Source organism: Falco peregrinus, chromosome 5 (genome assembly GCF_023634155.1).
Source record: "Falco peregrinus isolate bFalPer1 chromosome 5, bFalPer1.pri, whole genome shotgun sequence".
NCBI lineage: Eukaryota > Metazoa > Chordata > Aves > Falconiformes > Falconidae > Falco > Falco peregrinus.
In genome coordinates, this window is record NC_073725.1 from 59405737 (window position 1) to 59549915 (window position 144179).

At 42.1% G+C, this 144179-nt stretch overlaps 1 protein-coding gene across 4 annotated transcripts; it reads right to left on the reverse strand.

Moving 5' to 3' along the window:
• Positions 1–9197: 9197 nt before the first annotated feature.
• Positions 9198–93902, reverse strand: CTDSPL (CTD small phosphatase like). 4 transcript variants are annotated; one of them, XM_005240961.4, is made up of 9 exons: positions 93633–93902; positions 45851–46005; positions 38653–38685; positions 35144–35197; positions 31798–31899; positions 26755–26811; positions 19389–19481; positions 17583–17768; positions 9198–15691 (listed from the first exon to the last, which is right to left on the reverse strand). In XM_005240961.4, the coding sequence occupies exons 1-9, from the start codon at positions 93706–93708 to the stop codon at positions 15566–15568; spliced, it is 882 nt and encodes a 293-aa protein (XP_005241018.1). In that variant the 5' UTR covers positions 93709–93902; the 3' UTR covers positions 9198–15565. The 4 variants fall into 4 exon arrangements, with proteins under 4 accessions (XP_005241018.1, XP_027647544.1, XP_005241019.1 ...); XM_027791743.2 differs by lacking the exon at positions 93633–93902 and adding an exon at positions 92814–92998; XM_005240962.3 differs by lacking the exon at positions 35144–35197 and having other exon boundaries at positions 93633–93901.
• Positions 93903–144179: the final 50277 nt, after the last annotated feature.

The window sequence follows — 144179 nt, forward strand, 5'->3', positions numbered from 1 at the left end:
CATTCCTGGGCTGGTGGATGAATCATTTTCCAGTCCCACAAGGGAAAAGCCCATCTCTAACGCACTGAAGGCCAGGAACCAGGCAAGGGAGGGGATCTGAAGGGGATGGACTAGTTTCCAAGTTCCAGGCAGTGCGAGGGAAGGCGCAGGAGAGCAGTCGGCAGCGCAGTGAGCGTGTTCGCACAGCTCTGCCGGCACTGGCCATGGCAGCTGCATGAGGCGCAGGGGCTGCTGCTCCACAACCTGCCCGTGGAGCAAAGGACCTGCCATTTTAAAGGGACCGCACTTTACACATAGGGAGCGCATGGCCCAGATTTGCTGTTTTGCATGAACGACTGACAAATTAAAGATTTCTCAGGAATGTTTTCCACTTTAGCCAGAAAGAAGCAGTTATTCGATAAAAACCCACACCCCAGCTCTCGGCCGTTTCAGCCAAACTCCAAAATACTTCAGAGCTCCCATGATGTAGGCTTGACGCTATTGCCTTACATCCCCTTTCTCTCCTAAACCAGCCTTCCCAGCTGGATTACACTTCCCGGAGGCTCCCCTAATGCAATTTTTCTGGGGTGATTTGCACCTCATGCTCCCTGAAAGCCAAGCAGCAGCAGATCAGCATCCTGCCTGGCCACTGGGAGCTTTCTCAACACTTGCTTTTGATGATAAGTCCAGATACATTCATGCCAGAAAATCCCAGCTGCAGACGCTACAGAAACGTAGCTACAGAGATCCCAGCTACAGAAGCGCATGATGCCTTGTGGTCCCAGAGATGCTTTGGTGGTCAAGGGAAAGAAGCATCACCTGCAGCACGGTGATGGTCGTGGGGTGCATGCTCTGTCTAGGTGAGGGGTGTCCCCACTCACACAAGGGAAATAGGAAGTGTGAAGCATCCTGAAGAGGCCACACAGGGCAGGGGGGAGGGGAGGGGAGGGGAGGGGAGGGGAGGAGAGGAGAGGAGAGGAGAGAAAGTTCAGTCTGAAGGGACCCACAACAGTCATCTAGTACAACAGCATCATGCACTCTTATAGCCAGGAAGTAGCTGTGTAGTAGTCCTAATACTCTGCTGAAATATTTTAGGTTTTTTTTTAAATTAAGCCACCTTCTCAATGTGACAGAAATCTGGCATCCTGCTGAAACCCAGGCATTTATCCTGACAACAACCTTCTCTCTCTTCTAGAACCTCTCTGTGTGCTGCTCTCTGTGCTATGCTTTCTGTATTCCCCTCCCAGTGCTCTCCCAGCCCACTTCAAAACTTCTGCCTTAGAGCACACGGGCACTGACCACAGCTCCCAGCAAAGTCTCTCCAGCACCAGTAGAACAGCAGCAATTATTTCCCAGAGTTAACATACCTCTCCTTTCTCCCCTTTTGAATATATTCCTTGAATTAGACTTTCTTTTTCTTTTTTCTTTCTTTTTTTTTTTTTTTTGTTGGCAATGGTTTGTTTTTTTAAAACTTGTGGTTGTTTTTTCTTCTGAAGCCTGGTGTAAATGATCTGGACCCCATCTCCCTGCTCTCTTTCTGCAGCACGGCTTCTTACGATGCTGTTCTCTGGTCTCTATGCATTTGATCTGCTTGGATTTATCATGCAGGGAGATCTCCCTGCTCACATCTCTAATTTTAATCATCACCAGGAAAACTCACCTCTACTCCTTATGGTGTTTGAACTGCAGGTTGCTTCTCCATGGCTTCAGACACCCATCACCCATGCCACTTCCCTGGTTCGCCTGGGAGACCATCAGTCAGGTGTGACTAGCCACAGCCCCATTGACTGTAACGTAATTTTGCACGGAGCTTCCTTAAAATAACAGCGGTGTTTAAAAGAGTGCCTCTCTTATCTTCCCCTAGCCTGGTGATTCGATTCACTCAACGCAGTAACCAAAACCATGCGGGGAAAGGGTTCTCCCTGGGGAAAACTGCATTAAGAAATGATCTTTGGGAAGTACCACCAAGCCCAGTGAGCTTAAGGAGATGGCTTTGAGACAGGAGGGTTTAGTTCTTTCCATGGGGCTTTGGGCATGACTAAAGCAATTTTTGCTCAAATTTCCTGTAAGCAATGTGCTTCGGATCAGGCTGGGGGAGCTGAAGGATGAGCAAAGCTATGTTACGTACCTCTGGACAGGCGACTGATGGAGACAAACATCGCCTGGAGCAGATAACAGCAGGGAAAACACTGACCTCAAGAGGATACAACTTTTTGCCCATTGCCACCCAATGATTTGGACTGACCAGCGATGAGGGTGACTTTTCCCACGATCATTTTTCCCAGCAAAAAGCACCTGATGTTATTTTTCCCGATCTTGCATGTTTTCCAACTCAGACAGCTAGCATTTTGTTGAAGCGCTTTGAAGTTCCTGCCTCTGTTGTAGATCTGAAGGCAGCTCTGGTACCTGACAGCTTGTGCTTCCCATCCTCCCACCCACCTCAGCCTGATAACGTCACTCTCCCCTCCTGCCTTGCCACTGTGCAATTGTAAATAGAGCATCAGGATAAGCTCCCAACAGATATTTAGGAAAACAGGACCGTGCCTTTCCGCAAGTTACAGACTTGGACTGGGACTAGTTAGAAATCAGCATCTCTCTCCACTTCTTTCCGTTGAGCAGTGGTTCAGGCCAGCAAGCCAGTTAGAACCGACTGCTCTGAGGCCAAACGCAGCTCGCCAGTGCTGCAGCCTTTGTTTCCCCATATCTCTGTTACTTCCATTACGGTAGTGCAGCTCATTCGTAACAGTCCTCAGAGCAGCTCTCGGGGCTGATAAAAGATACAAGTAATTAGGCTAGAGCTGTTGCACATTTAAGGGGGGGAAAAAAAGGGGGGGGGGAATAATGATTACAGAACTGTTTTGAACTTTGAAAGTGCTATTACAAAATGTGACATTTTTTCGTTGCTTTACAGCTGGCCATGACACAGGAGAGGGGAGCAGAAAGTCTGTAGAAATTGCTAACTTTGCAGTTTGTTTTGATAAAAGATTGGCATTTAAAAAAGCAACTCAGAGCCCTGTCGCCAGGCTCCAATTGCCATCGTTACAGAAGAACCAGCTCTCCAGAGCGTGGAGTGCAGCGGTGGGAGGTCATGGCACAGAAAATCTGGCTCCACATCACACCTTCCCTGGCAGGGTTTTCTCAGCAGTGCCATGGCAGGCGGGATCTCCTCCCTGCAGTGAAACCTCTGACATCCCAGACTGAAGCTAGAAGTCTCTGGGAGCAAACACGCATCCCCCCACTCCATCCAAACAAGCTGCTAGATCTCATGTCACGCCTGTTAGCCCTCTCCTTTTGCAGGAGAGATGCTTCCCTACAGCAACTTTCACCTTAACTATTGTATTTGTAACTACTGATAATTTTGTAAGCTACAGCTAAGGCTCATTCACAACCTGGGTTTACTCCAGACATAGTGCTGCTGCTCCACATTTCCAGCTTCTGCTCAAAATAATTCATCAAGAGCAAGTCCCTACCGTGAGGCAAGTGATGGGAGGCTTATAAAGGCTGGTGGATGGGCCACCTCGAGGTGATGTTGGAGGTGGAGTTGATTACCTGTGGGGAAGCAGAGACAGGAGATAGTTTGTGGTTTTCTAACAGGATGCAAACAATTTATTTTGATCAGCAAACCCAAGCTGTTCTAGCACTTGGCTGTGAGCACAGCCTGGGCGACTCAGAACCAAAGCAAAGCTGATGCAATGGCAGGATGTAGAGCTGCAAGCAAGATGAGGTTTTTAAGAATACTCGTCCCTCTGCAGTCCCACTTTATTGCGGCATAGGCCAGTGCATTGGATGTGGTTTCTTGTAGCCAGTCTGGCCCCACACCACAGCAAACATCCCAGGGGCTGAGAGGTGTGCTGCAGGGCCAAAAGGGTGATGCTCTCCTGTGGAGATAGAGAAGGGTTGCCTGCAGTTGGAGGTGTCCTTCCTCCCCCAGCCAGGGCTAGGTGGTTTGGGCTGCGGGCCTGTATGGACTGAGAAATCAAACACGCCTCCGTCCAGTAAAGACTGGCGGTATTTCATCACTCACAGCCCGTGCAGCTGTGAGCACCTCGGCAGTGAGTGTGTGGGCTCACAAGATACCTGGGGAGACAACATCGTGTCCCATGGGGTGGGACACAGGGGACCCAGAAGCTCTGCCACAGGTCACCTATGTGATCTGGGGTAGCCTCTCCCTCTCCCTCCTCCACCTCCACTTCCCATCTGTAAAATGGGTACCTTGCCCCTTGATGGAGCCGAGGAACATGAAACGGTGCCTGCGTTCTGCTCCTCTGAAGGCAGAGACCTATAAACCATTTCTCATCCTGCTGACAATCTCGGCAGCTAACCTGTGTTTCACTTCCCTCTGGGTTAAGTTTCCTCAGATCCTGAACCACTTCATTTGCTAAAGCACTTCTGTGCACTTACCAAACGCCTCGTCTCACTGGAGGATGAGCTGCCTTTCTCTTTAATTATGGAAGTTCATAATGATCCCGTATCTGCTTCACTAATATCATGCAATAGTTCTCAGGGGATATCTGCTCTAAAGCTGAAAAAGGTATTAGGGAAGGGAACCCGCTATTATGCTCATTAGTGCCCCTGCTTCAGCCTTCTGTTTCCAGGGTGGAGCTGATACCCATCTCGGTGAGCTCCCTAAAAATGGGTGAGAGGACACAAACCCGGTGCCCATGCAATCCAGCCTGTCAGAGACCACATCAAATTCATGGTTTTAAAATACATAGTAAGAAAGCACCAGAGCTGACAACCTGGTTATGAAGAAGTTAAAAGAAGAACTTGATTTTCTGTAAAGCTGAAATTTAGAAAATCTAAAGCAGCCAGAAAAACCGGTTCCCTTTGCTGCCTGTAGCTGAGTCACCGTAGGCAAATTAAAAGCATTTATCCCCCAGCTCCCAAAGTACGGATTTGAGCCAGGGTGATATGGAGTCCAATGGCACGTGGCCTCAGCCTTTACAGAAGATATAAGAAAACATATTATTTATGGGGTTTTTTTTACCCCTTGGACAATGGGAACTCGGGTAATTTCCTTCCTTTCCATTGGAGTGACGGTGGTAAGCGCCTGTGCCCCAACAGCATCCAGGGAACCGAGAAACAGGATCCTGGAGAGATGGGAGCCATGTTTAACATCAAGTCATTCACTGGAGCCTGACCTTTTCCCTGGTACTGGTACATCACTGGAAAGGCTGGGAGACACCTCCCAAGGAATTTTTTTCCTTTTAATTTAAATTCTCTGTATTGGCTGGGTTACATTAATCGAGTCGCACCTTCATTCTGCATCTCATGGGGAGTATGCGTTTGCTCAGAATCTGATTTTTTTGGAGCACAGAGAACATCTTTGTTTTGCTAACAGGGATGCAGGTGTTACTTGCAGCATCATCCCTTCTGCTCCAGCACCCCCAGGGCCCCGGGCAGCTAGAGGCTGCCCACGACAGGCAAAGCTGTCACCTAGAAAAGCCAGGAATTAGGCTCAGGCATGGATCCCAGGCTTGGGATTTAACTTTCAAGGCAGCCTCCCCCTCACCATGGGAAGGCAGGAGAACCTGCAGTGCTTATTTAAATCCACAAGAACGACCTTTTTCACTCTTTGCAAGGGCAGCTTATATCAAAACATGTATTCAGGGCTACAGCTGAGAGTCTTGTTGAAAAATTCAGACGGCTGTAAGAGGATGAATTAACCTTCAGGTTAAACACAAACGAATCACCCCGTGGTGCATCATATTCCCTGGTGAAGCCAGACAGGGTTTGCTTCTCCCATGTGTGTCTGCAAACACCCATCAGCATGTCTTGGCCCCATGTGTTCTCATTTGTGAATGCCCTTCTAGTAACGCTCCTTCTCTTATCAAATGGCAGTATGTGCAAAATAAAAATATTCTGACTGAATGAAAAGGGCAGTTTTGCTCCTCAGAATTAATGAGGAGCAGGATTGCGAGGGGTTTAGCACGCCTTCCAATCCAGATGTTTTGTACTTAGAGAAATAAAACAACCAACTCTCAGGGAAACCTGTTCATTCCTCTAAAAGAAGGAACAAAAGAAGGGGAACAACGGAGCCGGAAGCAAATAGCGTGTCCAAGGTAGGCTGGAGGGTTTATAGCAGAGCTGGGGGTGATACCCTGGTTGGATGGATCTTCATCAGCTGCTGGAGCCACAAAGCCCTCCTCCTTCACCAGGACATGTGGCCACCCCATCCCTGGGGACAGTCAGCCAGGAGGTGGAAGAAGCCACGTGGGAACTGTAGAATCAAAGAACAGCTCAGGTCGGAAGGGACCTTGAAAGATCATCTGGTCCAACCTTTCGTGGGAAGGGAAGCCTAGGTGAGGTGATCTAGCCCCCTGTCCTGTCACATCTTGAAACCCCCCAGCAACGGAGAATCACTCCACCATGTCCCTGGGGAGGTTGTTCCTGTGATTGCCTGTTCTCAACATAAAAATTTTCTTTTGTATGTCAAGATAAAACCTCTCCTGGTGCAGCTTGTACCCATTGCCCACCATATTCTCAATGACTCCTTGTGAAAAGCCTCCATACATTTTGTAGCCACCTTTTAATTACTGGAATGCTGTGATGAGGTCCACCCTGAACCTTGTCTTCTCCAGGCTGAAGAGATCCAACTCCTTCAGTCTTTCCTCATAGGGCAGGTTCTTCCAGGTGGGAAGGAACAGGCAACTGTCAATGCAATGAGAGCAGAAACCCACAGAGATGAGCTGCAAGGGGGGCTTACAGGCTGCAAACCCACCTTCTCTCATCAGTTGGCAGCGCGTTGGGCACATGGCACCGGACGATGCGCTAACTGCGGGGGAGATGCAGCCCTGCCAGCGTGGTCCGTTCCCCGGCAGGTGCAGCCTTCCTGGCCCAGCCCCAAGCCCTGTCCTGGCCGGCTGCGTCCCCCAGTTCCGCAGGCTGGCTCGGTCCCAGCGCGCAGGGCTCAGCGCACGCGTGTCCGCAGGGAAGCGGAGGAGGCGCACCGGCCAGCTTGGCACCAGGTTTCCTTCTTTTTTTTTTTTTTTTTTTTTTTCCTTCCCCTCCTGGAGACTTAACATTTGTCCACAGTTTTCCTGCTGCACTTCAGCCAAATCCCAAACAAGTTACAATGACGCTGCTTTAAAAAGGAGGAAGAAGATGGTTAACAGCAAAGATCTTGGAGAAAAATAAATGGGATTACCATTCTAGGAAAGCGTAAGGACGTTCAATTTGAACTCAACTATTTATTTGTTCAGTGAAGATTGCCCTCGTTATTTTTCACGTGTTGATCATACATTTCTGCATTTTCATAATCAGCAACTAAAATTACCGTGAATACTTGCCTGCCCTGCCTTGGGTTGTGGAGCCACCAGTTCCTTTTGCAAAGGGAACTCAGCAGTCCTTGGGCAAATGAAGAAATTGCTTCTGAAATACTGAGAGATATTTTTTTTTAACCGAAGGAAGAGGTTATCTGTGGACCTGTGGAGTGCAAGCCTGGCAGGGGATTCAGCTACCAGAGTTATGGTGATGCTTTTACTTGAGATAACGTCTTTTAAGCTTTCCTTTAGGTGCCTTTAAAAGCCAGTGCTGCACCGCTGCACCATCTCGTGGTGCGACCGAGCCCTGCATGGCCCCAGCCTCTGAAACCCTCTCCATTTTCATAAACTGTCATCAGGGGTGTATAAAAGCCAAGTGCACCCACCGCCGGACCCCACCACAGCCTGGCCTACCACAGTCCGGAGCCACAAGGTCACCCCACTCCTCCCACAGCTCCCACCCTTCCTGCCTGCTCATCCTCCTCTCCGGGATGCAACGGCCCAAGCATTTTCCAACTGCAACCATCATCATCCCAAGTATTTGCCCATATCCCTCCAGTTACCAGCTCAAGATCTATTCAGCAGATTAGGGATCGGGCAGTGAACCGTTACCCACCCGAAACCGCCTTACTGAATCACTAAGCTGTGTTACAGAGGATTCAGACGAGATCAAGGCTCTACTCGCTATTTAGAGATAAAAGGAAAATTAAGGGTTATGGAGCTACACAGCCCCGTGATGCAGAGCCAAGGGCAGGAGCTGTGTGTTCTCAGTCTTAGCCCTACTCTTACACAGCGTGTGGCTAGAAACGGGCTCAGGTCTCGCATCTTCCACTTTTCTTCCCATCAATGCTTTTACTCATGAAGGAGCAAAATGGCCCAAGACATATTATCCCTGAAAACTTTAGGTGCATAAACACACATACATTTTTCTATGTATCTACGGGTCTCAGCCTCTCATAGTATGGCACGTAGTAACCAGGTGATTAGGTAGACATTAGAAAAAAAAAATTCTAAAACCAGTTATAAAATGACTTTCCTATTAAAAACATTTCCTATTTCTGTGGGTTAATCTGCTAGCACGTGCTTAGCTTACACCAAACTTCTTCAGCACAACGCTTAGATGCTGCTGTCTGGAGACCCGACTCGGACACACCTGCCAGATGAAAAGCAGCTGCACAAGGTCACCTTGAACTGACTCAAGTCAAGTCACAGGCAGCTCCCCCAGTTCCCTCCAGCTTGCTTCAGGTCTAAGCATTGTCTGACTGTACACTGGTTGTCACTGGTTAACCCAAGGCCAGGATCAGGTCACCTGCCGAGGGATGTTCTGACGACAGGCACTGACTGCCAAGCTACAGAGGCAGATGCCAGCGCAGCCTGGAGGGAAACGCGGTGACTGGCGACCGTGACCAGCGTGTCTCCTGCTCCACATGCCCCCGCCCACCCCAGCGCACCGAGGGTGGCCGGGTATGGAAGCGACCTTCTGCTTTGGCAGGTGCCTGAATGCCACGAGAGGGACTACGCAGGACCTGCACCAGGGTTGCAGAGGAAACCCCACCAGACCCTATCATCTGTTGTCTCCCACCACCCTACCCCCACCCAGGATCCAAGATCATGCCCCTTCCTCGCCGCCAGGTTACAGACGGGCTTCAGTGGCTTTGGAAGACGCAAGATCGTGCTACTCAAATCCCAGCAAGTCAACAAGAGCGAGCAGGAACTGAAACCACCCACCCAAATACGCTGGTAGAGGAAGAAGCCCTTGATGGTTAGCGGTCAAGGCTTTAATCCTTATTATATCCCAGCTAGTCCAAAAAGTTGGGACAGGAATGGAATGAGGAGAACTTTCTGACTTGATGCTACACAGTCCTTGCTTCCCTCCCCCGGAGAATGGCATGTGTTGGGAAAGGGGCGTTTCTGGGAGCGGACCTCAGCTATATGCATTATCAGACATGAAGAGGATGAAAAAAATAACACAGATAGTTTATTGTCAAACTGAATCAAAGCATGAAAAAAATCATCACAAAGTTACACTGTAAAGAAATTTGGTTTTCACCACAAAAGCTCATTAAAATCTGACAAAGAACCCATTTTCAAGCCAGTAACTCCTCCAACAACCCTCAGACTCTTTGAGTGCAACATTTATTGAAATGCTGGGAATTCACGGGTGGTGTACATGGCGTTTGTATGAACAAAACGATCAACCCTCATTCTCTGGAAGAACAGTGGCTCTCAGAGGGGGTGACATGTTTCTGGCTTAACGGTGACTCCTCTGTTCACCTTCAGGTAGCAACAGCCTTGTCCTAGCTGCAGTCCAGCCCGGGGCGGTGGCCAAGGCTGAGGGGTGCCAGCTGCGTTTCTTTGTCCAGCATTTTCCTGCAATTTACATCCCGATCAAACGTGTTTACATCCCGAAAATTAAAAGGCGGTTGCAAAATGTAATGATGCCAGTTGCACAGAGGAGCGGTGGGAGGTACGATTGCAGCACGGGCTCCACCAGGGTCCGGGGGCACAGCGACACAGACACAGCCAGCACCTCCAAAATCCAGGTTGCTGCTGCTTTCAGCGATGACCAACTCTACCCTTGTTAAATTGCTCTTTGGGAAGGTGTGTAATTGCAGATGCGGACCTACTTCACGGAGTCGAATCGATCTCTCATTAAGACTAAGATGTTTGTGTATGTCCTGTGCTTCAGAAATGCTGATTAACGGCGGCATTAGGCAATTAGAGGACAGCCTGCTCCTCAGCGCTGTGCCCTTCCCAACAGCACTTGAGAAGGCTTGAAACAAAACACACCTGGATGCTTTTCAAGTTTAGAGTTTGCCAATCTGTCCAAACCAATATATTTTATACCCAAAGATAATTTATTTTCCAGTAGCGGCAGCAGAACCAACAGAGGAGTCCAGGAGAACTTCACCTGGTCTCCTGCCAGCATAGCTGGGTTGGTGGGAAATCTGGAAGGCGAAGGTCGCTTGCCAGGAAAACTGCTGCAGACTGCAGGGTCCCCTGGAGCTGCAGCCCACCTGGAAGAGCCCTATCCCACCTTGCAGGGAATTTCAGAGCGGTTGGCTTTCCTTCTGAGTCAGAACACAATAAAAAAGGGGAAAAAAATATTGGAAGGCATATATGTATATAGACTATCATGTATTCAGTTTTGCAGACAGTTTCAATCAGTCAGGATAGAAAAACAGTACCTTTCTCACCACTATAAAAGAGCTGTTTTATGAGTTTCGAAATACTTGTTTTACCGAGTGAAAGAAAGGCATCTTTATGCTAAGTAGCAGCTAGGGAGACTCGTAAAACTAAAACAAAACAAAAAAACCAACCTAAAAATTAAAATAGATCAAAACCCCCAACCCACCAGTACAAAGTACAGGCAGTCCAGGTAATTCCAACTGATTACAGGAATAACTAAAAAAATATTTTTAATTGCAACTAATGTGTTATCTTGAGCCAGCTGCTTATTCTAACAGGCCTGAGGTTTTCTGCTCATAAAGCATTAATAGTATGTGCCTTTTCCTAGAAAGGACGGCTCTGCCCAAGTCTTACTGTGTCAGATAAAAAGTCCCAAAATAGAGTTTCCAACCAAATAAAGTGTTTTATTCAGATATTCATTTGGACACGGCAGTGATTTTAAGAACAGCTATTCAAGTAGCTGAAGTAAGCCCTTCAAAAGAAGTCACACAGCTTTGAGACTTGAACAAATTATTGTATGATCTCATCCAAGAGATCTAAATAGCTGGAACATCTGCAAGAGTCACCACCAATTTATTTAGCAGAGTTCATCAGTAGTTCATCAGCTCTGTTTGCACAAGCAGGTGCCAGGGCAGTCAATGAGGAGTCCTATACATGACTTAAAAAGAGGAGAGGAGGAGGAGAGTGGAACAGAGATGGGTGATTTTACTAGCTAACACGGATATGCAATAGCAGGAATAAAGTCCCTGTCAAACTAGGGCAGCGACTATTACTGAAGAAGTGCAGAAGTTATTTTTCCCAGAGAAGTATTACATGCACAAGTAACTATATTGTTAAATTTTTTTTATTTGTGACAGTAAAGAAACCATTCAATACCTGATTGACAACACTTCTCTCTCCTGAAAACACTCATATGGTATCTGTAGTGTTTCTCAAGTATCGCTGGATTGTTCATTGCATTAAAGTGTAAACAGCTCCATTATTAGGAAAAAAAAAAAAAAAGAAAAAAGAAACATTTCCATTGCTTACTCCTCTGTTAAGAAGCTCCCAATAGATCTTTAACAAGAAAGAAAGAGAGTCAGCTGGATTTTTACAATATAATGTGAAACAGAAAAGTGACAGCTGGTTTTGCATAGTTAGCCCAGAGATTTTTAAGCAATTGCCCCACGCAAGTCTCACCTGCCCTCCCCGCCCCACAAAGGCATAACATCACAGCACCTTGGAAATCAGAGGCACAAACTTGTTTTTGTTTTACAAATAGGGCTGTGCGGTACTGTGTTTTATTAGTTTAAAAAGAATCTGTAAAACATAGGATTATGTGTTTGTAAATTAGAGAGCTACAGATTTTTTTTTTACACTGAAATTTCAAGAGCTGCAACATCAGTACACACCAGTGTCATTTAGATACTTTATTGTCCCCAACCAGTCTAATCAAATCATGCTGTGATAAAGTGATTGCATACACTGATAACCAAATCTCTTCAGGTGCTGAGTTTCTTCCAGGTACAACTTTGCTGTTTAAAAAAGATTAAAGGGCAAAACAAATAGACAGATTATTCTTCCAAAGCTACCTAAATGAACACAGCAATATTGTACATTTGCTACGACCTTCCATTCACAACCTGCCACGCTTCCTGGTGGTTAACAAGTATTCTGCGCACAGCCCTAGTTTACAAACGGCAATTTAATCGTAACACTTCAGTTGAATTTCAAGAATCTAAGGCATTCTGCCTTACAGCTTAATTTAAAAATACCTATACAGGCAAAGAACCTTTTTTAGCCCGACATAAAAAGGACAACAGAACTTCAGGCCAGGCAGCATTTCTTTAGCTGAACAGAATGACCAACTGGAAAAGACTATTTAATGCTTCTGTAATATCCAGAAACAGAACTGAAAACCAGGGTTTAACAACCGCCCTGGTGACCTGCATGCATTAACTGCACTTCAAAATATGCAAGAGATGTACGAAAGTAGTATTTTTTTCCTATTTTGATTTTTAAAATCTTGTATTTAAAATACAATCAAATACCCGTATTACAAATTTTACAAACATTCCACTCATTATCTGACTTTATGGACAGAACTATATTGCTTTGTTAAAATCTAGAAACTCTAAATATATAGCGTATGTATATTCACGCAAACTTAACACTTGAAATTTCAAGTACGATGATAGCGCATCAAAATAAACAAGTACGACAGTTTGATCCCTTTGGCCAAATTTGAGTACCCAGGCAAGTCCAAACCTGACTGCAGAGCACTCCAAGTTTTATTTCAATGGGAGTGAGTTTAAAAAATAAATAAATAACTTTTCCATCAAAAGTTATAGAAAACACTCTTAAGATACTAGCAGAGATCAAAACTGTTGTGTTTTGCCTTTGTATTGTCACCAAGTACCATTTTAACGCTGTACTATGTTAAAATAAAGTTGGTTGTTTATTTTTAAACTCGTGGATTTCAAGAGCCAAAATAAACACTACAGAACAAGAATGGTTGCACAGAACATCATCAGAACCGTTCTTCCAGAAGCTGGTGCAGAAGTTCAGTTGTCCATTATATGTGGATTTTAAAACAATACAAGACACTTTAATAATCAACATTCATTCACAGACTTAAGGCAACTGGTTCATGAAATCGCTGCTTTTATAAATGCGAACTAATGACATGGTTCATCTCGTACAACAGGTCACAACCATCAAATGGTAATGTCTCGGTGGGGTCATTTATTGTCTAATTAGAAGATTGTTTGGTCTAATGCTAGCGAAAAAGTCTTTGAATTTTTTCAGCCATTTCTATCATACCTGCACAACTAACTACAACCTGAATACTTCCCTGCAAACTGCATCTGAAGCCCAGAAGCTACAAACACAGTTGAAAATACTGCTCAGAGAACAACTTTTTGGCAGCTTACAGTTTCATTACTCTGAAGTCAAATACAAAATTAAACAATCTTAAACTGAAAGTAAACGTTAATGGACTAACCAGAATCCATACGTCTTTTTTTTTTTTTTTTTACCAACACAGGTTTTTTTGAATTTTTATTTTTTTTAATTTGACAGTTTTTGTCTTTTGTTGTGGCACAGAATTATACAGTACTAAGGTAATGCCAACTGGTAAGAAAACAAAACGGTGATGCCGTACAGACTCACGAGTGTCACGGGACTGCCTCCAACATCCCTCGCTACCCGGCACAGTCAGCAGCTGGCGCACAGCTGCACTGCGAGGGGACAAGTCATCTTTCAGTTTTATACTGCACCTATGACAACCTACTCACTGCCTGCGTAGGCTGGCCTGCCCTTCTATGAAGGAATTTGTTAAGCTGCTTCACCAATGTTTTAGACAAGGATGACGATCCAAGTCCATTCCAAAATTTTTTTCCAAGTCATCAAGACTTTTTGAGAAAAAAAATGAAAAAGGCCAAGGGGATCTACCATTCAGAATTTAGTGCTAGGCTAATTAGAAGCACCAACTAGTCTATTTAGTCTTCTCTGATGACAGCTAACATAGCTGTAATTTTTCTGTTTGTAGATTTCTGGTGCAGGTAATTAAAAGGTGACACTGGAAAGGGAAAAAAAAAAAAAAAAAAAAAAGAGGTGTGCCTTGTTCTTCAAAGGCTTAATCTATTTAAACGTTAATCCTTTTGAAAGGGTACCTATGACACTACAGAAGATGCTAAGCAGGTTCTCAGATTTAGAGATGAGAATGACTCAGCTCCAAAGCCAGAGGACCAATTTTAGGCTAGGCTAGTAACATCTGCCCTTCTAGTGAGACTCAATAAAGCTCCCCATCTGTACCTTACACGCTGGGGAAAAAGAAATACAAACCAGAGATGTGGGAAAAATACTTTGTGCATTTTTATATAACAAAGAAAGGAGAGGGCTTCATCCCAATTGAATTTTTTTTTTTTTAAATAACCTTTACAGGTCACCTTTAAATGAGTTCTCTGGTATATCAGATACCATAGGATTAATACATAGGGGTGGGTTATGAAGCCTGCATTTTATTTATTGCCCAAGTTTGCAGCTTACAGAAAATGTTTCATAGCACAGGCACAGTGGCAAAAACAGTATAACAGCCGATGGTCAACTCCATTTGGTGAGTATACAGTAGCAGCAATTAAAAGAAAAAAGTACTCCAAACAGCTCAATACAGATCCAGCTTACCCAGATGGGGTTTTTTTTAAGAAAAGAATCTTAAACTAATAAATAGATCTCCTCCCCATTCTCCCAAGATAATGGTTTTCCAAAAAACGAGAGGCATGGCAGTTGTGCGTAAGCAGAGACAATAGAACTTCATCTGTCTAGACTAAAAGGTGCTTTAGATCTATTAGCCACCTTATTTTCTCAATTCCATCATTCCCTAATACTCAAACAACTGCAGATACGTTCAAAACTGTGCCCAAAATCATATCAGTGAAACAACCATGTAATTAACCCAAATCACCCCTCCCACAAACGCTTCAACCTTCTGAGCATGACAAAATGTAATACAACTTAATGTCATTGTGGAGACAGGAACCCAGCATCTTTGTTTCAACTTTTTCCTTTGTTATATATTACAGTGCTCTATAAAATTTTTCCTTTTTCCTTTTAAAGCATTTAGACAATACAAGACTAAAAGATGTCTGGAAATACGTCTTATACAAAAATGAATTTTTATCTTAAAATAACATTCAAAAAGGCACTTCATTCTGTAAGAAAAAATTCAGAGTCAGGTCAACTGCTCTAAGCAGGGGGTAAAATTGTCTGCATAGTGGGAGGGGAAGAAAGGGAGAGAAATTCAACTGCTGAAATACAAGCTTCTTTTTTTGGCATGTTTTAAGAAAAGCTGATCCAGTAAAAGATGTCCATTTATGAAATTCATTAAAAGAGTCCCATTTAAAATAGCTTCTTTTTTTTTGTTTTTTGTTTTCCTTTAAAAAAGTAGTCTGAACACATGACCTTAGGAGTCAGGCTTCTCAAGGCTTAATAGCATCACTCATGATTGTCCTTCGTGTCCAATGTAACAGGAAGATCAAGAGTAGCACTTCTGACAGGGGCGACTTCCCCAAAGCTTACATTTGAAAGAGCTGAAAAAGATGGAGACAGCCTCTAGCAACTGCAATCTAGTAGCAGAAGTCAGTCAAAGTTAAGGGCTACCTGTTGCAGAGTTTATGAAGCATACTGTAAACTTCTTCCTCTTTGCTTAGTCCTTCAAAGAAAGGAATAAGATCTAGCAGCTCTGTGTCTGTCATGTCATCAAACCAGGACTGCACAGGCACCTGAAACAAAGCAACCAACAATACTAAGATGACTTCATGACGTGAAGAACATGTGAGTTTTGCCTAGGCAGATTACTCATCGCCATCACAGTACGGCAAACTGCTAGTCATTAGCATTCAAGCAGAGCGCCAGGTTCAAGTCCACGTCTTCTAGTACGCAACATCGACCCCCAAATCCAGCTGTAAACCAGCTGACATGCAGCTGCCCCTCTCCTACATGTCCAGGTAACCTACACGACCCAGCACCGGACAACTCAATTTGCTCTGCCTCTTTGACACTCAGAACACACTGGAAGGATGATACCGGTTATAAAGTTGTACTGACACTTTATTTACGGGCAACTTTTTTTTCTCCCCCTCTAAGTATTATCGGTGTGAGTCACTAAACATAGGCATGCAGCAACAACCCCTTCTGGCATGAGGTTGTGGAGGAAATATTTAAACAGTGAGCAGTTCTCTGATTAAAACATAAGACCTTGAGCACACGTTCAAAAAGTAACGCATGTAATAACACTCCTTAAATACGTGGGCTGGGTTTGGGGAAGGAGCTCTGTGTGTCTTCACTAAGGAAGTATACTGAGGTCTTCCAAAGAGTATCTTGGATCTTGTTACAAGCTCTGGTTTCTGCACAGGCTCGAGTATCAGTTAGCTAGCAGCACTTTTCCATACGTGATTAAACCACTCTGACAAGGCCCTTAATTTCATCTCCCAAATTTCTACAGCTTGTTATTTTCTTGGTACTGAATTCCGACATACCAAATGATGATCTGGATCAGGTTTTTAATTTTAACCATGAACATAAATTAGAGTTACGTGTCCTGGTTATTATAAACAGCAGCTTTAAACCATGTGTGGCACCAACCAGAAAAACATTTTCACCCAATCACTTTGGGCATCAGAGTATTAGGATCCAAACTTAAAAGCTGACTGCTGCAAGACAAATAGCTCACATTAAAAAAAAAAAAATCCAGAGAGGCAGGACCATGCAAAATAGGGTTCTTGCTAAAAATTTCCTACGTTAATTTTAACAGTTCACATGAAAGGCAGTCTAAAAACATCAAAGAAAACCCTGCAAAGCCTGGTTGTTTAAAAGTCAGTATATCTAAGGGGACTTCCAGCTTGCTGTCCTGGCAGCTATAAAACAGATGTAAGCATCTGTACTGATTGCAGGAATGGATGGAGCAAGTGCCAGACCATTCCATCATAGCTTCTGGAGTTGATATGAAACACACAGTGAAAATGTACAATGCTCCTAATTATTCTCCCTTGAAGTACTGTTGCCTGCCTTTTATCATTATTCCTAAAACCTGAAGAACTTGTTGACTAACATTTCTAATTATGAAGCGAGTTAGCACAAAAACACTTAAAGGAGAAGCACAACAACACAACAGGATCTTGATTTTTTTTCCTCCCCTTAGCCACGAATACAGAACTCAGATAGTAACCAGTAAAGCATTAATTATCTTGTCTAATATTTTTTTTATTCACACAATGAAAAAAGATGGGAGTATTAAAAGCAGTTCAAGTAAACCATTCATAATCACCACTCCAAAGAACAAAAACTACGCCGGAGGGCAGCTTCGCTTTTTAGAGATAGGTTAGTTATTCAGGTTCTACACCGCTTGGTATTTCTCAAAACTGATGGAGTTCATGCCAAAAGCTAAAACCGAAAGCAGACGAACAGTCACTACTATGACACACTGTCAACATCAGTTCGCCCTAGTCCTTCACCATTTGGCAGTGAATACCAGAACCTACCTGCAGTCTAAGAACATACAGAAACTAGTACAAGTTAAGTGTTCTGAAAAGCTATTTTCTGAATCAGAAAGTCTGGGCAAGGACCAGAAGGATAAAGTTACACTTGAGTACTTAAAATACTAAGAATACTTACTGCATTTTCAGGGTGGAAGATGTAAGATGCAGGAGAATTATCTACTATAATAACTTTACTCAGCTCACGTCCCAGTCGACTCAGATCCTTCACGTAATTTCCTCGATGGAAAACACAGGATTCTCTAAAGAGCCTTGCCCTGAACACACCCCAGCGATCCAGTAAGTCAGCTACTGGGTCTGCATACTTAAAAATAGAAGTTAGAAACACAACGTTAGCAATCTGCAGATAAGGCTAATTCACAGAACTATACAAAGAAGGGACAGACAATAATTTCAGATAGAATGCCCTTTCTTCATTTTCTTCCCTGTTCCTTGTTAATTAACTTACATGCCTGCAAACCTGCAGTGATTAATAAGGAGATAACAAAAAGTAGGACAGTTATCTTTTTGTGGAAGGCTAACTTGCACCCTAATGTTTTCTGTGATTTATTGATTAGGTTTTATTCTTAGGGCCAACTTACAGTTACCTAGAAGTTGATGGATCCAGAGTTCACAACTAACGTTACCATAAAACCAGCCAATGCTAACAGAAAAACTGCATAAAGCTATTTCCACAGCCCATTCATTTCCATGTGCCTCTGAAGACAAACTGCAATGAATGAATCTGAGCTTGATGTCGTTTTTCAAATGATGCCCTTGGAGCGACTGGGTCAGTAAGAATCTTCAGATTACCAAAATGCATAATTGGGCAATAAAAGATCAGACAAAGATGTTATTACAAAAAATGCCCATACTGGGAAATTATCATTTTATATATAAGATGATACTTTGAGTGAGGCACTGCTTAGAATCCAACAACTGATATAAACTGTCCAAGGAAAAGTATCCAAATAAACTAGAACATGAAATAACCAAGTACTTGACAATGGTAGTTAAAACTTACAGGAGTTACCATTTTCCTATATTTTAAACTAAGAAACAAAAACTGATGTTGAAATCCATCACAATTTAGCTATGAGAACTGTCAGACATCTAACTTCAGTATGAAGTTATTCCATTATTTAGGATTTTCACAATGTGGCTGAACAGAACACAGGAATGAGAGTGCAGGGAGGAATCCCCTGGTCAGAAGGCACTATAGCAGATCAAACAGGGTCCTGCACCCTTCCACCATCTCTACGCTAAGTTGGAGTAAAGGCTTACTAGGGGAGAGTATTACCTGGAAATAATCAGTATGATTTTACAAACAAAACCACCACAAATACAATACACTGAAAGAAACGAAGAACTTAAGGTGTCTACTACTGTAATGTCTACCACAAAACTACCTACGAGGTACTACTGCTACTGGAGACCAGAGGGCACAAAATATTCCTGTTGATGTTTCAAGCATCACAAAATGTCTAATTTTCTAACTTCAGATTGTAATTGCACCTTGACAGAACAAAAACGTGTTCCCAATTTTCAGACGCAGTAAAATTTCTGAATCACTGGTTGATCATGTAGATAGCATTAAATACAGTGTATTTTATTTCATGCCCAACTTTAATATACTGCTTTACTTGCACGCTATTTGTTCTAATTTCTCACTATAACCATGGTAACTTGGTAAGCCTTTCATATTGGCATTATGAGCAATGCATGGAGGCTACATTATGAGACAAGCCCATATGTGATGGTGTTACCATGGAAACACTTACCCACACACTAGCAGACAAAGTACACACTGTCAGACAAAGAAGCAGAAAAGAAGGGGAAAAAATTAAGATAGTACCAACTGTGGAAATAATTATCCATAGAAAACCCGACCAAAAGTCCACTGATCAGCGCCGTAAGGGCTAATGAGATGGAGAGAGGAACATACCTTGGCTAGACTGGCTGTGAAGAGTACACATTCAAAGAGCTCTCCCATCCTCTGAAGAAACTCATCCACATGTGGTCGTTTCAATACATAAACCTGAAATGATAATGACTACTTAGGTCAAATGATGTTTAAGGTAAAAGGAAAGGACAAAAACAACCCCCAGACACTCCTGTGATCCTAACACTTGAAACAAAAGGTAATGTGGAAGCAGTTCAAATGAAATGCTGAAAGGAAAAAAAAAAGTATACAAGATGAAAGTAGTCATCCAATAATGAGAAATTTGAATGCATGGGCTGCCAAGACCCATGCTGATTATGCAATTGCAAATACTGTGCATCATCTGGAGTGATGCTTCTTGAAAAATCTCATTAAAGGCAAAGAGTGAAAGTGGGGCTTCTCAAGAAGCAAGGATTCAGGTCTCTTAACCGACACTATTTTGGTGCTGGTGTCTTCAGTCCTGAAGAGCTTTACAGAAGCAATAAATCTGATGAAACCTCTGCAATAACAGGAATAGCACAACAGGGACCTGTTTTCTTCCTGTGGCTAATTCTTTCATTTTTTAAAATCCAGACAGTAAGCACTGTTTCTCACTATGGATAGTTACTGGTTACCTGGCTCTGCAGACAAGCTTTCACCAAAAATCTTCACAGCACCACGCCAAATGTCTAGCAAATGCTGCTTTCAGAATTCAGTGATGAAGTCTACAGCACCTTCTACTGGGACCTTGCCTTAAAGATGGTAAATACTCAGGATCTCTCTCCTCTTGAGCAGCTTGGTTTCAGCAATGCTACATTGCCTTTCTGCACTGACAACCATACAGGCAGCTTGGCTGCCTACTGTCAACAACCTGATTAATAGGTGTCAGAGCCTCCTCGCCTCTCTTTCCAGAGCAAGCAAGATGATCTACAGTCACAGAAAATACCAAGATAAGATAACTGCTGCTCAGAAAGCTCTGAAGTAGTTCAAAATATACTGGGAAGAATGTACGGGGAAGAGGGGAGTCTGCTTGAAAAATACTTATTTATCTTGTTTGCAGTTAGATTAAAAGTTTTAGAGAAAACACTGGCAGCATTTTATCTTTCTCTGGCAACTAATCCTTAATACTGGACATTTCAAGTGGAGAAGTCTGGCACAGAACTGAATGCAGGAAGAATTGCAAGACTGATGCAATTCCAGTAATTTCTTTCTTTGATATGCAGAACTAAGATTAATTGTATGTATTTTACTAGATTCATATTCATAAAGAGGAAAAAAACATAAGGCAGCCAGAGAAAAAGCCTGAAGGAGAAAAATATGGAAGTGCCAGCTTGAACTGAAGTGTAACCAAGTCCTTAGCAAAAAAAGAAAAACAGTTGTGGAATAGGGACCCGAAACTGAAAACCTAAATCTGAAAGCAAAGTTTTATTAAAAACATATATGATGCAGCTGTACCTCAGTGACTAAAGCAGAAATGTTAATTACTTTTCCACTTTATGTAGCATATAGTGCAGAGCATGAAGACTTGCACTTTAAGTTACTTTTATGCAGCTGAACTAAACTATTTCTGGCCCCTCCAATTCAAGCAATATATTCAAACTTTGATACAGATGACAATTTGTAACTTTTAATTTGTAGTATTTTTTTCAAAACCACAGCAGCACCTAACCAAATAAATGTGACATTTTATGAATTAAAGACAGTTAACAGATGCACTTCAACACCATTCTCCTTCCAGATAATTACAGTGGTTTCCTGTATTTCACTAGGCATAAACCAAGTAATTTCCTCTCCTATAACAATGCAATTAATTTTTCACTTCAATCTTACTAAAGAAAGTTGTTCTGTACTATTTCCTTTCCAAATTACACCTTCAAATTTTTTAAAGACACAAAGAGAATTGCAGTTCCTCCGTATTTGGGTACCCAGAAAGAAACTATCTGACTTGCCAATTATAAGAGGAAAGACAGCAGGACGCAAACTACTCCTTGACTCTACAGTTCATAATCAAGTCCTTAATTCTTTAGCCTTAAATTATATTCCAACACTTATTTTTGAGGCCACAAAAGGGACACTCCAGAGTCTCAAAGTCATGCTCGGATAGTAACTGCTGAATTTAGTATTTATTTCCCTTTTAAAACCTAGTGGCTTCAGCCACAGCAAAAGAAGCCTCCTCTTCACTCTCCATCCCTATCTATGCCTGTGTTGAAGTATTTCCACTTGGAATGTGATTACGAACTCCAAGCCAAGGATATGACTTTGCTGCTTGCAACATAACCCACCTCCTCCATAAAGACAGCATGCAGTAAATCAACTCAGTAGCTACAGACTGAGAGCTCCTTAACCACAGTCTTGCGGACAGGAGTGGCCCTATAAAAGCAAGGACTTGCAACATATGCTCTTTTGGCAATTTGTTGGTCTCCTAATACTGCATCTAGTCAGTATTAGCTGTAAGTACACAGCATTTTAAGCTATATTGTCTCCCTTCTGCAGTTTAGATCTCCTGATCCACCACAGAGCACTGTCAATCTCCTCTGCTTGAGTTTCTCTTGCTGTTTGGCCTTAAATCTTATCTACTGGGCTCAGGCCAACAGCCCCACTTCTCATACCTTATTAATAATAAATATGATCTCTTAGGATCAGGTCTCACCAAATTTTTCCCTTAATTCTCTCCCTCTCCATAAAGCCCCAACTTCTTCACCTGTGTTTTTTAATTTTTTTATTTTTTTTTAGCACTGTTTTTTCTGCAGAACAACATATCTTAATACTCTGGATGGTTATTCTCCTTGAAGTTTTGTGTGTTTTTTTTTTTTTTTTTTGAGAAGTCCTACTTAGACTCTGGAAGAAATTTCAAGTGTACTGGTATCCTGGGCTACAAAATCTCTTTGGTTTACTTCACATAAAAAGCTTTCTTCAGCTGACAGTGCAGCTCTTTTCTCCTCTTCCTCCTCATTTGGAAAATTTTCCCCTTTACTTTGTTAGCGGCTGGACTTGAATCTCAATGCCACATGGTTATTTGTGGCTTGGCTTTCTCCTCTGTTGCCTGATGTCTTCAGTTTAAGCCTCTAGACTAACTGGCTCCTGGCATTTTTCTGAGATTTATATACAGTCTTCAGGGCATTAAAGAACAAAAACCCCCTCCAGTTTTCCTGTATCGTATGCTCACTAATTTCTTCCTTATCAGTAAGAATTCAGAGGAATACAGTCTTTTTTTCTTTTTTTTTTCCCTTTTTTTTTTTTTTTAGTTTAAAATGAACCCTACTCTTAAAATGTTAAGGCACAAATCAGGCAGTAGGCCTGTTTTCACAGGAGTCTGTACTTAAGCTGCTAATGGCAGAACCCAACCAATTATCTTTAATTGTTTTCGAGCATTTGGTATTTCCACATACATTTTCAATACCTCAAAGCAGTCTTAAAAAGACTCAGTATTTGTAAACCAAAAGAGAAACCCAGCTCAACTGTAATCAATTAAACAGGTCACAAAGAACTGCCTTTCAAAACCAGCTTTACAATAATGAAATCTTCAAGTAATGACAAAGAATTCTGCCTGTGACAAATTCAAGCTCCTGTAACGTCCTGTTTTGTGGACTAGGTGCATCTTCTTAACAGCAAGCAGAAATTACCGTGTGTCCTTGAGGCTCGTCTTTCTGGTTCACGCAGTTGTGGTTGCCTCCCAGTGCAAGTAACCAAGAATAGGCCAGCTAGAATGGATACAGCCTATCCTGGATTACTTGAACCAGGCCACAGCCTTCTGTAAGAAAATCAATACATTTTGTACTTCACAGACAGGAAGTTTATTATTCAAACAGCATTTCCCCTCACCAATAAAAAACATTTTGTACGTTACATTCAAGGTATGCATGGAAACATTTCTTTAGCTTTCAACAATTGAACCCAAGCAATTGCTAATTGAATTAGAACAACATACCCAAACACTTAAAAACTGGTTTTACTCACCTAATAAATTACATTCAAGAACGAAATTCCAAGCAACACCAACTCCAACTCTACCTGGCTCTTTATTCTTTGACAGTGACAGCAAGGCACAAAGGCATTGCAAATCAATTTGGATAAAAGAAGAAGGTGCACCATACCCTACAGATCTTCACTCATGGGCGATTAAAGCTATACTTGATGCACAGTTTCTAATCTGGGGATTGTGATTGCCCTGCACTTGTTATATGGGAAGCATGCTCCAAAAGAGAGGACATGTTCTTGCAGAAGTTACGTCAAGGGTACAAAACAGGTTGAACATCTTTCTCCAGCCACTACTTTCACCCTCAGTAACTTCCTCTAAAGGGCACTCTCAGTTGCAACACATTTAACTGGACTTCCCAAAGTTTCTCACCTATAATTCAGTAGAGCAGGGGACCAGCTCTGACTTCCTTTTATTCAGAGAATTAAAGAGAAATGAGAGAATTGGCCAGAAAACCACCAGCTTGCATTAGAACTGTGCTTTTGTATCTATGCCATTGTTTCCAACACAAAGTGTGGGATTCACCTCCTGTAACTTCATCTGCCCTGTAAATGGGTGGATGGGCTGAGTCTCTGCAGGCATCTAAAGACCCATAACAGAACGAGAGGGACCTCCAACACACGAGTTATTTTCTTGTAAAATAAAATGACCAACCCTTTCTAAAGACAAGGTAAATGAAGCTAGAGAAAGAAAGACGGGAGAGGGAAAAGAGGTGTTCAGAAAAGCTATTTTTTAATCTAGGGAAGCTGGTTTACCCAGGCACCCATCAAGATTATGATTTAAATTGTCTTCCCTATAGAAGAACAAGAATCTCTCTGGCCTTTGGATTATAAATTCTGTAAGTGAAAATAAAAACCCGAACCAAAGACAATCTTCTTTGAATACCTCTGTTGCACAACAAAAAATTACATTTACCATGAACAAAACTTGCTCGGTAAGTCAGTCTCAAAACTCTTTCAAGCATACTGAATTTGCCACAACTTGTATTTTTGGTATACGAGATCGTATAATTTCAGATTTCCTTCTGAATAGGCACTTCTGAAATGGGTGTTTTCCACTTGATTTCCATGGAGTTCTGTCTAAGGCAGAGTTCAAGTACAACAATACTCTCTCAGACAATCTCCTGCTTACCAAGATACTAGGCTTACTGGTAAAGCAGGTAGGGATATGCACCACGGACAATATGGTTCCACAACATATGCTTTCACATATCCCATGACGTTTTAAAAATGCGGCTGTATTTCCCAATGCCAATGATTAGTATATAAACTGCTTAAGAAAATGGACAAGCATTATACAGATGACAAATTCTGACAGACAAGAAAACCTGTTGATAGCTGTTCGCTTATGCTCTAAGTGAATACAAAAATTCAGGTTTGAAGCGGGAACTGGTTGTCAAAGCTCTACAGCCTGTGTTAATGCACATGAGACTAAGCCAGAACAGCCACTTTTGCCCTTTAGGTTATTACAGGTTTTTTTAAAAGACTGCTGGCTAGCAGTACACTGCTTTGCCTGCAGAGGAATTACAAACATGGGAACCCAAGACTGCCTGTTCTGCATAAATACTATATAAATTACCTTTATTTCAAGGATTGCAAAGTCCTCACAATTAACTTTACTTCTACCGCCCTGATGCAACTGAGATATTTACCTATTTTAGAGATTAAGAACTTGAAATACAAAGAGATTAAGCAATTTCCTTGAAAGACGAAGGAAGTCTCCAGCAGAGCAGTCAGACTAACTTCACTTGACCTTCTCTGTTAAGAGCATCCTTCCTCCTGTTCACATTTAGGGTATGCACAGATCCACTCCCTTTGACCAGGTGTTTTATTTTCTTTTGTTGTCTCCCATATGCAGTCATCTCAAGTACCTAACTGCATTATGCTTGATGAAGAACCTGAAAGTTTGCAGCAGGGAGTGGAAAAGCGACATGTTTTTGAAATGCTTGACTGTTAAGCCCAGCCAGTCTTTTATTGGGTTTTGTTTCAAAATGTAAATATACCATCTTGACAAGCTAAGTGATCACAATCCTACACAATTCAAAACTGTTAGGTCCCCTCTTGAAAGCGATCTAGAAAGTTTTAGGAGAGAAAAAGTCCACATTACAGCACCAAACACAACTAAAGCCCAGGTCAAATGAGGACCAACTATACCACAATATAAACCTCCCAAACCATCACTTACATGTTTTAAGCATTCAGTGCTGGTGAACATTACAGGTTTAAGTACCCTAGGTATCGAATTTTTCTACACAAAACAGGCACAGTTGAAAAACTGTCAAAGCAACTATCACTTTAAAACACATTTAAATCCACTGACTGATATTTAGTATATCATTTAAAGAGTGACAATTACACAGACGGTTTTCATAATAGGAAGTTAACACTATGACCTATCAATTGTTCTAAGATCAAAATACGAACCTATTTGTCCAAGTGAAAATAATTCACACAAAACACAACATTTCAGAAATTAAAGTATTTAAAATCTCCATTAAATCACAGCCAGGGAAGATGTGCAACTCAGTAACTGCATTATCTTTAACCGATAACAACCAACAGAAGCAGTTTCAAACAAATTGCAAGATTCATGTATCAGGAAGGCTCAACTTCACATTAGCCTATATAACCCATCTCCAGCAAGAACTTTAATGTCTGCCTGAAGAGGAAAATTTATGGCGCTGTAATTTCTCTCATTCAGTGCTTTCTGAGATGACTACTGATTAAAGACACTAAAGCTAAGGCACCAAGATACATGAAGGGGATTGATTTTCAAATTATGGGTATTTTGCATTTACTGAAAACCATTTCAGAGTCTTAAGTGAAGTTCTTACAGAATAAGACATAAAAATTAGTCTCCTCGCCAATTTTGTCTGGACCTTTTAAAGATGCTGAAGTATATAAAAAGTCTTATCAGAGGAACTTAAATAACTTAAAGAAAAAAATGGGGACAGAACTTAAACATAGATTGCTACAGAAGCTGAAGAAATGTCTGTTTTTCCTTAATATTTTAATAAAGCTTTGTCCATATGAACTACCAAACAGACATTAAAACCAACTTCTGTCCTGTTTATCTGTGGACAGAATGTGAAATGCAGTATTCAAGTAGTTTTTTCTGGGCCTAGCAATGTTTGAAAACTCATCCCTAGTGTATTTCCCGTTTGAAAATGTTTTAAAATTGAGAGTGAAGTATTGAAGTCCTGAGAGACATATTCTGGAGAACTGAAAAAGTTAAAACTGAGACTTAGTAGTTAGAAACTACGTATCTGATCAGACAGGGACACCTCTCTGGATGATACATTCCAGTACACACAGCTTTTGTATTTTGTAAAAGGACATGCTATTGAATGTAAAGCAGCAAATGGAGAATGATAGCACTCTGGGACAGCTCCACCACTAGAACAGCAGCACTTACCTGATGTATTGTTCCATCAATTTCAACAGGAACGATGAAATCAGCATTGCTAATTGGCTAGGAAGAGTGACAAGGAAATAAATCGACATTAAAAATAAGATCATTAGAAGGGAGAATTCAGAGGCATAAAAGAGACGAGCACTTACTTCTCAGGAACAAGTTAATAAGCATTACTGACTATACAGATCCACTCTGTGTGCACACCCTTTACACACACGTAAGTCAGAAGCCTTACACAGCTGTATTCACCAGATACTGCACTTCCCTCTTCTCTTGTATTTTTAAGGTTTGTACAATGTAATATCCATTACTGCTTGAATAACCCCCACTACCACTGGCAGTGTTTGCCAGGAAAAAAATCTATTTTGATAACTCTTTCCTCAAGTCTGTGTGGATGAGAAAGAAATTCAGCTATGTGCTTCGCGTATTCTACTCTGGGTCATCAATCAGTAATTAATTAAAAATAAAGATAGTGGTAAAAGTAATACCAAACAGTTATATTTGAATCGGGAACTGCAACAAGCTGCAACACGACTGAAGTCATATAGTTAAATTTTGATTCTCAGGATGCGATGCTTCAATAACATGCTGTATCAAATTAATCATGTAAAACTTAATTCAAAAGGGAAGTGCAGGCACACTCTGAGCAAGGTCTTGAATCCATTTTTCTAGCCTGCTGATTACAACTTATTTCTTAAGACTTACCATGAAAATCTGCTTTCCAAAGTAATTTTACTTGACCAACAGAAAAGTGTCCTTGCCGACAGTTTTAAGAGTACGCAATCTAATCTTGGCTACACAGCAGCGGTGGTGGGGGAACACACTGCTGACTGTTCAAGTGGACATCAAATTTGGCAGAACCCTCTAGTATGGCTCACACGTTATGTCCACGATAAAAAAAAAAATCACGTAAACATCCCTGGCTGTAGTTTGTAACTCATTCCACGGTCTGCAGCTTGGAAATGGCTGAGACTCAGAGCTGCCAAATAGAGTTTTAACGTGACTGATTGACAGACAATACGCTTCACCGGTAACAGCCTAAAACGAAGGCTGGGAGTAGTCTGGCTGGTAACTGGTAAGGCATTACTAAGCTAAGGCTGGAAAACCTCTGCACTCAGCTCTATTAAACTCGTACAGACTTTCCCACCTGGTTTTCAGGATGAGCTAACAGGCTGATCTCAAGTACCACACTAAGGAGGTGCCTCTGAACAATCTGTGAGACTAGAAACAGCCTTCAAACCCATTGTGGGGGGAAAGGGGGTGCCAAGAAAGCAGAGAAACAGCCAACGTAAGGAGCCTTGAGAAGGAGATCACAAACTGGTGAGCCTATGCTCTATGAAAAATGGTAGGAAAAAAGAATCTTGCAGTATTAAACTGACAGCACCACTTTGACCCCATTCCCTGGAAAAGATGAGATTCCAATTCCAGCGTCAAACGAGCCTCCTGGGAGGAGAGCAAAATGACTGTAAGAATTTATAAGAAGGGCAACACCCTCTCTCAGCAGCAAAGTAATAAGCAAGATGGTTTGATCTGACATCTGCAAGTGCTGTGTCAGAGGGCAAATGAGAAGCTACACTGAATCTACTCATCCTGACCAACCAGTAAAGGCAACCAAACCTCCAGAGCAGCTGATGTTGGAAAACTCCATCTTGTCGATGACCGCTGCACTAGTATGATCTAAAGAATTCCTCAAATACCCACACAGATAAAATCTAGTTATTTTTGGGTTTAGCTGACATGAAGCAATTTCCAAGATATATTCCCCTTTCTGCTTCTGAAAAAGATGGAGGGGAGGCTCCCATTCATTACCTGCTTGAAGCCCCTCAGACAGAGGAGATACTCTGCAGCACCTTTAATAGCCACAGAACAGGTACACAAAAACGTTCTAAAGCTTCACCTTAAGAAACCCAAACAAACTGTCAATAAGACCCAGCCACCAGTTTTCAAGTGGGTGCCAGCTCCGTGCATACTTTGAAGAGACTTGCACACACTTGAAGAATTTATATATGCATGACTCCCTTAAGCAAGATAAATATTCTGTAGCAGCAGAAAAAGAATAGGTCACTGCAAGTTGCTAAGGTTTTGAAGCCCACTGGTAAAACTACAGCTATTACTAAACTTTTGTAACAGGAGCAACGCCAACCAGATGTCAGAGAAAACCACATTCTGTTTAGACAACTTAGTTTTTGCTAACAAATAAAACTCACCCTTAGACTTTGTAACACTAACCAAACTACTCTTAACTACATTATTTGCTTCCCCCACTTCTACTTCAGGTACTATGTAGCTTTCTTGTTGGCGCAAGTGGTAAGGAAGGGAGCATGGACTGGGGTTCTGTGTTCCTCTTGACGGGAAGACAGGAGAGAAAAGTCTGCAAGAATTTGCTGGATAAAGGTTTCTGGTGTTGCACACCTGAAGCATGTACATGCCTTGAGTGGGAAGCACAGAGACAGAGCGTGAAAGACAACAATGTATTTCCATGGAAAATTTTTACTTCAGTTAGAACTGTTTCTATTTAATAAAAAGCTTCAGTGTTTTAAATGTTGTAAAAGTGTTTCACAGCCAGTTTTGAATACGATTACATTCCAGACTTGCATGTGGTTTAATTCATTTTATACAAAACCATGTTTGCATCTCCTTGATTTAGTAATTTACGATTTTTCTTCTATTATTGTTTTATGATGGGAATGATAACTATACTGTCTATCTATTCCTTTTTTACTCTTGCCAAAGCACCCCAAACTTTATTCCTTTAATATGCACTTAACATGAAAGACTAGTACCTCCTTGAAGCTTCACAAATATGCAGGGGCATAAAAAGACAAGAATTACCCTCCTTCAGATGTTGCTGCTTTCATAAAAAGCACTTTAAATATTCTGCCTCTCTGGCTGTGTTAAAAAAAATTATCTGCATTTGAAATATGAAGCCTATTTCGTAACAGAATTATGAATTCTAAAATATCATGTGTTTTAAATAAACCCTATTGTACTAAAAAATCACAAATTCATGTATGGTTTTACAGCTTTTAAGTGAAGACCTGCCTGGGTTGAGCAGACACGTTTTAGTTGGGGGTGGCGGGGGGAACCCCAACTGAAAGAAACTGCAAAAGTAAGCTGATTATTCAGGCAGAGCAGTGTGCATATAGGCGCTAAACCCACTGCTCTTCTGGAAATCCTTTGTTATTTCTGATGACCACAAATGGTCTTACTTAAGCTGATTTTTTTTCCCTTTATGAAACAAAATCCAAACAGCACCACTGGACAGTGCTTGCCACTGAACAGCTAAAGCCATTTCCTCCAACACTTGCTTCTCTCCTACAGACTCCCACCACAGGACTTCACATCAAGATAAAGCCATGTAGCCATAACACCGCAGAAACTCCAGCATTTGCCTAATTTACTTCACACAGAAAAGGACCGGTTTTCTTTTCCTAACACAAAACATTATTCAAGTGTTCAAGATTAAGTAGAATAATCTTTTGATTTTTCTTAAGTATCTACTTAACATCATTTAAATGCCCATTAAATATCATTTGAATAATGGGATGATTAAAATGAGCCCACTAAAAAAGCACTCTGCAATAAAGGCAAACCTCAATCCTAAAAGAAAGGATTTACACTATATCAACCATTAAACAGGTATTTTTTTAAAAACGGTTAAAAGAAAATAACCACCTAAACTGAATCTCATTTTGTTTCAAAAACCAGAAAAATCACAGCAGTTACCCACAGCACTCAGAAAGCAAACTTATTTTTACATTTCAGATAACACTAGACTTCATTATTTTTATGTAAATTCAGACATTTATATTCAGCTTTCCCTTCCTGCTTTTGGCTCTCATATAACTGGGGAGCCATGGTCCCTCCCTTCCCAACCCAGCTGTGTTTCTGACCTCCGTGGAAAATTCTCTACTGCAAGTTCAGTCTGGGTACAGAAGACAAGGATCTGGCAGTGAGGTTAAGAGGTTCCTGCATGCCACCACAAACTGTTACATACCATTTGGCACAATAAAGAGAGTAATCTCTTTGTTTCAGTTTGAGGCACAGGAATGTTTGTTCTAGTATCTCCATATAAGGTCTTCTTTAAGTCAACAAAGACAGGCTGTTGCCAAAATCTAACCACAACATGAATTATGGTTCGCACATTTAAATGCTGGCAACTAAATATTGCAGGATTAAAATGCTGAGTTTATGCTAGTAGTGAAAAATGGAGCGCAACCAAAACTAGAAGACTATGAAGTTGGTAATTCTAGTTTGCTACTAGTAAGGAAACATACTATTAATTCTTATAAATTCTCCAGTCGAAGTACAAAACTATATATTGACACTGATGAGAAATGCTAACAGTACTCTGAGACAATTTAGGTATTTTTGAATTCTCCTATTGTAATTTTAGCCCTACTTAAACAATAGAAAAATACCACTACTTCCATCACACACTGAAATTTGAGGGGTTATAGAAGCTGCTTCTAGAAGATGACTGACTCATCAGCTATAGCTAACACTATTTGCTTTACTGTTGTGAAAGCTAATTACTTAAAAACACTTACTGCGATTGGGATGGCAGCTAGATACAGAAAGCAATCTTCTCCAGCAACACAGCACAACAATCACTGGTGCCCCAAATCAACTGGTTTAAGGTATGCCTACCTAGCATAAAGCTGTACTGTGTTTCCACTCTCCTGGACTAACTATGGCATCATGTAAACATCAAAAACGAAACTTATTTTCAGAGCAACAAGTTTTATACCTGTTAAAATACAGGTCTCTGTTGGAATAGTTGCCATTTGAAGCCATAAAGTCAGTAACTACTCCAGGCCTTGTTGCAGTCAGTGTGACTTTCTCAGAATCAAAAAACCAGCAATGTCTGTGTTACCCCCCTTACAGCTAAAATCGGATGAATAATCATAGGGGTAACAATGGGAACTACCAGGCTTCCTGGGAGAGCCTGTAAGACCAGTTAATGTGTTAAGACACTTAACAGTTCCTACAACATTCACTGACAGATTCAAGTTGCAAGAAATTGCTTTTGAATTTACTTACCTTAAATGAACTGTGCACTAAAGTTTCATCTAAATCAATGACCACACACTTCTTCCCATAGTCTGATGCTGTCAGTTCTGGCAGGAGGTATTTAGCTGGTGGCTAAAAACAAAAAGAAAAGAGGAAGACAACAAAAAAAAGTAAAACCTCTATTGAAGAGGCACTCTTCTGCCAACATCACTATTCTATTAATTACTGGGAACTGAAATACATGACTCGAAGTTGAATGTTCTTCTGGGCTCATTGCAAGTACATGTATGGAAATCAATGGCTCACGCAATACCCATATAGACTTTTTCCCTTTTTTTTTTTTTTTTTTTTTTTAATGAGAAACTGACTTAGAATGATCTCCAAAGCATTGGAAATGAAAATGGCAAAACACCATCACTAACTAAAAAACCGAGAAAAACAGGACATTTGATAGAATGGTATCTTTTTCCAGTGGCCCTCTTCCTAACACCTGAGGTTTAGTTGCTATCCTGTTTGTTAGGCTATTCACAGTCAAAGCCATTTCCAGCCATATCACACTGATGGACATTTATATAAATGATTTCTGTTTGTCATGAGAGACGCTACAGTGGAGAAATCCGTCCTGGAGTAGGACAGCATTAGTAGTTTTATCTTCCAGGGCATGTCTCTACTCTCAGTTTTACCACTTGTGAGGGTGCTGACCAAGAGCTTTCACATGGTTACATTCCCAATCAAGGTATTAAAACTGCGGTAAAGAACCTAAACCAGGCTCTTCTACAGTACGCTGCCCTTACTAAAAAACGGTACCAATTACATGAATTGACAATTTTTCTGAAAGCAATGCAGACAGTCATGTAGTCTTCAGATCGCTCACTCCCCACTTTAACATACCAGTTTGCGATACAGTTACGTTATTTTACACTTTGGTACTGGATGCTTCCTGAAATAACAGGAATGGGAGAGAATGCTTCCACTTAGAGCTGAAACACTCACTTAAAGAGGTTTTTCTTTTTGATGAAGGAAAAGGACCAGCTTTATAGAAAAGTATCAATAGGGAGAAGCTCAAGACTGAGAGGATATTAAATTAATTAAGAATTGGATACAGAATGCTAACTTCATTTTTTTTTGCTGTCTTTTTATCTGTTCAGACAATATTGCTCTGGTAAGGATGCATCTATCATGGTTTTGTTCTTTTCAATAGCCTTTCGTAGAGGTGGCTGCAGAGATCTGAGGCCACCCCTTTGCAGACAGCGGGTGACAGATGAGTTTGACACCCTCCGAACACTTGCTTTAGCAGCAAGTACAGTTTATTAACCACTGATCGATTTCAGTCATCTTAAGTTGTTAGACACTGGCCAATGATGCCTACTAAGTTCTTGTTTAAATGAAGTAACTAACAAATGAGATTCTGGACTTAAAGTGCCTTTAGCTGAGGTGTAAGTTATTGGGGGATTTTTAGGAGTGCTTACTGAAACTGATTTATTTTCTTACAAGTAAGATCAACAACAGTTTGTTTCTTCAGCTAGCAAAATGGAAGCTGCCTTGCTTACAACCCCCTTGCCTCTATGCATTTTCTCTCAGCACACATCTAACAATGACCTTCAAAAAAAACCCCAACAACTTCTGCTTAATGCCTGTAAAGTATCCGTCACAGTAACTTAGGCTGAAATTTATAGGACACCCTTTCAAGGTTACAGACAGTCCCAAGTATACATTACTTCAACAACTGCTTGAGCTCCACCACTGCTTGTTTTGCAACTAAGATCAGATCTACAGAATTTTGGTTTCTCACTTCTATTTCAAAACCTAAAAGGTATTTAGGCACCCCATCTCAATTTTTCATGTAAGAAGGATCCAGAATTGCAACTTAAATAGACTAAAAGGTTATTGAAAAAAGCCCCAAACCCATTTAAGACAATCATCTTTAAAACCCATGTTCTGATACTGATTTGTCTTTGAAGAACAGAAAAAGGAAGGAATGTCCCAAGAAAATGTAAGTGTACTTCTTGTTTTAAACAAAAGTTCAGTTAATTTTTGTACTCTTAGACTTAGTATTTAGTTCAAATTTTTGACCAAGTTAATCTGAAAAAGCAGTCCAAAGACAGCAATTTCTTCTGCTACGTGAATTCTTTTTCACACTGAAAATATCTATGGGTATCTTTATATATGGAAATAGATATTCATTCATATACAAATATGAGTATGAAAAATACAAGCACTGTCTTATCACAAATATCTTTGTTTTTTATCTGGAAACTAGTATGCCTGTCACCAAGAAAAGGATGGACATACACCAAGGGCTACAAAATGTGAGAACCTTCAACTCCGAGAACCTGAATTCCTTGACTGCACGGCAAGAGACTGCCTGTGCCCATCTTCTTCACCCACCTGCAGCTTTGTTTGCTTTCTCAAAAGCAGCACCCGGGAGAAGAACAGGCTTACCTGCGGCACCTGCACACACATGCTGGTTACTGCTAGTCTCTCTCCCTTTTCACTACTGCCTTAAGAGACAACGTGTAATTATTGACCTAACAATCTACCAAGACTACACCTAAAGGTTTTTCCTGGCGACACTCTCCCACTACTGCACACCAACCTTCCTACACGCTTTCGCTTCTTGAATTCAATCCGATCCTGTTTTCAAAGACACCTAGTCAACAGTTTGCACACGTGAAGATAAGAATAAATAAATTTTCCATTTCAAACCCCGTGTATCTGTTGCCTCAACTCTGAAAACACATTTGCCCCCTGATAATCTAACAGGGATAAGGAAAGTACTCTGAAGCTGAAGGCACTACTAAGTTGCAAGACTGCTAAACATCTTGTGTAGGGCTTTGGAGCAAGGATGACATTTTTGAGGCTTTAGGAACTTAAAGGATTTGTACATAGGGTCAATCCATTTGTTTCGCTGTTCAAGCTTTTCGATCTAAAGCAAATTCCACATGCCAAGAGTAGCAAAGCTTTTAGGCAGAAACACGCATTACTCAATATTGTATTTTAATTTTCTCACTAATGGAGACATATCCAAGCAGAATTCTAATTACCAGATTCCCACCATGGTTAATAGCAAATAGTTATGGATCTTTGATAATTTCTTTTTTTAAACACAGTAGCTTCAAAGATATCTAAGATGATTAAGAGTATTTAATTGTCACTATCAGCAACCCGTATTTACTATGTAATACTCTCTGAAAGAATGCAGACTTCCACAGAACTCAGCAGAAAAATAACATGTGGTATCTCAGTACTGTAAGTCCTAGCTTGGTCTTCAATTCCAACAAGACATAAATTGTATACAAGTTAAAGCTTTTAAACTAGTCACTGTTTGGAATTTATACATTCCAGCCAGGTCTCATGGCTGATCAGCTTAACAGACCTTGTAGTGAAACGACTGCTGCACTGCTTCAGTCCCGTGGAAATAGTATATTCCCTAAGAAAAAAAAAAAAAAAGGGGGTGGTGGTGGCAAGAAAACAGGACTTTTGGTTGAAGCATAAACAGCTGGTCAACACAAACCTTTCAGAAAATTACTGCATAAAACAATCATAACTTTTCTTCCCTGTAGGCCCATATTTCCCACAGAGTCAAGTATCAGAATTAATAAGCCCTTTCTTCGTATACTTGAAATGTTGTCTAGCCTAAGCGTAGCACATTAATTTGCTGTTCATGTTCCCTTCAATTCACGTTTGGTTGCAGTCTACGTAGCTAACAGCTTCTCCCAGCAGTTACACACAGAAATACTCTTATAGAAGATAAATTATTCCCACTTAAAACACAGTTGCCAAAAGATGCTAGCTCCAGTTCTGAAACAGGCAGTTCACAGAATTTTTTCTAGAAAAAATTGTAACAAGAAATTGTTTAAAAGTATGTGAGGATAAGCGAAAAACCAGTATCTCAGTGCTAAGATTTAACTTCTGCAGGGACTCTGAGGACTAATTTTGGTACTGCTCCTTAACACCAGGATTTTAAACTGAACAAAAGAAATGTTCCAACTCATTTAAGAAGGTGCATTAACATGGCTTTGTATTTTCATCTACCTTTTTATTCAAAAGAGTAAGAACAACTGCTGAAGTTGCTATGGGTCTACTTTGATTTCTCTACCGTACTCCTCTCCAAACAAAGCTGAGAAAAATCCATGAAATCACAGGCATTCTGAGCTACACTTAATATGTTTTTGTCAGGTCCATCATAATGTGTCATCTGTTTTTCCTAATTTTGTGTGTGTTTATTTCAGCCCTAAAACTAAGTAATTTTGCAACATCAGAAAAAATTAATTATGCTGCTGTTTAATCTATGCTTTATCTGGGAATCGTTAAAGTTCATCTTTAAAAAAATCCAAAGTCACAGTGTTTCTGTTTTCTAAAGAACCTAACCTGAAGTTGGAATATTTCTTGCTTAGTAGTTATCTCTATCAATAGCCAAGAGAAAATACCTATTACTTCAAGTTTTTAAATAAAGTGCAATTAATACAGGAAAAATCTGACTGAACAGAAGATACACTTCACTGATTTGCACATATGTACGTAAAGCAATGGAAGTTTTCAAACAGGTGACTTCAGCTGACTGACACATTTCATACATGCATGATAAAGCCCCAGAAAACCTTGTATTTTGACTGGAGGCTTCAGCTTTAATGTTTAATGAGTGGGAAGCGGGCACCACTCTTTTCAGAGTCACTAAGGAATTCTCTAAACACTTGATTCCATTTGCAATGAGCCCTATAAAAAGTAAATGCCCAACTTAATTGTGATTGAGCTGTTTAGAAGATTTTCTTCCTGGTATGTACAATATGTACAGTTCCAACAGCCCACTTCTCATCCATGTAGCAGAGCATCAAGAATTTCTGCCTTAACGGGTCTTAAACACACAGTTAAATGCTGTTTCGCAGTGAACCTCTGGGCTCCAGTGCTGTGCTGAGGACAAACAACCCTTGCAAGACTGACAAAGAGGACTGCTTCCATTTTAGGATTTTTTATAATATAACGTATCTTCGTTCCTACCACTCTCTCCATAGGCGGCTTGCTTCTGTCTTTTATTTAGACTATTATGTCCTAATGCTAGCTGGCTTCTGTTTGACAGCCAGAAGTGCTCGTACTCCGATAGTAAATGCGACACAACTGCCTGCGGTTGATGGTCGCTTGACAACACTTGCATGTCCTGCTGGAAGAAGGCATCTGATGGCATCGGAGAAGAGGAATGAGTGTGTTTAAAGTCACCTGCTCACTGTGAACTGCACGTCATGACTGCAAAGATATGCTAATTTTACTGACTTAAAGTGCTGGGAATATAGGTCAGCACAATTACAGCTGGGAAAAAGGAAAAAGCCCCCTTCTTGAATCACTCAATTGCCTACCACTACCCAAATCTAACAGTGCACTGCTTTAACATCGCAAAGACAGTGTTCTAGTAAAGTATCTCAATTTCATGTTTGTACCTGACAAAACTGTACTCATTTGTTGTTTCAAAATTTTGTTTTGTTTGAATTCTTATTAATACCTATGCTCACTTTTAGTCAAAATTTTATTTCAGCTCAGAGCACAGCCAGAACATATTTCATATTCAAATAACTACTAGCAGAGTAACTACAGTTACCAAATGGAATCCGGCAGGTATGTAAAAGGAGAAGTAATTTAGAAATCAGTATTTTCATACATACGAAGTTTCTATTTGCAGACTTTCATATAAACAAGTTACATGCATGTACATGTGTGTACATATACATCACATGCACGCAAACATATGCATGAGCCACATTAGAATTAACTTCATATTAGAAATAATAGGTAAGCAATAAAGAGTAATTTCTAGCAGTTCTTAAATCCAGGAAAACGTGGTGAAGGAGAGAAGTGATCTGCAGAGTTAGGGCAATCTCCTAACACTACTGCCCCGCAGCACAGCCAGGGTTCTTACAGGAGGTCTTACAGTGCTGGGCTACATGAGAAGGGAAAGATGAAAAAAACGGTATCTTGGGGAATATTTGGGTCTTTAGGGGCTACCAAATATCTCAAGAAAGAGGGCTGTGTCAGTAACTCCACACATCAGCATGGCTATTTCCTGGAAAATTCTGCAATAAAGAAGTATTATAAACAGCACAGGAGCTGAAAAAAAAATATTTCCAGCTTTAAAAAGCCTACGTTCTCATACACACAAAAATAAGTAAAAAAAAGAGCAGCTTTTTAACCAAAAAAATCATGGAATAACTCGGGTTGGAAAAGACCTTTAAGACAGAATCCAAGTGTAACAACAACAATGAAAAGAAAGACTAAACTCTTCAGCTTGAATAATTTTTTTTCCCCCTATTATTTAGTTTTGAAAAATAATTCAGATGTCAAACAGCATTCCAAGGGAATATCCAGGGAAGATAAGTAGAAACATTAAGGCCCATAAAACCAGCAGCTGACAGGGAGAGCATCACCTCAAACGAGTGCAGTAATGCAGTTATGGTCAGTGTACTCTTTGTGTTCCTAGAGTGGTTTGTTTCAAAAAAATTACGCGGTTTCTAACTCTTCAACTAGAATACAGGGAAAAATTAGAGGAAATGGTTTCTGTAACTGTCTCTCACATAGTGATGATGGGTCACCTTTTGTGTCAATTAAAGTAAGTAACTTCAACTTTCAGACTACTTCAAGCACTTTCAAAACAATAAAAATTCAGAAATGAATTTAACTGAGATGCAAGATGAAAACCATGTAAAACCCAAACTCTTCTTTTGGTCCCTGTACAACACGTGCAGTTCAATTCATCTCTGAGTATACAATGTTACAGACAGAACATAAAATCCTCTTGTTAACATGCAACACAAAACAGACCTGTTAGACTGCAACATAAGATGAATCAAAGCAAAAGTTATGAAAATTATTAAAAGAAAAAGGGATAAAAATACATACACTTGGTATAGGCATGACCTGCATCTGGTCACCCTGGGGAAAAAGAAAAAAAAAAAAATCACTGTAAGGGTAATGGCTTTTAAAGGGTAGAACAAAGGTCTGAAGCAGTAAATGTAGCACTCAAACATTTTAAACTAAAAGGTCAAAGTGTTCAAGAAACCGGGGTAAAAAATAAATAAATAAAAACAGGATCTTGCATTTTAGTCACTGAAATGATCTGTTAGTATATCAACATTTATGATTTTTAGGAGACTGGACTGGTAAACCCCATGCTATGATTAATAAGAGATGACAATAAGAAAGTACCTGTATTTACTGTAACTTTTTCAGCTTTAAGGTCTACAAATGGGTATATTTGTCTATTTTCACTGCAGCAACAAGAGGCTTAGCCAGACCTCGGTAGCAGGGCAGAAGCCCACTCGAAGTTAAGTTCACTTGAGACAACTGCCTCAGAAAAAAAGGCATTTCCATGCAGGCAACAGCAAAACAGTCTGAGGACATGAAGATGATAAACTAACCCAAGGAACCCCACTTTCTTCACCCAGAAAGAGGCAACAGTATCAGTGCTCTTCCCATGGTCTCACTTTTGTATTGTACTTGGGAGAAGGCAAAACAGTCTCTGCCAACTTGACCTTCTGATCCTGGGCCCTGACACTGGGAGACAAAGACAGCTTCCAAAGGAGAAAGGCTGGTCACTGGGTCACCAGTTCAAATACTTAAGAGGTTTTGGGAAGCAGGAACCGTATTTTCTAAACCTTCCGATCTGTCAAAAATAAGTATTTGTTTTCTTGTGGGCACAGCACATAAAAAAAAAGGAAGCTGTCCCTTCTCGTACAGATGATGCTTAGGTAGATGATTTCATTCTTTGATGACTTGGACAACACAGGCTCTGTTTACCAGCAGATTGACTATCTACTGAAAGAGCTGTTTTCAATACCAAAACATCCTCTTCCAGCTGAAAAAGTCTAATGCTCACTTGTTTGGGAGTCTAACATGGTGTTGACACATCACTGACAAACAAAAGTCATTTGATACTATTCTCAAAGTCCTCTTTTTTTTATTGCTATAACAGCACAATTTTTTACTGAAGTTTGACCAAAATCCAGAGAAGATGATGAAGCAGCTAGAGAGCAGCAACTGGCATGAACTATCACGAAGTTTGCTTTAGGAAAAAGTACCTGATTTCTATAAAAAGAAAGACATCACAGACCTGGTAAGAATCCAAATTTTCCTCAAGGTAATGGCAAAAAGAAAAGAAATATAATTCAGTACGTTAATGTCCTATTAGTGGAACATCATCCGAAGTTCACAGGCCATTTCAGAAAGGAGTGAATCTGAGTAGGTGCCAGCTGGATTAGCTGGCCTGTGATCAAACTGTTATCAAGGATATGGTTACGCAGGCAGAACACAGACTGTGAACCCATGTTTTGTTTAGTTCTGAAAGGCATTTTTTGGATTGACTGGTAGAGAATTCAACTGGAGCTTCTCTTCTGTCAACAGATGAAAACAATCTATGAGAGGAAGAGGCATATCCACAGTTACGGTACAAGATTATCTTAATTGTGGACACAAATACAGCTGTATCACTTCAGGTTTTCCCACAGGCTTCAAGAGGCACTCACTGCAGTGTAACTTGCTTTCTCTTTTGGCAGTCTCCTTGAGAGAGAGCTGCACCCCATGGTATTACTGTTAAACTTGACTTTCATGGGAATCCAGAACCTAAGTTGCTAAAGGACTTGCATTACTACTTCCCTTACTTTTCTTGCAGAATTTCTCAAATCAAAAAACAAGGAAAACAAGCTAATTTCCTAAAAGGAACCCTAAAAGTACCTCTGCAAAAATCAAAATGGTAATGATGACAACTGTAAAAACAAGCAGGAAGATAAATGCAAGAGTCTGCTGGTAAAGCGTAGTGTTCATGAACAGGCAAATACTTTTTAAAAACAACTGTGCTATGGGAAACTTTAAAAAGTGTTCTGTCTCATTTCCTGATGCCTTGGAACAGGAAGGGAAATAGGTCATAATGGTATCGTTTGAAATAGATGACAGATGACTGCATTTGTTGAAGTTTTTCCATAAGCTCCTGATACTGGTAACAGGACAAAGCGGTTCCTAGAATGCCAAAATTTCCCCACTGTGTCACTAATATAACCAGGAACTGATTGCTCCAGCCACTGAAATCAGGGGGGTTTTTAATGGCACAATATATACAGATGAAACAATAAATTCCGCCTTTTCCCTTAGCTATGTAATTTTAGTGCAAGACACACAACATTTTCAGTACTGTGTCCATTCATTAATGCTGTCTACAGTCATGTACGGTATCAATGAGCATCAAACGACAGGCTACACTATTTTGCTTTTTTCAGAACAGTCTGTATTCAAAGATCAGAAGCTGTTTCATTTTAAAGAATAACCCCCTTAGAGAAGAAGCTGATCAAAAGAACAGATTTATCACATTCATTTCTTTAACACAAAGGTTATCTCAGACTGCGGTAAGTTCTTTAGGAACAATAATATAGTTACTATTTGACTCTTTTGTTGACTTGGAATACCAAGCTTTGTCTCTTCATATAGAAGAGTTTTTGGGAGGCAAAGGAGGTCAGAATGAGTTGGCAGAGAGAGAGGAGCCAAACGTAGCTGTGCAGAGGGGTTTTTTGATCTCTAAATAGACCTGCCATACTGCATACTGATGGTGACCAACAGAACCAAACACTAGGAATTTTCTTGCTCTGATCAGCTAAGAAAAAGAGTACTATTATTGACATTAATCTCAATTATCTTCCTCCACACTGCAGGGTAAGACTGCTTTCCACATCTGTTCAGAAAGTCCACAGCCAATAACCTCCCCGTCGAAGAGTCCACGCTCAGGCAGCTTCTACAGGTCTCCTGCATGAAGACAACACAACTTTTGACCTCAAGAATGTGCTCCCTACAAGCCATTCTTCTCGCTTTGGTAAGCCACATTCACATGGTATAGAGAAGATGCTTTTTCCTGCACTGTGTTATAAACAGAGATCCCTGAAGTAGGCATAAGTGCTGGAGACATCACAACACGTCATTGAAATAGCTTTCCAGCATCACCTTGGAGATGACAGCATTATGCTGCAAAAAGCAGTGGGGAGACGGAGACCTAACTTTTGGAGTGGTTAGGATGGGTGAGGTGGAAATTCAAGGACTTGACCTTTCTGGCTTCATTCTTGTTACAGGGAAAGCAGCAGGGGCAGCTGCTGCCCCCAGAATAAACCTTCTTCTAATTCTGTCTTCTTCCCTGTTGAGTGTGGATCAAGACTTTCTCCTCTAATCCAGCAAGTATAAAACCCCCTTTCCTCATGAATGCTTCGTCTTAATGAACATGAGCCATCTGCACGATTTGGATCTAACTGTGAAACACAAGTAAAGATGACTCTAGTGGAAGTGGGTTGTAAGGGAAATGGCAAGCTGCCGGCAGACTTGTCAGAGCTCCCTCACCCACCATGACTGAAAGCAAAAGGAAGAAAGAACTAGTATACATCTAGCTTTTCTCACCTTTCTCTATCTGGATCCCTCCTTGAAGTCTGCAGATGAAATCTGTATCCGCAAACAGTTCAAAACTCAGGTAGCAAACTCACCCAGAAAACACACCCCTTACACCCAGAAGCATGCCCAGAAAATAGACAACTTGAGTCAAGTTGCTAATTGAAGAACAGAAATGGAGATTTGAATTTACTCAGAAGAAAACAAAAGACACTTCCCTCTTCCAACACTCCAGCCCCTAAAAAAAGCAACCGGCTGAAAGGTGTTGGTGAGCTGCATGCTGCTGAGGAGGCAGGAAAAAATTAGCAAGGATTCCGTGAGGCTGAACACTGTGTGCTCCCAATGACACATCTGGCTTGGCATCCAAGCTGCAGAGAGGCTGATATACCCACTGTAATAGATATTATGTCTTAGAATACATCTTAATGCTGCACTAAAAAGCTGTTGCATTTTAAGAAAACCAAATATACAATAGTTTCAGTAAATACAAGTTATTATTGGAAAATGTTGTATTGAAACTTTAGAGACAGAACAGACCATTCATTACCAGTATTAGAGTCACACTTGGACAAGCAGCTGCTCTGTGAGTAAAAGGTTTTTAAAATTAACTCAATACTTTAAAGAAGTTTTTGGGCTTTTTTTCCTCCTAATAGAATAAAAGTCAGTGCTGAAAAACCCTGTTTATTCGAAATCATGCTTGGTTTGGTGTTTCTTCCAATCCTATGAGGAGGTGACATGACACTTGACTTGCCAAGCATAACCAAGTCACATCGTTTGGTAAAATTTTAAATGAAGCACTAATTTCATTTTTTCTAATACAGCAAAATAATAATAATAATAATAATAATAATAATGATAAATAATGAAAATCACACAATGCAATTACTCTGAACAAAATTTCAGAACTGTGTTCAATTACTTTATAAAATACTCTTCCCTGCTTTCACTCCTTTTCAACAGGTTAGCATTTTAAAAAATCAAGATTCCTAATGAGAAGGAAGTTAGCTTGTCACACCAACTTCAAAGAATATGCCAGAAGCAATATAAAACAAACAGTGAATTCCTGTGAAGCCAGCAGAAGCTTTCTCTGTTCCTTTCCTTCCTCTGAAGTCTTTATCACCAGTTTTCATGTAACAACACTACTAACCAGTAAAGACAGAAGGAAAGCACATCCAAGCAATTTTATACTAGTTTCTAATGGTAACTATTTAAAATGATAGGACAATTTTTCTTTTTCCAGTTTTGAAGGGAAGAGTCACAATACATGACCTGATTGGGTCTTAGTCAGAGGTCACCTGTGATGTGATAAATAATTAATAAAACACACAAAAGAGATAGCAGATATAAGTAAGCGACCATTTCAACAGCAGCTCAACAGAATTTAAAGTATTCTAACCTGGCAGGCAGAATAATGCAAAAAGAGCTTTAATTAAATAGCAGAGAAGTTTAAGCAGTATGTTGTCAGGCTTTCTCTTCTTTCCTTGAACAGGTAATTTTCTCATTCTTGGACATTTAATTTCAACAATTTTGATGTAGAGGCCCACTCCACACCCCAATGAACTTACCACTTCTGATCTAGACAAGATGCTCAGTGTAACTCGATCAAATTCAACCAGCCTGCATTTTTCTAAACCACAGCTCTCCTGGTAAAAAGCACTAGCTTGACAGTGTAACAGTATTTAAATATATCTAAATCTTCAATGCTGTTTTTCTTTCTTTAAAAGAATTTCCTACTTACACTAACCATGTTAGCACTCAAAATAAAAACAGCATATAAAACCACATACAAAGCTTATTAGTCTTTAATACTGCATTTAAAATAGAAATGTCACAGACTTATTTGCACTCGCTTAAGAGCTACCCAAAAGTTTAGCTATACTTCATTTCTTCTATGAAGATCTGTATGCATCTGAGTGCCTTTCATTCTATTTGAAAAAAATATTTATTTTTTATTTTTATCATTTTAACTTTATTATTTATTTTTAACATATTCCTTGAACTTCTTTACTCTATTGAGCTGCAGTCTGATAATCCTATGAATTCTGTGATCTGTGTCTTGGGCTCCTGTACAACTATTGAACAACTTTAAAACTGCTCGCTAAGGCAGCACAGAGTGAGGATGGAAACTTGTGTGAACACACATGCTATCACTTGCTCAAGGCATAAGATATATCTGGAAAGTAATTAAGTGTTTTAAAAATGCAATCTGAAAACTACCGACTCCAGATCATTTTAACTCACATTTTTCTACAGAAAAAACCAAAAGTCTTCTTTATGTTTTTCTCTCAGTTGTAGTTTTGCTAGTAGCCTCACTTCTGCCTCATTCCTATTCCCTAGCATAGCGGAAAGGGAAATTTTACTAGTTTCCCATTCCTTTTGTTTCTCAGGTGAATGTGCGCACACATGCTACACACTATTCTGCTTTCCCTTCAGCACATCCAGGCTACATTTCTTTCATTTCAGTGAAAATGTACCTTGGCTAGCAAAAGCCTAAAAATACACATACAATTCCTTCCCTTGGCAGAGGAATATTCAGTGCACTTCTGTGTGAGCAGTGTCAGCATGAACTGCTGCACTTCAACCTTCACCTTTACATGTATTTTTAGTATCCATCATTTAAATTTGCTTTCCTTTCCTCTCTCCCATCAAACAGTTCCTCTGCTCTTTCTCCTGAGCTTTTCAAAATTCAAACATAACCAGCAAAATTCAAAACAAAATAAAATGGACTGGAGAAGGCAGGTAAGAAATCAGCTGCACCAAATATGAAAAATTAGCGTGAAGAGCAGAAGGGTAAAAAGATAGAAACATCTCAATTTCTGCTATTACTCCCCATCATGGATACACCTATATCTGCAATCTCTTGAAGTCTGGGGTAAGTGCTAGGGGAATGGTGTTTCAGTTAAGAGTACAGTACTAGTGGAGTTTTGAGAGTGCTGAAAAACAACATGGTATGGAAAAATGGTTGCTGTATTGAACTGAAATTCTTCAGTTGATAACACAAACACTCTCAGTCTTATCAGATTTAAAAAGAACAGTCATGGTTTTATGAATATGACAAGGCAATATAATTACTAGAACTCCACGAAAGTAACATGCTGCTCTGGCGTATAATGCTTTGAAGTGCTAAAAGGTATTATCAATTTGACTTACTAGGTAAACAAAACTTAATAGCTTGGAAAAATGGCCAAAAGCCAGTACCACTGGAGTTGGTGTGCATTAAAAATAGGTGAACTGGTTAGAAAAAAGGTCCAAACAATTACTGTTCTCCCCATTTTCAAACTGTTTTTACGTCACTGAAAACTCTTTCAACTGGCATTGAAGAGGTTCCACTATGCTCCAGTGGACACATTTTAACCTTCCTGTAGCTGGGACCAAAGCTAGAGACAACTCAGCAAGCATCTGAAGATTTATGAGAAGTCCACATTTTTTTAGTGTCTTACTCTTACTTTAGATGTCATTTGCTTTTAAAATGTATAGTGCCAATACCCTTCACGGACCAGTTGGTTTTGAATTGCAGCTGAGTAGGCAGTACTAGCCATTCACCATCAAAACAGTAATTTTTTCTCTAACTCATAACGTGTTCCCCATGAGGGAAATCTATTAAGACAAACCTTCAGAAGTGCAGAGTTAAACCTTCATTACAGAAGACCCATATGACAGCAAAATAAGATAAAAATCTGACCTTCTGAAGTCCTCCATTCTCCTCCACCAAAGGAGGAAGAGCACTGGTGCTATTGGTAGATGGTGGTTCGACATTGTAGTCACGAAAGCAGCAGAATAAGGTGCTAAAGATACTTCGACTCCTCTGCTTCTTCAAGCTGATATTACATTGGGACACTAGGAGAGGAAAAAACCAAACAGAAAAATAAATACATGTAGTACAGACCAAGTTTTCCAGACCACAATGACTGAATTTAAGACGCATGGTTATAACCTCAGAAGTCCTTCTCAAGTCTTAGGATAACCTCGAAGAGGTTCTCCATCCCACTGAGATCCCCTTCCTTCTGTATCAACACATTTTTTCATTGTCAAACTCGCATGGTGACATTAACCTATTATAGCCAACCGACATATCAGCACAACAAAGATCTTGCCACACTAAGAGAATACATTTGAGAGTTTTCCTAGAAATATCCAAAGTAGTAATTACTGTAAATTACATGAAATAACTTGCTGCTAGAATATGTCTCTGGACTGAGGAAGCAAACAGGACTGAGTAAGCAAACAGAAGAAACGCAATGAATGCCTACTGAGGCCCAGGCATATTTTCTAGCTAAATTAACGATCACATGTGCAACATTTAAACTCCTGCTAGGGTCAGAAAAAGATCTGAGATGTTTCTGAGTTTCATCTGTTACTGTTTGGCAGCGTTGCTGGAAGACAAAAGACATGACAGAGGCAGCACTGTGAGCTGCAACACTGCCTGCAGAATAAATCTGGAGAGCGTGTTACTCAATAAGCAGAAGTCCTGGCCTTTCTTTTCAATTTGCTTATTGGTCTATCAGGATTAAAAAAAAAACCCAAACTGGTAAAACATTACATACAGTTCAATGAAAGCAAGTATAGGTTTTTTGAAGACTAAAACCTGTAAATAGAAGCAACAGTTTGGAGAAGAGAAATGCACATAAGACATCTAGTGATTTCTTTAAGATTCAAACTCCTGAATGTTAGGATCTTGAACACACGTTAAAATAAAATAGAAAATAAAATAATTGAATAAAAAAATTAAAATACAAATAAAAAGAGTTGGAAAAGAGTTTTAAGAGTATTTTAAGTAATACTCAATTTGATCACCAAATAGTTTAATGATCTATTGTCAGCTATAAGTATTTGTTTCCTATGTCAGAGTGCAATACCCGACAGATTTAGCACCTTCCAGGGCAGGGACAGCAGGTGCATCCTCTTCATCTTACGCCTTTCACGCAGCCCTTTTTCTTTGATGTTTATCTACACCACTGCAACACACAGAACTGTATGCTATCCATCCTTAACTTGTTATCATCACGTTGTAACACAATGAGACACAGCCGGGGCATGTGCATCTTGTAAATAACTACTTTACTGCAACTATGACCATGAATACTGTGCAAACCGAAACACCACGCACCCCTGCCAGAGCCAGGCACTCCCTTCAGCTGTACCGCCTTACCTCACCCAGCACCAACCCACCCCTCCGTTCAGCAGAGTACTACCTTAGACTACAGAGATTAATGGCTTCCTTTTCAGAGTCAACAAATGATTTCATTTAACATACATGGAAACAAGCCCGAACAAGTTACTTTTTATTCTTTTTTCACAGCTATGCAGCAACACACCTTGAAGTAGCAAACTTTAAAAGGTGGATTCCACTGAGGAAAAAAAAAAAAAGGATGCTATGGAAGTTGTAGCACCAAACAGATTAATAGCCATTCATGCGCTACACAGTTTATTTACTTGCTGCATTAGAAGGAACAAAACATTCTCCCCAGCCCAAAGTTAGAGGGTAAGTGAAATTCTTAGCAAATTCCATTACACACATCAATATATAATTCCCCTTCTTTCCTCCTCTCTCAGATTGTTAGGGAACTGCCACATGTATCTACCTTCCTCCTGATACTACAAATATATCAAGTGCAATCAAGGCAACTGGCAAGAGAAATACAAATAATACAATTATTACTATATGAAGAAAATATCAGTGAAAGAAGAGTTGTGTAGGAAATGGAACAAATCTCCCCTGGAAGCCTTAAGAGATACCATTGTGCTCTGAAGTCAGAAGGTGTGCAGGTACATGTATGTGCTTTGACAAGAAAGCCTCATGGTGCAGATTTTGAGTGAACTTTCAAGCACTCTCTGAAAGTACAAACAAAATCTTCTGATTTTGTAGAGTCAGCATAAGCTAGACATCTACACCTTCTCCTCTCAAAGCACTTGCAAGGTATCCAATGGGTCTAACAGTAATTTTTTGTTCTCTATACAGTACATATTTCCCACAATATTTTCCTGCCTTAAGGGAGTAAGCAACGCTTAGGTTTAGTTATTAATTGCTACTAAGAGGCAAATGTACTGGTATCAAAAACTGAATGTTTTTTTTAAACTTTCACCATTTAAAGTGCTCAGACAACAGAATAAAGTTGGAACTGTGTACAGATTTGCGCGTCGTGTGTTTAAGGAAGTGATTTATTTCTTTGAAGACACTTGCAAACTGAAACCAATCTAAACGTTGCTTTTCAATACTCCAGTTAAACAGAAAATATGCAAAACTCTGGCCATTGATGGTCCAAGCCACAGTAAAAAAAGACTCACTCTCAAAATGTCACATTGTTTGCAACAGATCTGCAGAAACGTGTTTAGAAATTCCCACAGGATGCCTGCGCAGCTATGAAGGACTTTCTCAAAACAGCACTCAAGAAAACTGGTATGGCAAGCACAAGCAAGTTTATTGCAATGTCATCCAGGCAAGGAGAGCTCCTTTCTGACCTTAGACACTGAAATACGCTGAAATTAGAATGGGAAGCACAATGCTGTGTGTGCTGTTCCCTACAGCTAGTGCCACAGAAACCTTCCTAATAATTTTTTTTCTTCAGCCTCTACTTAAAAATATGACAGCAAATAATCACATTTGACTGCTTAAAATAGCAATGCTCTTAAAACAGCATTTATTACAAGCTTTTATTTTTCCTGAACTAAATAATTCTATGGCTAGTCTAAATAACCATTCAAAAATCTCAGACAAAAGCTACTGATTTGTTCAAATCTTTTAAGAATGCTTGTTTTCCTTGATCAAATTATACATCTGCAATCTGGCCACTCACTTTCACTTCGTGAAATATTTGTTGGAGGAAAAATAATGTTGGTTTTCATCTTGGCAGTTTTGCCATTCGCAATACAGCACTGTTTCAAATAGGTCTTTTCATGAATTTGAATGTTATTTTAAAGAGATCCATTTTTAAAAATAATACATTCTAGAGGCTTTACTGTGACCTATTGAACTACAATTTTGGATGCAGTAAGGAACAAAAGTTTTCAAGAGGTTTTACATGTCGTGCTTAATTAATAAACAGGCACATGTATTGCATATGTAGAAAAGATCTGCACCATGTCTCATTTTTAGCAATTATGACAGTGTTGTGCATCACAGAAAATACTTTCTCCTTCCCTAGTTACGCTGGACTACATGCAATATGGTGCTGCTGTTTGCTAGATTTGCTTTTCTTGAAGCAGTGACAAATATAACAACTGTAACTCTGAAGGTGCAAAGAAACATTAATATTGAACCACTACCATAAATTTAGGTATTCTGGATGCCAGCAATTTTTAAAGACAGAAAAAAACCAACTCCAGAGGACAAAAGCTGGTGTTCCTTAAAAGCTTATCCGTAAACCCAGTAGTAATGACACTGGAATAGTAAGCTGAATTATGTCAACTCCAACCCTGAGCAGCACCCGGCCTATGGAATTTTAGAGCACTTTCTTTTTTTCCTCTCCATCTTCCAGGAGTTACAACCTCTCTTTCTGGAACTGATTTCCTGTAACATCCATAGAAGCACTACACTCACTACCCCTATCAGCACTGAAAGCCGAAGACAACTTTAACTGACCTTTTACATCTTCAACACTGCATACCAAACATGTAAAACACCACATACCAAAAAAGCCCAGGCAAAACAACTTCACAATACGAAAACATGTTATCCCTGAAAGCAGAGAAGACTGTAACCTGCAGATACCTACAGAAGAGCTCAAGAAAAGGAACAACGTAAGACTGAGGAGATGCTTTCCCTTACCACCCCCCCAGGTGCACTCTATCCACAGTTTAAGGACCAACTTACCCAAAGGCATCAACTGTGTATGGAACAGCCCTCAACAAATTCCTCTCTCATGACTTTGTCCCATCCCATTTTGAGCCTACGTCAACTTTTAGTGCCAAAAGCACTCTGTGACAAGAAGGCCCACAGCTCAGCCAACAGTTTAGCTGTTTCATAATTCCAAACCTCTCCTTGTTTCTTATCTTTGTACCGATTCGTATTTTTGAGCAAGAGGAGAGGGACTAGAACCACACACAATATACGGGATGAAAGGACAGCACCATGAATTTATACACCCACACAACGCTTTGTTCTCTGTTCTATTGCTTTTCTAGTAATTCCTAATATCTTACTTGAGTTTTACAAGTGAGGACTGCGCTAATGTGATTTTTCAGAAGATCTTATTGTAACACCAAGATATCTTTATTAGTAGTTATTTCAGGCATCACTGCAAATTTAAGTCAAGAGTTTTTATCTCTTCCCATGTAGAAATTTTCACATCTATCTACACTTAATTTCATCTGCTATTTTAGAGGCCAGTCATTCAAAATCATGTCACCTTCCTGTAACTCTTCAGTTTTAAATCTATATACAGATGCACATATATGCATACATATTTGCACACAAACAAATACACACTCCTTTCCCTTACAAATTTTGTCATTTTATTTCCTTATTCCCTTTTCCATATGGTTTAATGCTACACTGAAGAGCAGAATGCTCAGATCTCTGTGTAACTTCTTCCCCAGGAATCTCACAGAGGTTTGCAAGAGCCTTCAGCCAAGCACTTTGTCAAATTAGCTGGATTCGTAGATTATTGCAGACAGGGTCAGAAACAGGAGCACAGCTCTTCCTGTCTAGAAGCAAAGTCCTTCTGGCACAGATATTCCCTGATTTGAAAGTGCAAGGTCTCACCTATAATTTCCAGATCCTATTTCTAACAACAAGCCTCACTGCTCATAACCTGTGTGCTACCCGCTGCTTGCGGTAAGTTAATTCTTGAATTGCCTACAAGTTTATGGAATCCAATGATGGTCCACAGAAATGTGCTTACTGAGGTCTTCTGGCAAGTCTTAACAAACCCATGGCATTACTAAGCCTGGGGAGGGCTTCAAGGAAAGATAAAGGCAAGTTTTAAAATAAATTACTATAATCATATAAGCTTAAAGGGAAGATATGCACCCATACTGGGTGGTTGTGTTATACAAAGAGAAGAGGAGGCAAAAGACAACACAACAAATTCCATGTATTACAGAAAAATATTATAATAGAATTTAATACAAGAGCATGCTAACAGAAGTAATCTAACAGCATCCTCCCAAACCATCCTTTGGAGGCAGAGGGTTGCACTGCTTTTCTCCCACCCAGGACACTTTCAACAGAAGCTGAAGTTAAACAGTGAAGAAAAAGCTTCTCTCTCGCACTGTCCTCTAAAAGGTATAGTTCAGGTATTCTCCCATCAAGTTTTGCTGTAGTTGTGTGAAATTAAAAAAAAAAGGCTGTCATGCTGCCCTTGTACAATGAACTCCTTGCTGCCGCAGGAAGCCAGTGGGCTGACAGAAGCGCTCCTAATCCAGCCCATCCCGCTGCAGTGCATGACTGAGCTAATTACCACTGAATTTTTTTTCCTAATTAAATGAATGCAATAGCCAGTTCTCCCAAATAATATGAACTGGGTAATGAAGAGACTTTCCATGCACTTACAGATGAACTTGCTAAATGCAATAAAAAGAACATCTGTGTATCGTGAGCTCTCAGCTAACAAGTTTGTTTATAATACAAAATGGAAAGATACAAGCCAGAATAAAGTGGTATTAAACAAAGCCCTTCTTCAAAAGGAAGCCGTTTTGCAATGTATACATGATTAGAGATGCATAATTTGTCCATCTTAAGAGGCTGCATCTGATCTTATTAGAAAAATAGAATTTTATATCCTACATGATTCAAGCTAGAAACAGTCAAGTGGCAGAAAACCACTAACTTTGCTTATACAGCTCCTGGTTTTGTCACGTATTGTCCAGGATAGAAAGTATTTTACAACACTTGGCACTGAATCTGTAAGCAATGCCCACATAGCTTTGGTTTTAAATGCCATTTGCAGTTTGTAATTGAAAAGTTTAATCTTCCATGTAAGCTTTGCAGAAAATACAGCAATACCAGCACTGTCACATACCTGAAACAACCACCCGCAACTGGTTTAACTTTCAAACATGTATAACCCAAGCAAATCGCTCTGTTTATTATTCTGCATGATATAACCCTGAATTATCTTCATTTCAATTGAAGCTGGCAACCTTCCTCCCCCTAAAACCATAATTAAGTAAACGTAAAGTTTTGGTTTTTCCACTGAAATTATGTCTTTGAAGGGAGTGATCCCAGACCAGTTTAGTGAAAGAACAATCTTTCTGAAACATTTAACTCTCCCCTCCCCACCAAACCTTTTCCTACACATTGCATTAGTCTGCTCTGGATGGAGCTGATTGCATGGCTAGGGGCCAAGAAATAAAAGCTTAAATACGTAACACAGGTGGGGACATAGGGGAAAAATAACCAAGAAACTTATTTCTACTTTTGAGATAATCTCATTATCTCATTTTAATCTACGTAAAGTAGGTCACTGCACTTCCACCTGAAAAAAAATGTCACTATGATTTATGAACTTTTAGGAATTTTAGGAAGAAGTGAACACTAATCTTATTAACCCATTCCGTGATGTTTTGGAAAACAAGCTCAGAAGTTGCACCTGTACACTAAGATCAAATTGTTATGCAAGAACAGTTTATCTCATTCAAAAAGAAGTTATCTAGTGGATATCAGAATACTACAATTTGCTTTCCATACCTGTGAAGTCCTACAAAAATACACTTTCACATAGTACCTAGGACAAAAGGAGAAAAAATCATTGGGACGAATGAGAAAGAAATAAGACCTCTACCTAACCAAAGCAAGCTCTGGAAACATTTTTGTTGTGGCAGCTTAAAGCAAAAAAACTTCTTTTGCCCTACATAAATTCTTTACTACAGTCCTCAAATCTTTTAGTGGATTAAGTATCTGCTGTCGGTTATTGGATGCTCATTTTCTAAGGATCAAAAGTAGTGAAATTCTAAAGTAACTTTTTTAATACGGGACTAAGAAGGTGGCACTGCTTTCTCTGTACAAGGCTGCGATGCATCATGAGATACAGCTGGTAAATATTAACAGCAACTGTACACAGAAGTCAATTGACAAGGAGGGACAAGAAACCATGAAAAGGCTCAAAACAGCACAAAAACCTGATGCATCTCAAGGCAAATTCCAAAACCCTAAAGCAGCTGGTACACTTCAGTCTGCAGGCTGAGGTTTGGTTGGACACACATACATGATGGTATAACCTTCACATCATGTGTGTCAGCTTCTCAAATAAGCCATAACTTAAACACCTGCGCTGTCATGCAGTGTTGCAGTATTCAAAAGTTAGGAGAGCTGCTACTAGGAAATACTGTGTTAAAAGAAATGCATCTGTCAAAGTCTTGCATTTATTCAGCTGGAAGACTGAAGGCAGATCTACTGCTTCAGGGGCATCCAAATTTCATAATGAAGCCAAAAAGTTAAAAACTGTTTTAACAACTTAATTAACCTGCTGAACTATGTTCTGAGTTAAATACCTTCAAGTTCAAATTAAACAGACCAGATTCTGGCTGCCTCCTTTCCTGCTCCAGTGCTTGACAAGCTAACAGGGCCACACTGAGACCACTTCCAATTTAGAGAAGCAGCACATGTACATCTGTATCTCCAAAAGACTGAAAAGTAGGTCTCCCTGTGATCCAGGAAGGAACTAATTAATGCTTAGCACTTTCATTTGTGTGCCTGTATTGCTTGCCACTGCAACAGCCAGGGACAGAAAAGGTGGGTAAGAATACAAGGGAGATAGGAGATAGTCCATCTTCATACATTCCAGAGGAGCCTACGGATAGAAATTCTCAAATCATGTATCTGCTTAAAATTATAAATAAAATTAGTAAATAAAATAAATAACTAGCCACGCCCCACAGTCACCCTTCCATCAGCTGGTAGTCTGAAATGGTAACAGAGCTCCCACACATACAAAGGACCAGAACCACTTGAAAAAAGATAAAACATTAAAAGAAACACCCCCACCCCCCCAACCCCACCTCACTTTTACGCTACACACAAGGCAAGGTTGCGGCACTGGAGTTTAGTATTCACTGGCAGAAGTGATCAAACCCAATTTTTTTTTTCCTTCTGCTAAACCAAAAGTATTTCACTTCTAAAGTAATTCATGTGCTGCAAAAGCAACACTTCAAAATAGTTTAAGGGCAAAATAAAATATAGCAAATAATGCAAAAGTAGCTCCAGTGCCAAAAGATTACTACTGTTTTTAACTGGATGGAAAAGAAGCTAATTGAATATGCAGGCAATGTTATGGAGATGTATTATGCTACAAAATAAATATAACTTTTTGCAGTGACATTATGGAGTGCTTCAGTAAGTGCTACAGTGCTTCAGTAAGCTTAATGTTTTGTCTCAGCCACAGTAATCTATAGAAGCAATGCCACAGAACCTGATGCATTTAAAGCAGCAGCACACCCTGAAAATTCACTTAAAAAAAAAAGTATTTTCTTTAAAAAACCCAAAGCATTTCAGAAGCTGTAGCATTTCGTCGTTGTTTAAGTGAGGCCTGAGCTGCTCCATCTGGAGATTTTCCCAGTGCTGAAGCTTGGAGCAGCAGTTGAACAGGAAATACTGCGCAGTCTGTGCATGCATTACATTCCTGTCCCACCCCGAGCAGGCAGCCAACAAACAAACCTTTCTTCTAGTAAAAGAGGAAAAAAAAAACAACCCGAAAAAAAAAAAGGCAGACTGCACAAAGTTCACCAGCAGATGTGGCCTATGAATCTAAACTGGCCTTTTCTGCTGATAAAAAAGAATTTGATGCATTTGCAATGTTGGTGTAACGTCATGGTGTTGTGAAGCTGGATCAGCAAAGACCTGGAAGTTTAAAGATGCAAAATCTGCAAAGCTGAGCTTCTGTGGGGTGCTGTTAAGTGAGCAGTAACTGCACATATGTCAGGGGGTTTATTTTAAGAAGGTTTTGCCAAATATTAGCAGCAGCTTACAATCAAGCTGCAACAGTTACTCAGAACTGAATGTTGTACAGCAAAAGAGACCTATCTGCAAAAAAGATTGTTTTATTTCCATTTTATGTGCAGCACTAATGAACGAGGACTCAGCACTTAAGTTTGCCTTCAATCGTAAAGTAACAAACGGTTAGTAACCAGAACATATGTTTGTGTATCTCAACTCTTTTGAATTGCTCCCAGGTTGGCCTCTTACATTCTGGAAGATATTTAATAATAATTTGTTAAATACTTGGGAGGGAAAGCAAAGGAGAAACAAACAAATGGAAACACGAGCAGCACACGGGGTCAAAATGGCAGTATCTCAGAGTTTGTTAGTCACGGCTGATACCCTCTGGCATCGGAAGAGGATTAGAGTCAAAATGGCAACGAAGCAAATGTAAACAAGCATGTGTTTATACAGCAAAAATATGTACAGTATCTGATCTGCTCTGCCTTGGATTGTGCTTACATGTACCATGGTGGGAAAGGCAGAAGAGAACAATTCGCCAAATGCTGAGCAGCTAAAACACAGGAAAAGCAGATACAAGCGAGCAACGGGCAGGCATCTGAAGCCACCACCCAACCAAACCAGTTAACAGTTTTCCCTAAACTTTAATTTAATTCAAAGCTGGTATGATAAACAAACACACACACACGCACACACACACACACGAGTCTTCGAACCGGTGTTCCTTAAAAATAAAGACAGAGTGAAAAACAAGCTAAAGAAGAGCACTTTTGAAGGGTGTGTTTTTCTTACTACACATGGTATGAATGGACAGACAGACGGACAGTCACCTACAGCACAGACACATACACCTCTGCAACCCCAGGCCATGTTTTCTTTAAGAAGTTATGCCATGAAATCAGTATGCAGTTTCTGAAGATCTGTAAAAACCCCTTTTTCTGTGCTCCATGCAAACCACCAAGCTATCCACCTGCTGCACTTATTTTACCCAATCTGTTAATTTTTCAAGTCAAAGCATGATCCAAACCTTAAGACTGTTGCTGGGCACCATACCTACGATCAACCTGCTTCCTTATCAAGTTTGTTGTTTAATAAATAGATGTTTGGGTTCCCCCATTCCCCATCAATGACCAGATTCACAACCTCAGGTTGTGAAATTGAGCTGAGTTTCTTTCTGCCTCCTGCTGCAAGCAGGTTGACTCAAAGACAGGGGATAGTTTTGGTACTTTTTTTGCCTTGAAAGCATGAGATGAGTGGTTCATCAAACCCAAATGTAGAAAAAATGCTTCCACTCTTTTTCCCCTCAGAAATACTAGGACACCTCCAACCAAAGCTTTATCAAAAACTCGCTCATCTGAGGACAGTAAGCTTAATTTACTTTTCCTAAATACAGCCATAAGATGTTCCCATAGAGACAGCAATGTTCCCAACTGTACTTTTTGCAAAAAATACTTCAGTAAGACATCAAATCTAAAGCATTAGTCTATTTTTGTAAGCTTTCTCATCTCTTTCCTAGGAACAGCTCTTATCTAACAGATGCATCTCACCAAAATGCTGTTAAAGGGTGCTCCCTTGCAAGGAAAAGTTTTGGTTTTGCATTTTGCCTTATGAATTGTTCATTCACTTCCTGGGGATAATTCTGGGACATTCTCATTCCTTCCAGGGAAATTGCTCATCCAAAGTCTTCTCCCCAAAAGATACATCCTTAACAGTAAAAATCAAACTAGGATCAAACTAGGACACTTTTTTTTTTTTTAATTAGTTCCTTTGATCTCTATTTCCAATTACCACTTATTTCTCCCAACCCATTCCTATTTTGTGGATATTGAGTGCAGTTCTCATAAATCACCCACTCTGCGAGAAAGTACACATTTAAAATGATGCTAACATTTCTGGTAACATGTTTAACAGAACCAATGCCATTTAAATAATGTAATTTCTGGAAAAGACTGTCTTAATGGAGAAGGGCACACACATGACTACTTCTGAAATATTTACCTTCTTTGGAAGAAAACCAGATGTTGCATAACTTCAAAAGACATCGCCTTTAATAGAGATGATGTTATTTGGACCAATTACTGTTTTCCCCCATTCCTCCCCAAATTTCTCTGTACTAGGAAACCCAGATACAAAGGAAGAAAGAGGAACCTCACTCATTTGGAAGAGGAAACTTCCCCTAAATCACTGCATCATCTGTGCTTTGGTCATTAATATAAAAGTAACAGCTGTTTCTAACAACTAAAAACACTCCTGAAACCAAGTTACAGTCAGCATACAGCTAGTATCACTTTAGCAGGTTATCTGAATCCAGTGCTTCTGGGAGCAAAATTAAAACATCAGGTTTTGATTATAAACTTAATTGTTGCATCTTTAGTCACAGGGATTTCTCAAGAAGCAGGCTGTGAGACACTCGAGTGCATCTGCTGGGACAAAACCTGACTTAGAAGAATTGTTGCCAAAGTAATTTCTCCTCCAGCTTCAGCTTCCATGGAATAGGATTTACTCAACCTTAAGATTATCTTTCATAAATTCTCTCTTTTTTTTTAAATACAATATTTATGGACATGTAATGCTAGTGCATATTACAGAGAGAAAAATGTTTGCAATTGTATTTGCTGCTTTTTTTCTTCAAACTGTTGCATCCGCCCTCACCTGTTAAACTAGAAAGAATTTTGATGAATTTAGGTTTTCTGTAAGACCTACACATATTCAGTAACTATATTAAATCTAAAGTAATTACAGCATCAATCGCTGCAGTTTTTCAATTCAGCGTGTCACTTGTGGAACAGCAGCAGTGCCAGATATCTCTGACGAAAATTTTAAGCTGCATTTCATCTTTGTGTAACAAAGCATCTGCACTCCTAAGTAAAGAGGTACATCACAAAAACCCCACATGAGTGTACCGCGAATTCTTATTAATCATTTGCTAAAAAACCTAGCATTGCCCTGGTGAAGCACAAACCCTCCCTCCTTGGCTTTCAAACTTGTCTTCCCTGGGGTGTATTTAAAAAGGCCAGCAGGACACATGCTGTCATTTTTGAGACACAAACATAACGCACTCCTATTAAGTTTAAAACATCTAAATGTCTATCTGAATCCTGATCAACTAAAAAAACCCCAAACAACAACAAACCCTGACTACAGAGGAAGGAACAGCCAAAACCAATATACATCTTACATCATTTAAAAATGTTTAGGAGTCTGATACAAAGATTTTTATTTCCCCACTGGCTGAGTATGTAAGTTGTACCAAAACACAAAGCTTAACTAAATATCAAAACCACCTTTAAAGAAAACGTTCAACTTACCTTACTCAGCAAGTCTGTAATTTTATTAAAAGAGATAAATGCAGTATTTCACATTAAGAATTAAGAAGCCTGAAATGGTAACTATCAACAGTCTATAAAGTACTTCAAACAATGCCAGCAAGCACTTTAACAGCATGGACTGCAGGTACTGCTTAGTATTAAGTATATTTTTAACTAATGCCAAGAAATAAATTGGAAAATATTAATTCCTAGCTCTTCTCACCTTGTACTTTGAACTCAAGATTATTTTATCCATCCTGTATTCCCAGGCCATTAAAAGCAACAAATTCCTACCTGCAAGTATGATATTCAGAAAACTAGATTAAGAATGAAACAAAAGATATTGGGAAACTGCAAGTTTTGTATGATAAGTTTACTACAGTTTGGACAAGAAAAGTAACAGAATTTGCCCAGTTTCCAGCAGCTGCTTTCTAGAATAAAGCCACAGTTTACTGCCTGTTTAGAAATTTAGATAATAAAAATTAAAAAAAAATAATATTAATTTTTCTTATTCCATAAATCTTAATAGGAGGACCTTTTTTAAAAAGCATTTTGGTGCCTTGAACAAGTACTTGGATGACTCTACCAAGCTGACAGTTCAGATGCAGGTTGGAACAGCTGCAGACATGTTTAATTGCTTCTCCAAATACTCAGAACATCAAGTACTTTTGACCTATTTGAAATATCCTAAACTTTGTACTAGAAGGAATGCACACAATTTAATACCCATGCTTTAGCTTCTAACAATCCCATAAAGCAGAAAGCTACCCACTTGTTATTGTACATGTACGTCATGAGAAAGCATAAATGACTGACTGCTGTATAACTGATGTTAAAAACCCAGTGTCTTCATGACTACCAAGTTTGCAGAAGTTTAAATATAAACTGTTTCCTTAATTCTACCAGGAAAAAAAACTGGTAGAAAAAAACTAAACACAAAAATAGCCGAAGCAGTACAGTAACTTTTTGTTGTTTACCAAAGCAAAAATGATGACATTTGTAATTATGTGGATACGTTCTACAAACCCCACTTGTTATCCCCAAACAAAGGTCATATATTGATCTTATCAAAGGAAAATAAAAGAAGGTAAAAATAGCATCTGCACCCATTAACAAAATTAACACTCTTTCCTAGCTTACTTCTTCAGGACATGCCTTTGTGCTAATTGTAGGAGATAACCAAGGCATGATGCAACAGAAATTACTCTTAATATTACTGCTTGCCCAGGCCCTAGTTTCTCAATGTAGATTCTTGCCCAAGCCGTTTATGCAGAACATTTCCAATCAGTTGGTTTCTGCCCGATCTGGCAAAAAATTTAAAAAAATAAAGAGCTGTTTCCCTTCATCAATGATGCAGGGGCGAGGGTGCGCACATAACACGATACTATCCCCCACCGCTTTGCATCCATTTCTTTCTTGGGATAAAGGAGCCGAACTTTTACCATTTGCATTAAACAGACCGTACTGTCCTGTTGTTCTTGGCACCAAGGAAAGCCAGGTCTTTCAGAGCACTTATTCTTCATCTCTTAGGGAGACAGGACCCTTGTCTTATTAAGAGCACTTCTAATAGCAGAGGTCCCAATTAGGCTCAGGGGACAAAAGCAGCTGATGTATGATCTCATGTAGGAGCCCAAACCAGATGACTGATCCAGTCATCTACTGCACTTAGCTTAGATGGAAAAACCCAGGCATACAGACCCATAAATCTTAAATCATATGAAATCTATACCTCAGCATATACTCAAGCACTTAGAAGGCCATCTTTAAGACTTGCCCCTTCTCCTCTCCCCAAAATAATAAGCTCTAACCTTAGAGAGCTCCAGCCAGCAGCCAACACTCCGCATCACTCCTCTTCAGTCATCTCACACACTCAGCACAGCTCTGACTCGGACTTTGCCGGTTGGCATTGAGACGCCTGCACCGGCTCTGCTAGCAGGTGTTCACTACAACAACCCCCGGTGATGTGGGTTGTAACTTACACTGAGACGGAAGAGGGGGGCAGCAACAACGATTTCTAACCGAAAACTGCACGGGTGCCTCCGGGATCCCCGGCTGCGTGCAGCAAAACTTGCACTGAGAAAAGCATCGCCTAAGATGGTCACACCTGCCACAGCTGTATGCGCTGTTGATCCTAACAGCTTTAAAAATCCCTTTTGGCCCAAATAATAAGTATTACTTGCTGCACTATAACACGGCACAAGCAGTTTTAAAAGCTGTCTTCTGGCTATTGGCTGAGTGCTAATCAGTTCGGGCAGAGCCTCTCCCTGCCCATTTAGCTCCTTCTGCCCAGCCCCAGCATAATCAATGAATTACTAAAATTCTGCATTCGAATTAATCTCCCAAAGCTACACAAAGCTAAAGCAGAAAAGCATTGTATGTGATTGTGTGCCTGCTGCAAAACAAGCTGTCTGGCATCTCTCCCGCTCCTACATAACCAAAATGAGGAGGACAAATAGCAGCATATCTGCTTCATTACTGCCTTCCCTAGGAAAATCTTATTTTTCTTGGGGACACAGGGAACAACATGACAAGAGAAAGACATGACCAAACAGGATTTTCCCAGACCAAAATTTAACAAAGATCAACAGTACAAATCTGGAGCTAACTCTTGCAATGCTATGAAGACATTCTCTTTTCTGCTGAAGAACTCTACTCCAGAAACACATGTGCATGAACGAAGGCACAAGTCCTCTCCTCCCATGGTCCCAACACAAGCAACGAACTCCAGCCCTACAAAATAAACAAAGTAAGGTCCGTTGTGTTTAAGACTCACACTGCCAAAAATCTCCTGCCAAGGGCCAGACGGCTGGTGGTGGGAAGTTTCTGGGTGGTAATGGGTCTCCATGTTGAACAGAATGATTATTATTATTTTTTGTTTTAATTACATCATTGTAGCTCCAAAATAATTTATGTGGATATCCTCCATAACCTCCTGGTAGCTCACTCATCAGTCCAGCTGACCACAGGCAGCGTTCACAAAGCCAAGCTGATAAGCAGTTGTAGGTTGTAATTCATTTCATTTGTCTACACTAGAACCCACCCTAAAAACACCAAATATTTTTTTTCTTCTCTCCACTGAGAGCCCCTGATGAATAGCTCAGCTGTTCATATTGCAAACATTTACAGTTAGGGGAAAGATCACCATCCCCCACATCACTGCTTTAGTCTTTCCTGTAAGTTAGTGGAGTTGGCTAAGACCAGAAACAATCCATCAAGCCTGCTTATCCTAAAAATTCTGCAAAATAACCCCTTCATTGAACCCTTCTACTCCTCTACCCATATCAATGCAACTACTTCCCAACCACTTGAAACTACAAACCTGAACATCCATATTACAAACAGAAAAGATTGCTCGCAAGAAAAACAAAATACGGGACTAGGGCTTAACCTGAGGTTCCTCAGCAAGGCTGAATCAGGAACAGGGACACCAAACATGATCTCCTGCACCCACCAAATGTACCCCAGCTTTCAGGATTCCTGGGGACTCCAGCAAGTTCTCCATGATATGCTGTGTGAAAAATGCCATGGTACGGAACAGTCTGATGAAAGAACATTTGATGGAAGATTATTTGCCCTAAAGATTATGTGTACCAGCTCAAAGACCACAACACAATTTGCAAGGGAAAGAGCTTATACAAACAGGGCAAACCTGCTGGGTGGGCTTTCACAGCAGTTTTTTCTCCACTCTCCCTCCCTCCTTTTGCCAAGAGGTGAAAATGGAATGTTTTTTCATACAGAGAATACCTTGGACACTGAGTTGTGCAGTACTTAAACAAGCACATTATCCAGAAAACTCAGGGGTTTTTTTTTCTTCATTTGAGAAAATGCAATTGTTCAAAGATCTTATTTAATCACCTAGTGCACATTTATAGATGAGCTCAAGCACTGAAGAGGCTGTTTCATCCCTTTAATGAAGGATGAGCACTGTTTCCAAATACCTTCAACAAGCCACGCGTTAAAACATGCTTCACCACCATCCGATAACAATGCAAGGTAATTATAACACTCATCGAATGTTTGTGCCTGCTTTCTGGCCACAGGTTTTAAGTTTCCCACTCCTATCTTAAGTCTTCTGTTCAATCCCAAAGATAGGTGTATCTTCATGAATAATGTTCAAAAATGCCAAGTTCTACTAACCTGCAACATTCCTCTTGCTCTTCTGCTTATGGTACAAACATCTGTATCAGTTTGTGTTTTATGTCACTGTAATTTCACAGCAAATATTAAGGAATATGGCTGGAAGTGAGTATGTAAAAAAAGAGCTAGAAATATGCAGATTCTTTTGCAACTGTATGTTCTGGATACTCCTGTTAAAAGCAAAGACAATACAAAAATCCAAGTAATGCCAGAAGGTACTAACTGCTCCAAGTAACAACTGGGCATACGGAACTGAGGATTGATTTAGATGAAGTGACAAAAGACAATACTGTTATTCTACTTCTAAATAGGATGTATGTACTGCAAAGGGAAAAAGGTTAACCCCACCAATTAAGACAACCAGTTAAAGTCTGAAGAGAACTAGATTCACTTTTCTGCTCCACTCTGAATTTCCATGTTTTTTTGTCAAGTGGCTTTATATGTTTTGTGCTATGGTTCCCTGCCTATAGAACGACTTTTTAAACCCAGGGTAAAAAACACCTACAAAACATTTCCTCCTTTATTTTTATTCTTAGGTAAAGCACACACACAGCCTTCCACTAGGAGCTTGGGGCTGAATATATATAAAAATTTGAGAGGTACTCATATAATTTAATAGTAAGGTCTAGAGAAGTACTTAGCTTGTAACACCCTAACTTTATTCTCTAACAACCTAACTTTATTCCCTTATCATAGGTACCATAAATTCCTGCAGTGGTATCACACACTGTTTTATCCAACATCTAGAAATGACAGTAAACATATCTAGGAAACACTGCTAGACGAGGTCCTTAGCATGTAAGTAACAATTTAAGGTACACCTTCCACAAAATATAATTGTGGTGTTTGGCTATTAGTAATTACAGATATTTTTCCTATTAATAAACTAATTTGTTGCTTAAGATTCTAGTAAAGCAATGGAAAAACGAATCTTGAGAGCTCTTGTCTAAACATGCAGCTTGGTTGGTTTTGTTTTTTTCTTGAGTCATTTCAGGCAATTAAACCAAGCATGATCTAGGAATGAGAAAGTACAAATGAAAAAGAACACTAAAAATGACATCACTTAGCTTATACTTGCTGTTTATTGTGATACTACCATAGCAGACAGTAGTATAGCATATATATATATACAGCAGAAAATACAATTACAAACCTAAGTTTGCACCAGGTTTAAAATATTCCATATTGAAAGAATTTATTATATTACATAATGCTAAATATGTTTAAATGTTTCTCCAAATGCCATTTACATGCCATAAATAGAAAAGCTCACACAAATTTTGCCTGCCTTAGAACAACAGTACATACACACATGCATGAATACATAGCATGCATATGCATACATCTTGAACAGCTAGATTGAAAGTGGTATAACTAAGAAAAATATGCAGCCCAGCCCTGTATCCAAACCAGAGGTAGTGATTCCTAAACATGGAGTTTAAAGCAACTTCAATAAACAGTCACTCTGGCATTCTAAAAAACACATTCTAACTAGAATTACTTTTAACTATTTTTAGGAACTGAATTCCAGTAATATTGTACTAACTATGCAATGATTGTATCAGCTTATTTTCAATAAAATTCTGGCTTCTTCTCCCTGAGGAAATTCTCATAGTACTTGCACGCACCATTCCAGTATAAGAAAGCGTTAGTCACTTTTATTTTTTTATTTTCTCTGTACAGATAATGTATTCTCCAAGTTCATTTCTACTGAGAGGAGAAAAAAGCTTTCAGCTTTGCTCTCCTCATGAATAATACATCAAAAATTTAATATTAGAGACAAATCTTCTTTTTAAGCCTCCAGAAACAGTACTATATTTGCCCTATTACTTTAAAAAGATTCATGTACACATTTAAGTAAGGGTAAACCATAAGCTCCTGTTTTCCATAATTAAGCTGTAACAAAATATTCTACCACTTACCAGTCCAATTTTAAAACAATACTTTATAGCTTTATAACTGCCATCAAAAAAAGATAATCACTTACCGGATCCACAATAAGGAGTATAATACATTCTGGTCCATAACTGTGTTATAATCTGAAGTGGAACAGATTTTTTTCAGCTATACATGAAAACTGATTTGTTTACATGAAGAAGACAAAGAGAATCCTGGCTTCAAGTAAGCATCTATAGTCCACAGTACTAACAGCATATGTAAATAAAAACAAATCCCACAAGCAAAACCATTTACAGCAGAAAAAGTTATGTAAGAAAGCAGAGGGAGAAAAAGAACTGCCTGTTATAAAGGATGAAAACTTCTAGGAAGAGAGAAGTCCTTCTAAGAACGATGGCCACATTGATCTCATCCTTCTTGTTTAAGCCTTGATTCTGCAGACTGATGGCTCCGCTACGGCCTCAGGCTTCCTAATCCTTAGGCTTGGATAAAAATAAACAAACTGCGGAATATGAACCCAGATGTTTCAGAAATTAGAAAGCAAGAGTCCAATTATACTGCTACCATAGAAGTATTTTTAAGTGTTTGTGTCTCGCAAGACTGTGTTAGAAGGCAGTATCGCCAAGTTCAATTCCCTGGAGCCTTCAAGTATCTTTTCCAGGAAGCCACCAGCAAGCTGTCGCTTAAGGAACTGGACAGGGTGTCCTTTGAGAAAGGAGCACAAGAAGTACAATCTGCAGAACGAAGGACAAACATAACAAACATAAACTCTGTCTTCATCTCTACGCATTGTCGCTGCTGGAAGGGTAAGTAGAACAGGGGAAGGATATCAAGGGCAGAAAAGTCATTTTTGTTAAAGTGATTGAAAGAAATGGTACGTACTGGACTGTACGGCTGCAGCTACAGGTTTAAGCCAACCATCAGCCCAATTACCCTTTAAAGATACCTTTTAATTTTTCTTCTTTAAGGTATCACGCATGTGAGCTAGGATACTCTGCTTATTATCGCAGCAAGAAAGTAGAAAACAGAAAGTATTATTTTTAACCTAATCTACTACCAAGTCCTTTTAAAATTATCATTAAGTTACTGTCATTCAAAGATTTCACTCTGGTTGGATTTTCAGGTGGCTCTTCATGTTCCCTACAAAAAGACAAATCTAAGGTGCAAGACACGGAAAATGGAGACTTTCTAATGCCTGGTTTGCAGAGAACTTGGTAGCAAATATTGTTCGATGATCTGTTCCCCATCAGAGACTGAAAACGAGCTGTAAACTCTACAAAACCCACATTTCTAAGTGAGTTTTCAAAGGGAAGAGAGGTCCAGGCAGGTTTTGGAACAGGGCACTCCCAAGCTGCTTGGCTTTGCGGCATTCAGGAGACAGCCTCCTACAAACCTGCGGCTCTTCAACTAAAGAGTGGCGAATTCCATGTGCTCTTTTTCCAAGAACTTCTATTTTCCTACTTCTCAACATTTGCTTTAGCCTTGAATAATAAAATTCATATGAGGTGCTCTTTTACCTAAACCCTCTCAGAAATAAAACCCTATTGCTTTCTGAACTGTTAAAACCATGAGAAACTGCCAACCTTCCCTCATTAGCTCCCGTGTTCAGCACAGCGAAAGGGCAGCTTTGCATTGACGGTGACTGCCCCAAATGTCACTCATGTCCCACAGCAGGAGGTCCACCCAGCAGCAGCTGGAACGCAGCGCAGCAAACGGCATAGTCTATGTTTGTCCATTACCCTTTTTCCTTTTGCCTGGCGGCTTGGGCTCGTGAGCTCCTCTCCCCTTATACAGGAAGCTGGGGCCTCAAGCTTAATCCTGCACATTCAGTTTTCTTCTCTTCCAGCTACCACTACAAATGTATTCTCCCAGCGACAGGAAAAAAAAAAAAAAAGAAAGAAAAGCGCAAGCAGCGAAAGCTCTTGCAATCAAATCTTTGCTGAACTTCTCCATGGTGAGATTATTCTCATTGCTGGGAGGAAAGTGAAGGAAAGAAAGATTAACAAATTCCTGCAGCTGAACAAACACACTAAACATTATTCACCAAGAGAGCAGATAATCCAAATACAAATGTACAAACAAACCTTGCAACGCCACTACAAGCAGATAACCACCAATGTCCTCATAGCTTTATTCACCTTTCAGCATTATGCTTCAGGCACTTCATGTGAGCCTGATGCAGCTGCACTGGAGCACTTCCACTGGTTTTTCTGTGGGGTTGGGAAAGTGGCAGCAATAGCAGGCTTGTGGAAGATAGGAAGGAAGATGGAAAAGACATGACTGCAAGCAGAACAGCTTGGCTATGGCAACCACGGAACACAGTGCAGCAGATTGAGGTGGTCAAGGGAGGAAGGAAGAGTCTACAACTTATCATCTTTTAGTCTCAAAGCAGTTGAGTTTCTCTGCACTAAGGCATGTCTCTTTCTAGTGCTCCGCCTGCTTACTCCATGCCAGTCTCTAGGCTCTGCCATCAGCCCCTTCCACCCTCAGAACAGCTTCCTTCCTCCTTAAGGAAGCTTCCTTCCGCTTAAGGCGGCATATCTCCTTTTCTTCCCTCCCTTGGCCAATACAACATTGTCAAGACCACCCCAGTATGACCCAGGGGGAAGAAAAAACCCCAACCAACCAACCAACCAACCGTCAGATTTCTTTATCTTGAAATGTGGTGTTTTGTAATGTTATTTGTGTGTGTGTCCCAACAGCTTTCCTCAATTCCTTCTTCCTGAATCTCATGGCCTACTCTAAAATAAGAGTAAAAATAACCCCGTCATCCTTTCCAGTTATTTTGGCACTTCCTCAATTACCGACTCCAGGTAAACTACTATACTATACATAAAGACATCTGGCAATTTGTTGAATTGTATACATGGCACTTCAGGGTACAATTGCCCAATTCCCAGACTCACCATTCCTTCAGCTGCTGAGTAAGATCAGCAGCCACTCCACTACTGTTTCTACTGGATTTACTCTCAATAATTTTAAAGCATTTAAGATGCAGACTGCACAGCAGCTGTTAACTTAAGCACTGACTGTTGTATTGACAGCCTCATCAAAAGGAGCTGATGTATCTTCTATATGCCTATGGTCTGCTGAGTAACACCAGCTACCGACCAAAAGTACTGCAGGACATGCAAAGGGCACCACAAAATGAGGGTGTATTGGAGCACCCCCCTACCATCAGTCCCTTGAGGTATTCTGCAAAAAGCATTTACTATGGCTAAAGGGAAAAGCTACTTTCTCAAAAGGGCAGGAAGAAGAGCTACTGCTTTAAGTGACAGCTGAACTGATTTAGTTTCAAATTGAAAGAGGGGAGATCTAGATTAGATACAAGGAAGGAATTCTTTACTCTGAGGGTGGTGAGGCGCTGGCACAGGCTGCCCCAGCCCTGGAAATGTCCAAGGCCAATTTGGATGAGGCTCAGAGCAACCTGGGCTGGTGGAAGGTGTCCCTGCCCGTGGCAGGGGGGTTGAAACTAGATGATCTTTAAGGTCTCTTCCAACCCAAACTGATTTGGGTTTGATTTCTTTTAGGTTGTTTGACCTGCTGATTCAAGGTGCTTCCAGTGTTATGAATGAACCTGACACTTTTAAACGCTCATCCTTTATTTCATGTTCAACTACAGAGATCCCATAGCCATTTATATGTAATGTTCAACAATGTAGTATCAAGAAGAGGTGGGAAAAATTAAGTTACTAGACACACATTAACTACATGCAGAATTAGCCACACCAACACACCTCTTCTATATTTAAAAAAGAAAAAAACGTAAGCCAGTACCAGTACTATTGTGATTTCTGTTGGCAAACAAACTATTGAAATGTTGCAGTCACATCAATCACAGAAACAACACACAGATACATAGATAAATAAATAAAAATCAGGAATTCCTCTCCCAGAGATAAAAAAAAAGAAAATTCTCAATTTGTTCAGCCTTTCACTGAAGGTCTGCTTTTCTAGTCTGATTTCTTTCTCCCAGCTCCTTGGAAAACTCAGATCCAAATCCAGTGCTCAAAGCTTTACACGGCACTTCAGAAGAAGTCTTTCTGAAACAGGGTACAGCAGGACGACTTCACCATTCTCACAAATCAGCTGTCATGTTGGAATGCGTAAACAGGCATATATCTTTTTTTTACTGCTGCATGTCAAATTTGACTCCTACAAGTATCTCAGGATTTTCTACAGACTAGCAACACAATTAGTTGTCCCTTCTCAGTTTTCACAGTGGCTTATTCCACAAAATCTTGAAATAGTCTGATGAAATAACATGAAAAACAGAGACTATACATTTAGCTCATCCAGTCCCTTTCTATTTTTAGTGGAAACATCCAGTGTGTGTCTTTTATTTCAATACCTGCAGATTCAGTATGTTCTCCATTGCATCATCCACTTCATTGAAGACTGACCAGCACCAGACCTAGAACAGGCTGCTACACACTCCCATCTGCCATATCCCTTTCAGGGCCCTGGACTATTGATACATTAGGAAAAGATTTCTCCACCCATTTTATAGCAGTTTATATGCAGACCACAGTTTTCTAGTTTAGCATCTTAAAAGCTTCACTTCAGTTCATGGTAATGTACTAATCCTTTCCTTGTTAACAAGTTACAGAAATGCATTCAGTTTCTTTGACATGGTTTATTTTTGAAAAGAAAAATTTGCTGGATACTATTGGTTTCCTTGGTTTCTTGCAACAGTTCTTATGTTTCCATGTTCCTTTCTGAAAACTGAAATTAAAAATTATGAATAAGGCAGCCTAAGTGTTATGTTCATTCTTCTGGGATTTTTTAGAAGCTTATTTACTCTTCCCAAGGTGTCAAAGGTAACAGCTCACAGCTCTGAAGTTGTATAATTTCACACCAGCCACTCAGCATCCAGTGATTTAATTTGCCATCTGCTCTCAATTAAAGTCTTAGCCAAAGACTGATACAAGCTTCCCTTCCCCCATTTTAATAAAATATTTTAGTGTCAGAAGTTGGTAACTTCCTCTTCCTGCTGAGCAGCAGACCAAGTCCTTTGTCTTCCTTTCATTACTACAATACTCTGATTCTTTGTTTTCCCCACAGCCACTACTAGGTGCATGTTCTGGCAAGCACAAGTCACAGAACATCAAAAAAAAACAACAAAAAAAATAACCAGAGAAACACAAACATTCTTTTATACTTATCCCTATTGGAAACTAGGTCAGACTTTCCACAGGCTTGCTTCCTTCCTAACTTCCCTCTCATGCTGGAAAAACGTATCAAGTTAGTATGTTACTGTATTTTCTACCTTCATTTGAACTGGGACAGTCTGTGCTTGTCTCCATAACAAAAAATTTGTTAAACTGCTACCTCATCTTAAGTCTCCTCTTTTCCTTTCAGGTTTGCATCTGAAAGAACCCTCTTGAGCCACGTCTCCCGCTTCTGAGTTTACTGAGGTTTGCCAACTTGTAGTTCACAGATCATAATGTTTATGCTCTCTTTCTCTCTCTTCCCCCTTGAATCCTCTGATGAATGTCACCATTTCACTGTCGCCCTTTCTAAGTCACCTTCCGCTTTTGTGCTCCTGGTGCCTCCTTCCCTAGGATTTCAGGGTCACGCATTTAAGGATCTCTCTCAGCTGCCCTTCCTACATCAAAGTCTATTTGAATGCTAGGAGGACGTGTTGGACAGCTTGCCCTGCTGTACTCCTTCACCAAGCACCTAGCTGCAAAAATCACTTCACCATCGTTTGAATCACTCTGGGACTCATACAGCATAGGGCATGTGCTAATTACAAGATACTGTCAGGTACCTGAATGAAAGCACAGTAAGGATGCAAAGACATAAAGGATCCAAGGAAAAACTATCTACACAACGTGGCTGTACTTACATCATCAGTAGCGTTCAGTTTTACCCCCTATTCTGCTAAGAGACATGTGTTTTCACATGGGGCCCCCAACATCAGGACACGGACATGCTGGAGTGAGTCCAGAGGAGGCCACAAAGGTGCTCAGAGGGCTGGAGCCCCTCTGCTGTGCAGACAGGCTGGGAGAGCTGGGGCTGTTCAGCCTGGGGAAGAGAAGGCGCTTGCAGCAGAAGTGTGTACAGCAGAAGAAGAAACCTTACAGCAGCCTCCCAGTACCTAAAGGGTCCGACAGGAAAGCTGGAGAAGGGCTTTTACAAGGGCATGTAGCAACAGCACAAGGGAGAATGACTTTACACTGAAAGAGGGGAGATTTACATTAGACATAAGGAAGAAATCCTTTACTTGAGGGTGGTGAGACACTGGCACAGGTTGCCCAGAGCAGCTGTGGGTGCCCCAGCCCTGGCAGTGCCCAAGGCCAGGCTGGACAGGGCTGGGAGCAGCCTGGGCTGGTGGAAGGTGCCCTGCTCATGGCACGGGGGTTGGAACTAGATGGTCTCTAAGGTCCCTTCCAACCCAACCCATCCTATGATTCATACAACTTGGTTACTGCAGAAACTTTCCAGTGCTACCACTTTACAGTAAACTTTATTATTTCTAACACTTAATCTTTCTTGATAACTCCATAAATGAAGTTTGATTATTACAATGTCATAAAGACCCATCACAATGCCATTGGGTGCTTCAGAGCACTCTGAAGCTGACACTGCTGACACACATTTATTGAGCAAGGACAGCACTGAAAGTCCGTTGTTACGATGTACCACAGTGCAAGGCAGCAGTCTTCAAAAAGCAAATGCAAACAGTATTTATGTGCTCTGTAATATCTTCACTGCTCCTGTTCATATAAAGTACATCTTACTCCACCCTATAATACATGTGCAGTGTGAACGTAGACCATGGACTGTCTCTTCCTGCATCCCCCAAGTTCTTATGTGGCTTAAAGAGGTGTCATCTGTCACAGCTGAAGGACTCTGCCCAAACTGAGATTCTCTCCTGTGACAGACCCTGCATTTTCCTGCCTTTGCAGATCACCTCCTTTCATCATAACCACTGCTTTTACCACATCTGCCACAACATGTGCATTGCACCGAACCTTTTCCACAAATGCACAATTCATCTCAGATCTTTTTTAAAAAATAATTGCTGTAACAAATCTTCATGTCTCTATGAAATATGGAAGTAATTTTGAGAAGTGCATATTAATCCTTAAGAGATGACTCTCACTTTCTTAAGCAGGCAATTTTAGTATTTTCAGGGTTTATTAAGTGCCACAGGCAGTAACACACAAAAGCGATCTGTAATTCTGCTCAAAATCCCCATACAAGCACCTTCCAACAGGGCACGTTTCCCCTTTTGATCAAATGAGGACCTGCCTATAGCCTTTTCTGTCAGAGTTGCAAAGGTGCCCAGCTCCCTTTAAGAAAGCTGTCACAGAGATCAATGCTTCCACTTTGTGACTAACCACACTGAAATATTTTTGTTTGGGGTGGGGGGTTAGTGCTTTTTTTGTTTAAGGTTTTTTCTAAATTAATTCTGAACTCAAATGCCTGGGAGAAAGGATATATATGTGTGTGTATATATATATATATATATATTAAAAAAAAAGACTTCACGCAATTTTGTATTGTTTCTTTATTAACCTTTGAAGATAATGTGGCATATTAGTAAAAAACACAGGTCCACAGGCTTCACAGTCAGTGAAACACCTATGCATTTCCTTAAAGTTTCCCTTATTTACATAGTATAATATAAACCAATCAACCACCACTTTAACCAATATTATGTCTCCTTACAAGAACTGATAAAAATTTTATTGTGGTTGTCCCAGGTTGATGTTTTTTTTATAGTTTTTGTAAACGGACTACTTCTGAACAGCATTACGTATGTCCAAATGTTCGTAGTAACAGGAAGCTTAAACATGAAAAAAAACAACCAAAACCTGCAGAACTCAAGGAATGCAAATATAACAGGAAACAAAATGTTCAAGACCAATGATGCTTACAGCTCAGATGGACACCAATGGTTTCCCATCATGTTCCAAGCAATAACCAAATAACCACTGTCATCATGCAGCAGAGCTAACAGAGGCCCCTGAACTTACAACTGTCTCTTGTAACAAGAAGTGTTTCTACCACCATGCTCCATCTAGACTATCATTTGACACACAGGCATGCTTAAATCCGTTCAGCCACTGTGCATATATATGCATGCCAAGCAGATCAAGAGAATCGCATTTGTAGTGATGAATGAAATGACTACAGGCACATTTGTAATGTTTCGTGTCAATGGTGACATGTTCATCTATCAGCTTTTCAACATGTACAACCACCTTTCAGCCATGAGATGTCTTATTATAGACTCCAGTAAAAGCAACCACAATGATTAACAATGTTTGGCACATTTGTGTCTATAGGTAGCTCATGAAGTCCAGAAGAGAGTGGGAAGAAAAGGATGAATCCTAAGGAAAACCATTGTAATTTATGAAGATGACTGTAAGAGTCAGACTCTATATACTTCCAGGAAGTGACGCGATTATCCCTTTTTTTTTTTTTTAAAGGAATAGGGCTGTAACCTTTTTTACTAAAAAGCAGGTTCACATTAAGAACAGCTTTTCATGGACAGCAGTTTAAGAAATAATTATTAACCACACTCCAAACATACTGTTTGTTTTAGGAAATAAGAAGCCAAGCAATTATCAGTGGCAGACCAGGATGTACAACTACGAGGACCACATCCCAGGTCTCTGTGCCAAGAGGGACCACACACATTTCAAGAACTTTTGAGGCAACCTTTCTGAAATACTTCAGAGTACAGGATTTCCAAATACTTTTATGCTAAACAATGTGGAACACTACTAGCAGATAGCCTAATGTCTTACATTTTTCGGGTACTAGTCAAGATAGTAATTGAAGAGAATACACCATCAATGACAGGCCACAAGAGAAACAGCCATGATGTATTCCACGTGGAACCACATTTTAAAGGCAAAGCCCTGTGAAGCATAATGATTTAAAAAAAAAAAAAAAAGACAAACCCAAAAGACACAACCTTTCTTCCTTTCTTCTGTCTGACAACTCATGTTTAAACTTACACCCAGAAAGGGAGCCAAACACACACAACGAAACAGAGAAGATGAGGCTGCAGCAGCTTGTCACATTGCATTGGGAAGATTTTCATTTTTATAAAACAATTTTCCATTTAAGTTAAGCACTTAAATCCACAGATAAAACACACATTGATTAGCTGCTGCTTCGCTTCCACGGGGCTATCATTGACAGAAGTTTTGCTGAAAAGAGCCTCACAACAAACACTGAAAAAAGCAGCAGAGCTAGTGTACAAAATGAATTTCAGTAACACATCGAAAATATGTTATCAAAGATTAATATCTTGCCTCCAAAACCAAAGACACTCAACTCTTAAATCTACCAAATTGCAGTTATCAGAGTCACCTCTGTTTAACCATACTGGAGACAAACAGCACAATATATTATAAAAGTATACCAAATACTGCTGGTAAATCATAGAAGACGTGTCCCCAAATATGCAAAAACTAGCTACAAAGATTATTTTGGTACTAACATTCAGTGTTTTGCAAATCTGGCAAAAAATGGAAAAATAATCCACTCCCACGAACATGGGTTTTACTGTAAATGCTTCAGTTTTGGCCTTGCTATCCCATAACAGAGAACGCCAAGTAATTGGCTAATCTGCTTTTTCTTACTTTTCTTGAATAAACCACAAAACTATGCCCTGCCTTCCCCTGCCATTTCACTGCATGAGAATAAAGACTGTATCTTATTACACAGCTTAATGATTATGTTAATCTTAAAACACTGAAGTGAAATACTAATACTGTCACTAAAACAAACAATCAGAAAACATGCTATTGAGTGTAATAGAGCTGTATGCTCAACTATGTGAGAAACAAAACTAGTAATTAACACACATTGTTTTATTTGACAGAATTAACAGAATATAAGCAACCTACTATCACAATGCAGTTTAAAGGGAAAGAGCTGGCTTCTTAGGGACTAATTGGTATTACAGCAATAAAACAACAGACACTGCAAAAGGTAAAGCTGAACCTAAAGAAAGGATACGTCAGAATTTTATTGGGAGACACAGAAAGAATTTTGTATTTTATTTTCTTTGAAGACAGGATTCAGGGGAAATTTTACAATGAGGTACAGATTTTCTACAGCAGTATCTACCAGACATTTTTTTTTTTTAATTTTCTGTGCTGAAAATTAACGTTCATGGTATTCTGATGAAATGCTAAGGTGACATAATAACAACAATAATAGTTCCTGAGGCTGTGTGAACAGCAGGTTGTATGAAGAACTAAGCTATATCACCTCTGCAGGTTCTGTGCTAAATAAGAAGTTAAGTCAAAAAGTGGTACCTAAACCACTGTCATCCTACACGTCCTGGGAAAGCTAAAGTGAAGCAGCAGAGATTATTCTACCCAACAGTTAAAAAAAGAAAAAAAAATACAAAGCACCTCCAGCACTAATACCACCAAAAAAATCCCTACTTAGTCTTAACAGTAATTTTCTGTAAGCCGAGAAGAACATTTTGCAAGGGCTAAGTTGTCCCTTGTTGCAATCTTTAACCCCTGCTCTCCCTGCCCCTTTGTGCAGATATGACTGTCAGTGGTTCAGTTTTACAAGTGAGGAAAATCTGGGAAGCACAGCACTGAAAAGAGGACTTGTGTTAACTGCAAATACTAGCAACAGTTTATTGGAGTAAAGATTAATATTTTGAAGGATACCAACTCCAGCCTGACATTCCCATCTCTTGTGCGACCTGCAGAACTTCCTGGTGACGTAAGACATAATTGGCACAGAAAATAGTAACAGGCAGAATGAAAGAAGAGTTGAAAAAGTACCCCAAACCACCAAGGTCTTCTATGTTGCTGTTCTTTCAAAACTGAATCTTCTCTACATGACTTCCTCACGTATCACCTTACAGTATAATTCCAAAATCTATTTTAAATCATTATACAGTTGGGGGGGGGGGGGGGGGAATCTAACAGAAAAAAAATGTCAGAAGTTGTCAGGTGGCAATTTATTCAAAAGTAGCCCACTATTTAAGCTTCTTATTCAGGAACGCAGAGCTGTTTATGGATCATCATGTCATTTCTGGAGGGACTAGTACCCACTTTCCTCACATTCATACTGTACTATGTAAGAGCCATTATCATAACTGCTACTCACTGAGATTATATAGGCTCAGATTCTGTGTGGTCGCCAGAAAATATATCAAACTGCCATGCAACATTGCTGCAGGATATTACGACCTACCAAGTTTTAAAGCAGAGAAAGTTAAGTTTAGAGGCAAAGGATCTCATCTATATTTTAAAACCAGACAAGCTGAAGTTGATTTCAAGATCAAATGAGTATACACTGTGTAACAACAGCAAACTACTCAGGAGTGAGACCACTACATAGTCAGGAATATGTTTATCAAGGAGTGAAAAACACATGTAATTTAATAACAACATACCATTTTATCCCTTACCATCTTTGAAAAGCTTAGCTGAAACCATTATTACCTTCACATAAATACATAACCAGAAAAAATAGTTTGTATACAACCATAGCTAAGCATCTCTAGGCATTCTGTAGGATGGCCTCAAACAGAATTTTTATCCACAAAAAAGTGGACAAAAAAAGCCATGAAAGGTTTTGGGTTTCCCATCGAACCTTCCATTTTTGGGAAATTTTATTTTTGAAGAAAGTACATGCTGTTGCTCTATTTGAAATAGGAACCAATGCAATATTTTCATTAACAGCATCTCTTAAGCTTACCCTTTTCTCGTTTTCCAGAGAGACTATGCTTTTTGTTTTGGCTTTTACGGTAATGAACACATATAAGCACTGTAACACTGTAGAAGTGTGCTTCCTACTTACTGTAACACTGTAGCTATCACCCTAACACACAACAGTCCCTATCCTAACATTGTGAAGATGTAAAACCACAATTACAGAGTCTGCTAAAACTGGCAGAACTCTTTGCCACTGACCATACAGTCCCATCTTCTCTCCTGGGAGAGAATCAACCCAATTAAAAGGGGGTGGGTGGGTACATGGGGGTGTTAACTACAGCTCAGACATGCGACACTTACAACACATGGTCATAAAAGCAGAGGTGCATCTTCACCCTTATCAAAATATTTTTTCTGGATATGTCACTGGGCAATTAAGAAAAGTTCATGGATTAACAGTAAGCATTTATTAAAACAATTAGTAAGTTGGGTACAGTGTCTCAAGAACCAGTAAGTTCCAACAAGAGGGTGCTGAAAAAGAAGAGCATCCCCTTTGAATGTACTCAGCTTCCATTTTCCCAAGAGACTTAACATTTTTGAGGGAGTTTTGACACACAGCATGACTGTTTAAAGTGGGATTTTGTTTATTCTAGAAAATTTTAAGAACTGTGTATGCACAGTAGGATAAATACTTTTAACAGGTGATTATGCTAAACCAAAGAATGGCTTAAATGAGTATATGAGAGCATGACAAAATTGTATTATTTCGTAAAGTGAGGAACCTATAGCTATAGCATCTTCCTATCTTTAGGAAAAAATACAGCCAAGGCAAGTGAGAGAACAGAAGCACTGACTTTAAACTGAAAATTACTGCAAACATAATGGAAGAGAAAGCTCTTTGCAGATGAATTGTATTTAAGTGAGTGGAGAACTGCTTGAGGAAGAGGGAAACATCAGACAAGCAAGTATTTAATTATTCTTTTGTATGTCTAGATTAACATTTTAAGCAGATACAGCAACCTAAAGATGGAATGAAACTCTTGGACATACACAATAACAGTAGAAGAGGCAACAAAGCCAAGCTGCAGCAGGATAAATTCCTCCTAAAGAACTGCAGCGGTCAAACACTAAAAGAAGTTGCCCCAGATAGGCTGTGAAACTTCCATCCTTGGAGATAATCAACACTTGACTGGGCAAGACTCAAGAGCATCCTCAGCCCTGCGCTGAGCAAGGACCTGCAGATGTCCCTTCCAACCTAAACTACTGTATGGTGCCATGAGCCTGGACACCACCTATCACAACAACCAACCCTGCTACGTAAAGATGATTAACATCTATAGTTTGCGCTCCTGTATATGTTATATATAGAAGTCTTTACAACAGCTGAAATACTACTAATGGGTTAAAAAAAAATTCCTACTTTAAAAAAAATCCTTTTCTAATATTAGTCTGCCAGTCTTGTATAACAATAAGCCTTTTCTTTTACATTCTTTTATGTAGCAGAAAATTAAAGCTTAGTATTTTTATCTTGAAAAACTATACTGACAAATATGAAAACCTAGAAAGGGCTTGTGTACCATCTGAAAGGTGTTTTTTTTTTAAAACTGACATTTACATCACACTAAATACTTTAAAAGCTTTCATGCATCTTTCCACCAGTTTACCTTACTCTCCTTTTTCTCAGTTTTCTGTTTACCTCAGAAATATCACCCTATCTTCCTTTTCCAGATCCTTACCATCATTCTCTTTCCCTTAAGTTACTTCCCAGGATGTTAATAGTAAAGGTAGAGCAAGCAGTACCATAGCTTGCCGGTAGAAATAAAAATACCACCTTCCCAATCACATCACAGGAAAAAAAATGATGAAAACTGTTAGCATCTCACCAATTGCTAAACACCTTGTAAATATTCACCAAACTGCAAACTTTCATCATGCATCTTACTGTGACAAAGCCCAGCAGCAAGCTAAATTTTATCCTTAGTATCACAGACCAGCTCCATTAAAATCATACCACTGAGCTTATGGAATGACTTAATCCAGTCCTGAAGTAGAATTTCAGAACAGAAGGTTCAAGTTGGCTGTAAATTCAACCCCCTCCCCAACCCAAACCACATAGCAAGTACCTGCATTAAAATGCCTCCCCTTGAACTAGAGCTTAAACTCACACAAATGAGGTTCTGTACAGGTGCCAAACCCCACACACCTGTGGCATCAATGAGACAAGATTCCAATATATTACAGCTTTAAGTTCACGAAAGGAGGAAGATGGGCACTAGGAAGATGGAAGCCCTGTGAGCAGAGTATTGGTCAGAACCCCATCCCAGGCTTGGCCATGCAGCTCTGTGAAGGCTTCTCATACCACTTCCCTCTACTGATGCAAGCAACCTGAAGTCTAAGTCAAAGGAAATTTATAAAAAAATACAAAGTCTTAGTTCTAAGGAGCTATGAAAATTTGATTTTGCTATGATTGCAGAAAATTCATGCTTCCCGAATATGTTAAAAGAAGTATAGCAATTCTTGCAATGGAATGCAGACTTCAGACTTCTTTTTTAGTCTTAGCAGTACCCTGGGCTATCAGCAAGCATAAAGAGATGAACCCAGACAGAATCCACTCAAGACACTTATGTATGTGTGATCTCTCCCTTTCCTTCCGCAACAGCATCCCATTTCCTTCTATAACCAACGTTAGTGATTGTCCCTGATGAATCCGCCCCCCTTTCCATAACTCTGTATTGATTCCCCTTCAATGCTGCAGACTACAGGAGAGCAGGGAACTAAAAAGTTTCTTACAAAGACTTTAAAAAAATAATTATGCAAAGGATCAGTCTTGCAAGTGTACTTAGTAAATTCAGAAACAGACAATTATAGCAGATTTTGTGGAAATGCTGAAGGGTAAGCACATAAAAATGTTGGTAATACTCACTCAGGAAGCCAGCTACCAAAATCCATCAGAGAAGGAATTAGAAGAGGTGATACTTTATCAAATTCAGTTGCAGCTTTTTGCATTGGGAGATCTGCTAACATCCTATAGAAGTGTGAAAACAGTCAGAAAGGCCCCTGGAATAATGCAGCCTTTCCATAACCCTCTATATTGTTCTCCTGGCTGTGTAACAGACACAAGAAGTTTCTCTACAGTGGCAAAACAACAAGCCATTGCTGATGCTGAGTTCAGGTTTGCCTCTATGGAGTAAAGCGACAGGACTTCTGTGTGACATGAAATTTCCACAAATTGCAATTTGAGTATGTTGCCTGAAGTTGCCTGTGAGCGAACTACGCAATTCTTGTCTGCAACAGGGAAGGCTTTTAAATCTCTTCCATTTTTACTGAACTACTGATTAAATTCAGCCAGGTATTTTGGCTTTGGAAGCTGCACCATAATCAAGACTACCACTGTGCTGAAGCACCAAGTTACTTAATGCTGCTCAGAACAGAAGGTTTCAAAATCTGAAAGCCCATTTTAACAACCACCCCCAATGCTGCTAAACTTAGAGAAGCAGAACACCACCACCAACCGCTGAAATTTTTTTGCCAAGTTCTCCCTCTTCTCCTCCTCCTCCTCTGAAGAGGAGCTAAAGATAAACAGCGGGACTCTGCAAGTCTGTATCCCTGGTTACACTTCAGTGCTGCCAAACACCACTGTGGCATGTACAGTGTGCAGAGCTGATGACAAAATTGTCAAATTAGGATTCTGAACTCCATTCCACCTATCTTTGCACACAGCCAAGCATGGAGGTCAGTGAAAAACTGTGCACACTTCCTTTACTGTTAATGGAGTCTCCAGGACACAATTTATGTCATCCTAAAGCAGACAACTACAACAGTGCAATCAACTGCATCATACAAGCATCTGTGTTTCCTCCACCAATTATTAAAACAAACTCACCTTACTTACATGCACACATGACAATGCCACATTAATTTTTATTGAGTATCACAGACTTCATAAAAACCAAACAAAACAAAATCGAAAAACATTGAAACACATTGACAAAAATGGAAGATGCCCCGACTTCTAATTTTATCGACCAAAGGAAGGAAATTCTCCTGTTTCTGACCACCTGGTAAGGCACAGCAACATCTCTATTTTTCAAACATGAAAACACTTCTAGCATTGCTACCAACAGCTTGAGTACCTGACTGAAAAAAATCTACCAGATATTTAAGTATTGCATTATTTAGAACTCCTCCAAGTGAGGCAAATGACTGTACTTAAAATACTATGACAGCAGAAAGCCTTGCTTCTAAGAAAATACTGCCAAATGAACAGCATCAAAGATGAGCAGCACACCATCTCTCTCAGTTACGCATCCTCAGCTGATGGACAACAGAACATCTGGCTCAGCTTTTCCTCAAAAAGAACCAAAATGCTGAAATCAATATACAGGTGGTGTTTGTGAATAAACACAGCAAAAAACCCTGTCCAGCAGGGAGGGGAGTCAGTGATGGCCATGCAGGAGCACAAGGGCCCTGGGACACCTCCTGGCACCTCCCGGCTCCATACAGGGCAAGAATAATTATATGTCGTCCTCCCAGTAATCAAGAAAAGTAGCATATTTGGCCACTTTGACCAAAAGGTCACGGTTTAAGAGCACATTGGTATTATTTCCTGTGACTGTTCCAAGGGCTTCATTTAACCTCTGGGAAGTGCTATGAATAGATGTGATGTTTTCCAGAGGGAAGGGTGTTGGTGGTCAGTTCTACCCAAACACTGCCAAAGTAGTATCTTCAGGTTAAGTATCCGAGTACGCCATTCAGTTGACATGTTTTAATTTTTTCTAGAATTTAAAAGTGACTTCACTAGTATATTCTCGATGCTTCTTTTCACTGGAACACAAACCAAGAATTTAACATGTTCATATTCAACTCTCTTGCTCAATACATCTTTACTATTATTTAACACGCAAAACAATTGTTTACAGAGGAGTTAACCCATGCAGACTTTGCAAAGAAAACACATGAATTTATAGGCATTGCCACTTAGTAAAATTGAGATTTATTTAAAAAAAAAAAAAGTGTTTCTGAATACTGGGTCTAAACAGTAACCTTATCACATTAGGAAATTATTCAGTATTTATTTTGCTACAGCACAAGATCATCAAACATCAATAAATGTTTGGTTGCTTTGTAGAAGAAATAGAAAGCAAAACTAAAACTGCCTTCAAAGGACATCTGCCTACTGGACTTGGTACTTCATTTTCACAACTGCACCACTATATCAGCTATTTAACCAAAAACACAGGCTACAGACTCCCAAACAATCACAGCTGCTGTAAACATACAGTCTTAAAGCAAGAAATGTTTACTTCTGTAAAATACTTTGTAACAGCCAGCTAGCTGACTATCACCTAATCAGCTATTAAAAAGGTGATAACTGTGAACCTGTTCCCCAGTCAGAACTATTATGCATTCAAAACTGAGCCACTATTATCCAAAAAGAAATCTTTACTGACCTTATTAGCAGAGGAGAAGATAAAAGTAATTTGTTACTTGAAGGCTCTGATGCAAAGACCACCTACAGTGGGACTTAAGAAATCATCTTCACAATAAAAAAACTGCAGAGCTGTTTTGTTTGGTTTGTTTTTTGTTTGTTTTGGTATTTTTTTGGTGTTTTTTTTGGTTTTTTGTTTTTTGTTTTTGTTTTTTTTTTTAAGAACAGCATGTATTGGGCTGACAATTACTTGAAAATAGTTTAAAAACACCACATCAATTTTTGGGTTTGTTTTCCCACCTTGACTCCAACTGGTAATTTAAATCGGCCAAAAGAAACATTCTTCAACCTTGCACCATTAGTAAAGGAAAAAAACCCAAACAACCAAGCATTCTGGTAAGTAGGAGATACATTACTGTTTGCTGAAACAAAATAATGAATTTTTACCTATGTACTTCTACAGATTTAAAGTGAATTGCAACATCACCCCATCCACAGCACAAAGGATAAACAAAGCCTAAACGAAACAGATTATTAACCTTAAGATGTTGAATTTAGGACTATCTCAGCATATTCTGTGATGAGTCAGCGCAGCCCTATTTTATTCTTATCTTTCCTTAGTACCCATTGAACCTATTTCCAAAACAAAACCAGTGTTACTTCTACATTTTAGTACAAACACTACTCAAACAAATGCACATCCTTGTACACTAACATCACACCTTCTCAAGGGGTTGGAGTATGTTTTGTACAGACTGAGTACAAATCGTACTGCTAATCCTTTCTGGTCATCGTCACAAGGTTGCCTTCTGAGACGTTTGTGATTAGTTTCTTTTCACAGCTTACATCCCTGCTAATATTACTGGGATTTTGTTGTTGTTTGCTTGGTTTTGGTTTGTTTGCTTTATTTTTGGTGTGTGGGGGTGTATGTATTGTTTTTTTGGTTTTAGGAGCACAGAAGAATTATGTTTTAGGTTGCAAAGATCCAATAAATATTTTTAGATACGCAATTTAGGAAGACTGCAAGCGCTATTTGAACAGTTTGGTGATACAAACACTTTTGGGTTGTTGAGGGAAGAACCAGAAATTTCTGGTGCAACAGGAATTTGCCACTGCAGAAACTGTATTTGAACAGAACCACAGTGGTGCCAGCTCAAGACTAAGTTTTGCACTTCAGGGCTTAATCTAGCATATTGCACAGTGCCAAATGAAATGGCATAATTTCATTCTCTCTGTTTAGTACATATCCTGAAAGAACACTTTGAACAGAAATTATAAATTGAAACCCTCCTCCTGATCTCATTGTTTCTTGAGATGTGGTATGGTAGTTGCTAAGTGCTATTCTGCACCTCATGGAAACAGTACCTTTCTGATGGATCTAGGGGCATCTGGTCCTTAGGAATCTATTGAAATTGTTTCTTACGCCTGAGGCAGGTGTTGTCTGTAAGCACATTTTTCTCCTTTTGTTAATATTACAGTCTTATAACATGAGAGAGTAAAAGTATCCCGTTACTATGTTTAAGATTAACAACTGTTGGATTTAAAAGGTATTTTTGAGGTATTGAAGAGTCCATCACTACTGAAACAACTAAGGTAGTGACATTTTTAAAACCACTCTGCTCTAACAACTCGCTTCCTTGCTCAAACAATGCCAAACAGGTAATATAATAAAGTTCAGCAATAATAGTACAAGTAAATACAGGAATGAGACTTGAAGAGATTCCTCTTTCAAAACTGCCAAGTTTGATTTCCAGTTTTGTTCAAATTTTTATCCTTTTTCCTGCCATGACATGTTTACAAAAAAAAAAAAAAAAAGTGGCAGCAACTGTAGGGTAGCATGGTGGGTACCAACAAGACCAAAAGACTTACAGACATACCACTACTCCCCTGCCTCAAACAATCATAATATCAACAGTAAATGCTCTTTGTAGTAATGTTAGCGTGTCTAAGTTGTAAGCATCCTTTTCCAATACAGATATCAAGAATTTGCTGGAGTGTTTCAAATTTCTTACGGGGTAGGAAAAAAAAGCATTCAGGTCACAGTCTGCATCAAATTGTCAGTTTTATCACGATAGCCTGGAGCTAGAAACATTCAAGTATTCAATCCACTCTGAGGGACATTTCTCTGTTTCTTTTTATGGTTTCACTTTCATTCTCCATTAAACCTCACCATACTTATATCCTTGACATCTTTAATCTCAACACAAGAGGGAATCTTCCAGAAAGACACAAGATTTTGAAATGTGAGGAAAAAGGAGCCCCACAACTATGTACTCAGATAAACCCGATTAAACAAATCCACTTAAAATCTCATTCCTTTGTGGATAAGCAGAGACCTCTACACAGATGCAAATTGTTTTACAGTTATGTTGTAAACCCACTCCTTCTGGGACTCTTCAATTAATGTCAATGTCTCATTAGCAAATGAATTGCACTGTAGATTGCATTCAGTACTCTTTTCCTTTTCTTTTCTTAATTCCCCAACTAACATAGAGTCGTGTAGAATCAAAAAGTGGTTTGCGTTGCAAGGGACCCTAGAGACCATCTAGTTCCAACCCCCCTGCCATGGGCAGGGACACCTGCCCCCAGCCCCAGTGGCTCCCAGCCCCGTCCAGCCTGGCCTTGGGCACTGCCAGGGCTGGGGCACCCACAGCTGCTCTGTGCCAGCATCTCACCACCCTCACAGGGAAGAATTTCTCCCTCATATCTAATCTAAATCATCAGTGTAGATCTATATAAGCTGTAAACTTTTTCAGTTTAACATAACCTTCCCCCTCCACACTTCCAAAACTCTCAAATAATTTTCAACTTACTGATTCTCAACAAAATCAGCTTCATATAAGAAGTCATGAGAATTGGCAGCTGGCCAACAAATGGCTTGGTGGAGCGAATCACCTTCCAGCACACATAATCCATTGCAGGAAGTTGGTGAAAGTTCATGATAAATACAAGTGCAGATACTTGACATGTTCAGTTGGTCACCGTGTAAAGATATTTTCCCCTTCCTTCCCCTACTGACACACAATTCATATGCTGAAACATGATCGGTACCTTTATAATGTTATTTTTCAGTACCTTCCTAAGATTACTATCATAATAAATGCAAATTGCTGTCATTTAATTCTGTTTAGGAATTCCCAGATAAACTATTTTGGCAACCGTATCTTCAAGGATTATGCAGGTCATCTGTACAATGTGTGAGCAAATGCTTACTTTCACCCAAATGGGATATTCTGTAATTCTGAAGCTGTGCTGTACTGTGGAGAGTCCTGGCATACTTACTCTATTATACTGGTTATTTTTCATGCATCTCCTCCCTTTAAACACAGCACAACATTCACTCAAGGTTTTTAACTGGTAGTTACAAAGAAGAAATGAGTGTCTTTGCTTTACCAAAGCTGCTATACAGTGGCAGTGATCCTGCATCTGACTCAAGATGGAAGACCCTTATCTTCCTAGATTTTAATAGGGAGTTAAGAAAGAGAGAATGTATCTCCTCCTAAGCTAGCTCCTATGTCATTTTGGCCAACCTGCCAGGGGCTAATCTGCCCGTGCAATATGGTTTGAGGTTCCTCATTACCGCTATCTCACCCCCAAACATCTACTACAGCTTCTCATACTAGAATTAACCCTGGAGACAGTCACCAGAGCCAAACACCTCTGAGCCCCTTAAACTTCAGCATCAGAGCACAAAGAGGCAGCTGTTGCAGTCCAGAACCTTATGACGAGAAAGCGGCAAGAAAGCAAAATACAGCCAGGGAAAGAATTAAAAAAAGAAAAACAAACCAACCAAAGGTCAAAGCTTCACTCCAAAAATCCCTGCAAAAGACATGCTTAAAATGTTTTTCCTGACGTGCTTTGCTTTACAGTGTATTCAGCAAACGGTTAATGTAGGTCTTTAACCAATTTTAGTTTACAAGAAGTCCCATAAGTCCTTTTTAAAAAAAAAAATTGGTAAGGCTTTTGTTAAAGTTTAGTGAGATCCTTTATAATCTTAAAATCTTTCCAGGTGGTAAATATTAGATCTTTCAATGTGCTTGGCTGAAGCAAGTATAAATTATTAAGTATCTTCTAGGAAAATGTCACTATGAACCACTCCTTTGCAGAATGGAATACTTCTGTTGGAACTATCACTAGGAAAAATTGCTGACTTCACAGTTTGAGTAAACCTTACAACTTCAAAACCTATGCCCACCATTTTGAACTTTACTAAAGCTTTCCGATTAGATCCCCAGTAACCGCATGTACTTGCATTCATGGGTAACCCATGCAAGTACGTAGGTATTCAGGTATGTATATACAAAAAAGCTTTTGTGGACAAAACTAAAGCAACACTGCATCCAAATGGTTAAATGCACGCTGAGAACAACTTTGTACAAAATTCATACCTTTAAAAAGATTTGTTTATGAACATCACTTGAAAGAAACATGCCTGGATTCTTCTACGCATGTCCACTGTAATAGCACCCATTGTGGAAGAATTTCTTTCTGACAGCAAGGAAGATGAAAACCAATCCATCTACCCCAAAATGTTCCCCGAGGCTAGTTCATCTCCATGTGCTGGAGACAAATCCCTCCCTCCCTCTGACTCCCAGAGGCCAGGAGAGCAGTGCTATACACCAAGGAGATAACCAAGCTTTGCAAATCATCAAATAAACAAGAAAGCTGAAAATCTTACTGCTGATTACAGCAGACAAGGAAACAGCAAAATGAGTTTAACTTGCTAATTCTGCTGGGAATCCTGGAAGACAACTCAGGAAGCATGACAGCTGCAGGGGTAGGGGAGAGCACTGTGGTGAATGAAAATCAATACATCACTTCCTACCAAGAAAATAAGAAGGTCCTGCAACAGTAGCAGAAAACAACGGACATAACTGACCAATCAGTTACTCACCAGAGATGATCTGAGTTTCAACACTATCATCAATATACAAACTGTAACTTCAGGTTGATGTTCATAAAATATTTGTTTCCTACAAAACTGTTCTGAATTTTATAAAAAAATTTTAAATTTACATACAAAAGAGGTTTTGACAAACCAGGCATCCTTCTTTCGGGGTAGCTCTCTGTACAAAATATGTCCTGGGGCATTTTATTCACCCTGTCAGGCTTTAAATTTACTTATAACACTCAGAAGAGAGTAATAGTTCTTCCTTGCAAAAAGGAATAAGGAAAAAGATCTCATTTTAAAAAAAATCGCAACATCCTTAGAACCCATCTACCATATATATATACTCAGATTTAACTCAACAGATTTTCTAGATAATAGAATTCTAGCTTCTAGTACAGCCAATCGCTTCTAATAATGGGGTCTTTTTTTTTTTCCAAATTATACTTTATTATCTTGTACAAATAAAACAACATCTGGCACTTTATTGTGAGTGTTCATTTTGATAACACATTGACTAAAGCCTACAAAATTTATGTAGGCCCAACACCATGCACAGAACTTTTTCTGCTCATCTGTCTAAAGGTGGTATTTTTACCACTAGTATCTATATTACACAGTAGTAGCTGATCCTGAAAGGACCGTATAGGACTGACTTTGTTGGGATTTTTTTCTTATAGCAAACATTCTAGAAATACAAAAAGAAGCCAAAATTGTACCACAGTAGACAGTGTGGAACATATTTTTACTCTGATCTATTTAAATGCTACTTACGCTTCCATATTTGTCACATCTATGTCCATTTTACACCTTAACCTCTCCAAGTAAAAATAAAGCAAGTTCCCGTGAAACTCTGGCAAAAGCAGAGTTTATAGAATATTAACATTTCCAACATGAAACTCTTAAAAACGCCTCTGGCTACATTACAGCACAAAAAGCATCTTTCTTCTCTGCCTGCCCACAGCCCCTTACAAAAAGATCTGGAAGTTGAGCAAAGCAGTTAAACCCATTGATACAATGTCATCCCGTTTGAGCCTCCTGCCCAGGAAGATGAGCTTATATCAGCATCATTCAACAGAATAGACACATGAAGACTTCGGAGATGCTGCTGAAATTTTTTGTGAGTTTTTTCAGATATTAGGAAAATTTCTCCACCAAAAGGGTTGTCAAACACTGGAACAGGCTGCCCAGGGAGGTGGTGGAGTCACCGTCCCTAGAGGTATTTAAAAGATGTGTAGATGTGGCACTTCAGGACATGGTTTAGCAGTGGGCTTGGCAGTGCTGCGTTAACAGCTAGACTCTTACAATCTTAAGGGTCTTTTCCAACCTAAATGATTCTATGATTTTCAAGCCAGGTATCCACTTCTAAGAGGAATCAAATGGTATACAACCTTTACTAACTATCCAGATGTAGTCTTTAAAGATCTAAATAGGCTTGCTCAGCTCTATCAACCACTCTCTTATTGCAGCTTGGAAGATTCCTTCCCCTTTCTGGGAATACTTATGAACTGGGATAAGGGAACACAGACAACCACCCAACTGGTGGAGAGACCCACCAACTTCATCATGAGAGTACCCACCACCCAGGAGTAGTACGAAGATGGATGGGGTCAGAGCAGGTCAAGAGCCTGTAGCAGACACTAAACCTATTCCCTGTCCTATTAGCAGCCCCCATAGGGGCCCAGCAGCCCTCAAGAACCAAGACTTCATACCCGTCCTATGTACATGCCTATCTTCTCTCCCAGCAAGATCTATCCCTCAGGCAGGGAGGAGGAAGGGGAGGAGCAGGAAGAGGGATGAACCACATCTTCCAGTACTGATCCACACAGTGGGTAAAAACCTAAGAAGGCTGTAGATCAAGCTTTGCTTTTTTTTTTTTTTATTTTGGAAGGAAAATGTTAAATCTTGTGGAAAGAAATAGTTCAAATATAATTCAAAGAAATCCATGCAAAATCCTCCGTCAGGTAGGGTTGAGTAATGAACCAGTTCACTCCCTGGGTTAACATTTCCATATCCAGGATTGCCTGAAACTAGACTTTTAATAGAAAATGTGATACTGAGCAACTAGTGATCATTACCAACAGCTCTTCCAACCCAAAATTTAGCAGAAAACAAAGGCACACTTGCTTACTGAGTGAATATTTAAGATTCAACATATACAAAAATTGTGGGCTAGAACTAATTTGCAACCATTTTTATATTTGGGTGATGATTTTTACAAGATAGTAAACCCCATAAATTAAGTGTTCTGTGATGGAAAAATAAGCTTACCACAGTTAAACCCATCTACCTGGCAAATGGAAATATCATCTTTCACTGACACTGACCAGGGAAGCGAGTTCCATTTCTCTTAGCTTTCACATTCTCAGCATTTTAGTTTCATTATCACTTTAAAGAAACAAACATAGACCCATCATCCAAAGGCTTATTCGGAATGTTCAGCTTAAATTCTGAAAGTGTAGCATCGATCACACTGCATTTCAGTGATTATGTCAGAAATGGTATTTGCATTTCTGAATACTGAATTGACAAAATGTAGGTCAACCTTGGTTTTTTAAAGGCATGTTAAACTTCTAAACACTTTAGTTAAATCACTGCATTGAAACAAATATGAATTTGAGATGACATGCACTATGAAGAAATGATAATGCTGCAGCTTACAGACATGGCCTGAATACTAGATATTCATGCAAATTATCATCCACGTTACTGTCAGCACACTTCAGCTTGTTAACTGCTACCCTAAATCAAATCCTGGGTTACTACAGTCTCCCTGGTACATAAAACCTACTGTATGGTTACTCTGGTTTCATATAACAGCTTTGTCATTAGTTAATGATTTAAAATTTTATCCTCTGTGAGCAATTCACATTCCAATGTAGCGCCGGAGTGGCTTCAAACACCTTTTTTTTTTTTTTTTAACACTAGTTTATAGTTAAAATTCTGAAGTTAATATAAAAATTTGTTGAAACAATGTCTCAGGAACATTAACATACGTTCACATGTTTGAGTATTCTAAATCCAGGTGATGTAATGGCAAAAAAGAGTATTCAAGATATTTTCATAGGTTTTCAAAATTATTTTTACTGAAGACACAGTAAGGACACTTCTTTTGGCTTTTAATGCGAGATCTTAAAAACTGTTATTGTAATGATTTAGTTTCCACTGTGAACCTTTTTCGAATAATTTATTGCAGAATAAAATACACTTCTGTAGGGACAGTAAAACATTCAGTTACTCTAAATAACTGACAATAGATGCTCAGCTGACAGACAAATTTTATAGAAGTCAGGACAGATGTATCTGAAGAGAGAAAATACAACACCACAGCCTGAGGGTGATACCTAAAGGAGGACTGGACTATTATTACGCTACTACTTAACTTGGAACATGTAAATGTCGAAGAACTTGCATCATTTATGAGGATCAAATTAAAGCATGTAGGTAAAATAAAGAAATTCACTTCTTTGGACTGAATGCCTATTACCCACCAATGATCATGCTCTCTACATTACACTCAGTGCAAAGACTTGTCAGTACTGCACTGTTTTCTGTATTTAACCGTATAGATTTTACATTAGAGGTCACTGTTCAACTCCTTAATAAGAGTTAATACTTTCCTTATAAAAATAAACAATTTATTTTATCTGTAGAACTGATTATGCAGGGATTCAGATTTTCAGTTTTTCTTTGTGGTTTTCATCTATAGTTTTTTCTTAGCTGCTCTCCTTTATTGGCGATCCAATAAATCCCTTTTCACAAACTTAAGCCCCCATTTTAATTTCAAGTTACAAGTCTTGTTAATGCTTCCAACTTCCAGAAGTGCCAAATGACCACAACATAAAATACTTCTGCAAGAATTACCACTTTCATTACTTCAAAAATAAACAGGGAATTCAATTCTCAATGAATTTAGTGCTCAAAATATCTTTAATCACCTACTATCACTTCCAGTAGGGAGAAAGTAAGTTTCTGTTTGCCAGAACTAATTTAACAACATAGACAGGGACGAAAAACCTCCGGAGGCATGACCACCACAGGCATTTCAGAACAAACGTTACAATAATAATACAATATAATTGTAGCAACTTTCCATGCTCAGCTTTCATTTTGACAGACAACTAAATACAGTGCACCACCATGTGGCAACATACTCAGGAATGGTTCACCTACCAAGATCTGTTTTTTTCCACTTTCGAAATTTTTTACAATTTGTTAAGAATAGATGTTAACAATCCCATCTTAGTATTAAAAAAGCTCCTTTTTAACGAGCTGTCACAGCTTCACTTGGCTCAAAAGCTAATTTTTAATACATCTGGATTAGCAAGAAAATATTCAGGCATTTTTATTTGTACAGCACAGTATTAACCTAAAACCTTAACTGCCCCAGGACCAGAGAACAGCTCTGTTTCTTGCCAATCACGCTCGCTTGCACAAGCGAAATTGGGCATAAGCATTAAAAACATAAACCGCATTTTTTACAAAACAAATCAAGCTAAATGCTGAACTCATGGCTGATTAAAAGCTTCAGAAAATTTTAGGGAAAAAAACTGAACACTGGAAGGTATACACATGCATTATTTAGCAGTTGCTCAGCTACTGTAAAACCGCTTCTCTCCAGCTTAAAGAAAAATACCAATTTTTTCCATAAGAAACAGCAACAGAAGGTTCCAAAAATCCTACAAAAACCCTGACTCCCGAAGCCACTACATGCCACTTAATACCCTGAAGCATATTTCTGCAGCCAAACGCTAAACTCTAAGGGAAAAGCAGGTTTTCATTAAACTGGACAGCCTTTGCTCACACAGTACAGTGCTGTTGTAATTCACTGTATCGCAAAATTTCAGAAGATAGGTTCAGGTGATTCTTGTATTTGTTAAATAAAGAGTTAATTCATTGCGCTTTAAAGTATTTGTTTGCCATTTTGTACCAATATACTCCATTCAATCTGAATTAGCAGTGAAGATTCACTTTAAACATCAGTGTCTAAGATCCTGTCCGTGTTCACCGTTTCAGGGTCAGGCTCTCTGCGAGCTCACCGAACCCAAAGGCTTTGCTAAAACTGTTAAGAAATGTAACAGAAAATTGAGTGACGCGATATGCAACCAGAAAGGAAAGTAGGTAGTGCAACGGGTTCTCACAAGCTCTGTACCTTGAGCAGTGGGAAAACCTGTAGTGGAAGAGGCAGCAGCAAGCAGCACTCTCCTTCCAGAGCGCAGGATGGACAGACCTGCAATTCTTTTTCTGCAAAAGTTGTTCTGACACTATTGGAAAATCTCACCACAGAGCAGAGAGTCAATCCAAAGCATGCACTTCAACAGCATTTAAAAAAACAACAACAAAAAACCCTCCCCAAAAAAACACAGAGAAAAAACATTAATCCACCTCTTGTATTAAGATCACGCCGAGGTCCCCTCTTGCCTCAAACTCCAACTACTCTCCTTCCACTCTTTGCCAGCCCTCCCCTGCTAACGCGCAGCCTGAAAAGCCCTTGCTATGCAATTAAGACCATCATGATTCCGAGCCAAAGACAAACCAATAGCAAGAACACAATGCATATTATGCAAGTTACTGCATAGTTATGCAAGTTATATGCATATTTTCGCTACACAGAGTAGCTCACTGTACCGACGACTCTGAAGACACTTGTTTGATGTGGATGCTTACTCTTCTTTCAAGCTGTCAAATTTTCCTGCTTGCCTCAGCTGGCTTTTTTACACTAAAATTTCAACCAGCTGCTGACAATATTAGCGAAGCTCTTCCAGTACATACAATATAGGCCATTAAAGTCATAACAACATCTGAGCACAGAATCACGTAAGTTTACTCCAAACCCGGTCTTAGGAGACATCGTAGGCAGAGCACCAGCACCTTATTGACTGTAGATGCCCCACGTTCAACATTGCCAAAACAGAGGTAAACACGTCTTGAGACAAACAAGGCACTGTGGCAGAAGTATCACTTCACAAGCTATGTGAATTAAAGAGAATTACATCAGCACTCCTATACTGAACAAAAAAATATTTTTTTGTTTAGACACCTCCCAACCTGACGGCTTTTTATTTTTTTAAATCTACCTCCACACTCCTCCTGCAATCACCACGGGTGAGATGAGAAGACAAGAGAATTCACATACAGCCTTTTGAAAGCAACAGGGATCAACTTCTCCAACGATACAGGACCCCTCAGTATTTACAAGATGAGTCACATAAAAATGGAAGCTTTCTGGGTACTAAAAGCATTGATTTTAGGGGGAGATATATCAATCTCCATTTTTAGAAAACCACTCAGAGGTCTATTACCATACCTACTAGGGCATATCGCCACACTATTTCTCATTTCTGTCCTTTCTCCCCTTTTTACCAGCACTGCCTGTAACAAAGCACAAACTTGTCACTCAACTTCCAAGATCTGTGAGCAATCACACACAACTCCCCAGAACCTGAACACTGCTGCTTACCCATGCCTTCCTCATTGCCAGCTGCAAGGGCACAACCACTTGCAGCCCAGGACCACTCCAAGCTTCCAAAAGGAAATAAGGTTAAGGGATTTCGTCAATATGCAGACTTTTGAGAAGCAGCAGCTCCTCCGGCCAAGCTGGATTCGTCTTATTTTGGAGTAAAACGCAATCCAAATGTGATGCCTTACGCAAGCAACAACTGTTTATCTACAGAGTAAACAGAGCCCACTTTTAAAAGCAGCCCATGTTTCTTTCTGAGACGTCTAAGTATCCTCCAACAGCAAACCTGAAAGCTACACAGATTCTTAAATGTGAGGCATGGAGAAATGCAGGCAAGTAGAGAGTAATCAGGAAACCTTTTTCCAAAAAGCAAGGGGGAGGGGGGAAGGATTAAATCTTTACAGCTGAGATTGGAAAATTTTCCAACACATCCAGCACAGGTATCCTTTCCCTGAAACAGGGCACTAACTGCAAAGTGACAACCTCACGAAGTTACCTCGCCGACCCTCGAGGAACAAGAGTATTTTATTTACATAGCTACTGATTAAACTCCATAGTTAAAGCACTGTAACAAGTTCTCAGCTGTATCCAGCAAGCAGTTTCCGAGACCTTCATGCAAATATCTTCATCCCACAAAAAGAGCCCAACCAAATCCAACAAACCCTCCTCTATTCCCAGCAGCCAGAGAGGATTATATGGTCACTGAAGAATGCAAGTTGTTACTACATGCATTTTTAAGCACCGATTTCCAGGGAAAAAAAACCGAAACCGAACAAACCAAAAAAAAAAATACATGAAGAAAGAAAGAAGGCAGCTCACCTTTATCCTGAGTGCAGGACAGGATCTCCTCCTCTTTGGGGTTAGTCACCTGGGTGATAATGGACGGGTTGTCCATGGAAACAGAGTGAGATTCCACCTGGCTATTTCCCTCCCAGAGGCAGGCTTGTGTGCGGGGAGGGGGTGTGTGGTGGTGGGATTTGTTTGTTGTTTAAAAATCAACACGCAGATTTGTATTTAAAAAAGAAAACAACAACAAAAAAACCCAACTCTTCCAGGAGCGATGCCAAGCTGGGGGGGGGGGGGAGGGGGGGAGGGGGGGGGAGCACCGTGCACAGGGGCCCCTCCGGTAGCGCTGCCACCGCCGCCTCCTCCAGGCGCCAATTCTTCACGGGGAAGGGGGGGGGGAAGGGGAGGGGGAAGGGGGGGGGTGAGATAAATTAACCCCCCCCTTAAAACCAAAATTAATTAATCCAATTCACCCCGCCGGGAAGCCCGCCGCAGCGCTCCCCCCGAGCCCCCGCCGGAGCCGCCGCCGCCTCCCGAGGCGGGGGAAGTGCCCCCGGCCCTCCGCGCCCGCCTCCCCCCGCGGCGAGCCCCCGCCTCACGCCGCCCCCCGCATCCACCTGAGCCGCCCCGCGGGGCCTTCCCCCGAGCGCGTCCCCCGGCACAGCCCCCCGCGCCTACATACCCCGCCGCCGCCGCCGCCGCCCTCCTCCGCGCCTATCTCATCCCCGCGCCCCCCCGCCCCGGCCCCCCTCACACCTCCGCCCCAGCCCTCCCTCCCCCCCACCCCCCTTCCCGCGGGCAGCGCTGCGGGCTCGGCGGAGCGACGCCGGGCCGCCCCCTCCTCCTCCGCCTCCTCCTCCTCCTCCTCCCCCCTTTCCCGGGTCACGGGCCGCCGCCGTGCGCGGGCGAGGAGGGAAGCGCGGTGCGAGGGGAGGAAGGGAGGGGAAAGGGGCCGAGCCGGGCCGCGCTCCCCGCGCTGCGCCACAACCCGCCGTCGCCGCCGCCGCCGCGCTCGCAGCCTGTCAGCCCGCCCGGCGCGGCCCGCGCCCCGCCCCGCTCCGCCCCCGCGCCGCGGGACGCTCCAACATGGAGGCGGGGAGCGGGCAGCGCCCGGGCCCCGCTGCGCGGTAAACAACGGGGCGGGGCCACGGCGAGGGCGGGGCCGCGGCGGGGGGCGGGGCCGCGGTGGGACCGGGCCTGCGGCGGGACCGGGCCTGCGGCGACGGCGGGGGGGGTGGCCATTGTCGTGGCGTACAAAGGGCTCTTCTGCCGGTCGCGGGCGGGGTGCGGCCGCCCCGGGAGGCGGGAAGGCGTTTGAGCGCCATTTCCCCCCTCAGGGGCTGTCCCGTGGCCGTGCGGGGCTGCGCGGGGGCTGGTTTACTTCGGGTACGGGCGTTACTCGCCCGAGGAGGCGATGTGGCCGGTGGGGAATGAAATATTTTTACAGGTGGCCGTGAAGTGTTTTTCAGAGGTGAGCGTGTAACTAGAAAGTACAGAGGGCAGCTTTGGCAGCTCTTCTCGGAGAAAACACTATTATTTTCGGGTTTTGGGTTTTTTTGTTTTTTTGGTTTTTTTTGGTTTTTTTTTCCCCTAGAGCATCTTAAAAGGCATGTCTGACTCTCCAGGAATTCCCAGTGCTGCTGTGTGCGGCGGGAGGCGGTGCAGCTGCCTGCCCTGCTCCTGCCTGCCTCAGGGCCCTGCCCCTGGCCAGGGGCTGGGCCCTGATGCTGGGGAAGGTAGGTGGGGGAGCCCACCCGGAAAAATGGCTCTTTTATGGGATTGTCAGAGTGCAAAATCAAGAGAAAACCTTTAAGAAAGCATGGTGGCATATTTAAATAAGGAACTGCAACCTCTTTTCTTGCCTAGAAAAAAATACTTCATGTGCAAGTCTCTGTTGCAACCTTGCTACAAAAAGGACAGATATAAATTTAAGTTCCATTAATTAACTGGGGGAAAATCCTTCTGTAGCTGGCATAGACCCAGGTGATGTGAATTTTAGTAACAGTAGCTACAACTATCTTTTTTTTGCCCTAAAAGAGAAAGCCACTGCCTGTGTGCTTTTTAAAAATATGTACATAAAAATATATATGTAGTTCTGAACAGTTTTACCTAGCAGTAGCAGAAACATGGCGTTTCAACTGCCAAGCTAGGTTGCAGAAATGACTATTGTGTTTAATTCCACCAACAGCAAGCAGCTGTTCTTGTTGCAGAGCTTTACCGTGAAGGGAGGCTATGGGCCCAGCATTGAGGAATTTCTGATCTGTGGTAGTGCCCATCTAGTTTCTGGGGAAAATTGTTTAAAGCTCTGGGGCCTTGTTTCGCTCTCAGTGAGTGCATTCCTACAGTCAACACGCTTAAACATTTTGCTGTGAGTCTTCAAATTGCTGCATTTGTTCAATGTAGAAAAAGTTGTTCAAAATCTAGCTGTGTTTTCTCTCCCAAAGCTAACACTCCCTAAACAGCAGTACATGCAGAGATACCAGTATTGCAGGTTTCTGGGACTTGTATTTTAGGTTTGCCCGTCCTACTCTTACGACAAACACTTGCACAGGGAATGAGCGCAATGCCACTGCTTGCATTGCATCCAATTGTGCAGGTTTCAACCTGCGATTTAGCTTTGGCTTCTTAAGACAAGAGTCCTGCAGTTGCAAACAGTCCCTTACAGGTTAGATCGGGCACAGATGAATAGAAGTTAGTATGTGTTGGCTGATGGAATTAGTCCTGCTACCTGTAAAGGTGGAGAGCTCCTGCTCCTAAGCTATTATGAAGCTTTATCATAGCACTAGTTATGTTGTAATCTAGCAAGTGCTTGATCTTTTACCCGCCCAGGCACTGGAGGCATTTTTAATTATCTGAGGGTTAATTTGCATAGAAGCTTTTGCTGAAACAATAAATTCATACCTCTTGTTATTATTTGGTGTGAGTTTCTGTATCAATATTTATATTCAGATAAAACGAAAGTAGCTTCCTACTGGTGTTAAGCGAAAGGGGCTTGCTTCAGAGCAAGTTTGAGAGTCGTCCAGTGCTGAAAACATCTTCCACTTCTTTGCAGGGAAAGGGCAATTATAATGTGTGTTTAGGAGACCACGTGCTCTAGTGCCTCTTTTCTAGGCAGGGATGAGGAGATACAAACAACTTGTCTGCTCAAAAGCACGTTTTGCAAGGCTTGACAAATGCATTGTTCACCTTGGGCCCATGTGTTATGTATGTTTTAAATGATGGTAGGATTGGTTTTGCAACTTAAGTTGTAAAACTCCAGTTGAACAGCTAGCTGTTTGTTTATCTTATGAAGGAATTTGATACTTACTTCAGTTTAGAGAGGGAACTGCTATTTATGGTGATACATAAAGTGGAAGTAGCATGAGAGTACGTGCCAGGAGGGGATATCTCACCCTATACTTGTCCCTTTGCCACTGTCATGCACTCCGTCACTCCTCCAGTCCAAAGTGGAGAGCAGAAAAGCAGAATCCTGATAACACACTAGGAGCTGTAGGAAGTCCATGCTCTTGCACGGCAGTGGGAGGCAGAATGGAAGTTTGGGAAGCTCAGCTGTGCGGGTACTGGCAGCACTGTTGTAACGTAGGAAATGGTTCCCTTCCTCCAAGCACGTGGTTCAGCCTGTCCCAGCCCTCTCACTCCCATTCCTGTGCAGGTTATGAGATGGGTGCAACAGAATCAAGAGCAAGCCATGTTGTTTCCTTTCGGCTTTGACTTTAGAGACACTCTGAAGTGTATACAGTGTCTTCTATCTATGTTTCTTTACATGCTACATGAACTAAATCCTGAATAATCTGGTGGAACAAGTGAACAGTTTCATCCCCATGTTACAGATAGGAGGTGGAGGCACAGGCGAAGCAACACTTTGCAGGAAATGGCAGTACAAGCTAGGAGGACATCCAGATTTTCATCATGACTTCTGATATTTGTCCTTGCCACTAAAACGTGTCCCCCTTTCAATGCCATAGGATGTTTTATAACAGGGGGAAAAAATGTTTTTGTAGCAGAACTGTTCTACATGAAAAGGAAGCATTTATTTTCATTGATATCAGCTCAGTGCAGGCTTGACCCTGGGCCCACAATGGGAGTTTTACCCTTGACTTTGATGGAAGAACAATCAAGGTCTCATGATATTATGTCCTAAAGAAAGGAAAATACTGCAGTTTGTATCAGTAAGAGAAATGTCTCATAGTTAGTGTAAGCCTCTATATTCTTGCAATAGATGGTTTATTAGATTGATTACATGTCTTAACTTCACTTCAGCTATTAATCAGTTTTGGCAGCCATTTATTGCTTTGTGTACTTGGAAGTAACAGAGATTATTCCTTAATTATCTCGTTGCAGTTCATTCATTGTTTCCTAAATAGTGCCATTACAATGGTAAATTGCAGCAGTAAAACACGTCAATACAAAGTTATGGAGTTCCCTTTTTATGATTGCATTCATAAAGTTAAGGCAATCTGCGTAAAATGTAGCTGTGATTTCAGTGCAGTGACCTATTTGATATGGCAGGAGAGATTTTGATGAGAAAACAGTAGAGCATTTAAGAGCGCTGGGACTCTGCTTTCACCAAAGTAAAACATAGCATATTCCCTGTTGGAATATCTGAGATTTTATTAAACTAGTACTTACTTGATCATTTTTTGTTTCACCAAATGCTGTGAAATCCAAAAGTTCTGTGCCTTTGCATACGATGTATTTATTTCTTTTTGTCTGTGCAAAAAGAAATGAGAAAACTCCAACCTATACTTATCATTAGAGGTTATTATTGCTGTCCCAGGGAAGGGTAAAAGAGTACCAAATGAATCAGAAGGAAAAGGCTGCTTTAGTATTATCTTCAGATCTGGCAGCAATTCATAAAGTAGCAGTTGCATAACAATTTCCATTCTAAGTCCCTTTTTCAGTCAACTGTAACTGTACCTAACTTTAACATTCTGAGTTTTCTGTTTCAGGCTGAGTTGTTTGGGAGGAATCAGTATTACTGTCAAGGCGAGAAAGATTCATGAAAGCCACTTTTAAGAGCTGTAACATAAACTGTCTCCCTTCTTCTTCCCCAGTAAAACAAAAAAATTAAAGTTTTTCTGCGGGGAAGATAACATTGCAAATTTTGGGTCCTGTTTTTTATTCTCCTTGACTTTTCACTGTGCATATCGTAGCAGAAAATGTACATCATTAGCTTGGGTCAAGTTAGTGCCGAAGATAAGGTGAATGGGTTTTTTACTAACATTAACAATTTATGTTCAATCCTGCATTCCTATAGACTCCTAATCCAGAAACTTTAAGGAATCCAACTCAGATGTGGCCTGATTGTGCCAGATGCTAGCCACCCACTTGAGAAATGATGCCTAAAAAGCGCTCAACCCACTATGAAGCAAACATATAATTAAAATGCCTGGCTGTAATTTTGGTGATGAGTTGAATTCAACTGGTGACCAACAGGTGGAAGGCTCTGTAGAACTCATCACCTGGTGAACTACAAATGACATATCCAGTCCTCCCTAGTTGCAAATGATAAACTTTTGCAAGAGAGCATGGTTTGTTTTCTTTTTTTTTTTTTTTTTTGTTTGGTTTTTGTTTGGTTTTTCTTTTAGCAAGCAACCGAATCATGTTCCAGCCTTTTGAAAGACTAGCAAAGTCTCCCATTCACTGTGTGTGCTAGTTGCATCTTCTGCTTCATATGGTCAAGTTTAAACAGTATCCTACTGCCCTAAGATGCTCATCAGCATCTTGGAGCTGGATGAGCTGCCACCAGAATTCAGCTAGCAGAGACATTTGCAAGAAAGCTCCCATTTAGTTAAAACCAGCTGACTGAAGGCAGCTATGTAAATTCTTTAGCCTAAATAATATGGCCTAAACCAAATTAGGGCTTACTCTGAATGTTTCAAAGGTGAAGGGTCTGGAGCACAAGTCTTAGGAGCAGCTGAAGGAACTGGGTTTGTTTAGTCTGGAGGAGACTCAGGGGTGTTCTTACTGCTCTCTACAACTACCTGAAAGGTTTGTAGACGGGTGGGGTAGGTCTCTTCTCCCAGATAACTAGCAACAGGACAGGAGGAAGTGGTCTCGAGTTATGCCAGGGAAGGTTTAGGTTGGATATTCGGAAAAAATTTCTTCACTGAAAGGTTGGTGAAGTATTGGAATGGGCTGCTCAGGGAGGTGGTGGAATCACCATACCTGGAGGTATTTTAAAAACATATAGTAGATGCAGTGCTTACCAACATGGTTTAGCGATGGACTTGGCAGTGGTAGGTGAATGGTTGGACTTGATGATCTTAAAGGTCTTTTCCAACCTAAATGAAACTACGGAAGCAATACCACAGGGCCAGAAACAACCATTTAGGAGGCAACAGTAACTTCAAGTAGTGCAGTTGCTTGTCTATCTGCAGCCTTAGACGATATCCAGGCTATAACATTGTGTTGTTGGTCAGAGATAAGAGGTGGGAACTCTGTGTCATCAAGGGACCACAGTCAAGACGCGACTTCACTTTTGATTGTACTTCTGTTTCACTTGAGCACAGCAGTGGAATAGGGTCAAACTTGGCTTTGCCCTTATCTGGGTACCCATTGTGAGCACTCTGTTCCCCTGTATCATCCTATAGGATTCCTACCAATACAGCTGTAGAGACTTGGTTTCCATTTCAGTTTTACTGGTTGTCGGATAGTTTATCTGTGAAACAGATGTAATAGCTAATCTCGTGTTATGGTTCCATGGCTGTTTATAACTCCTATTTATAGCAACTATGGAAAGCCTGGGAGAAGATTTTATAGGGCACTGGGGTAACCAGTTACTGCATGTTCCCCTGAGGCTACATAGCATCAAGTGTAGCAGCTTGTCCTTTCCAGACTAGGTCATGTTCATCTTAACTCTGGCTTTCCCTATCTTTTGGAGATCTGACTTTGTGCTCCTGGTATTGGTAAGCAATGGGTTTTGCTCCATGATTTATACTTGCGAGTGTCCCAACTGATTTCCAAGAAGAGGCTCCATAACTAAGCTCTACCTTGTGCACCAGCTCAGGTGGGTATCTTCACAGCACTTGAAAGCGATCTGCTGAGTTGTTTGGACTTTTACTGGAGGGAAATAAGAAAGGTACACAGTGTTTCAATAACTCTTAGAGGTTTATACTTTTAAATGCTTCTAAATGTTCTGAATTCCCATCTTGATTACTGGTACCTATTCTTAAAAACCCCAAATATGTGAAATATTCGTGAAATACCTGATTCAGTGAGGCATTGACTAATGCAACCATTATAAATCACATCTAAAACTTGCCTCCTTGAAACAGGGCAACAAATACCATTCTTACTGATAGCTACATGATGGGAATGCTACATTAATAACAGCAACAGTAGATGCATGCCATGTTAGTGATGCAGTTATGCTTTCCCATTAAGTACAGTACACATGGAAAAATATTTGTCTACCAAATCTGGGGGAACCAGCTGATGAGCTGTGAGAAAGTCCTGGCTTTGTGGATGATTAAATGGGATAAGAAAAGCATGACAAAGGCCTGAAACAGCCCTCAGCAAGGACTTCAGGTCATCTTGGCACACTGAAGTGGTAATTTATTCTAGGAGTCACTACTGAAATCATCAGTGTGAGCTATGAAATAAAGCAATGGTATGAATAAAGGCAGTAGAATTTGGCCTAATTGAGAAACAGAAAAGGAGGGGTGAGGAACGTGAAAGGTCTTGTAAGTGCAATGTCCTGTCAACTGATATTCATGGTAAGTAGCCATCTAATTTTTTTTTGAAAGAACTTCTCAGAAGGAAAACCTGCTGACTGTTGGGAAGATAAAGTCAAAACGATTAACAATTGCAATGAGAAATTCTAGTCAGTGCCTAATTTTATGCCATTCATTTCAAATTGCATAAATGGTAACTTTGCTTTTGGCCTCGTGCCTAGAACAGCACCTGAGAACACATCATTGCATCATCATTGAGAGTCTTTTGGCCTTCTTTTTTAATTATGGGTTGGCTTTGGAAAGTGAAATGGCTTGATTGGTTAAGGCTGATACTAGACCTAACTAGCAGTGAATGACTACCACAAAAAATTGCTAGCATGAAACCCACAGACTCTTTGAAGTCTTTGGAGCTATGCTTACTTGCTGCTCTGACCATTTGATTGAAATTTTGTTCACACGGCTTCTAGTGAAACAGGAGAGTGTCTGGAATGTGAAAGAGCATTTTGCATGTGGTGGGGTGGTCTGTGTGGCTGGAAGTAGAGAAATCTGAGTCAAAGTGGGTAGGCTTGAGTGTGGAAAAGAGGGGAGAGTATCTGCAGATGTAACAAGAGGGAGCCTTAGGCATGTGTGAGTTCTGTACACAAGCTGTGAGGGGGAAGGGTTGATGGGGGAAGTGGTAAGGCAGAGGAAAGGAAAAATGAACCACAGAAAGGGTAGGAAATAGGAAATTGTTAAAGCTCGTAACAACTCTCAGCATTTCAATTGTAGTGGCTTCCCCCTGGAGAATTTCCTAGCAGGGCATTTAAAATGTGGGGTGATCTTCAGCACCTGGTTGCTGGAGAGCTGCAAAGAAACTTAGCAGCATTTGTTGGGGAAAGAAGCTCTAGATATTGGAAGAGCAAAGATAATTTAAAGGAGTTCTGTGGCTGTGCTTGGGAATAATATGGTTCTGTTCTCCAGATATTCCTTCTGCTACCTGTGTGATGAAAAGGAGTACAGTGGACACCAGGCCCTCCAGATGACTTTGCTTTCCTGAATATACAAAGCTGTGGAGGTGCTGCTGCTTGACTGGTTCCTGGTGACTCCCAAAGCGGGAGACACTGGCCATCCACAAAAAGTTTGGAGTAATTAATATTCTACACTTTACACTGAAGAATTTGTAGTCCAGTAAAAGGAACACAAAACAGGTTCTCTGATAAGTATCTACAAGTAGCAGAAGGTTCTAAGCATCAGGAAGATGCAATTATGTAGGACAATCAGGATGAAATTGATGTTAATAAAAATATTTGATGGTGAGATCAAGGTAACTCAATACTCTTGTCAAAATTAGTCTCATTGTGCTGGATTCTGTATGAAGAGTAGTAGAAGGTGACCCACAGCCTAAAGATTCACAGTTGAAGTGTAAAAAGAAATATAATTTCATGTGGAAAGCCAAAGCATAGAAAGAGTAATTCAACTGAGATTACAGTTTCTGGCAGGGTTGGGACTACCTGATCTGCTACCTCTCCACTCTGAGACTGAAGCTATCATTTAAGGTCTTTAAAATCAACCCGGTAAAGGCACAGGAAAGAGTATAGTGTGGTAAGTTGTGTACTACTCCTTGAAGATAGGCAAAGTCCGTAATTCCTGGTGCTGTCACCCACCTGTCAGAAGCAGAAGCACAGAGCAGCCCATGGGGATGCGGGAGCTCGGTCCTGCAAACAGACACAAAGGACTCACAGAGGGTGTACTATTGCCTCATGCAACCGCAGCGCAATCGTTTGCTAAAAAGGTGCCAAGTATAAAAATGTAACTGATGCTGTGTCAGTGGGTCAGTGGGAAGCCTCTGCTTGTTTATTTTTGGAGCCACCATCCCAGCAGGATACTGCTGAACAGAGATTCTCACATAAGCCATTTCCAACTTGAAGCCTGTCCCAAGCCACCAACTTAATGAGTGCCATCGCTGTCATTTACAGCTAGCAAAGACGTGGCTGTAAATGGAAGCAAATAGATTGTAGCGCTGTTAGCTGAAGATGTGTAGGCAGTCCTGCCACAGCAACAGACTTCACACAGTTGCAAAGTGTTGAGTGCTCCGGAGACTGATATACCATGTTAATTCAATTAATTGGTTCCTCAGCTTGGTTGAAAGGTCAACCTGAGAAGTGCAGATATCTGCAGCCAAACAATTTTTTTTTTCTTTTCTGTAGTGGGTAAGGTGTTCTGCATGTGGTTGTCTGTCAAATGTCAGCTGCAACATGGTGCATCTTGATGTTCTCAGGTGATTTTCTCCAAGCATCACTTGACTGGTATTCTACATTTGGCTATCCCTTGGGACAGTAATTGAAACATTTTCCTTGCATACTTGCATTACGTTCATTTGGGGAAATACATATGATGGAGGACAAGCCAAACTGGCCTTTAGAGACTGTGATAAAACTGGGAAATAGTATCACCATATGTTGGTCCAAGCATCATTTGCAATGCTTTGCCCCTGCAGCTCTGTGTAGCACAAGTGTACTCTGTTCCATTTGCATGCAGAGAAGACTTTGAGCTGCCTGGTGTTTTGTGTGAAATTTCCCCTTGGCTAAAGGCCCTGTGCAAGATCCATGCACCATTTAAGTTCTTTATGCATTAGCTTTTACCAGAATAGTTAAATAATTAAGACAGTCTGCTGGCCAATATATTGATAAATGAATTACTTGGCTTCCATTGCTTGCTATTTATGTGACTGTGTGGGTTATTATTTGCAGATATTTGTGCAGCTCCAACTACAAGTGGAAGTACCTGGATCATGGAGCGATAACACTTTTTGGGAGAGTTGCATTTTGCCTTCACGGGGAACCCCCCCAGCTCTCTCCCTAAGGAGGACTTTGTGGCTGAGGGGTTGGATTGTATTTGCAGACTGCCTGGGCCTGAGACAAAACCAACAAGCAGCTCTAGGACACCTGCTTGACCTGTACTGCTTTGATTTAGGGAAATTAAACTCTACCCCATAGAGAAAGAGCTGAAATCCTGCTGCTTTTGGGAATGTTATTTCAATGTACTTGTTCAGTGAGTTGGCCTGGTAGTTTACAATTCAAAAACCCTAGAGCATTTGTGAATTGTGAGGGAAGTACACTATTCATTATCTGCTGTCAGGCATTCATCATTCCAGTGTAAGCTTCAATCCTCTCATCAGGATGCAGAACATTACTTATGACCAGTCACAGGCCATGAATAATGGCTTAACGAAATGAACAGTTCTCTAACAATTCGGACTCAGGTTTGTTAATCAAAACTATTCAGAGCCAGATTCTGGCACCCTCTCACACACACACTGAATAACACCTATCCCCAGTGCAGTCTCTTTGGTTTTAATTGCACTTACGGTTTAACAAACCTTTTAAAAAAAAAAAAAATAAAAGAATTGGCTGACCTCACCTAACTAGCTGACGGGAAAAGCTGGAGTTTACCTCCACCAAAATAAATAGTTCTTGTCTCATTCTGCATTAGCACATGCTGTACAAAAGCACTTTGGCAGTGATGATGAATCTGCATGTCTCTTCCTTAGCTCCATCAGATGGGATATCCACACTGGTCAGCAGCTAAGCACTGCCTAAAGCTAGCAATAATTTAAACATATCTTATTCTTTATGTGGGAAAAGTAAGTCAAATGACATATTTTTTATGGGCCCTTATGGACGGCAATGAAATAGCATGACCATATTCATCCATGTGTGGGATTATGCACTGCTCTAATCAACTTCCCAGTCGAGGTTTCACACCAACAGCAGTTCTCTCCTGTGTATTGCCAAACATACTTCAGACTCCTGGAAAGTGGAATGTATTGGTGTATTTGCAACCCAGTCCCCAAGTACTCCTCTACAAGTGTTCAAAGCAGCTGGTAGCTCTAGCTGTCTTCCCCAGTCGTAGGAGGCTTCTTACATTTTTTGCTTTTCTGAACTGTGCCAAGGAAGCTAGTACTGTATATCCAGAAGCAGGGATTAAGTTGGAACATTTTGTTTATGGAGAGCTTTCGGGGAAGTGGTGGTAAGGTAAAGCCCTGGAAATACTCAGCTGAATCTTCTATCTTCAATACTATCTTTGCATTGAAAAGCAATTGTAAAGCTGTCATTACACAAAGTGGGTAGGCCCTCCAAGAGTGGTTTGCCAGCATTATTTCAGGGCATGGGACTGCTCACAGATGTGGATATGTCCAGGATCCTGGGTGCATTCCTACTCCCTCTAGTATTCTTGGGCCGAGACTGCCAGTCGGGACTCTCAGGGATGTTAGTTACCAGCTTCCATTGTGGTCAGACTCCTCTATGTGTTTGAACAGAACTCTGCATTTTATTTTACAAACTCATTTTTAAAATAATTTTCAGTGCATAATCTTCCATAATGAGTTCTGCTTCCTTGGATCATATTTTGGGAAACAGTCCTGTGACTGTGACAGCAGTTTCACCCCTGGGATGTATTTCCCCTATGATTAAATGTCAGTCCATTTGAATGGCTAAATCAGTGCTCAAAATGAGGAAGAAAAAACCTTCTAGATTCATGTCAGAGTATCTCTCGATCAGCAACGGCTGGTGCAGGGGAGGCACAGCTTGCTCTGGTTTTTTTTCCAGCAGATTACGGTCTGAGGCACTAGCTGCAATGAGTGGGAAGGGAGGAGTAGGGAAAAGAGGGAGAAAAAAGAAAAGGCCCTCATCTAGAGAGAATCCAGGAGCGCTTCTCTCTCCCTCCTCTGCCTTGCAATCACTGCCACCAGCTCTTCATCATCTCTTTCTGCCCTCAGGGCTATAAATGTGGGCATCTGTGGGGGAATAACCTGATACATGGTTTTGTTCCTCTTGGGAGTTTTCAGCAAATTTTCATTTTGGTTGTTTCTTCAGGCATTGTATGTTGTTTATTAGAGAAAAGAGTGGAAAAATGCAACCCAAACAACATTTCAGCTTCTCCAGCAAAGTTTCTATTTTGATTTATTGAAAACTTGTCCAACCAGTTATTTATATTTTATCTGTGAAAGGCTCAAAAAATTTCATCTGAAACAGATATTTCCATGGAAACGTCCATCTTTGATGAGATGTCGTTCCTCAGATGTTTCAGCTGAAGAATTTTGTCAGTTCTGGCAGGAAAAAAAAAAAAAAAAAAAAAAAAAAAAGAGTAGGGGACAGAATAAACAAAGACCAAGCTCACAGGAAAACATGCAATGCTTCAAGTTAATGGGCTAAAATGTCAGCTGGTAAACTGCCATAAAGCCAGAGAAGTCAACCAGTCAACATGAGTCAATGGAGCTATGCTAATTTACATGGAGGATCTGGCCTTAGATTTTAATAGAACCAGCCTGGCAAGCTGTTTCTCCGCTTACCCATCCTCCTCCCTATTTAATAAGCTCTCAGTCATACTTGGCCTATCCTTTAATAATTCACCCTTCTCTCTTCACGATCCTTCTTCCTTCTCTGGAGATAATGGGATGGGATTTTCTGCTTGCAGCCCTCACAGAAATATCATAGGCAGGTTAAACTCTGCACAGCTGGCTACTGGCTTCTAACATATCCCTTGTGCCTCTTTCTGGACTCTAATATCCATCTTCTGTTTGGTCTTTATTTAGCTGGTGCCAACTGACTTCGGTGCTATTTGCTATATATTATGATATAGCGTATTGTAATCTATAGATTCTGGGATATTGAAGTATTAAACTCACAGAACAATCAATTACTTTAATGGGAGTTGTGTGTGTCTGGCTGCAATTCTGGAAAGCAGATCTATGAGGTAGCTCTAGGACACAATCCAACTTCTGGAGCAAGAGACTGCTCTACTGCAGAAGCTACTATTTCTTTCTTGCTCAGGGCCAAATAGGTATTTACAAAAGAATTGGCGAGATGCACGATATTGTATGGTTTTTTTATTATGTATAACTACAGTATGAATGACCATGTGTAACTGCTCAGTCCTATGTAACGTAGCTGTATGAAATGAATGCTCGACGATATCCAGTTCCAGAGTTGCGCATTTCTTACCCTGTTCCCTTGGAGCCAAGATCCAACGTGCTGCATTTTGTGAGACCCACCAGACTACTTTTCTTAATCTAGTTCTAGTTTCTCCCTCTCAGCTATTTCAATTAAACAGAATAGGGAAGTGCTGATGCAAAAAAACCCCCTTTGCAGACCTTAAAAGGCTTGTGCATCTTTTTTTTTTTTTTTTTTTTTTTTAAAGATCCTCATTGAAAAAGGAATGACACCTGATTCTCCCCTGAAGAAGTAAATAGTTTGGAGTCCCCAGAGAATATGACCCCCTATTTCCAGTGATGTATTTCAAATGCTTCAGTTCGTTGCACCTGATCTTGTTCATGTGGAGAAGTGAAGACACCATGCAAAGTCTGAGATGTCTTCTCTGTTGATTTCTCAGAAGGACTTTGCATGGAGCACACTTTTTGCACACCTTTTCCAGAGTAGCTGAGATGCTGTTTGATTGCCCCAGGTACAGAGCTGGTAACTACATCTTCCAGAGAAATAGAAGTGTATGAATGGTTCCCTTACTGAAACCCTATGGACTTTGTATTGATTATATCAACCTTTTGGAACAATAGAATTGTGATGGATGTTGTTTGAATTTCAGCTTGGCATCTTGACTGGCATTCCTGTTTAATGAATTTTCCTTATTTGTTAAATTTAATTGATGGTTCTTACATTTATTTCTAAAGAACATTGTTTTAATTAAAAAAACCTCTCCTCTACAGAAATTAATAGTCACCATCTATATGGCACAAAAGGGTATGTGGTGAACATAGAGAATAATTAGTAGCTGTAGGAGGAGAACTTAAGAGATGGTGATTATGAATATGTAATAGAGGAAATAGACTACAAGGAAATTAAACCAATAAATTTATGAGTGAATAATTGACCTCTGAGTAAATATGAGCATTGTCTCAGCAGCCGCTTGATGTGTTGTTAACCACTCAGTATTTCAGAACATTACCTACCCTTTTAAGTAACCAGCTCTTTGCTATTGGCAACGACTCGCTCTCTGGAGTTGCCTTCCTATTTTACAGGGTGATTGTTTACTGTATGCATAATGCTATAAAAACACATGGTGCCAAAGCTTTAGAGTAGGTGGGAGAAAGGTAATATAATCTGTTACATATGTGTAAATCTGCCCTTAGCCAAAAGAAATAGTTGTAGGGACTAACTAAACCTGCTTCCAGAATTACGCTGTTAGAAATGAAAGTAAAATTTTATCACTACTACCAAATGAAAACAGATCTCTTTCCACGGTGAGGGCATGAGTCCAAAGTTGAGATTTTCAGAACGGATAGTGAAGTTTCTAAAGTAAATTTTCAAAGTTTTCAAAGTTTCCATTTTCCCTCAGATTTGATGACTAGTTAGGAATTGTGACTTGAAAGACTGTAAGCTAGAGATGTCAGTCTGTTCCCAAGAAAGTCCCAGTGTCTTCCAGACGAGAGGCCTGATAGATATGAGCAGATATGTTAGCCAGAAAAGTGAAGCCTGGTGGTGGTTGTATTTGAGAGGTAGATCCCAAGAAACATAGAGCGTCCATGAGTAAGGGCTAGGCCTTCAACCTGGATTGTATAATGGAGTAAGTGGGGTCAGAGCTCCCTGAACGAAGAGTAGATTCGTATTTTGAGAATTCAGAAATCATAATGATAAAAAATAAGATGGTCGAGTTTGTTCATTGGGAAACTTTTCTGTTACGAGGGTCTGTGGAGAATAAGGTGTAATGGCTTTATACTGAGGATAAAGACTATGTTTTCATTCTGGAGAGATGAGTTATTCCCACTGATTATGGTCCAAACACATTGCTAAATTATTGCCAGTTTTACACCAATGAAACTGATAACAAAGATATGATATCAGAGGAGCTTTGTCTCTTCTCCTCCTTCCCATTAAGTGCTGGTTAGCACACCAAACAGTTTTTACATCATAGAATAGAGGGCAAGTCGTTATCTAGAAAATGTAATGATCAACTACAATACGTAACTGGTTGAATCAGGTGAGTAGTGTGAAAGATGAGGTTCACTTGCTGGCCTTGGCCTCTTTGTTTGGCAAAGAGAGATAAGAAGACAAAGCTCAGTTTTATCAGAAGTTAACAAATGACTAAGTAGATGAGAATCTCAAATCAGCTCTTTATTTTACTGTGATCCAAGTAATTAATGGAGTATGCTTGGGGGTGGTAAAAGACTAAACATAAACCCTTCACTATCTTCCCCTTCATCATCTCTGCTGGAACACGGAGTGGTGCTTTGGGAGGTACTGTCTGTATCAGTGAAGCCCAGGTAGAACCTTTGGGTCTGAAGGGAGCTGGGCGCTTAGTTCTTTAGCCTCCTTGGAAAGTCCTAATCTACATAGCTGTAGGTGACATGAGTCCATACTTACAGTCCCAAGTCCCACCTTTGGCTATCTTGCTGAAAGTCATCAGGTTTGGGGAGCTAAGGTTATGAGCCAGAGGAATGAAATCATAAGCTTATCCCAAAGGAAAGATGTACATGTGCTCCACTTACACAGCTGTTAGCAGCAGTGAATATTTTTCTTTCTGGGAAAAGGAGAACAACTTGTAAGCTAAAAGCAAGTAGTCCAGAAAAAATTACCCAGTTTTTTGTTTGGTTTTTTTTTGGTGATGATGGGAAGGTTTTAGAGGATACCTCTACAATAGTGAAACAAATAGTGTTGATCCCATAGAATTTGCCTTCTATTATTTTTCTGATTGTTAGAATGGTCCGTGGCACATTTTTTGGCCCAGGCCACCTAGTGCTGTCCCAAACAGTTTCCAATCACTGTTTGGAAGCTCACATGGATAAAGAATCTTTCCCTATAGGCTGTTTGGATGAGGTTGCCCTTTTCTGGAAGCTGAAGGACTCTGATAGTATGGACACAGCCAGTCTATGGTAGTTGGCCTCTGGACCATAAAATACTCCCTGGCACAATTTAGTCCACTAGAAGAGGTGTAGCTGAAACTTCTTAGGCTGTAGTCAGACATTCAGGGGAAATCCTTCCTCACCTCTTCAGCTAAGAATAGCTGAGATAAATTGTAAGAGGAAGAGGGAATATATGAGATTTTTTGCACAAATGATCCACATTAAAAATGACAAGACTGTTTGGAAGATCTGACACTACTTGAATTGCAGTTTAGTACTTTCTGGAGCATTTTGCATTTTTGGAGGTTTTCAGTGTTTGTGGAAAGTAGAGGGCATGATGGAGAATTTGGATACTGGAACTGAGGGTATATTTGGAGCCTCTCCGTCTGTGTCCTAACTCAAAACAAACAAACAGCAGCAAAGACATAAAGGCCAAGTTCAAATTGAGCGCTAAGACTAAGATGCAAAAGGGAGGAGCAACAATGCAGGCTCCAAGAAAGCATCCTTATGCACTTCTTCTTACAAGCAAACACTTATATATTGGTCTGAATAGGTCTGAATGGGCTTACATGTTTTCTAGAAATGAGGACAGGGTTGTGCAGAACTAGAAATCTGATGCTGGATGAGTTTGATTCTGAAGTTCCTGAGAAGGGACTTCTGGGGAGGTGGATTTAGCTGTACGGGCAGGGAAGTTAGAAACTAAGTGGTTACAGAAATCAAAAAATGCAAAGAGATTATCCATAGGAAGAGGTCTGAAGAAGTAAAGGTTAGCCTTGTTTAATCAGCGTTAGCATTTTCTACATGTTTAAATACTGTCTGAAATGTTCTGCATTGTAAAGCGATGTTAAACATAGTGGGCTGATTCCATTTTTACTGGCACAAATGAGAAATAAACTTCTCCACTCACTTGAGCTTCTACTGCATGTGAGATCAAAATTGGAGCCAGAGGCATTTGGAGTTTGAAAGAAATGTTGTTGGTTTTGATGTCTATTTTTGCTGCCTCTATTTAGAGCAAACATAGCCAGGGCTGGAAGTGAATACACTGCCTCTAAAGAGGTGAATTATTCCCAGCCAATCTGTAGTGGCAGAAGTGTGGTACCTTATGGGCTTGAAATAGACCATCCTCATTAACCACATGTTGGGCCAAACTCCATTAATTTCTACGGCCCCTCAGGGCTGAATTTAGCCCATCATAACATCATTGGAAGCTATTTTTGCACCCTGTGCTCTAAGTTGGATTCTATGATACACTATAAACTAGGTAAAGCCATGATATTTTAGGCTTTTTGGCACTGAGTAGTTTCTCAGTATTTGTCCGTGCTTTTCTCAAGAGTTCCCAACAGTACTAATTAGTGGACTTTAGTAAGGGTTGAAATTCAGGGAGAACTAATGCAGCCAGTGTCTTGGGGGTACTTGTGTCTTCAGAGCCGTGTCCTTCTAGAGATGTTTGAAGAGAGCTGTGTGATGTGGTGATGTGTTGGCCAGTAGTTGATGTGACTTCACTAGCAGTAGTGATTGTAGGAGTACCAGTGATATGGAGTGAAGGAAAACTAGGCAAGACTCTAGGCAAGTTTTCTCCTAAAGCCTCTAGTGTGGCCCACCTAGGGCTCTTGAATTGCATGTTAACTCACGTGCATCTGCCATTCTGGTCTAGGATATGTAGAAACCTTTCAGTCTTTGCTGGTGTTGAAGCAGCTGTGTGATTTAGAGTTTGAGTTGAGGAAAGAGTGGAGGTGGCAAGGTTGCTCAGGCTGACATCACGAGTCCGTCCTGGGACTAGAGCAGATGGCCAGACTCCTTCCCACAAGGAACAGTAGGAAGCTAAGAAGCAGTTGACATAGCTGGTCTACGTGCTCCTTCTTAAGCCCTCCCCTCAATCTGTCTTTCCATTGGTCACTTGTCTTGTGGCTTTTGGCCACCTTAAGATTCTGGTATGTGTCTCATGAGCTCAGGACTGTCAGTCACTGCTGGGGTTTAGCAGCACAAATAGGACTGATTGAGTTGATAAGAAAACTTCTCCCAAATGTACACAGGTCTCCAAACCATGGTGCCGTTCTCCAGCTGAGGTGAAGCAGGTGAAGATGGATGGCCTGCTGACATTTGACAGTTTGCCATGATGTTACGTGATGCTGTTCTCCTGTGTTGTTATTCCCGTGGCAACAACCACAATCATTTGACACATCATCCTGCCTGATGCATGCCTGAGCTGCACTGTACTGGCATTCGCTGGTTTACACCTGCTGAATAATCGCGCTCTCGCTAGCTTTAAGATCGGGCATGTGAACTTCAGCCATTCTGGGAACAGCTTCACTGGAGCAAAAAATCCAGTTAAAGAGAGAAACATTGCAGGCAGTGAGCTGCTGAGTTGTTACACAGCCCTCCTCAGATAGCCTCACACCAATGCAGAGGATCAAAGGTGAGGTGACCTTGTGCATTGGAGGTGAGGCAAAGTCCTCTGCAGGGGCTGAAATGTGCATTAGCTCTGGAATGCAGACAGGCAGACACTGCCCCTGTTAGCAGCTGTAGGCATGGGTCTGAGATCATCTGCGTCTAAGGGGAAAAAGCTCCGCATGAGTCCAAACCCCAGAGAAGTCAGTGGAAAGACTCCCATCAATTGTGAATCAGATGCTCAGAGAGAATACTCTTAGATCTGTTCTTCTGATCAGGATTGTGACTAGTCTGGGTGATGTTTAGTTTTGGTCCACTCTGTTTTGAAGCTGGCTGAAGCGTCTGGAAAGCCTAGAAACCTCTCTTTAATTTGCTAAATAGGGAACTTGCATCTTATCCTGTAATTTCACAATTCGCATTATAATCTCCAAAGAAACATTAAAATGGGCTGTGTTTTAAAGGTTACTGTTTCTCATCCCATCTCCAGCTCACTCTTTTTATTTCAGTGGTCTAAATATTACGATTGTTATTTCTGGGTATGTGTGAATCAGCAGTTCTGCACTTGCTGATTTCTATACCAACTTCTGGCCTGGGTAATTAAACTAAGCAATCGTTTGACTACTTTTAGAGGCTTTGTCCAGCAAGGCCTGTTTCCCTGGCTTGTCGTACGGATCCAAAGTAACAAGTTGCCCAGTGCTGTTTGCCAGATCTCCATTGCTTTGAAAGGTGCAGGGCAGAGAACACAAAGGTGTTGGTCAAGATGAAAGCGGGACTTCCATCCCTTGTTCTGTTTTGGGCTCACAGGTGCCACTACAAGGTACAGTCCGGTAACTTTAATCTCTCTTGAAGTTAAGAGAGATGGGGACATTTAATTCTGAGTAGTCATCCTGGACTCTCTTTGCATTCCAGCAATTTACCTCATCCTAAAGGAGACATTTGCAAGACATGCCCTATTGAGTTATGCCCTAAAAGACCCTGGCTGTCTTCATGGACTCTAATGGGGTCTAGCAAGTAAGCTCAGAGATAGACATCTACAGCTGAGCTATGGAGATTTGATTAGAGAGCCTCAGATTCACAGTCTAGTTTTCTCTGGATCTCAGGATTTTAAAATCAAACCTCTGTTCCGTCTGTTTTCACTTCAGTCAGTCATCTCTGGAGATGGATTTGCCTTCTTTCTGAGATACGATGTGAATTTGGTCCCTAAAACATCTGCACATGTGACCCTTTGCAGAAATCATGCTTTCATGAGTTTCTTGCCCTGGGGCATGCCTCCCTTTCAAACCACCCTCTAGGACGTATTTCATAATAGGGGAGTGAGTGGGACAGTTGTACTTCTTTCCTTTACTAGTTGGGAAACCACCACTGACCAGAGCACCCATGAGCAAAAAAGCAACTAGGGCAGAAAGCCCAGGCAAGTTCACCCTGGACAAAACCCATCACGACGTTCTCGTGAGCCACTGTACTTGCTGAACAGGAGAGCCACATCTGGACCATACCTTACAACACACCATGGGATCCTTAGGATGAAAGAAGATATATAAATGCAAAATATCTCTATTGGTTATAAATGACAGCAAAGGGGAAACGTGTGATTTAAAGCAGTGCCAGCTCTGGTCTAATAGCAGATAAACAGCACTGGGGCTGTTGGTCAAATGGTGCTATCTGCTCTACGCCACTTGTGTTCAGACAGACTGCAGGGGAAGGATATTCTTTTCTGTCAACTCTCAAAGGTCTGCGTGTTCCTATATGTCTTTCCTACAGAGATAAAGACATGGACAGTGCTGACATGTTAAATTCCTCTTTTCTGGAGCGATTATGCAATCCCGCTGGTGTAAAACTCCTGCTTCCTAGAGTGGTGCAAGCAAGCTCTGCCGCTGCAAAGAGGGAGGGCGGTTTGGCATGGTGCTGCGCCACCCCAAAGCAAGAGGTGTGACTTGTCAGCGGGAAAATCATGGAAGCGATTATATGGAAGGTGACAAAAGAAGTTAATGCACGGACCTTCCAAGAAAGTACCATACAGTCTCCATGGCAGTTCTTCCTCTCACCATGTGTATTATGTAAAATAACGAGAGATGGCCTGACTCAGCTGGGTAACCTCCGGAAAATCTGGGCAGGATTGCCATGCTGCAGGCTGCCATTACATGATCCATCTTTGGAAATACTGTCCCATCAGGGGGACTTTCAAATCATAATTTCCAAGTCCCACTGTCCTGAGGACTCTGGGAATGATTTTCATCTCATGCAACTTCAGGGAGTTAATCAGTCATCATGTGCTGCTTTAGATGCCCCATGTTATCAGAGGCATCTGCATAAGGCTGGCAGATAGGAGATGGGACCTGTGCGAGGCTGCAAAGGGCACTCAAATACAGACATTTACATAAAATCAGATGAGCCTCATCCCGGATCTGGTCTATCTCACACTGACATCAGTTTAGTACCAAGAAAACAGCAATCCATGGACCTGATTTTACTTGTAATTACAGCAGTGTTGATGAGATCAGATTCAGAGCCACCATTTGGCAGTTGTCCCCCAAAGTAAGCTCTGACAGATACTCATTATAGTAATGTTTTCATGGCTCTTTGTGTAAAAACAAGAGTTTCAGTTACGAGTTATTTGTTTGGATTCAAGCCAATTGCAAGCAGATTCAATTTTAACGGGGTGTCCCACGACGCTTTCAATTACAATGAGGTGAGTAAGAGATGTTTTGGTTTGCTGGCAATGCTGAAAGATAATTGCACACATCTATATTGTTCCTGATCTAATAAAAAGTTTCACTCAATCCCAGAGAAAACATTTAAGTTTGCTTTTAAGCATTTTTCACTTTAAGAAGAAAAACAGAGTAAAAGGAAATCTCTGAACAAAGAGACATTTCATAGTGAAATCCATCTCAAGCAACTTATGTTTTTTAATTCTAGATGAATTCATTTGGCAAAACTGATAGAAATTCACAGCATTGCTGCTTTTTTTTTTTCACCGAAAAGAGCATTTAGGCCCCCAAAAATATACCCACGCTGTTGCAGCTGCAGTATTCAAAAAGCCACAGGGCTTTGGACCCTTGCTGGCAGGGTGGGAGGGACCTGGGATGGTCCTTGCATGTTGGTGACAGCAGGTTAACAAAGGGCTCTTGGAATCCCTCCCTCCTCGACACTTCCACAAGGTAAATGTTCCTGGTATTATCTTGCAACATGGTCATATGTCACAGCAAATGCCAGGTACAATAAGACCCAGACAGCAAAACTGAGTATAAATAGATGAGGGAATTCCTGGCATAAGTTCTGAAGCAGTTTGGGACTGGAACAAGTGAAAAATACAATTTCTGTAAAAGGGAAGTTTCCTGTAAGTAAGAGAAAACTTCCCCCATTTCTCCCTGCTTTTCTTTCCCCAGATTCCAGTTTTCACCAGGGGGAATCCAACTGTTTCAAGTGAGTTCGACCAGAATTTCATTTTGCTGAAATGGCCCGATTTGGGATGCAAACCAACCTCTGAAAAGCTGAAATTTCCCATGTGAGCAGAAATTCTCTGAATTTTGCTCATCTCTAGTTATTCCTTGCACAGAAATGGCCTAAAGCAAACAAACAGCCCCTCTCATAGCGCAGACAGGAGAGCTGCCTGGCAAGCAGGAGAATTTGGATGGAGTTCCCAGGTGGCAGCTCCTCTTGCTCTCTTTTGCCCAGGGAAACCTGTGCAGTGATCAGCTCTGCAGACAGGGCAGTGACAAGCTTCCCTTCAAGGCAAAAAAAAACTTACACATCTATAAACTCAGAGATCTTTTCCTACAGGAGTCATTTACACCCCAAGACAGCTGGCATGGCCTGACACAGTTCCACTGACCTCAACAGAGCACCCCAGTGAAAGGATCACCCCATTCTATATGTCAAAATATTCAATTTTCCAGCAAAGCTAACGCCCTAAAGGATTTCTTGGTAGGCTTTGTAAAGCAGCTGATAGGCCAGATGGGACTTCATAGCTGTGGCTGGATGCTGAGAGGCTGCCAGCTGGTGATGCATCCCTTTTGGTGAGGTATCAGCATGTTATCGGTGAGGATCGGCAAACGTGCCAAAGCTGAGAGCCTGGGGGGGGTGCACAATGGATGTCTGCGAGTGGCTCCGGGTGGAGGCAGCTGGTTCCTTCTTATTGCTTCTGTCTCCGTAACGTGACTGCAAAGTGACATCAGCCTCCAGAGCTGATGAAATCCTGGGGCAGGGCAGCTGATGGGGAGAGCTGGACCACCAGGTGCAAAGCACCGCTGGTCTTCTCTGCTAGGAAGTTGCTTTCCATATGTATAAGGCGCGGGAGCCAGAGTTGAGCGGTTCTGCCTCCTTGCAGCAAAGACAGGTGTGCCCTCTGAGCATTGCAGTCTCGCTCCTGAAGTATTCATGGCTTTCCATGCTGAGCTTCAGCCTTCCTCCAGCTATGGTGTAGTAAAAGTCCTTTACCTCTCAACTGGGGATAGCAAAGTGCCCTGCAAACAATTAAGTCTCACAATCCCCCAGCGAGCTGGGGAAGAATTATCTCCTCATTTTTACCTGTCTGGAAAATGATGGAGAAATTAATTGACTTCTTCAAGGTCACTCGAAGAGTCAGTGGGAAATTTGAAAATGGGACCCAGGAGTCCTGACTGCTGGTCCTTTCTAACCACTAGATACCTAACATCAATTGCTAGAGAACCTGTTCTTAGGCTTTACAGTTTTGATTAAAGATTCAAAAAATATTGGAGCTTTAAAGGAAAAAATAATTCACTACAACTTTACCAGGCAATGCATGACCGGGCACAGCCCCTCTGGGAATACAAGCGCTATTTAAGAAGAGCTGATCCGCTGTATGCTCTGCATACGCATGAGGTCTTAGGCTCGATGCCAGTTGACACGGGCAGCAGGTCTGGCTCCTGCCGTCACGGGCAGCTGAGGTGTCTGGCAGTGCCTTGTATGTCCATGTGCAGAAGATGAGGTCCTGAACTGCAGAAGCAGCAAGCTGTGGGTTTACAGCTTACACTGGGCTTCTGTTGCATTATGTGTTCAAGAGCGTGTCATTTAGCTGCTAAATACAGGCAACCCAGGCTTTGAGAATAACATATGGAGTTTAGTGCATGCACCTCCTGCTCTGCTTGCAGAAGTCGAGCAGTAAAGCTGCCTCTTTCCCAAAGTCATCTTGTGTGGGCCAGAAGGCACCTTCCACCAGGCTCCTCATCCCCTTTCCTGGGGTCCCACCTCATGGCCCTGAGCTCACACAAAGCTCAGTGACCCATTTCTGAATGCCACCTCATTTCTTCTCCCACCAGTGTGCCAGGGCACCCTCCCAGCACACCCGCCTCTGTCTCCTCAGTGCAGCCCGGCCCCACAAGTACTCCATAGCAAGGGTGGCAAGGGCTGTGAAACCTGCCCCTTCATTTGCTCTTCCCTGCTCTTACCTCTCTGGGATCACCATTTCCAGCTCCTCCATCAGCAAGACCTGTCCCAGCCATGTGCCACCAGCAGCCTGACTCACTGTTACCCTCTAGTGCTGGACCAGGCAGGAGACAGGCATCTCCCCGGAGAGCGCAGGCGCCGCAGGCAGCACGAGGTTGTCTTCTCCACTCCCAATCACACTAAATTCAAGTCCTGGCCCCAGCAACTCATCATCGGGTGCTGAATTTCAGCCCCTGGCTGGTTTGCTGAGCCATTTGCTCTGCCTCTCACACCCTGGCCAAGCAGGCTGGTCACCCGGTTGTTGGTAGCAACATTTTGGTTCACTCGATTATGTGCCTGCCACAGCGTTTTGTTTCTTCCTTCCTTCCTTTTTATTAAAGACTGTCATCTCAAGTCTTGTTCTCCAGACCTTGTTTGCTGTGGTTTTAGTGGAGGGACTGGTAGCCGGTTTGCCCATGGAGAGGCTGATGGTGAAACACCTGCCAGGAATGATTAGGGGAAACTTGCTCTGCTGGAAACTCCTATTTTTATAGGGAAAGCACTGCTGGCAAGAGGGGCCAGAGCTTGCTCCCAGTCTGCACCAGTAAGAGCTTGGACACAGGAAAATGGGGAAAATGCTTCTGCTTTTCCCGCAGATTCTGAGAATATTGCCATTAGTTCTAAACAGCCAGGATTTTCCTTCTCTGCTGGGAAAGGAGGGGGTTGAACATCTTAAGAGCAGCCTTTATGGATAAGTGAGGCTGGGAGCCGAGTGCTGGGATGTGGCCAGGGTGGAGTGGGGTGCTTGAAAGGGGATGGCTTTCCTGGGGAGGGTGGAGGAAGGGAAACCCTTGCAGCAGCTGAGCTCTAACCCTCCTTCCCCCCCTGCTTCCAGAGGAAGAGGGTTAGCTTTTTTCCCTCATAGGATTTGTCAGTGTGGGGCACCCAAATTAGATGCCTTCTCACCCTAGCCTGGCCACAGCCCTGAATGCCAATGGTTCAGCACTGGAAACACTAGTGAAGCTACTTTCCTTTTTGTGTTTTTCCATTTCTTTTCTTTCTTAATGAGTGCCACCAATTCCTTATTTCTCACATGCCAACATGGATAATAACTTGCTCATCTGAAAAACGTCTAATAGTCACATTGGCTATGATCTCGAAGTTGTGTAACCAAGAGCTTACTTTGCCCCCCCTACACATTTGGACCTGTTTTTTCTGATAAGCTGGGATTGTTTATGGACATGTATGAAATGCAGCTCGTGGTTTTCTGTCCTAGTGCATCTTGTTTGACTATATCTTAACTTCACTGAGTGTTCCCATTGATAGAATAAACATCAGGATTTATATAAAACATTTATACTTTGAGATCCTGTGATAAAGCACGGTAAAAGTACCTTGTCTACACCAATGATCTGAGCAAAGCAAACATCCTGTAAGATAGGTAAGGAGCATTTAGAAACTATATGGCCATAAAAACCAGTCGATCTTTGAGTCTGAGCACTTGTATACACATGCCATAAAAATTCACCCACGTATTTCTGCATTGTGTCCAGCAATGCATTCTTGAGTAATGCGTCTGTTCCTGGAAAACATACAGGGCACTGTTCAGTTGCCTAAAGGGGGGTGTATGGAGTTTTTCTGAGATGCTGTGGGAATCTGAGGCATCCATGCAAGTCTAGTAGGAGGTGATGCAGGTCTACAGGCTCTCTCTGTCTTGGAGCAGCTGCTGGAAGTTGGGCAAGATACCCCCAAGACCTTTGAGAGGTGTGAGAGATCTATGTCTTGTCAACAGAGTTGAGCTCCCTGCATGATATGAAGGGTAGGGTTCAGTCACAGATAGAGACAGCTGAATTCAAGCATCTGCAGAGTGGTGTCCATGTGAGCATTGAATGTCTGAGTTACAGTCAGTGGAGATCTTGCCCATCCAGTCAATAGATCCCAGAGAGTGATTGATTTGGTCAGATGAGCAGCTCTGTTGAATGCATACATTTTCTAAGCATTGGCACCTTTTGCTATGTGAAATGCTTCAGGTTATCCCAGACAGCTGATACCCAGGCTATCTGTGGGCATCTGCAGTGACAGACGTGATAAAGGACTTACAGGAGACCCAGGTCTGGATGACACCAAGTTCCAGACAGGTGCAGATCTCCATAGGTCTTTTATCATATCTGCCAGCAGCTGAGCAGCAAAACTGAGTTCTTCTCTCCGAAGTAGACGATCACAATATAGATAGTTACCTCTAATGTGGCTGCTCCCAGCTCCTTTCACCATCAGTAGTAGCAAAGGCACGCTCCAAAGGCATGATTTATCTGCCCAGTTATAGATGTGTCCTCTAGGAAAACAAGAATAACCCTTTGGTTCTCCTGACCACATGGACTAGATCTCTACAGGATCTAAAAGGTATATAGCAAGACAGGAGTCAGTGTTGGCTTTTCCGTGTGGATAGTCATTTAATCAGAAGAATTGTGTCTTCAGGAGATAGGCAGTCCAGCTCTTCCTTTGATAGATTTTCCCTGTGACTGGGAATTGTGTCATCTGAATTTGCCTGGTTTGAACTTCTGGCTTCAGTTTATGTCCTGCTTCTCTTCAGTAGATTGAAGGATCCTTTAGCACTGCAGCGAGTCATGTATTCTGATCATCCCATTGATAAAATAAAGAGCGGGAGCTGTTCAAGGCCTTGCAAGATTGCTTAAAATTCTTAAGAACCGAGATAACACATGGTTGAACACACTGTTTCTGTCAATGAGGAAAAATGGAGCAAGTTATTAAGTAATTCCATGTAAGAAGATAACTGTCTCATCATCATGGTGATGTAGCCATCTATGACAAAGCAAAGTAATGTGCAAGCCACATATGAATTGAAGAGTTTAACTAGATTGAAGTGTGTATATCCAAAGTTAGTGAGAAAGACCAGAGAACTGGAGAGAGAATATCCAATGGATGTAGTCACAGGAATACCATTAGCATTTGCTGAGAAAATGGAGAGGAGGAGAGCAACAATACATTTCACTTTCATGTCCTACCTGGAAAATATATTGGAGTTGTGAACTCAGAAACAGCTTTCATTTCTTTTCCACCATTTCTAGAGAGAAAAAATAAAAAAAAAGGACTTACTCGATGAACAAGACTGCATTGCGGAGATCTTGATCCTACAATTATCTCTCCTGGTGGAAGCAACTCTGAATTTTGACAACTGCTTCAGCACAACCCAGAACAGGTGCCTTTCTTGAAGCATTATGACTACTTTTTTCAGAATACCCTCTTTTATCCCAGATTTTGGAACAGTATGTTGGGTCTTCTCTGTCTCCCCCTTTGAAACTGCACAGCTTAGAAGAAGCAATGGAGAAAGTTCAGTGGAGGGAAGGCTGAATGTAATTGTGCGGCTAGCAGGTGATCTCATCTCCTTTAGAATGGGTCCTGACACCATGACTTCACAGGTCTTGGCCTCATACCCCGTGGGAGAGATGCTAAGAAGATAAGCATATAGGATACCTGAAGTTAGTAGGATTCAAGGCTGAGTGAGGGAGAAGTCCCTTGATGTGGGTATTGCACATCAAGCAAGAGAAAACCTTGAATGAAAACCCAGAAGAGTGCTAAGGCACCCCCTACTCACTGTCACCTAGTGCCTCTGATCCCAGGTGGAGCCTCTGTGCACGGCTGCCATTTCTTTTGTCACTCTCGTTGCAGGTAGTGTGAAAGAGGAGGTGGATGCTGTTCCAGATGATGTGATCAAGGGGAGCAGAGCTGTGTTATGACCTCTCATTATGACTGCCTGCACTGGAAAGGCACATGGAGTCAGTGTGCCTCAGTTTCTCTATCTGCACAGTGTGGCTGATAGGACAAATCTGCTGAGGATCTCCTGAGCTGTGTAACTCTAGCTGGTCTAACGCAGACCCTCTGATGGTGTAAATCAATTCCCATGGTGCTTACTGGCGGGGATTCTGGCCTGGAGCTTGCAAAGCAGCCAGAGATTCACATGCAACATGTGAATCCATCCCTGGGGCGAAACCCACTGCCAAATCTGGGAGCAGAAGAGGGATTTCCTTGCTAGAAGCATCACAGTGTTACCCTGGGGGGTGCAAAATAAAAGAAGACCACATGCTGTCCTCTTTCCAGGCAGATTTTAGCTGAATTTTTAATAGCCTTACTCAAATCTTCCCCCATGGCAGCAAATGTCACTTGTAAAGTATGTAATTTGTGCCTGCAGGCTTGTGTCACCCAGGTCACATGCAGACGTGTACTCCCTGCTGTTTCCTTCTCTTCGCTGAAAGCATGTGGGTTTGGCCTCGCCTGGCATCCCAATGAGGTGCCTGCAGAGCTGGGGTCTCACTATAGCATGCGTGGGCTGGTGGACCTTGGGGGGGTACAAATGCCGCTGTTGCCACAGTGGCCACGCCTGTGCATGGCTCCCTGCATACAGCTCAGGGCACTGGGTGTCTGCATCACCCCAATTGCCAGCTGTTAGAGGCTGTGAGCATGCAGCATCTGATGGGGGACAGATTTCGATTTCCTGCTTCTTCTTGGGCAGGTATCCCTGCTTTTGGCCTTGGGCTTGTATTCTTCCTGGCTGATAGACCGCTTCTCACTCCCTTGGCATCGCTGCGTTTGCAACACAGATGGTGCTCACAGCACCCTGCTTTCCCAGCCTGACCTTGCAGCAGCCCCTTCCTCTAACTAGGAAGCTGACACTGCTGGTCCCTCTGCATCCTGCTGGAAGGGAGCTGTGAGACCCTTGGGAAGCCCTTGGCACATCCGTGTTGTGACCTGTTATGAGAGACCCTTTGCAGGTCTTGAAGGCTGTGTTGGACACACGATGACAGTGTCAGGGTGGGCGGCTGAGACGCCCACGGTGCTGCACAATCCTGTGCATGCCCTGATTCGCCTCAGTGTTAGGCAACTGCTTCTTCTGTTGGAATTATTTTCTTTTAAATACCAAAAAAAGCCCAAATAACACTAGACCTCAACTATTTTGTCTTTTCTCATAGTGAAACCTTGGCAGGGTTAAATAACTGCACTGTACCTTCTGACCAAATGAGTGCTAAACAAGTGCTTCATCATTTGGGGAAGTGAAACTTGAGCTTCTCCAGAGTGCCAGCCCAGCAGACGCCTTCTGAAACTTGTTTGTAAACTAAGCGGGCGCATGGCTCTCCTGGAGGTCAGGGAGACATGGCTGTGGAAGTGCTCTGATGAATGAGAGTCACAAACCACCCGTGGCCCACAGCCCTGGATGATCCTATGAGGCAATTTGGTTGCTTACTGTATTTCAAAGACAACAGTGGATGAAAGGCGCTGTGGTACTCTGTAGACACTCCTGCCAGGGGTAAGGCTGCATTTGCTGATCAAGAATAATGAAATTTTACACCTTTTAGAAAGCACTTCAAGACCACTTGCAGTAAGTGCCTTAGAGAAGCCAAATATCGCCGTTATTATTTATTCCAATGTCAGAAACGTGTCCACACCTATTAGCAGATGGATGCCACCATAGAGACCTTACAATCCCATCAGCCAAATGATGACAGAAATGGAGTATCCATGCCTCCCTAGCCGTACAATGCGTATCTGAGGGAGGTAAAGTGACTCACCCAAGGCTACATGTGCAAGAGGTGGGACCGTTTTCAGTGCCACATTGCTGGAGGCTTCAGAGAGTAAAGCAGTCCTTGCAGAGAAGGGTCCTAGTCCCTCCTGGTCTCTCTGCAGAGCTGTGGTTGTGCTGGGCAGTGAGCCTCTGGTGAGAGACCTTCCCTCTCTATTACTTATAATAATATTTTGTTGTTTTTTCAGCCCACTCATAAGCACAGCTATTGAATCCCTGTGGGACCCAGTGTATTAATGTAAATAGGTGGGACAGAGAGAAAGTTGCCTCTGAAATATTTCTTTTGATCTGAAAACTGGGTTCTTCTATACCCTCATTTTTTAGGTGAAATGTACACTTTGAACTGCTGTTGGAAAAGGAAGAAAACATTTCAGTTTTAGAGCCTGAAACTAGGTGAGGGACAATGGACTTGCCCTGCTAGATAGTGTGTGAACAGAACAAGAACCGGGTCCCCATCAAATCTAATGCCTGTCCTTAGTTCGACATGCTTTAATCTGTGGTGATTAAGTAAATTAGAGTTCAGTGGGAACAGCACTCAAAGTGCTCAGCACCTTGGTGAGTCATCTCCTTGGTGGTTCCACTGTCAGTGCCAGCCTGAGGACAGGAAAAGTGGATGCTCCTGTGTGCAGTCCTCCAAGGCAGCACCAAGGTGAGCTGACAGAGCAGTCTAGAAAAGCTTGTTTGGTTGAGGGTTTGATCAAAGCTCAAGAGAGGACCTCAGTTTTCAGACACATCAACCTCATGCTTTCTATGAAGGACAATGAAAATAAGTTTCATGTCCCAGAACTGTGCTCTGTGGTCCCCTCATTGAACTCAGGTTCACCGAACCTTGCAAATTCCCTGGTGGGTCTGCTCCTGCTCCCACTGAAGACCTTTGACACCAGCTCAACTGAGAAAAGACTTAGGTTTGTAAAGAGAAACCGAGGTGGGTATTTTTTTTTGGGGGGGGGGAGGGGGGAGGGAATTATTTTTCCTATAGATTTTTTTAAAAGTAATTTGCATTTTGTTATTACATTGCTGAAACCCTCCCTTAAAAACAGACCTATGAGCTAAGAAGGAATCCTCTTTGTAATGCTTTTTTCTATTCCTCTTTTACCCCACTTTTTGCCACAGAACTGCTTCTCAATGGGTGCCATTAATAAATAAATGCTTCCTTTGTCCCCTCCTCCTTCAAGCCAACCCAAGGGAATGAGATAGCACTTTAACAAGTCATTATTAAAGTGATGGTAAATATAAACCCTTGATGGAGAGCTGTGGTATAGGAACAGATTGCCCAATTTTCTTAGAGTGATGGAGATGTGCGTGTCATTAATAAAACATCTTGTTATATGGTTTTTAATTATTTTTCTCATCTCAGTTAAGAGCATCACCTCTGCTTACATGAAAAAGCAGATAACTTGATGAAGGTTCTTGTAATAAGCATCGTTGGTGCCATCATCTGCCAGAGTATCTTGGTAATTAATGGTTTGTTTAAATTCCAGTGCTTAATTGTCTTTGCATTCTCGACTCTGATTGTTGCTTATATCCTAATGGGACATTTGTAGAGACAACAGGAGGGCAGTGGGAGTTTAATTCATTACAAATGCTCATCAGCCAGGTGTGCTTCAGTGGTGTCAGGTCCCAATGGTGCCACTTTGAGAATGGCTGTCATCATGCAAGGAAACAGTGTCTCTTTGCTGGGCATCTGGGCTGGAATTTTCTAGCAACTTATAGTGCCTAACACTGACACGTGGATTTATGAATAGGACTAAGCACCTTATGAGCTAAAATCAGTTTTCTTCTGTTGGCTCCTCCAAATTCTGAGCACCATCTTGTGTGATGGCACAAGGTGTCTGTATGGGAAGGACTAGGAGATCTGATACTACTGAATCTTTTCTGGACCAGCTGGCATCTTACTCTTTCAGCTTGAGTCCAGCTAGGGCTGGGCCCCAAACCACTGCACTCATTGGGCTCTTGCCCCTCTGTAGAGTGGCATGCGAAGTCCTTCCTTCCTGTCCTTGCCGCAGCCCTGCAGCTTATTTGTGCTGCTGTCTCACCTGATTTTACTATGAGACCTGAAATACCTGGTCCTTGTTCCCACCCCCAAACTCAGGGCTGCTTCTGATGCTCAGTGAAGTAAATAAGTGCAGACATTAAAAAGGGCTTCCAGTCCTTGTAAATATGGAAGAAATTTTGAAAACATTTTCCAAGTGCAGCTCTGAAATTCTCAGAAAACATGAAAAAGAACTATCCTGTTAAAGAAAAAAACCAAAATAAAAAAAACATTGTGACATATATCTCAGTAGATGCAAATCCTGAGGAGATGAAGGGGCCAGGGGGTGTGCTTACACTTGTTTGAAGCCAATGGGTCATGGCATTATCTTTGTCAGGACTGTCACTTTGCAACCGGCAAAGCATTTAGTAAAATTGTAGTTTGACAAATCCTAAAGTGCAAAGCTAATTTTGGTCAATGACATCCCTCTAAGACTGGTAGATGAGCACACAGCCTCACTGAAGAGGTTAACACTGCCAGAGCCCATCAGTGGAACAAGGTATAAAAACACTGCTGAAAACATCACCCCTTCTATGCCTTCAGAATAAACAGTGAGAAATTCCTCCTTGAAGGGTGTCTGTGCCACAGGAGGCAATGACTACAGCTGGGATCTCAAACAGTAAATAGAGGGTTTTATACCTCAGTGACTTTATGACCCATAATAGCTTTCATGGTTCTCTGCTGTAATCAGATCTCATGCTTCAGGTCAGAAAGCATCCTGGTGTTGGGAAGGAATCTGTCCTCCACGCACCGCAGATGCCCACAGGTGACCAATGACAAGGTGCATCGTGTAAATCTCCCCTCTGAAACATGAACTGTCAATGCCCACTGGTACCCTTTTTCAGCCAAAATGTTGAGTAGCTGCTAATTACAAGCCGACAAGGGAGCGGCTCATAACAATATTGTTGATTATTTTTGGGAAGCCCCCTGGTACTGTAGTGACAGCCTAGAAGGAGAGAGCATGCAATGTTAAGTGCCTTTGGGGACTTTAACTTGTGGAAACATGCTGTGCTCCCGGCTCTCCTGGCATCACTGGAAGGGCTGCTGCCTTCCAGCTGTGGCACTGAGCCAGTGGAGCAGCATATAATGATGATGAATGATGGTAGGGAAGATGGAGAGCAGTCCTCTGGGCCTGGCTGACCGATGGTGACCGTGGGTCAATGTCTTACCTGTCAGGATGGAGGTTTGCAAAATATCCAACTGCTCTGAACTGCTTTAACCAACTTCTTGTGGATTTTCCCAGGGAAATTGGAGCTTGAGACGTGTTGGGATAGTAGGAACCCCAAGAGGTTCTCTCTTCCCAAGGTCTTGTCCTTTGACAGATCATCAAGAATACCATTGCAGATTACCATGGCTGGGAATCAGCTTGCAGAATAATGCCTAAATTTAGCTGCTTTTGTGTAGACATCTTAGTGTGAGCCAGGTGCCTAAGCCTCCATCTACAGGAGGAACTCCGTTGCCTGAACCTGGTGCCTGTAACTGCATCATGGGTCTTGGACCTTCAGCTGGGACTAGAGGGTCTGGAGAGAGGTGAAAGACACTCGGTGCCAGGCAAACCTGAGCAGCATGGCTGGAACCGTGCTGTTTTCTGCCAAAATGGTGAGGAACGGCAGCATCTCTCTCCCTCTCTCTCCCTTCTGAGCACCCATGGCTTTTCTCTTGTGTTAACTGTCATTCTCCTCCTGTTTCTGCAAACGCTGTAATTCAAAAATAGAAAAAGGAGAAGAATGAAACAAAACAACTGCTTAAAAAGCCCTGTAAAAAAAGGGGAACCTAAGATATAATTGGATGATATTTTCCCCTGATAATACTGGAGAAATACTAAACATGTTCATGTGATGTTCTAATGTGCAAGCTTTTGTAGCACGTTTCCCTCCCGCTCACTCTCTTCCTCCCCTCCCCCCCCTCCCCGCTTCAGGAATTGCCAGCATTTAATGTAGATATTCCTAGAGACAGCTCAGATGTGAACCTGCAGCACTGCCACACTCTGAGTTAAGGGTCAGCCCATAAAACCTGCAGAACACACACTCACAGCGTTTGACTCCAGAAAAAAATTACATTTTGAACCCTCTTTCCACCATAATTTGGGTTTCTGGCTGATTTCTGTGTACTTTGGAAGGAACAGAGGAATTAAAGGGATTGGTGGTGATGGACTATCCCTGCACCCATCCCAGCCCCATTTCCCCATGAATGCAGGGAAGCACAAGGAGTTTGCAAAACAAGACAGGAGCTGCTCCCCTGTGGGCTGGTGGATGGATGCAAGTGATGGCAGCGACGCACCGAGCTGGGGGTTGAATTCAGGGAACAGGGCATCATTGTTTAAGTGAGCTCTAAGAGAATCTAAGTGCCAGAGGTTTTTGCAGCCCAGAGGCACGTGAGCCAACAAATAATCCTCCCCTGGCTACTTTCGCTCCTGCTCTTGTTCCCTGCCAGATCAAGCCCTGCTGCTAATTGCACTGTCAAAACTCTGCAGCAAATTCCTGCTGCCTTCCTATGGAGGCTTCTCCTGACACACGCCTGGGGTTAGCGGATCCTGGGCTTAATTTATTCACTGTTTTCAGACTCAGGTCCAAACAGGGACCTGAGCTTTCCCTTTCCCCTCTCCCCTGAGGTCTGCAGTAGCTGAAATCCAAACCCTGCAGCAGATCACCATGTTTTGCACTAATTTAACATGAAGCTTCAGGTACTTAAACATTTCTGCGCTCTTTGAGCACAAAAGTGGCCTTTTTTTCCTTTGCCCTCTGTTTTTCAAACACTGGTCCCCAAAAAATTTAAGGAATGAGCTATGTTGCTTATTTCTTTCTGGTACATTTCATGCTTTTACGAGCAGTTTTCTCCACCATGTTGCAGGAAGGCTCACTGCTGGACTTGGTCCTTAGCAGGCTGGATTTAATGCTGGTGAGAAAACCTGAAGGATGATCTGTGTCCCGAAGCCCAGATTTTGAGTGTGAGATGTTTGCACGTCTCAGCACTGGGGATCTGATCATGGCTGTGATGATGCCCTGTGGAGTAAGACCTCAGCAAAGCAGGCTCCAGTCCTCTACCATGAGGTAGATGACCCCACAAGCACGTAGTGTGTGTGTAAAGCTTTATTCTGTTAAAATCTGAAGACGCACATCTATCACAGCACTTCTTAGATAGCATTTTCTTTTAGATAACTCTTCACTTGTCAGAAAAAGAGATGAAGAAAGAGCAGACCTTTCACCAAATATGGTGTAGGTGTAGTTCAGTAGAGAAGTTAGAGCTGAAAAAAAATGGAGATGCTGATAAAATACAAGAAAATTAATGTTTTCATCTTTAAATTTTTTTCACTTGTTTTGGAAAGGCGCTTAAAATCAACCAAATATTCTTTCCAGCTGCGAAGGTGTCGTCCTAAATTCAACCTCCCATGAAAATTCAAGCTGCCTTGTCCTCATCGGGGTTTTAAATTGAATTAGTTAACTGAATTAGGAATGCTTTTTGCTTTTCTGTGTTTGGTAGTGCCTGATAAGCCTGCAGCCGCAGAGAAGCATGGGTTTGATTCCAGCTGCTGCCTGGACCTGCGTGTGGAATCGGTTAACCATGTGCAGGAGAGCTTTCCTGAGCCAGACCCATATTTCCTGCATAAATGATACTTGTGACAAATACCTGGTGTCATTGATATTCCATTAGTTTCCTTCACTGAAAGATCAGACAGCTTTAAAAAGCCAATAAATTCCCACAGATTGCCTCTGAAAGCGAGAAAAAAGATTCCTTGGCAGGCCACACACCATTAAGCCCAAGAAGTGAGCAGTGTTTTATGGTTAACAGAGCTGAGGTCACTACTTTTGGATGGGTGCAATTAAGATTCACTGAAGCTACCAAACCCCACTACTTCTTCAGGTGCTGGGACGAAGCCACCTTGTTCAGGCAGCAGCAGCCTCAGCATTGCTGCAATTCCAGGCGATGCTGGTCCTGGGCGCATACCCCAGTGTTTAGAGATACAAACTAGCGTGGATGCCACTTAAAAACATTGTCTTTGCAGCCAGAGCATCTGCTTGCCTTAAAGACTAGAGGCCATCTGTATTAATCCATTTTTGAAAGGGGTTTTGGAGTGTTGTTAAACTTCTACAGCTGACAACCTGCCCACCTTGTGGTCACCACATCTCTCACTCGAGAAAATCTCTCAAGCCACGTGGCTTTCTTTTTTTGTGTGCAGATGATCAGTATTCGTGGTATAAAATTGCAGCAGCTTCCTCATTGCCCGCTGTGCTCAGGGAATCTGGATACTGTCAGTTTTCGGGTGCCATTTCCTGACATTTGGGTGTACTTACAGCCATCTATCTGTTGAAATTATCTCCCCGGAGCTTGCTTAGATGTAATCCTTCAGCAAGTCCTTTGTTCCTGCTGTTCTGCTTCTGGCTGAAACATTAGGTTATTCAGGCCCAGATATATCTTTCAACCATTTGCACCCAGATTTTGAATTTCAAGAAGCCACAGTTGTTTTTTTTTTCTGTGGGTGGGTTTTGTGGTTTTTTTTGGGTTTTTTTCCTTGTTTGTTTGGTGGGGTTTTTTTAATATCATTTGGTACAGGTAACATAGATCTTTTTAGCTAAATAGAAGAATAAATGAATATGTATAATTTTTTTTTTCTGAAGGTCTCAAGCACAAATGCTTGCTTTGATGAGTGACTCATTCCCTTTGTTATAGTAGCATTGTTGAAGCTCTGGTGTTTTCAGGCTGTGAGCAAGGCAAGGTTGGGAGGAGGAGTTATTGTCTTTTATTAGACTAGATGATACAGTTGGAAAAAATCGGGCAAGATTTCAGGCATGCGATCTTTTTCTTCAGGTTTGGAGCTGTTTTTTCTGCCTTCGAGCTGACTACAAGTTAAGAATGGCCATATTTGACTGAGTTTAGCCAAAGTCAGCGTGGTTGTCCTTAGCTTTTCCTTCTGACCTGGAAAAAGAGCCCTGGAGCTCTCTGCCAGCATCACCTTAAATTCAGCCTCATGCTAAAACTCCTTATCATTGCGTCCATTAAATGACAGCAGTCCCTTTGAACCTACTTGCCCACATGCCTGTTTAGCTTCCAGTTGCTCTTTTATACCTAGTAAATAAAAGCAATTGGAGATAATTAATGGCATTTTTGCCTTCTTCCTCCTGACATTCAGATGAAATCTCAGCATTCAGGTAATTCCAGTCTCATACAACAATTGCACAGGAGGAAAAGGAGGGAGGGGGGAGACACTTGGTGTAATTTAAAACTTCTGTCCAAAATAACTGGGGGGGGAGAAGGGGAAATCCCCAAACTGACAAACCTAAACCTACTGGCGAGGCTCCATTTCAGAGCAGACCCTGGGGCCAGAAAACGTTTCTGTCTGCTCCAGCCCTGACACGGGCAGGAGGTGGGGAGGAGGCGGCACAACGAGGGGGGATCCCTGGCTCAGGTTGGCTCAGGGGCAGGTTGTGTCCAGGCCAGCGGGAAGCCGACTGGTTTGCACACCCCTGGCTGTGAGGAGGAAAGCTTCTAGCCCCCATCATGATACCCCCACTGATGGGATCACCCTGTGGGTGACGCTGCTTTCCGACAAGGTGTTGCCCGTGATGGATTTGAGGGAGATGATAACCAAGCAAACTCCCAAGTCCCTAAGGGTTTGCACAGGCACTTGTGTTTATGAGATGAAATTTCTGCTCTCGGCCAAGGCAAGGACTTCATGCTCTCCAACCTGTTTATTTCAGCCTGGCTGGGTGCAGGAAATCTTTCCTCCTCCTCTCCCACTGCATCTGACTCAGAGAATGTTTGAAAAACCCAGGTTTCTGCCATCGCTTGCCTCTCCCCCTCTGGGTAACGGGAGGCTGAAGGAGAAGCAAACAAAGGCGTCCTTATGCTCGGGAGAGCTGACGGGTCATGGAGCGACGACTCCTCCTCTCCTCCTGCTGCCCTCCCAGGGATCCAGCCTCCCCATTGTCTGCAGCAGCTCCAGGCATGTTAAAGGCTTCCTTGGCGTGGCTTTCACATCCAGGCAAGGGCTGGGGCTGATTGAGAGGCTGTTGATATTAATTATCCAAATTGTGCTTGAGTCCTTTGCTGCGCGGGCAGTCCGTTGTGTTCACTGCTGTGTGTTGATGGGTGAGGAGGTTATAAAGCCAGGGGAAAAGGCACAGCCAGGTATCTTGTTACCCTGTTCATCTGCACTGGCGTGCTCCCTCCCGTCTTAAAATCATCTTGCAAATTTGTTGGAGCCAGAGTTTCCCTTTCTTATGTTTGTTTAGCAGCGAGCACTGCAGGACCCCGATCCATGGCCAGGGAACATCATTTTAACTGAAACAGTGCCTTTGTACAGCTGTGAAGCTGTGGGAGGGAGGATGGCAGCGATTTGTTTCCAAAGTCCATTGGAAAAGCAGGGACCAGACCTGGATAGCTCAAGTCTGGATCTACCACGCCGGCTACAGCACCCAACCGTGTGCAGTCACCTCCAAGGGGTAGGAGGGGAAGGGAGGTGGGCTGTGTGGCAGAGCTGGGCTCTCTCTAAACACCACCCTGCAAACAGCAGCCAAGACCTTCTCCAGCCAGAGCTGGTCACAACAGTGTGCAGTTGCAGGAGTGGTAACATCCAATAGTGAGCAAATAAACACCGCACCTGATTTAAGTAAAGAGAAAGACAACTGAGGCTCTGCACAAGGCAGACCAAAGGTGGGACTCCTTTTAGCTGCATCTCAGGACTCCTATCTGCAAGCAGAGATCAACTCCTTGCTCTTTGGTATTTTATTATTTTTTTTAAAGATGGCTTAGATGCATGCAGAACTGCACCGGTGCTCCTGCCGCAGCACTGGGGTGTCATAAGAACACAGGAAAAACAAATATCACAGAGTCTCTAGATAAAGTCACTGTGCACGTTCAGGTTGACACCTGGGTGGGATGAGTTGAAACATTTCCAAGAGACCTGTTGTGGAGGTTTCAGAAAGCATTTTCAAGCCAATGACCTTGTCACTTGAGCTTCCGAACCTTGTGATGGCCAAAAAACCTTCATCCCTGTGTGGTGTCCTCACCTTCTTTATATAAACTCAAGCTCCAGGCAAGGGCAGTCGGCCAAGCAAGTACACACAAATTCATTCCTTCCCTCCTTCCACCCTCTGCTCTGCTCAATGACAGGCCCGACATGGGGCCTTGGAGAGAAAGGTCAGGACCATTTGGTGTCCTCTTACTTTGGCTAGTGAGAGGGTGTCTCTGGCTGTGCAGGCTTCTAAAAATAACTTGTGCTTGCAGAGTGGTTTAGCTCTCCACCATGTACAGGAATAAAAGGATAAGAAAGGTCTCCAGTGAGGGAGATGTCCAAAAGAGGTGCCACGTGGCACACTGCTTCTCTAGCAAACCCACACATATGCTTCCTCCTCCGTGTGAGCATCCCTCATGCTGGGAGAGGGGCTGAGAGGGAACGAGAGACCTCAGAAAACCTCTCTTGGCCACCTGCATGAGTCTCACATGGGAATGCAGATGCCTCAGAGGGGCCAGTGACCGGGCAAGGAGACCCCCGGCGGTGAGCCCCTGGCGAGTGGGCTGGCAGCGGGGCCAAGGGATGCTGGCAAGATGCTTGCGGGCGGGCAGCGTGCCACCCTGCCAGATGCTGCATGTGGGTATGCAGCAGGCAGAGCGCCAGGCCGTGGGGAGCTGCTTCTGGTGGCCATGGTTTGGGGGGAGACTGTGTCTCCTGCAAGGGGACTGTGGGCTGCTCCTGTGCCGTCAAGCTGCTGGGTCAGGAGCGCTGCCTGGGGCAGGAGGTGAAGATGCTGGAGATAATCCTTCAGGAGCAGGTCTGCCTGCTAGAGGCAGCCCCTGGGAGAAGGCACTGAGGGAGATTTTAGGGCTTCATCTAACTCCCTCAGAACCCTGAGGGGTGCAGCACCACAGAGCACGTTGCAGAGGTAGCCATAGCAGTGATATGTTGAGCTTTGATGGGGATCTCCTACCATCAGAGCTGGCCAGTATAAACCAGTCCACTGAAGGGTTCACCTTCTTATCTTTTTTCTTCTTTGGCTTACCGAGGAAGTACATCCTGTGACAGCAGTTACCCTGTGATTTTGTATACTGAATCCAGCTGGATGTTCTGCGAAAGGCATTTCTCACTTGGCTTTTCTCAGGCAATCCTGTATCAACCAATTAATTCCTCCTCTAAACATGCCCACAAAGTGTGACAAAGTCAGCAAGAGACAGCAGAAAAATGGGCCAGGAAAAGACGGAGTTACCCTTCCTTTCAAAATCAGGGGAGTGTTTCTAGCATGCTTACGGAGAGCTTGGAAGATTTCATCCTGAACGCTGCATGCGGGTCCCTTGGGTACAAGGAGGGGGATTTTAACCTGAAGGAGGAGGCAGACGAGAGCTGTGAGGAAGGTCAGAGGAATGGAGAGTCATCCCCAGGAGAAGGGACTAAATCCTTCTGTTGTTTTAGATGGATTTCAGTCATTGTATGAGCAGTATTATATTTTATGGCTGCCTAAAACAGCTGATTGTGGGATGTGAGAAATCACTGGCCATATATTCTGCGCTGTAATCAGGAATTAATCTGGGCGATTGCCTATAGCTCTGTGATTGCATCTCTCCAAAAAGAGAGCAGGGCCTTGTAGTATTTCTTGACTGAGGTCGGGGGCGGGGGGCAAATACCGAGAACAGTCATCAATTTCTGACAAGGCAGAGCAAGTGATGGTGAAGATAAATAAAGTAGAGGTCAATCTGATTTCCTTCCACAGGCCATTGTGAGAAGAAAGGGGCACGTGTGTGAACGACCTGACATTGTCCAGGCAACCATGCTATTAACCGTCCCCCCCACCTCTTTCAGCAGGTAAGAGTGTAAAACATCCCCAGGGTCCTTCGACACCCAACAGGGATTTTACATCCCCAATGCAAATCAGGCAGAGTGCAGGAGCTGTGGAAGCAGATGCCAGGAACACAGAGCAGAGCTTGTATGTGTGTGTCCCGCATGGTGACGGCTGCCTGGATGTGTGTACGGCAAAGCCTGGGGAAAACTTCTTTATGGGAGGGGAAACTAAGAGCTCTCTCTGCTCAGTTACTCCAACACAAAGCCCCGGGCAACTGCTGTGCTGTAGATTAAAGCTGTCTGAAAGCACAGCGTCAGAGGCAGCTCTGGTGCTTACGCTGGAGGACAATTTATCTAGCCTGGCTGAGCTGAAAAATAATAAAAAAATAAAAGTCCTGGTGGTAACCTGGGAAGGCTGTTGTTTCCCCAGAAAAAAAGATTCACCTAAAAGCCTTCTTGTCCTCCTGTCTCCTACATGAATAACAGGGAAAGGCACCGCGCTGGGAGTCGTGATTTCAGCAGCAGTCCCAGCTCTGCGCTTGTGGTCTGCCTTTCACTGTCTCCTCTCTGTGAGCTGGGGATAATCATACCTAAGAAACATTGCAAAGTTCTTCAGCGAGCATTTGACAGACATTGACTGCTCTTATTAAACGTGTTGGATTCACTTGGATGACGTCCTAACCAACATCCATCTCCCAAACCAACCTGATGTGAGCAAACCATTCTTCAGGCTATAAAACGATAGCTGTGGTGGGCAGGAAACAATCCACGTAACACTTCCAATTAACAGATCAGCCATCGCTTAGAAAACAGCTTTGGTCACAAGCAAAGAAGGATCCCAAAGGCTGATGTGGTCCCTCTTTTCTTGTTACAAGCCTATATGTGCTGCTAGAAACCCATTTGCATCGTGCTCTGCAGAGAGGGGAAAGCTGGCCAAGGGAAGCAATACAAAATCTGTGCCTGGAGGTTCATTTTGCAGGGAGCTGCAGGGACTTTCACACACGTATAGAAACTTATTAATAATAAACAGAGCCGTCTGGAACATTCATACATCCCGCATAGGGCTTAGTGCTTCCAAGTCAGGGAAATTTAGCAGATGAGCAAAGAGGGACTGCAGGGGTACGCGGGAACGCCGGTGTAAGGCTGTACCCAGAGCTGTGAATCCCAGGAGAAGGGGGTGGGGAATCGCCTGCCCCTGATTCCAGGAGAGCCGGCCCAGAAACCAGAGCCAACAAAGGCTGTTATTGCTGGCAACCGTAATGAAATTAAAGAGATGCTTTGCTATCCATCATCAGGTGTGTCAGTTTTCAACACTTAATGGTTGGAAGTTAAAGCCTTTCTCAGCTACGTTTCCAGTCGTTGGCTTTCAGTTTCGGGCACAAGGAAGGGAATTACGTTAGAGGTACTGCAGGTGAGATTTTCTCCCTCCTGCCACACATTTCCGTGGTAATGCATCAGTAATGAGACTCTATGCGTAGCATCTTCCTTGCCAAAACAGGATAATTAATTCAGTTCTTTACCTAGTTAGTTGTCCAAAATTGCTTGGATTATGGGACAGAGACTAAGCCAGTCCTTTTCTTTGGTATATGACTGCCACATGTCACACACCACATCACGTCACCACCCCTCCTTGCAGAGACGGGGTATCTGAGGGGCAAAGCATCGTGCTGAGATCTCACCAGGAATCTGGGCGCTGTGCTCAGCCTCTCCAGGTGTGGTCCCAGGGCTGTCCAGGCTTTCCTTTAGCAGCCCAGGGCGAGGAACAGATACACGGGGCACATTTCAACTCAGTTCAGTTGAAGTGGTGTTGAATAAACCCTACTTCACCCTTTGCCGTAGGTTCAGTTCTGGAGTGAAGAAATGAACAGAACCACACAGAGTGTGAGAGTAACAGCGTATGAAGCATGGGAGGACTGAAGAAAAGAGCCCCTTTGCTTTCACAGCCACATAATGTGTGTGTTAGAGATACAGACTCCTTTTTGGCATTTGTCAGACAACAGCAGTTTTTCAAGGCTGTTTCTGACGGCGTCATATGGATTTTCCTTTTATAACAATCTCTCTCGTGGAAATCCCCATTGGTCCCTGCTATTCCAGTGAAGGAGACTGTCTAATTCAGCTCATTTTCCCCCTGGAAGATCCAGCTGATTATGCAATAGCAATGTGTACCAGCACATTAATGGCGCTTGGCACCTTCCTGGGCTGCACGGGAGGCAGTGGATATTGCTGTCGTTATGGAATTAGTCACGCTGGAAACACCACAGGGTTTGTTTAATCCAAGGAGAAAAGAAAAAATTTGTTGGGGTGGGGTGGAGAGAGGCAACAACTGCAGCTTTCTGAGCCAGATGGCCAGGGACCCATGGCAGGATCCCGGCACCTTGGCTGGTGAGTGAGTGTCCCAGGACTTCCCCATGTTCCAGGCGCCTGTGGGTGTTCATGGGTTTTAACTAGCTGTGGGCTGGAGTTTGGGGATTTTTCACCATGCAGGACCTTGACAGCTGTTTGGATTTTAACTGGTATAGAAATAATCAGGTCCCTGCAGACCCCCATGGGAGAAGGGTTCTAGAGGGAAAGACCCTGCCTCACCATTGCTGCAGGTGCTCGCCGAGGGGAGATGTTTCTGGAGAACCAGTGGTCATGAGTTGGGGATGCTCTTCTGCTGAGGAGAGGAGGGGTCCAGGCCAGTGCTCCCTGCTCTGCTGCTCTCCAGCTTTCATTGAAACACTGCACCCATGTCTGCCATTCTGCAGATCCCCTCTGCCTCCCCCAGGCCTCTAGTGCCTTTATGGAGTTAAGCACTGCTGCCGCACCCTTCCTCCAGCATCCTCTCTTTGGAACTGAAGACCCAGCCCGAGGGACCACCAGCCGAATGATCTCGGTCTGAGCCCTTGTGCCTGACCATCTCCTGGCTGAAAGAAGAGGCGTGTCCTTCATGTGATTGGCTGCAGATGCCCCATGAGGTGTGTCCAACTCCTTTGGACCATCCTGGAGACATCTCTGCAGATGAGCTTGCAGCAGCTCAGGCCCACACTCACTCCACTGGCTCTTCAGCCCATCAGGGTTTCAGGCACCTCTGTTTCACAGCTGCGGTTGTATGCAAGCCCTCCTGGTGCCCCATGCCACCGGCTCAGTGCCAAGGAACCACAGGAATCACGCCAGCTGGAGATCATCTGCCTCCAGTCTCCTCCTCCCAAGCCAAGACGTAATGGTGTTGCAGCAAACTTGGTGGCTGCTTGTCCCTGACCTGTGCCTGCGTCAGGGCTGCTTAAATTTCATGTGCCATCAAGGGGCTTCAGATGGTGCCAGCAGAGCCAGCCCCCACAGGACCAGGAGAAGATTGATCTGGACTAAATTAATGCACAGACAGATCCCCAAAGGTGCTATGAGCCGCTCAGCCCATGGGAAACACTGCAGTGTGGTAATGCCACAGGGAACACAGCCAGAAGACTTGGCCCAAGGAGAAGGGATGTCTGTTCCTCCTGCAACCAGCCACCCACACCATAACCTGTCACATGAGTTTTCCTGCTGTGCGCAAGGTCCTGACAAGGGACATTTTCTACCCCGCTGACCGGGTTGTTTCTGGTACCACAAAAAAATGACTGCAGCAAATCTGGCTGTGTGTTGGAGCGTGTCCCCCTCTCCCATCTCTGTGTGACATGGAGGAGAGCTCCCATCAGCGGTCTCTCAGTCATGGCAAGGGGAAAGCAAGACACAGTGGGGATGTGTCCTCCCCTGCTGGGTACTGCTAATTAACGTAAGAAACAGTACCAGAGGCTACGAGGCATTGGACTGGAGCATAATTATCTACATGGGATTCGCTAAGTGTGTTGATCTAGACAACAAGCAGGAAACCTCAGGGCCAGCCTCAGCTGAAGAGCTGCTGTATGAAAGCAGCACACCCCCCCCAGCCCTCCCCACCCCCCCACCCCACCCCCCACCCCGGGGATGCTCGGTGCTGCTGTCCAAGCCTGTGGGTCGTTTTGTGCCTGGCACAAGTCTGTATCGGGATGTATGCAACCACACGGGTCCTGCTCCCTGCCCCGGATGTCAATGGCGCAGACATTTCTCTCCTCAGTGCAGCTTATTTAATATTTATGCACCCAAATGCTTGGGAATTTCCTAATACTTAGTGTGCTCAAAGGTCCAGAGCTCTGCCAAGATACTTTGCTGCCTGGGTCTCCTTTCCCCTTGCACCAGGCTCTGTGTAGATGCCGTCACTGGGTTGGTCTGGTCTCCTGCACGGGGTTGGGAACAAGCTCCCCAGCTGGTGTTGGGGTCTCTCTTCATCTCCTCCATTTGCTTCTCCCAGGCACAGAGGGCAGGATGCCCTGGGCAGGCACCAACACTGGATTTCATCATGTCGTCTCCCTTTGCAGGCCATGGAAATGTAGTGAATGCCAAGAGGTAGGTGTCCAAAACGTGCCAGATGAATCACACCTCCAGAGGCACCTGGTTTTGTCCACTGAGCACCAGTGGCTCAATAGTAAGTGTCACTCACTGTCAGACCCAGACAGCTCGTCACATGCCATAGGACCTGTGGGCTTTAGGGACAGTGAGCCCGAGGTAGTAAATATCTTCTGCTGCTTCTGGTCTCTGTGGGTGCCTCTTTGTGAGAGGCTGGAATTGAATGTACCTGCTTTTATCTAGCCTTTACTGGGACAACAAAACTACCCATTTTCATCTCTAAAGGCTTGGGAAGCCTGGGACAAAGGGATTTATCCTTAAGAGGCTAAACCAGGGGCTGCAGGACAACCCACCTCTCTTGGATTAGCCAAGAGGGGACGAAAATAGCCTCAGTCCCACCAGAAGCCTGAATCTGCAAAAGCAAACGGGGCTGGTGATTCATGCTGTGGCCGGCTGCCCGCAGGGTTTGCACGGGACTGTGCGCAGCCGCGAGCAGAGCTGTCAGGTTTCTGGCCCTGGCCGTCCTGAGAGCCTGCAGGAAGGATGAACCCCTTCTGAAACACGCCAAGACTTGGAAAGGAGCATCACATCATGCCTGGCAGGAGGAACCTGCTCCAAACATAATGTGGCTTCTGTTCAAGGCACCCTTTGCTATTTTTGCATGTGCGGAGAGTGGAAAATGTGCTTTTTTATTTTGCCTTTAAAAAAAATACACGCAGAATGAAACGCAAAGCACAGGGCACTGGAGGCATGCTGGCACGGGGTGACGGGGAAAGGGAAGACAAAGCAGTGACCAAAACCCTATCACCTGCTGTTAATGTTAGAGGAGGGGTTTGGCCCTGTTACTGCTGTGTGTGCTCTCCTGCTGCCAGCCTGGCAGTCCTTGCCTTTGCTTTATAAAAAAGGAGTCAAGATGACTCACAGGAGTGATGAGGTAAAGGCTCTGGTGACCCATGGAGCAACACCACGGCTTCACGGTCAGGATCTGGGGCTGTGATCTGCAGCAGCAGCTCAGGGATGAGCAGGGATGAGGGTGACAGCCCGTGTGGCAGCTTTGGCACTGAAGTAAACCTTCCCAGGGCTTCTCCCCTGGATGGAGCCTTTTTTTGCACAGATTTTAGGGATCTTCCTCATCTTGATGGAAGAGGAACAGACCTGTATGGCCAGAGATCAAGAAAGCCCCAAATGAGGGGGCGGAGGGGGGAAAGAATAATACTCTCTCACTTAATATTTGATGAAAGCCGGTTCTGTCTCAGCCCACAGTGATCTGGTTTAGCTGTAGTGCACAGGGGAAATTTCTTACATGTGTTTGCAGACAGACGCTGAGCCTCTCGGGTTATGCTGTTATCTCATGAGCTATCGTTCCTGCTGGAGTAAATGAGAAAAAGTTTGGGATGAGGGGAGGGGCTCTGGGTGCAAGGAAACCCCCAGGAATGGTTTTGAATGGTAACTGCAATCACCTGCACTGAGATTTGCCCAGAGGGTGGGACATAAACGCTCATCTCCTTTGTGGAGTGGGAAATTCTTTAATTGCCCATCTTGCATCTGAAAAAAAAAAATAATTCCTTGGGTAGGAAAGCTTCATCTTTTCCCATTCCCAGTGTTTGCAGTAAATAAAAGCTGTTCCCTGCTGCTTCTCTCGCCTCTCTGGTCTCTGGTGTTTCTCAGCTCTGGCTTCATGCTAGAGGTTTGAGCTGTGTTCTGCAGCTAAAAGCAAAGAAGATGGGATGGGGCTTTCTGCAGGGCAGGTGTGACACAGGGTGACAGCAGGTGTGGTGGGGTGGGATGGCAGGGGCTGGGCTCCCTTCCCCCCAGCCGGAGGCATGGGTGACGGCTCTCATCCCTCTCTGCTTTTTCTCTCTTTGGGAGAGAAGGACTGGCACCTCCCTCTGAGATCAGGGCTCCCTGAGGTGACTGTCACCCAGATGTGGTAGGACTGCAGCTTGGTATTTTGGTAATTAATTGCTATTTCCTGAGAGAGAGAGAACAGAAGACACTTTTTTTTTTTGGGGGGGGTGGGGGGGGACGACGACATGGCTCCTCTGGGCCCCAAAGCTTTGGTCAAACTCTCCCTTGGCAAATCGTCTCTCCTTGGGAAGGTGCTCGGACTCTTCTGAAAATCCCACCCACATGGCATCACACGGGGCGCTGCTACCCATGGGGCTGATATGCTGCTGCATTGCTCCCACCTCCCTCCTTTGGGACCTCCGTGGTGATGCCATGGCCTTGCTCGAGCAGCGTGGTTAGGGCTGACAGATTCACATGCCAAACTAGGCAGGGTGTGGAGAAGATTAAAATATTTCCACTCATGGCTATCAGTGGCTTCTACTCATGGTTACTCCATGTCTGGCAGACTTTGCTGCTGTCTTGGTTGGATTGACCATGGGGTGGTACCCTGAGGGTAGGTCCCACCTGGACCTCTGCTTTAGAGGTTGGATTTAGAGACAGCTATAAGATGCTGCTGGGACATATGGATCATGCTGAATCTAGCACCGGGTGGCCATTCACTAAGAGAAGCTCTGGGGTGGCTGTGGCAGGTACCCTCGCTCCTTTCCACCTGCAAGGCATCTGCAACAACAGAATGATGCATAAATAGTGGCACTGGCCAGTTTCTTCCAACAGCACGGGGTGAAACGGCCCCGTGCTTGCATTGTCAGTTTAATTCCTCAGCTGCAAGCCTCATTTCTCCTGACACACTGCTCTGGACACAATGTGAGGTCTCACTGACGCTGTTTCCTCAGAACCAAAGGTCATTTACTCATATCTGATGCCACAGGTTGGTGCCACAGGGCAAGCGGTCCAAAAAATGAAGCAGATGTTTCAGCTTTCCAAACGGAGAAACCAGCATGTAAATTAAAGACGGTTAACTAAAAGAGCCAGTTCCCCACTCTTGCAAACTAAAATACTGTGTTTATCTACCTTCACATGCAGCTTTAAATGTGTCTTCCCCAACACAGGTCATCGGCACCTTACAGATTTAACCTCACTGTACATTTATGAAGAAAGAAGGTAAAAATAATACAGCTTCTCTGGTCCTTTGATCAAGGTAGACTATCCTGAAAGAGCTTGTTGTACCTCCAACAAGCCACAAGCACCAGGCGGAAGCTCCTGCATGGTGTCCGCTTGGAAGTTAGACTGTGTGAGTGCAAATCCACTTCTTGCCTTGACAAGGTCCGTCTCCCTGCTCTGCCCCTCAGCTCTGGGAAGTGTGGAGCAGGGACAGGTCAACGGCTACTGCTTAATTTTGCTGAGGATGGTGCTGTAGCAGACTGTGCTGGCCTAAAGCAAGGGCTTAAATTTAAATGATAATATGCAGGAGAGTCCTGAAAGGGCTTTTTTTATGTTGGCTTTTAAGGGCTTTTGTCACTGTCTTGAAAGCACATCAGCTATGCCTGGGCTGTTAACCTAAACAAGACCAGGGCCAGCATGTGGACTCCTGTGATCGTCCACAGCATGTGTGCTCTCCCAGACCAATTAATTCTCCCACAGATGGTACTCAGGATCTTTCCTAACATGCAGGCAGGACACTGCAGCCCTGTTTAGGGTAGCAAGAAGGTGAGGATGTGCGCTGTGTGGTGCAGAAAGCCGGCCCTGACCCGTCTTATGAGTATAGATGTAGGATGCAGGCTCGCCTCTACGTGGGAAAATAACGCCCTTCCCGAAGTGAGCCAAGGGCATCGTTCCCCTGCAGACCTGCCTGGGGCTTTGAGGGTAGATGGATGTTTTGGGAACTATGAGCCAAGGCAAAAAATTAGCTAGAAAAACAGCCTGGGAGCCAAGCCCAGCAGAGTTCCTCAATGCCTCATTAGCCTCCCAAGCGTTGTCCGAGCTGCCCAGAAACATGCAGACATTTTCCCTCTGGACTAAGAACCATCCATGAAACTCCTGGCAGGGACCTGGCCACCGAGGCTGGCTTTGCATTGGGACCTGTCTTCACCACCCACATCCTACCTCACTGGTGCTGAGCTCCACTCGCACGCCTTGTGAATGACAGGGGTTTTTTTGGAAGTCATAAAAACCCAATCAAGAAGTGGAATAAGCTGATTAGGTCCAGGTTTGGTTGGTGCCATGAGGTGGGAGTGATGGGCAGAGTGTGGCCGTCTCTCTGCTGGGGCACTGTGGGTGAAGGGTGCATCCCACCATCCCCTCCCATGGGTGAAGACCAGTCTCTGAAGCTGTGTGAGACACTCCACATGCTGCTGCAGGTCACCACCCAGTCCCCAAAATTTTCTCTAAGAGAGAATTTTTGAAAACGATGGGGGGAGGGGGAGGGGAGTCCCCTTGTTTGTTTGTTTCTTCCATCTATGTTTGGAGAGACAGGATTTATGGAAGTCAGTTCAGCTCCCTGTCTCGCCTTGGCTGATATATTTCTCCCCGTCCTCACTTCACTGCCATCAAGGAAGAGTTCAGGTGAGTGCTTGGGCCTGATGCTAAACCCTGGGATGCAGAGGGAGGCACACTGGGAACAGGAAAACCATGCTGGGAGCATGCAACACCACGTTAACGGCCGCTGTCCTGCAGCTTTTCCCACTGGGAGACATCAGCATGCTCAAGTCCACCTCTGCCTTACAGAGAGGGAGGTGGAGGTCCAGGCACAGCCAGTGGGAGAGGCAAGGGATGGGAGGCAGGTCCCCTGCGGGACCAGGGATGTGCAGCCCTGGCGTGCTTGCACGCTCGCCGACTCGGCACAGCTGCTCCCCTCATCTGTGCGCATTCAGCGAGGCTCCATTCAGCAGCACCGCTTCCTGGAGCTTGAAAGGGCTGCTGATTATTTTTAATGAGCCTTCGCCTTGCTGGAGGTTTGTTTCACGCTGATTGCGTGGGCAGTGCCGTAGAGCCCTCCCGCCAGGCAGGTTTGCCCACCCTGCACTCCCTGGCAGTGCTCAGCACCTATGGGGAGCTGGTGGGGGGGGACCCAGCAGGTTTGGGGAGCAAATATGTAGGTTATGGATTGATCAGTGCCATGCCCCACTTGAGGATGGAGGAACCCTGTGGGAATGCAGGGCCCTGAAACGGGGGAAGGCAGCATACCCTCCAGCCTCGCTTTTGGAGAAGGTTTGACCTCCGCAACATCTGCAGGGCTTCCAGGGCACTGCGTGATGCCCACCCAGCTGTGACGTCCTCCCTCCCACCTAGCAGCAAGGTTAGGACATTTGGGAGGCTCCTGCCTTGCCCTCTAGCCTTCCCACACACCTGCGCCAAGGGCCCAGGGCATGATTCAGCTCATCCCAAAGCAGAGCAGGTGATTCACATCCTGTAAGTGCCTAAACCTCTCCATCAGCTCCAATGGGAGCCTGGGATGGAGAGCTGAGCTGACTGTCTTTGGATGCTGGGTCAGGCCCTTTACACCCGAGAAGACTGAGCAGCATCCTGGCTTTGCAGGAATTAAAATTAACGTGACAGAGGGTGATCTTGCAGCAATAGTGGTGCAAGGTGCAGTGCTTGGGGCTGTTGCTAGAAAACCCCAGTTCTGCTGAACATGGGGCTGCTCCATGCACTAGC

Bases quoted from the DNA above. Each gene is read 5' to 3' on its own strand.
- CTDSPL (XM_005240961.4), bottom strand. From the start codon at position 93,708: ATGGACAACCCGTCCATTATCACCCAGGTGACTAACCCCAAAGAGGAG. The intron at 19,482-26,754 runs GTAAGTGCTGCT...TTATCATTTCAG, and splicing joins TTGATGGAACAATACATCAG to GTTTATGTATTGAAACGACC. The intron at 17,769-19,388 runs GTATGTTCCTCT...TCTATTTTTAAG, and splicing joins TCACAGCCAGTCTAGCCAAG to TATGCAGACCCAGTAGCTGA.